Consider the following 144,179-nt stretch of genomic DNA (forward strand, 5'->3'; position numbering starts at 1 on the left):
TCTTTAATGTGCTCTAATACAAATCCCTAGTCTCTGGAGCACATGGCCATAAAGTCTATTTCAAGTTTTCAAAATAATTTTAGAGATGAAATCCACATTATACTTACATTTTCCTTGTTGCCTTCAAACCCAAATATGCCTGGATTGTTTTCTAATTCATGGTATGTTTTTCTTTAGCAACAGTTACAAAGTAACCACAGTTACACAGTAACAGGAGTTACTTTATGAATGTGGCCTGTGTTAGTCTACAGGATTTCCCACTTCTGATGCAATGGGATGGATGCACTGTAAAGTGAGTGTGCAATGGAATGTGCAACAAAGGATCCTGTACTTTGGATGTGGAACAGGATGTGCTCTAGGGTAGTGGAATAATGTATACTAAATACAATCTTTTTAAACAGGGGCCCTGTCTGCTGGGCTGGGAGGGCAGAACTGGATGGATTGTACTGTCTGAGTCATTTGGTCTCTGATCCTCCAGTAGAGAAGCTGCTAATATTGTGAGTCCCAGCTGGGTGGCCCTAGCCAATGAGGGATTCTGGGAAGCCTTAGCAATCAGGAGTTCTAGTGGGAGAACAGGATTAATTTGGCTTATATTGTCATATTGTCATTCACTACTTAAGGATGTCAGGAAAGAACTTAAAGAGGGCAGGATTCTTAATAGATTTTTGTATGTTGAACCATTCTTGTATCTCTGAGATGAAGCTGACTTCATCATGGTAGATGATTTTTTGGTGTGTTTTTGGATTTCCTTTCCTAGTATTTTATTGAGTATTTTTTGAATGTATGTTCATCAGTGAGATGGGTCTATAATTCTCTCTTGGTTGAATCTTTGCATAGTTTTGGTATAGGGGTAACTGTAGCACCATAAAAGGGGTCTGGCAATGTTCCTTCTGTTTCTATTATGTGGAACCCTTTGAGGAGTATTGCTATTGGGTCTTAGTTCTGATGGAATTCTGCACTGACACTCTCTGGCCTTGGACTTTTTTTGGTTGGAATGACTTCTCTTTCCTTGCAGGTTATAGGTTGATCTAAATTATTCACCTGGTCTTGATCTAATTATGGTATGTGATACCTATTCAGAAAATTGTTGATTTCTTTTTTTCTCAAAATCATTGATTTAGTATAATACAAAGAAGGAAATCTTAACATTGAAATACAAAGATTACAATATTGACTAAAGAATTTTTTCTTTACTACACAAAACATGACCCAGCATAAAAAACAAACCATTTTCCTTTTCCCATTAAAAGAAATGATATTGTTAGGAGCCAATTTCCTCCTAAAATCATTACAGGAACCATCACCCTGGGGAGTCTGCAGAGACCCCCACACCCTTAATTGTGTTAGGAATCCTTCTATTGACAGAGCCTACCCCACACCCAAATTGGCTGTTTATGGAGAGCTATCTGTTAGCGGAACCCACCCCACATTCCAAACTATCTAGGGAGCTAGGTGTGTCAACTCGTGACTTCTTGGCCTACAGTGACCTGACCTAAGACAACCTCCTGCCTACGTGACCAACTCGGACCATGTGACCAACATGAACCACGCGGCAAGAGCCCAGGCCCCTGTGCCCATCCCCCAACTCTTTACCCTATAAAAGTTGTACCCCGTCTCTAATAAATGGAGGCTTTGACAAGAACTCTTGCTTAGCCTCCTTCCGCTTTCCTAGCTCATATCTTCCAGGTAGTGCCTCTCCGTGACCCTGGAATAACTGACTGCCGGGTGGGTTACTAACCCTAGATTGAGTAACCCACCCAAAGGCAATCGACATGATATAATTAGTGTATTAAAATAATTTTGAATATAGCCCAACTATATTTACCTATTATCCAGTCAGAAAGTTTTATTATCATTTAGTGTATTGCTTGTATCTCCACTAACAAAATATTTAACCCCTAAAGCAGCAGTCATTTATAGCAACTCTGGTACCAACATCAAAGGGGAAAACTGGTTTAAAAAATTTCACAAAAGCCATTCTTGACTGTAAAACAACATATCACAGAAAGAGTAGGAATACAAGTTTGTAATTGTATATATACATACTCCAAGAAGTTTGTCAGTACTGAAATTCTTTTTATTGCTGTATTAGCAATGGAATTTTTGGAATATATTTTCAATGCCACATAGAAATAGATTCAAGAAACAAATTAAATTGAAGTCCTAGATAAAATGTTTCATTTAAAATATTTTCTACATCAAATTTCATGTTTATGTATGAAAAGTTATATAACATTATATGAAAAAAAATGTCATGAAGTATTTTTCTACACTATACTAAATGTATTTCCCAAGAGGAAAAAGTTAAAAATATCTAAAATATTTTAGATTAAGATTATAAGACCATCATAGATCTTATGAACATGCATCTGTTTACAGAATTAACTGTATACAAAATGTATTTTTCTTTTTTTTTAATTTTCTATGGTTTATTTAACTTTATTTTATGTGCATTGGTGTAAGGGTGATCAGATCGCTGGAACTGGATTTTCAGACAGTTGTGGACTGCCATGTGGGTGCTGGGAATTGAACCTGGGTCCTCGGGAAGAGCAGTCAGTGCTCTTAACTGCTGAGCCATCTCTCCAGCCCCCACAAAATGTATTTTTCATTAGAGATCATAAAGAAATGAGTTGGGGACAACCACCCTTTACACCACATTATCAGCTCACTTTAACCACAAGTGTGTCCTTGGTATTTGAGTATATGAAACATTCACTCTTCATGAAATCATCCAAAGATTTACTTAGAAGATGAAGGTGCAGAAATATGAAATATGTTACTTATTTTTTTTTCTTTCTTTCCAACAATATCCCAAGCATGGCATAGCAGCCTGAAATTATAAAATACTTAACTCTGCTTTAGTTATCTATACAGGCTGCTTGAATGTGAATTAAGTTCAAAAATTAGCACATCAAATAACAAAACCAGCCATAAAGCAGGCTGAAAGCATTAAACATTTCATATATAAGTTTTAAATCATTTAATTTCTATAGAACAATTTTATTCACAATATAATGTGACAGAAATCACCACAGGAATGATATACTCATTGCAATCAGGGTGCATGCAGCAGCAGCTTTGCATTTTTATAACTATTATTTGTTTATAAAAATTAAGCCTCTCCAGTCATGCTTACCACATTTTAAGTTTGCAAGGTATGGGAATACAACATAGTTCAAAGAGAAAATGTCTCATCAATTTGAATGTAGCTTATCTGTATGAAACATGAAATATATTACTAAACCCTGAAATGTGCATGTCTAGATTTGCTTTTGTCCAATTTCAGGCCATTTGCAATCGTGTTCTGTTTATATAATATCAAGAGGACCTATTAGCAATTGTGGGTGAATGAGCTGCGGTTCCAACTGTGGTGGCAATGAAGTGTTATCATTGACTCCACCAAGTCCTGGATTTGTGGGTGAAGGAAGAGCCAAAATGTTCTTAGTTTCTACAATTCCTCCATTGGAAAAGAAAAACTGACACTGTTGAAGGAATGTTTCAATGACAGATTGATGGATTATAGTGGTAGACAGGAACTCCCGATTTTCAAAATCAGGTCTCATAAAAGTTGGTCAAAAACAGATGGATAAGTTGCCTGCTGTCATTGGGTTGATTTTATTTTGCTGACTAACCTTGTTTAAATGTGTTTAACCTTTCCAGTTTTGTGGAGAACAGCTTTTTTATAGTATGTCTTTATTTTCTCCTTGACACAGGGGTAGTTTAATAGAGCACTGTTCAATTTCCATGGGTTTTTAGGCTTTTTGTGGTTAGTGTTGTTGTTAAATTGTAACTTTAAAACAGTGATCTGATAAAACACAGGGGGTTATTCCAATTATTTTGTGTGTTAAGGGTTGCCTTGTTATCATGTTTGTGGTCCATTTTACAGAAGATACCACGAGGTGCTGAGAAGAAGGTCTATTTTGTGTTTGGGTGGAATGCTCTGTAGATATCTCTTGAGTCCATTTAAGTCAAGACATCTGTTAGTTGTCTTATTTCTCTTAAGTTTCTGTCTAAATGAACTGTCCATTGGGAAGAGTATGTTGTTGAAGTCTCCTACTAGTAATATGTGGGATTTGATGTGCATTTTAAGCTTCAGTAAAGTTTCTTTTATATATGTGGGTGTTCTTATGTTTGGGGCATAGATGTTCAGGATTGAGACTTCATCCTAATGGCTAATTCCTGTTATGAGCATAAAGTGTCCTTCATCTATTCTGATTGTCTTTAATTTGAAGTCTATTTTGTCCTCTATTAGGATACCTATAATTGGTTGCTGCTTAGGTCCATATGATTTGAAAAACTTTTCCCAACAGTTTACTCTTATGCAATGTTTTTCTTTGAGATTTAGGTTTGTTCCTTTTATAAAGCAAAAGGATGGATCCTGCTTTTGTATCCATTCTCTAAACTTTTGCCTTTTTATAGGAAAATTGGGCCTATTGATAGTAAGAGATGTAAATTTCCAGTTTTTGCTAGTTCCTGTTATGTTTCAGAAATAGTGTTTGTGTGTTTCCCTTCTTTGGTGTTTGCAGATGTAAGGTTATCTGTTGCCTGTGTTTACAGTTAGCTTCCTTGGGTTGGAGTTCTCCCTCTAGTACTTTCTGTATAACTGGATTTGTATGTGTAAGTATTGTTTAAATCTGGTTTTGTCATGGAATATCTTTTTTTCTCCATTGATGGTCGTTAAAAGCTTTGTGGGTATAGTAGAGTTTGTGGTCTCTTAGTGTCTTCAGCACATCTGTCCAGGACCTTCTTGCTTTCATAGATTCCATGAAGAATTCAGGTCTTATTCTGATAGGTCTGCCTTTATATTATACTTGACCATTATCCTTTGCAGCTCTTAATATTCTTTCTTCATTCTCTATGTTTTGCATTTTAATCATTATATGTTGGGGGATTTTTTTTTGTCCAGTCTATCTGGTGTTTTCTAAGCTTCTTGTATCTTCATAGGTATATCCTTTTTGGGTTGCAAAAGTTTAATTCTATGATTTTTTTGTTGAATATATTTTCTGTTCCTTTGAGTTGGTGTTCTTCTCTTTCTTCTATCCCTATTATTCCTAGGTTTGGATTTTATCATGGTGTCCCAGATTTCCAGGATGTTTTGTGTAAGGAATTTGTTGGAGTTATTGTTTTCTTTGACCAATGATTGATTTCTTATATAGTATCTTCAGCACCTGAGATTCTCTCTTCTATCTCTTGTATTCTTTTGGTTACACTTCCTGCTATAGTTCCCATTTGTTTACCCAGATTTTCCCATGTAGAGAATTTCCTTCATTTGTGTTTTCTTTATTGCCTCTATTTCAGTCTTCAAGTCTCTTTTTTTTTGGGGGGGGGGTGTTTTGAGACAGGGTTTCTCTGTAGCACTGAAGCCTGTTCTTGAACTAGCTCTTGAAGACCAGGCTGGACTCAACCTCACAGAGATCCACCTCCCTCTGCCTCCCAAGTACTGGGATTAAAGGCATGTGCACCACCACTGCCTGACCCCAATCTTCAAGTCTTAAGTTGTTTGCTTCACCTGTTTGTTTTTTTTTTTCTTGGTTTCTTGAATTTCCTTGAGACATTTATTGATGTCTTCAATTTTTTTTTGTATTTTCCTCAATTTCTTTAAGGGAATTTTCATTTCCTTATCATCCTCACAAAGTTACATTGGAAATCATTTTATTTTGCCTCTTCTGAGTTAGGATGATCAAATCTTCCTGTTGTATGACCACTAGGTTCTGGTGTTACCGTGTTGCTTTCTATGTTGTTGGATTAATCTTTCCTTGGTGCCTACCCATCTCATCCTTCAATTGGCCCAATCCTTAAGTAGCTGTTTTTGGTTCTGAGACCTGTTCTTGGCCTACTCTGTGTTTCAGATAGCACCACCACTGAGGTCTGTCTTTGCCCTCTGTCTTGGCCTGCTCTTTGTTCTGCTCTCCTGGGTCACTCTCTTGGTCCAGTCTGTGCAGTTCATTGAATGAACAATCTCCCACAAAAGATCATGTTTCTCTCCTTGGTGGCCTTTTAATTTCCTATGAACCTTTAGTAGGAAAGGCCTTTCTAGATAAAATTCCTCATTGTATATGATGAGTCTCAATAACCTGAATTCTTTCAGTCTGATTTGTTTGTTTCAGTGATTTTTGCTATGGAGACAGGGTCTTAATGTATGCTTCCACCCATCATGGACACGATTTCGTAGACTAGGCTGGCATTCAACTCAGAGACAAATATATACACCTGTGCTTACTGAGCGCTATGCTTAAAGGCATGAGTCAATACACACAGTTTGTCCACTGTATTTTTCTATTTTGTAATTAGTATTTTATCATACAATGTTCTCAGTGTATGATGTCCTGGTGATCTGTTTCCTTGGCTGTCTCTATTAATAGACAGTTCTTTTGTAAGGTGATATCCCATTCAAAGTATACAGAAAGGACAGAGGTGACTCTCCAATTTCCTTCAAAAGTAACTGTCCATGTCATGGAATATTAGTGTCGAATACCAGAAGTTTATGACTATACTGTCAAAGAAGTATACATTTACAATGTTGTCACCATCATGCTTCTATTATACACATGAATGAAATGTTTTAAAAGGCAGTGACATATGATGATGTGCATATTAACTTCACTCGTGAAGAGTGGGATTTGCTGGATCCTTCCCAGAAGAATCTCTACAAAGATGTGATGCTGGAGACCTACAAGAACCTTGCTACTACAGGTAAAAATAAATTTCCTTCAAAATAAGGGGACAACTTTTTCTTGGTTAATGATGTTCTTCTGTAATTTTATTTAAAAGTAATGAGTTGTATAAAGCAGTCATAGTCCTAAGGGTCCCTTAAGATAACACCTTAACTACTGCACAATTTTCAGTAATATAACATACATTTTCTGTTATTATATTTTAGGATGCATTTGGGAAGACCTTAATACTAAAGAACATTGTCCATTTTCTAGAAGGCATGAAAGGTAATTTTCATGTGCAAGCTGATAACAATGTGCCTCTGATGAAAGTTTTGTGTCCTGAAAGTTTTAGTCTAAAGCAAAATAAATAATCACAGTTTTAAGTGCACTAATTGTTATCAAATTCTTACAAATCCATATTTCATATGTGTGAGTTGCATTTGAATGACATTCTTTTTAAAAAAATATTTATTTATTTATTTATTTATTATGTATACAATATTTTTTCTGCATGTATGTTTGAAGGCCAGAAGAGGGCACCAGATCTCATTCTAGATGGTTGTAAGCCACCATGTGGTTTCTGGGAATTGAACGCAGGACCTTTGGAAGAGCAGGCAATGCTCTTAACTGCTGAGCCATCTCTCCAGCCCCTTAAATGACATTCTTTTAAGAAAGAAGCCAAGAAAGCAATGGCTAAACAGATGTCACCTTTTGAGGCATAACACCATGAGAGCTTTGTTATAGATCTTCAAATAAATTTCTTTCTTGCTACTCATAATAAAAAAGGTATACACATTGAAGTGATGATAAATATATCTGCAAAACTTTGTACTAAACCAATAGCCCATGGTAAATCTTGTATTCCTCATACACTTCTTGTGACTGTGCTATGTTTAGTGAGAGAAGCAGTTAGAGTTGAGTCAAGTGGCAGTTGTTCTACAGAAATCTTGATATCTGTACCACAAGTCTGCGAGAATTCAATGTGGAATTTTTTTATTTGTTATTCTTATTTACTATGGATACCATATGTTATTCTTGATACAAGTGTATGAGCATAGGGATATAGAGAGATATATGATACCACTCTCTTTTTTTTAAAAATTATTTGGTTATTTCTGAGACAGATTCTTTTTTTTTAAAGGTTTATTTATTTATTAAGTATACAACATTCTGCTTCCATGTATGCCCACACGCCAGAAGAGGGTGCCAGATCTCATTACAGATGGTTGTCAGCCACCATGTGGTTGCTGGGAATTGAACTCAGGACCTTTGGAAGAGCAGGCAATGCTCTTAACCTCTGAGCCATCTCTCCAGCCCCATGATACCACTCTCTAAGAACAATTAGATAACTGGTAGTAGCCATGTTGAGTATATTTGTTGAATTTGAATCAAGTAAACAAGTAATTGGTTTTAAACCACCATTGTTAGTTAATACATGAACAAACTCACACTGCAAAAAAGCTCTATGAGTTCTAGAACTGTACAAATACTTTTGGGTGTCCTAGTTCATATAGCATATGCAATATGATTCACAGTACAGAAGAATTTATGAATGTTAAAACTCTGGGTTTATCCAGTTCTCTTCACATATGTGTAAAATATCATATAGAAAAAAGTGACTGTAAGAAGTTAAGCCATAAGAGAAAGGAATTTGCCATTGGAGGTATCTTCCAAGTGGCAAAACAGTGCCTAATGAAGGAGCAAAACATGTGTTTAGACACAGTTATGAAAACTTAGTATCTGTTTACTCTTTATAATTGGAACATATTATAAAATTAATTCATACAAAAGTGTAGGCACAACAGTGTTTTGAGAGTGGCAATGCTTTTATTTGTGCCAATTATCCTTGCAAGATTGAAAGAATTCAAACAGGAGAGAAACTTTCAGTATATATTCAACATGGTAAATCCTTGACATATGACAGTCACCTTAAATGGAATGAAAGAACACATACTGCAGAGAAACCGCATGAATGTAATCAGTGTCATAAGGCCTTTGCAGCTCAAAGTACTCTTCAAAACCATAAAAGAACACATACTGGAGAAAAACTGTATGATTGTAATCAGTGTGGTAAGGTCTTTGAACGTCTCAGTCATCTTCAAGTGCATAAAAGAACACATACTGTCAAATGACAAAAGCATTTGTTCAACTATGTTCATAGCAGTATTATTTGTAATAGCCAGAACCTGGAAACAACCTAGATGCCCTTCAATGGAAGAATGGATGAAGAAAGTATGGAATATATACACGCTAGAGTACTACGCTGCGGTAAAAAACAATGACTTCTCGAATTTTGCATGCAAATGGATGGAAATAGAAAACACTATCCTGAGTGAGGTGTCCCAGACCCAAAAAGATGAATATGGCATGTACTCACTCATAATTGGTTTCTAGCCATAAATAAGGACCAAGGAGTCTACAATAGGTGAACCTAAAGAAGCTAAGGAAGAAGGTGAACCGAAGGAAAAACATATAGTTGTCCTCTTGGCTAAGGGAAGTAGACCAAATTTCCGGGGAGAAAATGGGATCTTGGGGGGGGGTGGGATGGGGGTAAGGGGAGATGGGGAGAGAAAAGGTAGAAGGGAAGGAGGGGGGACCTGGGAAACGGGAGAATTGGGATAAAGGAAAGGTGGATAGGGGAGCACGGAACCACAATTCTTAGTTAAGGGAGCCACTTTAGGGTGGGCAAGAGACTTGACCCTAGAGGGGCTCCCTAGTGCCCAGGATGAGGTTCCCAGTTAGTTCCTTGGGCAGCTGAGGATTGGGAACCTGAAATGACCCTATCCTAGAGCAATACTGACGAATATCTTGCATATCATCATAGAATCTTCATCTGGTGATGGATAGAGATCGAGACAGTGACCCACACAGGAGCACTGGACTGAGCTCCCAAGGTCCCAAGGAGGAGCAGAAGGAGGGAGAACATGAGCAAAGAATTCGGGACCACGAGGCATGCATCCACCCACTGAGACAGAGGAGCTGATCTACGGGGAGCTCACCAAGGCCAGCTGGACTGTGACCGAAAAAGCATGGGATAAAACCGGACTCTCTGAACATGGCGAACAATGAGGGCTGATGAGACACCAAGGACAATGGCAGGGGGTTTTGATCCTACTTAATGTGCTGGCTTTGTGGGAGCCTAGCCAGTTTGGATGTTCACCTTCCTAGATATGGACGGAGAGGACCTAGGACTTAACACAGGGCAGGGAACCCGGACTGCTCTGTGGACTGGAGAGGGAGGGGGAGAGGAGTGGGGGGAGGGGGAGAAGGGTGGGAGGAGGGGGAGAAGGGTGGGAGGAGGGGAAGGGAAATAGGAGGCTGGGAGGAGGTGGAAACTTGTTTTTTGTTTATGTTTTTTTTTCTTCTTTTCGCAATAAAAAAAATAAAAAAATAAAAAATAAAGAACACATACTGGAGAGAAACCTTATGAATGTAATCATTGTGGTAAGGCCTATGCATGGCACGGTGATCTTCAAAGGCATAAAAGAACACATACTGGAGAGAAGCCTATGAATGTAATCGGTGTGGTAAGGCCTTTGCAGTTCACAGTACTCTTCAAGTGCATAAAAGAACACACACTGAAGAGAAACTGTATGAATGTAATGACTGTGGTAAGGCATTTGCAGCTTCCTGTGATCTTAAAAGGCATAAAAGGGGGGCTGGAGAGATGGCTCAGTGGTTAAGAGCAGTGGCTGCTCTTCCAGAGGTCCTGAGTTCAATTCCCAGCAACCACATGGTGGCTTACGACCATCTGTAATGAGATCTGGTGCCCTCTTCTGGCCTGCAGGCAGAGTACTGAGAATACTGTATACATAATAAATAAATATTTAAAAAAAAAGGCATAAAAGGTCTCACCCGAGATAGAAACTCTTTGAAGGTTATAAGTGTGGTAAGAGCTATGCGCAGCACAGTGATCTTCAAAGGCCTAAGAGAACATACAAAAGAGAGAAACCCCATGGATGTATTCATTGTGGTAAAGCCTTTGCAGATCACAGTAATCTTCAATGGCTTAAAAGAATAAAAAAGAGTATAAATGAAATCAGTGTGATAAAGCCTTTTCATGTCTTATTCATCCTCAATTGCATAAATGTACACATACAGGAGAAAAACCATGGATAGAATGTATGTGGTAAATCCTTTGTCACAATAATTTCAAAATACATTAAATAAACCATCTAGGAAGGAAATATAAATGTAATAAATTTAGTGTTCAAAAACGTGAGAAAAATCATACTGCAGTGAAACTTTATAAATAAACTTTTTTGTGTAATCAGTCTGAAAAAGCGTTTCCAAATTACAATAGCCTTTGTGTACCAGAAGAACAACCTGAGGGCTTATTCTAAATTATATTTCAAGATCATAAACAAATACACTTACAGTAAGATAACTACCAGCATTCATTCTGTAGAAAAAAAAATTGATAGTGTCAATAATCTGTTCAATATGATACCTTTTTTGCACAAGCAAACTAATAGACAAAACATAATTATTGAATTTATGAAGAACTATGGGCAAGAGAAAGAGCCAGTCAAATGATTACACCCTGGTACTGAAATGAAATCCAAAGGAAAACACTTTGTCCGTGAATCTAGAGCTAGTTATAGAGACAACATCACCCTGAAGATAGAGCAAAAAGTTAAAAACAGCCAGTGAAGGAAACACACTTTGGCTCTCAAACCAGAGCCAACGAAACACACTCTACCCTTGTCCAAATGAGCTCAAAACCAACCAGTATCTGAGCACAAAATCCTGCCCATGTCTCAGCTTGTTCAACTCAGGGATTGAAATCTGACCAATTCCCACCTTTAAAATCTCCATGGAAGAGATCTGGTTTTAAGAAGCCCTATATGTGCCATATGCTCATTCAGTTGGCAGATGTCCCTTTCCACCCTGGCAGAGGTAGTCACTCTCTCCACTTCCAAATAAATCTCTTGATTGAGATTTCTGTGAAGACCTTCTTGCACTGGAATGGATCAGAAACTCCCTAGTGGAGTTGAGTTGAGACATAATTGATACTTCTACTTGGAAAGACATTTAACCCAGAGGAGCACAGCAGCAATGGACACCTCTTTTGAGGCACTTCATTAGGGGAGTGGAGCAGATCAGTAACAGACATTTCTGCTGGGAAACTCTCTTAGAAGAATGGAGCAGATCCCAGCTGTGATGGCTCTCTCTCAGAGAGGAACATCATTGCCTCATCTGGTGTGGTGCCCTTATCTTCACAACTGTAGGTGTTTCTTGACTTCAGGCAGTAAGGGTACCTTTCCCTTCAGAACTGTAACTCTTGGGCTATGAATTTGAATGATAATAAAACCCTATTAGATTTTATACTTCTCTTCAATTGCAAGGGATAAGTAATTCAGGTATAAATATTTAAGAATATGTACAAACTCCTTTTTGTTGTGATATCATCTCTATTTCAAATTATAAATGGATTTAATTTGGCCCTTTGTTCTAGAAGATAAAAGGATCACCATGAAAGTTCCATGACAAAAATTGTCAGACATGGCACCTGAAGTAGGAGCTTAAGAACTCACATCCTTAATCTCCCACATGAAGCAGAGAGTGGGAACTGGAACTGGTGTATGGATGTAAATTCTCCTAGCCTACTCTCAGTGACATATTCCTTTCTGCAGGACAGTATGCCATAAATCTTCCTAAATGATACCACCAACTTAGAAGGACTAATTTCTCTTACTTCAACCTTAAGTTTGTTTTCTCTTTCATGAACCAATTTATGAAGAAAAACTCTGTAAGTGAGCTGTCAGATGCTTTGACTCCTATTTTACAGTAATGAATGCTTGCAGGAGAAAAATGTTCATGAATGAAAATTGCTTGATTAAAAGTTTTTTTAATTGTTTTTTATGTGGGGTGTGTGTGTGTGTGTGTGTGTGTGTGTGTGTGTGTGTGAATATTTGGATTGATATTCTGTATCCTTAGAAAATTAAGACTTTGGATCTTCTATCAGGAATTACAACAAGCTGTTAAAATCTGACCTTAGTCTTGGGAATGAAAATTTCTTAGTCACCTCGCCATGACTCTAGTGCTATAAATGTTTTAAATTCTATTTAAAACACTTTTAAATCTGCAATAGGAACAAACTTCTAAAGAAGAAATTCCTACTCATGAAAAATTTTGTTAATGATGTTAAACATCATAGATTTCTTTAGCTTCAAGAAAAATTACTTTTCATCATAGCATTGAAGGAAGTAAATTACATATCATGTTCAGTCAAGACTGATGGAGGAGATCATTGTATTGTGGTTTCTATTTTAAAATATTTGAGGGAGTCACTAAACTGTGCTGTATGTGTGGAAAATCCATTTAGTGAAGTTTATTTTGTAGACCTTATATTACTTCTATGACTTTTGTTCATCTTCTAGTCTGTCAAAATAATGATGCTCCATTTTAATCTTATTTTATTATTTTTTTCTCGGACTCAATGATAAGTCCTTTAGAAACTCATATTTCAACTGGACGTACAGGTGTGTCGCTATAATTACAGCACACTGGAGTGTGGGTGGTCCTGCTCTTGTGAGGCCAGCTTCTTCCCCATAATAAATTCATGGCATCCATGGCAATGAGGAAGTATCTTGTCTCAAAAATTCTAAAAGAAAAGCCTATCTCAGGTGGCTCTGTGGCGCAATGGATAGCGCATTGGACTTCTAGTGACGAAAAAGAAAAGCCTATCTCAATAATGTAACTTTTGCAAATAAAATCTGGCTGGACTCAGATTGATTTCAACCAACTTTTTAGTATCTTTGCTCACATAAAAAGCTGTGAGAACAATAACATAAGCATTATAGATATTCCATTCACATTCAATCCATTGAATTATTTGACAACCATCTAGAGGGCATTTATGTCCTTCAAGTGCTAAGAGACAGAAGGAACAGTGGGACACCTTTACCTTACACATTATAATGACATATGTGGGACCTGGAGAGTTGTCTCAAAGTACTGCTCCTCTTGGGTACCCAAGATTTGTTTATAGCCCCACATTCCAGGGACCAGTGGTGATCAAAAGATGGAATGTAATCCTCTTTGTCTGGAGGTACTGACCGCTGTGAGTATGTAGTATCAATGTTAGGCCCTGTGGATGAGTATCCAGTGTCCTAAGTGCTGAGTCTTCAGCCTCATGAGGTTGTCATTAATAATAGTGAGATGGAAAAGGCTGATATAATAAGTTTATCCTTTCCTCAGCCTTCATGACCCAGAAGAACTAAAGATTGACAGCACCAGAGTCTAACTTAGACTTTGTTCTTTAGAATTTCTGATTATTATACATGATGAAAAAAGGTAGTTTTGCTCTGTAAATCTCCATCTGCCTAAGTGGGTAGATGTGCCTTCTGTCTTTTGTCATCCTTGTTGTTGTTAGTTTTGTTTGTTTTTTTTTTATTGAGAAAAGGAGAAAAAAAAACAAGTTTCCACCTCTTCCCAGCCTCCCATTTCCCTCCCCCTCTTCCCACACTTCTCCCCCTCCTCCCACCCTTCTCCCCCTCCCCCCACTCCATTCCCCCTCCCTCTCCAGTCCAAAGAGCAGTCGGGTTCCCTGCCCTGTGGTAAGTCCTAGGTCCTCCCCCCTCCGTCCATATCTAGGAAGGTGAACATCCAAACTGGCTAGGCTCCCACAAAGACAGCACATTAAGTAGGATCAAAACCCCGTGCCATTGTCCTTGGCTTCTCATCAGCCCTCATTGTTCACCATGTTCAGAGAGTCCAGTTTTATCCCATGCATTTTCGGTCACAGTCCAGCTGGCCTTGGTGAGCTCCCAGTAGATCAGCTCCACTGTCTCAGTGGGTGGGTGCACCCCTCGTGGTCCCAACTTCTTTGCTCATGTTCTCCCTCCTTCTGCTCCTCATTGGGACTTTGGGAGCTCAGTCCAGTGCTCCAGTGTGGGTCTCTGTCTCTATCTCCATCCATCACCAGATGAAGGTTCTATGATGATATGCAAGATATTCGTCAGTATTGCTCTAGGATAGGGTCATTTCAGGTTCCCTATCCTCAGATGCCCAAGGAACTAACTGGGAACCTCAGCTTGGGCACCTGGGAGCCCCTCTAGGGTCAAGTCTCTTGCCCACCCTAAAGTGGCTCCCTTAACTAAGAATTGTGGTTCCGTGCTCCTGTATCCACCCTTCCTTTATCCCAATCCTCCTGTTTCCCCAAGTACCCCCCTCCTTCCCTTCTACCTTTTCTCTACCCATCTCCCCTTACACCCATCCCACCCCACCCCCAAGATCCCAATTTTCTCCCCAGCAATTTTGTCTACTTCCCTTAGCCAAGAGGATAACTATAGGTTTTTGCTTGGGTTCACCTTCTTGCTTAGCATCTTTAGGTCCACCTATTGTAGACTCCGTGACCCTTATTTATGGCTAGAAACCAATTACGAGTGAGTACATCCCAAGTTCATCTTTTTGGGTCTAGGACACCTCACTCAGGATAGTGTTTTCTTTTTTTTTTTTTTGGTTTTTTTTTTTTTTTTGGTTTTTTTCGAGACAAGGTTTCTCTGTGGTTTTGGAGCCTGTCCTGGAACTAGCTCTGTAGACCAGGCTGGTCTCGAACTCACAGAGATCCGCCTGCCTCTGCCTCCCGAGTGCTGGGATTACAGGCGTGCGCCACCACCGCCCGGCTAGGATAGTGTTTTCTATTTCCATCCATTTGCATGCAAAATTCGAGAAGTCATTGTTTTTTACCACAGCGTAGTACTCTAGTGTGTATATATTCCATACTTTCTTCATCCATTCTTCCATTGAAGGACATCTAGGTTGTTTCCAGGTTCTGGCTATTACAAATAATACTGCTATGAACATAGTTGAACAAATGCTTTTGTCATATGATAGAGCATCTCTTGGGTATATTCCCAGGAGTGGTATTGCTGGGTCCAGGGGTAGGTTGATCCCGAATTTCCTGAGAAACCGAAACACTGAATTCCACAGTGGTTGCACAAGATTGCATTCCAACCAGCAATGGATGGGGGTACCCCTTCCTCCACAGCCTCTCCAGCAAAGGCTATCCTTGGTATTTTTGACTTTAGCCATTCTGACAGGTGTAAGATGATATCTCAAAGTTGTTTTGATTTGCATTTCCCTGATTGCTAAGGAAGTTGAGCACGACCTTAAGTGTCTTTTGGCCATTTGAACTTCTTCTGTTGAGAATTCTCTGTTCAGTTCAGTCCCCCATTTTTTAATTGGGTTAATTAGCATTTTAAAGTCTAGTTTCTTGAGTTCTCTATATATTTTGGAGATCAGACCTTTGTCTGTTGTGGGGTTGGTGAAGATCGTCTCCCAGTCAGTAGGTTGCCTTTGTGTCTTAGTGACAGTGTCCTTTGCTTTACAGAAGCTTCTCAGTTTAAGTAGGTCCCATTTATTCAATGTTGCCCTTAATGTCTGTGATGCTGGGGTTATACATAGGAAGCGATCTCCTGTGCCCATCTGTTGTAGGGTATTTCCCACTTTCTCTTCTATCAGGTTCAGTGTGTTCGGGCTGATATTGAGGTCTTTAATCCATTTGGACTTGAGTTTTGTGCACGGTGATAGATATGGGTCTATTTTCATTCTTCTACAGGTTGACATCCAGTTGTGCCAGCACCATTTGTTGAAGATGCTTTCTTTCTTCCATTGTATACTTTTAGCTCCTTTATCGAAAATGAGGTGTTCATAGGTTTGTGGGTTAAAATCCGGGTCTTCTATATGATTCCATTGGTCGACTTCTATGTTTTTATGCCAGTACCACACTGTTTTCATTACTGTAGCTCTGTAAAAGAGTTTGAAGTCAGGGATGGTAATGCCTCCAGATGATCCTTTATTGCATAGGATTGTTTTGGCTATCCTGGGTTTTTTTTGTTTTTCCATATAAAGTTGATTATTGTCCTCTCCAGATCTGTGAAGAATTTTGATGGGATCTTGATGGGGATTGCACTGAATCTATAAATTGCCTTTGGTAGGATTGCCATTTTTACTATGTTGATCCTCCCAATCCAAGAGCAAGGGAGGTCTATCCATTTTTTGGTATCCTCTTCAATTTCTTTCTTCAATGCCTTAAAGTTCTTGTCAAATAGATCTTTCACTTCCTTGGTTAGAGTTACCCCAAGATATTTTATGCTGTTTGTGGCTATCGTGAATGGTGAAGCTTCTCTGATTTCCCTCTCTGCTTCCATATCCTTTGTGTATAAGAGGGCGACTGATTTTTAGGAGTTGATCTTGTATCCTGCCACATTACTAAAGCTGTTTATCAGCTGTAAAAGTTCTTTGGTGGAGTTTTGGGGGTCGCTTATGTACACTATCATATCATCTGCAAATAACGAAAGTTTAACTTCTACCTTTCCAATTCGAATCCCCTTGATCCCATTATGTTGTCTTATTGCTATTGCTAGAACTTCAAGCACTGTATTGAAGAGGTATGGAGAGAGTGGACAGCCTTATCATGTTCCTGAGTTAAGCGGGATGCTTTGAGTTTCTCTCCATTTAATTTGATGTTAGCTGTCGGCTTGCTGTATATAGCTTTTATTATATTTAGGTATGACCCTTGTATCCCTAATCTCTCCAAGACTTTTAACATAAATGGATGTTGAATTTTGTCAAATGCTTTTTCAGCATCTAATGAAATGATCATATGGTTTTTTTTCTTTCAGATTATTTATATGCTGGATTACATTGATAGATTTTCGTATGTTGAACCAGCCCTGCATCTCAGGAATGAAGCCTACTTGATCATAATGGATAATTTTTTGGATGTGTTCTTGGATTCGGTTTGCCAGTATTTTGTTGAGGATTTTTGCATTGATATTCATGAGTGAGATTGGCCTGTAATTCTCTTTCCTGATTGAGTCTTTGTGTGGTTTTGGTATCAGAGTAACTGTAGCTTCATAAAAAGAATTTGGTAATGACCCTTCTGATTCTATATTGTGGGATACATTAAGGAGTATAGGTATTAGCTCTTTTTGGAAGTTCTGGTAGAATTCCGCATTGAAACCATCTGGTCCTGGGCTTTTTTTGATAGGGAGGTTTTTGATAACAGCTTCTAATTCTTCGCGACTGACAGGTCTGTTTAGATTGTTCACCTGGTCCTGGTTTAATTTTGGTAAATGGTATTTATCTAAAAAAGTGTCCATTTCTTTTACATTTTCCAGTTTTGTGGCATGCAGGCTTTTGTAGTAAGATCTAATGAATCTCTGAATTTCCTCTGTGTCTGTGGTTATGTCCCCCTTTTCATTTCTGATCTTATTAATTTGCAAATTCTCTCTCTGCCGTTTGATTAGTTTGGATAGGGGTTTATCAATCTTGTTGATTTTCTCCAGGAACCAGCTTTTTGTTTCATTGATTCTTTGGATTGTTTTCTGTGTTTCTATTTTGTTGATTTCAGCCCTCAGTTTGATTATTTCCAGTCTTCTACTCCTCCTAGGTGAGTCTGCTTCTTTTTTTTCTAGAGCTTTCAGGTGGGCTGTTAAGTCTCCAATGTGAGCTTTCTCTGTTTTATTTAGGTGGGCACTTAGTGATATGAACTTTCCTCTTAGCACTGCTTTCATAGTGTCCCATAAGTTTAAGTATGTTGTTTCTTTATTTTCATTGAATTCAAGGAAGACTTTAATTTCTTTCTTTATTTCTTCCTTAATCCAGGTATGGTTCAGTAGTTGACTGTTCAGTTTCCATGAGTTTGTAGGCTTTCTGGGGGTAGCATTGTTGTTGAATTCTAACTTTAATCCATGGTGATCTGATAAGACACAGGTGGTTACTAATATTTTTTTTGTAACTGTGTAAGTTAGCTTTGTTACCGAGTATGTGGTCAATTTTCGAGAAGGTTCCATGAGCTGCAGAGAAGAAGGTATATTCTTTCCTCTTTGGGTGGAATAATCTATAGATGTCTGTTAAGTCCGTTTGCTTCATTACCTCCATTAATTCTCTAATTTCTCTGTTAGGTTTCTGTTTGATTGACCTGTCCATTGGTGAGAGAGAAGTGTTGAAGTCTCCTACTATTAGTGTGTGCGGTTTGAAGGCTGCCTTGAGTTTTAGTAATGTTTCTTCTACGTACGTGGGTGCTTTTATATTAGGGGCATAGATATTCAGGATTGAGACTTCATCCTGATGAATTATTCCTGTTATGAGTATAAAATGTCCCTCTCCATCTCTTCTGATTGATTTAAGTTTGAAGTCAACTTTGTTAGAAATTAGTATGGCCACACCTGCTTGTTTCTTAGGTCCATTTGCTTGATAAGCCTTTTCCCAGCCCTTTACTCTGAGTAGGTGCCTGTCTTTGTGGTTGAGGTGTGTTTCTTGTAGACAGCAGAATGTTGGATCCTGTTTTCGTATCCAATCTCTTAGCCTGTGCCTTTTTATAGGTGAGTTGAGCCCATTGATATTAAGTGATATTAATGACCAATGGTTGTTAACTCCAGTCACTTTTTTAGTAGTAGGGTTTGTGTGTTTCCCTTCTTTGATTTGTGCTGGTGAAGGGTCTCTAGATGTCTGAGTTATTGTGGTCATTGTTGGACTCCTTGGTTAGTGATTTTCGTTCTAATATTTTCTGTAAGGCTGGATTTGTGGCTATGTATTGTTTAAATTTATTTTTATCCTGGAAAATTTTGTTTTCTCCATTTATAGTGAACGAAAGCTCGGTAGGATATAGTAGTCTGGGCTTGCATCCATGGTCTCTTAGTTTTTGGAGTACATCAATCCAGGACCTTCTGGCTTTCATGGTTTCCATAGAGAAGTCAGGTGTAAGTCTGATAGGTTTACCTTTATAAGTAACTTGGCCTTTTTCCTTTGCGGCTCTTAATATTCTTTCTTTATTCTGTATATTTTGTGTTTTGATTATTATATGGCGACGGGATGTTTTTTTTTTTTTTGATCCAGCCTATTTGGTGTTCTGTATGCTTCTTGAACCTTCATAGGTACATCTGTCTTTAGGTTGGGAAAGTTTTCTTCTATAATTTTATTAAGTATATTTTCTGGACCATTGAGCTGCACTTCTTCTCCTTCTTCTACTCCAATTATTCTTAGGTTTGGTCTTTTTATTGTGTCCCATATTTCCTGAATGTTTTGTGATGAGAGTTTGTTGGACTTGCTGTTTTCTTTGATCAGAGCGTTTATTTTCTCTATGTTATCCTCAGAATCTGAGATTCTTTCTTCTATCTCTTGTATTCTGCTGGTTATGCTTGTTTCTGTAGTCTCTATTCATTTACCTAGATTTTCCATGTCCAGCCAGCCCTCTGTTTGTGTTTTCTTCTTTGCCTCTATTTCAGGTTTCAAGTCATGAACTGTTTCCATTATCTGCTTGATTGTTTTTCCTTGCTTTCCTAGGGTATCACTCACTGATTTACTCAATTCCTCGAACTTTCTGTTATACTTCTCATCCATTTCTATAAGAGCATTTTTTACATGCTGTTTAAGGGTGTCAATCACTTTCATGAAGTCAGTTTTTTCTACTTCTTGATTAAGGTGTTCATTTCCTCCTGTTGTGAGGTCGCTGGCTTCTGGTGGTTTCGTGTTGTTTTTCAGATTGTTGGGTGAATTCTTGCATTGGCATCTGCCCACCTCTTCCTGCCAATACTCCCCTATGGATCTTCTTGTACAGGATCAGGTCTTCTTGCCCACTGATGTACCTTCCCAGTGATGTACTCCCCAGTGATGTTTCTCCTGGTGTTTAGATCGGATCTCCTTGCTGCTTGGTTAGCTTGCAAACAAAGGGCCCACCCTGCTTGCTGCAGGCAGGCTATGGGGACAAAAGAGCTGCTGCCCTCCCCTTTGTCCTCCCGATTCGGGTTTGCTCCCAGCGCCCGAGCAGGCTGAGCAGGTAGGTGCTATGCCGCCAAAGAAGGGAGGGAGGGAGGGAGGGAGGGAGACAGGGGGTGGGGGGATCTGGATGTAAGCTGGATGGGATAGGAAGAGAGAGGAGGTATCGGGCAGTATAGCCCCTGTAGGATGGCCAGGAAATGTAGGCAGGTGTTGTTAGTTTTTTAAGTCAGGATTTCTCTGTAGCTCTAGATCCTGTCCTGAAACTAGCTCTTGTAGACCAGGCTGGCCTCAACGTCACAGAGATCCACCTGCCTCTGCTTCCCGAATGCTGGCATTAAAGGCATGTGCAACCACTGCCTAGGTTCTCCTGTTCCCTTTTAAATTGTTCACAGTATAACCTTGGCCTGAACCCAAAAGTGACTTTAAAATGCCATTTTATGGGGTATGCAAATTTTTTTCCAGGCTGGCTCTTCTTTTTCAAATTAACCACCCCAGATGCATGCAGTTTTTACAGAGATTTTGTTTCTTAAACTTTTAAGTTTGTGGAATAATTTATCCAGAGGAAGGTATATTGATTCTAGAACAGTATCCAGTTTGTAGAATAATGTTTCTGAATCAAAAGTTCTTATTTTGGATCAAGTTCCCTTGATCCCACTCCATTGTTCCCCAGGGAAATGATCTTGTTTTCATGATTAAACCAACTAAATTTTTAGATTAAACAACTCATTCACCACTCATTCATAAAATTACAAATTTGAGTCATGTAGTCTACTTTCCTTTTCAGTAATACAAAAAGGATTTGTGTGTGGAGCATGGTTTTTGTCTTCATACCATAATAGGTGGAATAGTTTACTGTGTACTCTATATGGGAAACAGTGAAGGTAAACAGTTGTGGAGTCACCATTATGAAATAAGATATGATTGTAGGTCTGGAGAGATAGCCTAGTGCTTAAGAGCACTGCCTGCTATTCCAAAGGTCCTGATTTCAATTCCCAGCAACCACATGGTGGCTCACAACCATCTGTAGTAAGATCTGGTGCCCCCTTCTGGCCTGAAGAACAATGTATATCTAATGAATAAATAAATCTTAAAAAAAAGAAATAAGATATGATTGTAGATGGATATGTGATTTTATATTTTCCAACATGTATTGATCCTTGTCATGTAAATAAAGTCAGACCAGATTTCTGTATACAATGTGGGCAACTTAATTGAACCATTTCATATGGAATTTCTAAAAAGATGCTCGCATGTACAGATATGTTCAATCTTGCTGTCATTGTTACATCCATTAGCTGTAACTGCATTTATCAGCTGACAGGTCTCAGCAGCTAACATTACACATAAGCACAGGCTGAAGTAATATATTATTAATGCCATTCCCTCTGTGAGAGAAATGTTTTAACTTTTGGAAAGTCAATATAGCTATTTTTTCAATTATAATTTTTTAAAAAAACAATTATGCGTTTTAAATTTTAAATTTGAATTTCTTTACATTTATCGTCACTCTAATCTCTTATTTCTTTCTGTTACCCACTGTTTTCAGGTCATTAAGAATTTCTTTCTTGTTTTCTCAAGTTATATTGATTATTTATTTCTGTTGAGAGCAATGTCTCCTTTAGATTAGGCTTACCTTACACTATGCAGTTGAGAATTCTATTGAACTCATAATCCTTCTGCTGCCCAGTGCTGGAAAGAAAGTCCTTCAACTGCTTCAATGATGTGCCTTATCTGGTCAGTTAGAAATATAGACCAGTAAATGAGTGCCCTCCTGTGTAAGAATTGAGTTCAAAGGTCAACTTTAAACCATGTGCAATCCAAGCACAAAAAGTGATAGACAGAAAGCAGCACAAATATTTCCATCTTTTGAAAGTAGTACACTTTAGAAATAAGTAGTTAAGAATTGATGGATTGAAGCATGATCATAATTAGTATTATGAATAAAATCCCAGAGTCAGATATTGGGGAAAAGCTGACAGAACAGAGAAGCAACCCAGCAGTCAAATTCACTTTTTACCTCTTCAAATCATCCGACTGAATTGGGGATGAGATCCTGTCTCCACCCACCTTATATTCCTGCTTCATCTTCCGAATGCAAGATTTAAAAGCAAGAGCCACTTTCTGTCAGATCCTGTCATCCAATAGTGATTACCTCCAGCCTCTAATCTCCAGGCAAGCTTTATTTGTTGGAACAAACACAAAATATTACATTGTAATTGATATATGTTCTGGCTGGTCATTTCTAGATTACACAGACCAGGGACTTGAGAGTTTAGATAAAGACTGGAACTTATTATGGAACCAAATTTCAGAAGGTCCACTAGTGTGAACAAAATAGACCTGGATAAAATGCTGTGAGCCTGCCTAAAAGAACTCTTATTTTACAGGCTTAAGATGAACATCTGAGGGAAAATGTGTGACTAAAACTTGTCCTCTAATATGAGTCTTTCAACTCTAGGGCACATGGCCATAAAGCCTATTTTAACTTTTTAAAATAATTTTTGGGTTTAACAATTGCTTAGTTTCCCTCTACTTTATACTTCTTCTTGGCCCTTCCATAGCTACTTCATTGTTTTCTAATTCATGGCCTCTTTTTGCTTTAACAGAAGTTACTGTTTAAAAGTGACCTTTGTTTGGCATCAGGATTTATGAGTTATTATGCAGAGGATAATCTGCACTGAACATTGAGTGTGTAGTAGAATATGCACACAAGGAACACTGTATCTCGAAAGAAGAACAGGAAGTGCACTGAGAGACTGACAAGAGTTTCTACTAAAATTCAAATTTCCTTGATAAGACTCCTGTCTTCCCCTAGGGTGGAAGGCCATAGTTGGGAAGCCTGTGCAGTGTAATCATTTGATCTCTGCTCATATAGCAGGGAAGCTGCTATTATCCTGAGGCCCAGAAGCATGATACAAAAGGGCACCATTGGGGATTATTCTAGTTTTCTGTTTATGATGCTCTGGGGGAAATATGAGGAAGACCATAAGTCATGCCATGGGAAGTGGAGGTGCATTGCCTTCTGAACAGGAGGAGCAGGTTGGATGAGCTGTCAGAACTTCTGGGAGTTTGATGGACCATAAGACAGAGTGTGGGTCTGTTTATTCATGTGTTGATCATGCACCCTGGACTGTAAACATTCTTGCGTGTGGATCTGGAAAATAATGTAAAGAGACATAGAAAGAAGACTGCAGTATAGAGGATAGTGACATAGAATACATTATTTTTATCTAAAAGATTCTACACTCAGTGTTATGTAAATGAAAAAACAAACAGTGAAAATAATGCATGTTCCAGAATTTAACAAGGAATCTGAATGTGACATGAGATTGTGTAATATCATGGGGAAATAGACTCTGATAGCAGGAGGTTGGGATTTCCCACAGATATCAACTAAAATTAAATGACATCATGTTGCATTGTTAGAGTTGATGAAAATTACACATATTTAATGTGTGTATTCTGGTGCATTTGTTCATATACCCCCATGGGCCAGCACCATTACCATAGGAAACACAGTGACTTGTAATGCCTAGACATTCTCTTTATATTCCTGTGTTTATGTGTCTTCATAATATACAGAGTACTCATAAAATGACATAAATTACTGTAGATCACAGCAATCTTTTCAGCATATTATGCATATTATTGAAATTAGAATGAAGAAGTATAGGATTCTCATGTTTATGGCAGGTATTTCCTTGGTGGCTTAAATGTACAAACGACCTAAATCTTCACATATAGAGGAACAGTGCTGTGCCTCCTGAGGCCACTGCGCTAAAACACAATGAATGATGACAACAATGGTCAACAAGCTCATGCACTCATAAAGTAATGTCACAGTCTGTATTGTGTTCGTCATAAAACAAAATGTAATTACAGCTTAGCCTATGTCAAACTACCTATTTCTTCCATCTGTTTTTAATCAACTAGTGCAGCCTCATAAATCAGATGGAAGTGAGAGCTTCAGCAGTGAAAAATGAGGGGCAGAAAAAATTAATCTAGCTGAGGCAATCACTTTTAAATGTTTTTTTAAATGTTCATTTAGTTGGTATGTGGAGAACAAAAGTATCAAGAATTTTGTAGAAAGGTTTGTTATAAAGATGAGCTACAAATGTGCTATTTTAATGTAAAAATGCAGGAAATTGCTTTATTTTGTTAGTTTGAGAAATTTTTGCCAATGATTTATACTACACAAGAAGTAAAAACAACGTTAAGAAACAGACCGCCTGTTTTGTTTGAATTTAATTAATGACAATAATTATAGTTTGACAAAAATATGGTAATCTTATACAATTGAGTCTTTGTTTTCTTTTGTTGAAATAACCCACTTTAGACAGTAACCCTTTCATTTTTGCTTTTCATGCTGTTTAAACAATTAATATTTTAATATACCAGTCAATATATGATTAAGATATAATTAGCAGAGCAATACATAATACCATTACACATGATTTTATATTATTTAAATAGTTACTCAAATAGTATTTCTTCTTTAAGGGAAGCAAGAGTATTCTTTTGAAATTAAATGAACAGTGACCTCTATAATATTCCACAATTCAAACGAGTAGAAGAGAACACAAGAAAATGGCCTTGGGTTTGGTTCCTACATGATTTAACCTTCCCATTGCTGAATTTGTACAAAGATATTACATTTGGCAGTGGTGCATGTTTAAGAAACAAATAAGTTTCAGCTGATTGCTTTTAAATCATCTGCAGTACTCCAAAGGAAGCTTTCTTAGGCAGTCATTTCAGACTACCAACTGATTTGTAAGCCTTTGGGAGATCTTGCTGTCTTACTTCAATCCCTTGCCTCAATTTAATGAATGTCTTTATCTGTACAAGTACACTTTATGTCACATTGTGAAGACTAGTGAGATCATTTCTTTCATGTGCACATATTCTTGGATATATGCACGTATTTATTCATGTGCCACACTAGGTTGTAGGTGGTTTATAATTGGCCAGTCTGAACAGCCACATTGTTTTCATTTATTGGTGGCACCACCTTGTGGTGTCAGTAAAGAAATCACTTTTGTAGGCTGACACATCAAAAATTTCTTTTATCCTTACTTTTATTTATATACTATATTTAACCATCATACATTTAACTAACTCATCATTTTGAACTATCAATAAATTGGACACAAAATTAGAAGTGCAAGAAATACTATTCTATAGTAGAAGTCAGACTATCTTTGGTCCCAGAACTTTATGGTAAATTTCACATAGGTTATACTGAATGTAACCAAGTAGATCAGTGTACTGACTAAAAAAAGACATTTCTGGAAAAGATTTGAAGGTAATTCCCCATAATGGTGCCCAGAAACTATTCAAGAAACAGCCATATTGAACAAAAGACCAGAGAGGAGCAGCAGCCACTTATAAATTAATGTCCTTCACACTGGAGAGAGTCTGTCTTAGAGAATCAAATCAGACTCCACACATTCTTTCAATTACATAAATACAGGGAGAGTGGCCAGGAGTATCTAAGCCTGGGCCCTCACATGGAGAAAGAAGACACACAATCAGCAAACTTAGGATCTCTTAAAAGAGCTGCATTTTTTGTCACCAATGCTGAGACAGGAAGCCCTCTGTTAAAGGAGACAAGCCTCTGGTCACTGCTATCAAACACAGCCCACCAAAAAAGGCAGTTACAAAGAAGCTGTGTTTGACTATGCTTTTGGGTGTTTAGAATCTTTTCCCAAGTTATTTCAGATTTTATGTGAAAATTTTGCCTATGCCTTGAAGCATCATTTTTTATCTATTTTTATTGAGCTCTACATTTTTCTCTGCTCCCCTCCCCTTCGACTCTCTCCCAAGATCCCCATGTTCCCAATTTACTCAGGAGAACTTGTCTTTTTCTACTTCCCATGTAGATTAGATTTGTGTATATTTCTCTTAGTGTCATTGTTGTTGAGGCTCTCTGAGATTATGATTTGTAGACTGGGTTTCTTTGGTTTATGCTTAAAAACAACTTGTGAGTGAGTGCATGTGATAATTTTATTTCTGGGTCTGGGTTACCTCACTCAAAATGGTGTTTTCTAGTTCCACCCATTTACCTGGAAAATCTAAGATGTTATTTTCTGCTGTGTAGTACTCCATTATATAAATGTACCACATTTTCCCTACCAATTTTTTTGGTCGAGGGACATTTAGGTTGTTTCCAGGTTCAAGCAATCACAAACAATGTTGCTATGAACATAGCCGAGCACATGTCATTTTGGCACTATTGAATATCCTTTTAATAAATACCCAAAAGTGATATTACTGGGTCTTGTTGAAGGTTGTTTTCTAATTTTCTGAGAAATTATTACACTGACATCCAGAGGGGCAGTCCCAATTTGCATTCCAACCAACAATGCAGAATTGTTCCCTTTTCCCCACAACCTCTCCAGCATAAGTTATCATCAGTGTTTTTGATCTTTCTTACAGGTGTAAAAAGGAATCTCAGAGTTGTTTTGATTTGTATTTCTCTGACGATTAAGGATTTTGAGCATTTTCTTCAGTGTCTTTCAGCCATTTTAGTTTCCTCTGTTGAGAGTTCTATATTTTAAGTCTGTACTCCATTTTTATTGGATTACTTGCTTTTGTGATGACTGATTTCTTGAGTTCTTTGTATATATTGCAGATCAGACCTCTGTCTGATGTGCGGTTGGTGAAGATCTTTTCTCATTCTGTAGGCTGTTGTTTTGCCATGTTGACCATGTCCTTTGCTTTACAGAAGCTTTTTAGTTTCAGATCTTATTTAGTAATTGTTTCAGTGTCTATGCTACTGGGGTTATATTTAGGAAGTGTTCTCCTGTGCCAATACATTCAAGTGTACTTCCCACTTTTTCTTCTATAAGGTTCAGTGTGGCTGGCTTTAGGTTGATGGTTTTGATCCATTTGTACTTGAGTTTTGTGCATGACGATAGAAATGGATCAATTTTCATTCTTTTTTCTACATGTTGATAGCCATTTATGCCAGCATCATTTATTAATAATTCTTTCTTTTTTCCATTTGATTTTTTCCTTCTTTGTCAAAAATCAGGAGTTCGTAGATGTGTTGCTTAATATCCAGGTCTTTTATTCAGTTCCATTGGTCCTCCTGTCTGTTCTTATGCCAATACCAGGCTATTTTCAGTACTGTAGCTCTGTAGTAAAGTTTGAAGTCAGGGATTATGATCAAAATCCTTAGTCATCAGAGAAATGCAAATCAAAACAACTCTGAGATTCCATTTTACACCTATAAGAAATGGCCAAGATCAGAAACACTGATGACAATTTATGCTGGAGAGGTGTGGGGTAAAGAAAACCCTCCTGCATTGCTGATGAAAATGCAAGTTTGTATAGCCCCTTTAGATGTCAGTGTGGCAATTTCTCAGAAAATTAGGAAACAACCTTCTTCAAGACCCAGTAATACCACATTGGGGTATATATCCAAAGGATGCTCAATTGTGCCACAAAGACATGTGCTCAACTATGTTCATAGCATCATTGTTTGTAATAGCCAGAACCTGGAAACAACCTAAATTCCCATTGACTGAAGAATGGATAAGGAAAATATGGTACATTTATACAATGGAGTACTACACAGCAGGAAAAATAATGACACACTCATTTTGAGTGAGATAACGGAGAAAAAGAAAGACAATTATCACATATACTCACTCATAAGTGTTTTTTAAATATAAAGCAAAGAAATAATGAAGACAGAGCTGCAGAGAGGGCAGAGTAGTTCAGAGTTCTTGCTGGTCTTAAATGGAGGTGGGCATATTTTCCAGTACTTACATGGGGATCACAACTTTCCATTGTTCAATGATCAGGAGTTCTGAGATCATTTGATCACTTTGATAGCCAGGTACCCATGTGGTGAATATCCATCCAGACATATATAATAGTCATATCAATTTTAAAAAATCAAATCAAGTATTACAAGATGAAAGAAGTTCATGTACCTGCAATTCAATGACTCAGAATGTTCAGGCAGTATTAATGTCATGACTGCAAGGCATCCTGGGAATCAGAGTGATACCCTCTGTCAATTTTAAAATTCAAGATATATGGGAAGCTGAGCACACCAGCATGTGCTTCACATGTAAAAAGCCTACATTCCAGGGTCATCATCCAACAATATAAAAACAAATAAAGTCATGAATGAAGTCTCCCTCCCTTTACTTTCAGGAATTTGGAGCCACACAGCAAGGTTTACTCAGACAAGCAAACAAAAAATTAAAATAGCAGGTTGCCAAACTTATTAGCCCTTAATAACAACTGTTTGTTCTATATCTTATGTGATTTAGAGATCAAGCCTATAATGATGGCAAAGCATTTCAGTATAAGTAGGATGTTGGCTGACTAATGTCAAGCACAACACAGTTATAAATGTCAGGAAATTAGTTGAGGATATTGAGACTCATCACATACAATGACGAATTTCATCTCGACAGGCTTCTCCTACTAAAGATTCACAGGAAATAGAAAGAAAGCCACCATGGAAAGACACTTGTACAAATGCATTATCTTTTCTGGGAGGTTGTTCATTCAATCAAGTAGATTCTGACCCTATTTAATCAAGTAGTTTCTGTCACTATTGGTTCATGGTCAACAATAGAAATTTTGCATTTCATCATTTCAAGGATGGGCATTTAATGATTCTCATCTGCAATGGCCCCTACACTGTCCAAATGTCTAATGTTTCTTCTGGCACTCAAGACAATCTGTTGACAGCAACATCTTGTAAAACCTGAAAACATACAATGGCACGAAATACCATTACTATTCCAAAAGGGCAAAATGGAAACACTGTGAGGGACAATTGGACTAATGCAAGATGGAAGCAGAGCAGGAAAAGCATCAAATCCTGTAGCTCTCTTCTCAGATGTATGGGCTTCAGTTTCAAATGGTTTAAATGGACCTGTTCTTGCAACTTCTCATACATTTCTCTCTTTGGTAACTTCCACTTACTATAAGCAGCTAGATCTCAATGGAAGTAGTGTCATAACTTACTTATCTTAACATCTTTGGGCTCAAAATGCAGCCCAGGCTGTTGTGGAATGATATTTTAAAATGTTTTATTTTGTTTATGCTGTGGAGCATTTGTTTTAATGATGCAAAGAAGTGCTGCACTATTTTTATGCTGCATTGGTTTAGCTCTGTGAAGTTGTGATACTTTGCCTAACTAAAATACCTGGTTGGTCTAAAAAAAAAGTGTGACCAATCACATGGCAAGAAAGGATAGGAAGGGCTGGCAGGCAAAGAGAATAAATGGGATGAAAAATCTGGGAGGATAACAAAGAAGAAATAACAAAAGGAAAGAACAATATGAGCCATTAATCTAGTTAGTTACACAGCAAGCCATGGAATAAGAAATAAAGAGAGGAATACAGAATAAAGATAAAACCAGAGGGAAAAGGTAGAAAGAATAATTGAAAAACAACCTGCCTTGAAACAAGTCAAAGCAAGCTAAGGTCAGGCATTTATAAGAAAAAAATAAGCCTCCATGTGTGAAATTAATTGAGAACTGGGTGTCAGTGTCTAAAAGAACACAAGAATAAAAGAAACAACCAACAACACCAGGCTTCAATCCTTACAGCTTCATTAAATAAACTCCCACTCTGTCCTCCCTGGGCTTCTGACTCTGCCAAACACAAATGCCTGCAACAATGATAAACTGTAACTATAAACTAAAAATCCATGATCTTATTCTTTCTTGTTTCCAAGACCAACACATTATTGGTGATGCTGAGAAGTTGGTTTTTATAAATGCAAAGGACTCTAACATGCTTGGACCACAGGTGCAGAAGGTTCTGAATGAAGTAGTTTCCTAAGACTATGAATCACTTGGCTCATGCCTTCCCTAAATTGAAGGTTTATGTGGATAGAGTCTTACCCTTAGGGCACCTTGATAAGCTTCCACTCCAGAGCAATGGCTTTTTCTGTAATGATGATAAATTCTTTGAAAATTTCTGCCTGTGTTAACACATAAATGCCCTTTGAAACTACCTTCTTATTTTCATTTATTTCTGTCCTACTGGTTGTTTTCCACTGTGAACCTAAAAGAGTCATCAGAGATAACCACTGAACAGCTTCAATATTCCATTTAAGAAATTAGCCCATTACCTTTTAATTTGGAATTGCTACATTTCCAGAGCATAGGCAGAAAAAGAAAAATTAAGAGCTAAAATATCACAAAGAGCTGGGCGGTGGGGAAAAACACCTTTAATCCCAGCACTCGGAGGCAGAGGCAGAGTTTGAGGCCTGCCTGGTCTACAAGGGCTAGTTCCAGGAGAGGTAGGACTGTTACACAGGGAATCCCTGTCTTGGAAAAACAACAACAACAACAAAAAAATCAGACAAAAGAACTCAGGCTTAACTTTTTTATTGAGTATATTTTAAAATCCTATGATCTCAGTACCCACTTTCTGCCATTACATTTTCATTTTCCTGGTCCTACAATAACAGTTCTGCTGACTCTTTCTTTTATAATTCCTCTCTTTCATTTCTTCCTTTGGTGTGTAGGTATGAAAAATTTTCAAATATAGAAAAATAACTTGAGATAAATCTACAATAAGTAGCTGTAGTGGTTAAATTCCAGTGACTATGACAAAGATACCCATGAGAACAACTCAAGGACAGAAAGAAATCAGAGGTTCATTAGGTCCAGTCAAAGATTATGCTAATGCAGAAACACAACTCCACTGTGGAGGGCTATTTTGAACTTTATAGAAACTCTGTTGCAGGGGTGACTTGAGGTGGCACTCTTTTTTTTTATAAATTTATTTATTTATTAAAGATTTCTGTCTCTTCCCCGCCACCCAATTCCCTCCCCCTCTCCCAATCAAGTCCCCCTCCCTCGTCAGCCCAAAGAGCAATCAGGGTTCCCTGTCCTGTGGGAAGTCCAAGGAACCCCCATTGAGGTGGCACTCTTATTGACATACTTGGCAGGCCAAGTAAGGAGGAAGCATACCTCCTGTATTAGTAGATTTCCCTGCCAATAGTCAGTCCTTGAGTACACAGAAGTGCACTGTAGTTCACTCACTATGATTAGGTTGTGGTTTGTCTACTGATGAAGTGTGTTTATATATTATATTACAGCTTAATTTATTTCCATAACAGCAGTCTTCTTGTTTAGATTAACTAGGACACAAAACTCTTGTAATAAATTGTAACAAAGTTGGTAGTTTCTGTAACTATTTCAAGTATTATGAGAACCTAGCCTGGATTGTGATTTGAGTATTATTAGAGAGCACTACCTTTGCAATAAAGTATGCAGTTGTATCTTCTACCCTGCATCCCTTGTGTTCTGATTTCTATGGTACTACCCAGGGTCATCCATAACCGAGGTAGATGGGAAAGAGACTCTAACAATTGGTGCCTAAAACAGGGATCCTGAAAGAATTTCAGGAGTGATGGATAATAATAAAAGTAATTACCGGGTAAGGGGACAAGATAACTTTTATCTGCTTCTGTCTATGACTAAGAATTTGCTGGAAAGTCATGGCATCCATGTATCTATATGAGATTTAGAGATGTGTCTTGAAATTATCAAGGAGCATAATCCTTAGTTTACCTCAGATGATAATTTAATGGATATGGAAAATTGGGATTAGGTTCAGATAAATGTGGTAAGGAGGCTGCTAACTCAAGGACAGGAATGACCTTGTGGTCAGATACTGACTGACCATCTGTGCTGTGCTTTCTTCTACTTTTGTATTTAAGGAAGTTCTGAAAGAAATCCTGGGCTGTTTGACTGCTTCAGCATGACTGGACACAACTCCCGATTCTATCCTTTCTTCTGTTTCTTCTGACTTTTCTTTGGCCTCGAGGATCCCCTATCCAGGAACTGTAGCTGACCTTGTATGAACAGCACCTACAGGTGACGTCCAGCTGTGCAGCTTTCTGGGGAGGGGTGTCTTCATAGGGCCACTGCAAATTCCAATGGTGCTGTGAGGTGCATTAAGGATATCCCGAGAGTATCAGCAGTTGCACAGTGTAAATATAAAAAAGAGGTTAGCAGTACAGCATGAAAAACAAGTAAGGAATAACTCATGTATAATTGTAAAATAAGTCAATGTAGAATAAGAAGTAACTTGTATATAATTTTTAAAAAGGAAAATAGGCCTTTGGGGCATAGCGCCTCCCTGCCCAGCCTGCTAGGGTGCTGGGACCGAATCCGAACCGGGAGGACAAAGGGGTGGCCAGTAGCTCCTTTGTTCCCATAGCCTGCCCGCAGCAAGCGGGGTGGGCCCTTTGTTCGCGAGCTAACCAAGCAGCGCAGAGTTTCGATCCGGGCACCGAGTGAAACATCATTGTGGTGAGTGAGTGCTGCGGCAGCTGGGATCAAACCTCAGCCCGCCCACACTTCCTGGCCATCCTACAGGGGCTATACTGCCCAAACCGCCTCTCTCTTACTATCCCATTCAGCTTACATCCAGATCCCCACACCCCCTGTCTCCCTCCCTCCCTCCCTCTTTGGGGCATAGCGCCTCCCTGCCCAGCCTGCTAGGGTGCTGGGACCGAATCCGAACCGGGAGGACAAAGGGGTGGCCGGTAGCTCCTTTGTTCCCATAGCCTGCCCGCAGCGAGCGGGGTGGGCCCTTTGTTCGCGAGCTAACCAAGCAGCGCGGAGTTTCGATCTGGGCTCCGAGTGAAACCTCATTGTGGAGAAACATCTCGGGGGAGTGACATCACTGGGAAGGTACATCAGTGGGCAAGAAGACCTGATCCTATAAAAGAAGATCCAAAGGGGAGTATTGGGAGGAAGAGATGGGCAGACGCCAATGCAGGAATTCTCCCAACAATCTGAAAAACAACACGAAACCACCAGAAGCCAGTGACCCCACAACAGGAGGACATGAACACCTTAATCAAGAAGAAGTAGAAAAAACTGACTTCATGAAAGTGATTGACACCCTTAAACAGCATATAAAAAACGCCCTTATAGAAATGGATGAGAAGTATAATAGAAAGTTCGAGGAACTGAGTAAATCAGTGAATGATACCCTAGGAAACCAAGGAAAAACAATCAAGCAGATAAAGGAAACAGTTCATGACTTGAAAACTGAAATGGAGGCAAAGAAGAAAACACAAACAGAGGGCCGACTGGACATGGAAAATCTAGGTAAACGAATAGAAACTACAGAATCAAGTATAACCAGCAGAATACAAGAGATAGAAGAAAGAATCTCAGATTCTGAGGATAACATAGAGAAAATAAACACTCTGATCAAAGAAAACAGCAAGTCCAACAAACTCTCACCACAAAACATTCAGGAAATATGGGACACAATAAAAAGACCAAACCTAAGAATAATTGGAGTAGACGAAGGAGAAGAAGTGCAGCTCAACGGTACAGAAAATATACTTAATAAAATTATAGAAGAAAACTTTCCCAACCTGAAGACAGATGTACCTATGAAGGTTCAAGAAGCATACAGAACACCAAATAGGCTGGATCAAAAGAAAACATCCCCTCACCATATAATAATCAAAACACAAAATATACAGAATAAAGAAAGAATATTAAGAGCCGCAAAGGAAAAAGGCCAAGTTACTTATAAAGGTAAACCTATCAGACTTACACCTGACTTCTCTATGGAAACCATGAAAGCCAGAAGGTCCTGGATAGATGTTCTCCAAAAACTAAGAGACCACGGATGCAAGCCCAGACTACTATATCCAGCCAAACTTTCATTCACTATAAATGGAGAAAACAAAATTTTCCAGGATAAAAACAAATTTAAACAATACGTAGCCACAAATCCAGCCTTACAGAAAATAATAGAAGGAAAATCACTAACCAAGGAGTCCAACAATGACCACAATAACTCAGACATCTAGAGACTCTTCACCAGCGCAAATCAAAGAAGGAAAACACACAAACCCTACTACTTAAAAAGTGACCGGAGCTAACAACCACTGGTCATTAATATCACTTAATATCAATGGGCTCAACTCACCTATAAAAAGGCACAGGCTAAGAGATTGGATAAGAAAACAGGATCCAACATTCTGCTGTCTACAAGAAACACACCTCAACCACAAAGACAGGCACCTACTCAGAGTAAAGGGCTGGGAAAAGGCTTATCAAGCAAATGGACCTAAGAAACAAGCAGGTGTGGCCATACTAATTTCTAACAAAGTTGACTTCAAACTTAAATCAATCAGAAGAGATGGAGAGGGGCATTTTATACTCATAACAGGAACAATTCATCAGGAAGAAGTCTCAATCCTGAATATCTATGCCCCTAATATAAAAGCACCCACGTACGTAAAAGAAACATTACTAAAACTCACAGCAGCCATCAAACCGCACACACTAATAGTAGGAGACTTCAACACTCCTCTCTCACCAATGGACAGGTCAATCAGACAGAAACCTAACAGAGAAATTAGAGAATTAATGGAGGTAATGAAGCAAATGGACTTAACAGACATCTATAGATTATTCCACCCAAAGAGGAAAGAATATACCTTCTTCTCTGCAGCTCATGGAACCTTCTCGAAAATTGACCACATACTTGGTAACAAAGCGAACTTACACAGTTACAAAAAAATATTAGTAACCACCTGTGTCTTATCAGATCACCATGGATTAAAGTTAGAATTCAACAACAATGCTACCCCCAGAAAGCCTACAAACTCATGGAAACTGAACAGTCAACTACTGAACCATACCTGGATTAAGGAAGAAATAAAGAAAGAAATTAAAGTCTTCCTTGAATTCAATGAAAATAAAGAAGCAACATACTCGAACTTATGGGACACTATGAAAGCAGTCCTGAGAGGAAAGTTGATAGCACTAAGTGCCCACCTAAAGAAAACAGAGAAAGCACATATTGGAGACTTAACAGCCCACTTGAAAGCTCTAGAAAAAAAAGAAGCAGACTCACCTAGGAGGAGTAGAAGACTGGAAATAATCAAATTGAGGGCTGAAATCAACAAAATAGAAACACAGAAAACAATCCAAAGAATCAATGAAACAAAAAGCTGGTTCCTGGAGAAAAATCAACAAGATTGATAAACCCCTATCCAAACTAATCAAACGAAAGAGAGAGAACACGCAAATTAATAAGATCAGAAATGAAAAGGGGGACATAACCACAGACACAGAGGAAATTCAGAGAGTCATTAGATCTTACTACAAAAGCCTGCATGCCACAAAACTGGAAAATGTAAAAGAAATGGACACTTTTTTAGATAAATACCATTTACCAAAACTAAACCAGGACCAGGTGAACAATCTAAACAGACCTGTAAGTCGCGAAGAATTAGAAGCTGTTATCAAAAACCTCCCTACCAAAAAAAGCCCAGGACCAGATGGTTTCAATGCAGAATTCTACCAGAACTTCCAAGAAGACCTAATACCTATACTCCTTAATGTATTTCACAATATAGAAACAGAAGGGTCATTACCAAATTCCTTTTATGAAGCCACAATTACTCTGATACCAAAACCACTCAAAGACTCAACCAGGAAAGAGAACTACAGGCCAATCTCACTCATGAATATCAACGCAAAAATCCTCAACAAAATACTGGCAAATCGAATCCAAGAACACATCCGAAAAATTATCCATTATGATCAAGTAGGTTTCATTCCTCAGATGCAGGGCTGGTTCAACATACAAAAATCTATCAATGTAATCCAGCATATAAATAAACTGAAAGAAAAAAACCATATGATCATTTCATTAGATGCTGAAAAAGCATTTGACAAAATTCAACATCCATTTATGTTAAAAGTCTTGGAGAGATTAGGGATACAAGGGTCATACCTAAATATAATAAAAGCTATATACAGCAAGCCGACAGCTAACATCAAATTAAACGGAGAGAAACTCAAAGCCATCCCACTTAACTCAGGAACACGGCAAGGCTGTCCACTCTCGCCATACCTCTTCAATAGAGTGCTTGAAGTTCTAGCAATAGCAATAAGACAACATAATGGGATCAAGGGGATTCGAATTGGAAAGGAAGAAGTTAAACTTTCGTTATTTGCAGATGATATGAGAGTGTACATAAGCGACCCCCAAAACTCCACCAAAGAACTTATACAGCTGATAAACAGCTTTAGTAATGTGGCAGGATAAAAGATCAACTCCAAAAAATCAGTCGCCCTCTCATACACAAAGGATATGGAAGCAGAGAGGGAAATCAGAGAAGCTTCACCATTCACGATAGCCACAAACAGCATAAAATATCTTGGGGTAAATCTAACCAAGGAAGTGAAAGATCTATTTGACAAGAACTTTAAGGCATTGAAGAAAGAAATTGAAGAGGATACCAAAAAATGGATGGACCTCCCTTGCTCTTGGATTGGGAGGATCAACATAGTAAAAATGGCAATTCTACCAAAGGCAATTTATAGATTCAATGCAATCCCCATCAAGATCCCATCAAAATTCTTCACAGATCTGGAGAGGACAATAATCAACTTTATATGGAAAAACAAAAAACCCAGGATAGCCAAAACAATCCTATACAATAAAGGATCTTCTGGAGGCATTACCATCCCTGACTTCAAACTCTATTACAGAGCTACAGTAATGAAAACAGTGTGGTACTGGCATAAAAACATAGAAGTCGACCAATGGAATCGTATAGAAGACCCGGATTTTATCCCACAAACCTATGAACACCTCATTTTCGATAAAAGAGCTAAAAGTATACAATGGAAGAAAGCATCTTCAACAAATGGTGCTGGCACAACTGGATGTCATCCTGTAGAAGAATGAAAATAGACCCATATCTATCACCGTGCACAAAACTCAAGTCCAAATGGATTAAAGACCTCAATATCAGTCCGAACACACTGAACCTGATAGAAGAGAAAGTGGGAAATACCCTACAACAGATGGGCACAGGAGATGGCTTCCTATGATAACCCCAGAAGCACAGACATTAAGGGCAACATTGAATAAATGGGACCTACTTAAACTGAGAAGCTTCTGTAAAGCAAAGGACACTGTCACTAAGACACAAAGGCAACCTACTGACTGGGAGACGATCTTCACCAACCCCACAACAGACAAAGGTCTGATCTCCAAAACATATAGAGAACTCAAGAAACTAGACTTTAAAATGCTAATTAACCCAATTAAAAAATGGGGCACTGAACTGAACAGAGAATTCTCAACAGAAGAAGTTCAAATGGCCAAAAGACACTTAAGGTCGTGCTCAACTTCCTTAGCAATCAGGGAAATGCAAATCAAAACAACTTTGAGATATCATCTTACACCTGTCAGAATGGCTAAAGTCAAAAACACCAAGGATAACCTTTGCTGGAGAGGCTGTGGAAGAACGGGTACCCTCATCCATTGCTGGTGGGAATGCAATCTTGTGCAACCACTGTGGAAGTCAGTGTTTCGGTTTCTCAGGAAATTCGGGATCAACTTACCCCTGGACCCAGCAATACCACTCTTGGGAATATACCCAAGAGATGCTCTATCAAATGACAAAAGCATTTGTTCAACTATGTTCATAGCAGTATTATTTGTAATAGCCAGAACCTGGAAACAACCTAGATGCCCTTCAATGGAAGAATGGATGAAGAAAGTATGGAATATATACACGCTAGAGTACTACGCTGAGGTAAAAAACAATGACTTCTCGAATTTTGCATGCAAATGGATGGAAATAGAAAACACTATCCTGAGTGAGGTGTCCCAGACCCAAAAAGATGAATATGGCATGTACTCACTCATAATTGGTTTCTACCCATAAATAAGGACCACGGAGTCTACAATAGGTGAACCTAAAGAAGCTAAGGAAGAAGGGGAACCCAAGGAAAAACATATAGTTGTCCTCTTGGCTAAGGGAAGTAGACCAAATTTCTGGGGAGAAAATGGGATCTTGGGGGGGGTGGGATGGGGGTAAGGGGAGATGGGGAGAGAAAAGGTAGAAGGGAAGGAGGAGGGACCTGGGAAACATGAGAATTGGGATAAAGGAAAGGTGGATAGGGGAGCACGGAACCACAATTCTTAGTTAAGGGAGCCACTTTAGGGTGGGCAAGAGACTTGACCCTAGAGGGGCTCCCTAGTGCCCAAGATGAGGTTCCCAGTTAGTTCCTTGGGCAGCTGAGGATTGGGAACCTGAAATGACCCTATCCTAGAGCAATACTGACGAATATCTTGCATATCATCATAGAACCTTCATCTGGTGATGGATAGAGATAGAGACAGAGACCCACACAGGAGCACTGGACTGAGCTCCCAAGGTCCCAAGGAGGAGCAGAAGGAGGGAGAACATGAGCAAAGAATTCGGGACCACGAGGCGTGCATCCACCCACTGAGACAGTGGAGCTGATCTACGGGGAGCTCACCAAGGCCAGCTGGACTGTCACCGAGGAAGCATGGGATAAAACCGGACTCTCTGAACATGGCGAACAATGAGGGCTGATGAGACACCAAGGACAATGGCAGGGGGTTTTGATCCTACTTAATGTGCTGGCTTTGTGGGAGCCTAGCCAGTTTGGATGTTCACCTTCCTAGATATGGACGGAGGGGGGAGGACCTAGGACTTAACACAGGGCAGGGAACCAGGACTGCTCTGTGGATTGGAGAGGGAGGGGGAGAGGAGTGGGGGGAGGGGGAGAAGGGTGGGAGGAGGGGGAGAATTGTGGGAGGAGGGGAAGGGAAATGGGAGGCTGGGAGGAGGTGGAAACTTGTTTTTTGTTTATGTTTTTTTTTCTTCTTTTCGCAATTAAAAAAAATAAAAAGGAAAATAGCAAACAGGTGTTTCTACATTACTTATAGATGTTTCTAAAGGTCAGGGGTACTAAGGAAGGACAACAACAATTGCTTCAGTTTTTGAAATGTATAAAAATGTGTGCTCCTGGTTTCCTACAGAATGAAGTTTAAATCTAGGGCTTTACAAAAGTGTGTGTGAATGAATGAGTGCATGTTTTCTAGGTCTATGTTTTGACTCTTACTACATTGCTGTTTTGTGTGATTATCTTTCTAGAAATATTAAGTGGTACCTGCTTGTAGGGATAAGTCCCGCCCCTTAGGGGGCGTGTTTGCCTCGGGCTAATGTTTGCCTATAAATTTGGTGAGCATGCTCCCAGCCACTGCTTCTGCTTTCCTGGTCTCTGCGGGAACGGTGGTTCTGTAAGTCTATTTCTCCATTAAAGCTGTATATATATTTTTACAATCTGTCTGCATTCGCTTACTCTGTTACATTTTGGCATCCAACGTGGGCTATTTTGCCCCCGACTCAAGCAGGTAGCCCGCTAGCTAACACAGCACCCTCCCAGGTGCTGTTTTTTAGTTCGTGACTCGGGCCCCAGTGATGAGTCTGAGACACACTTGACCACACAGGCCCATTCTGCCTGCCTTGGCTAACTTTGCAGTGGAATACCACTGCCTGAATTAGCAGAAGCTCAAGTACCTGCGGTTTTGCAACAAAAGCCGCCACAGGGGCAGATTTGGTCTGATACAAAGTGACTTGGCCTGGCGGTGGTGGTGCATGCCTTTAATCCCAGCACTCGGGAGGCAGAGACAGGCGGATCTCTGTGAGTTCAAGGCCAGCCTGGTCTACAAGAGCTAGTTCCAGGACAGGCTCCAAAAACACAGAGACCACCACTGGCAGGAACCGATCATTGCAGGTAAAAAATTTTTCTTTTACAAATAAAATGTCTGAACACGTTAGTATTCAAGAATTTAATAGTTTTTTTTTAATTGTACCATGTGGGAGATTTTACAAGAGGTGTCTATCTCCCCACATCTATGGATCCTTCTCGGATTTTTAGTTTTCATTGGCACTAAATGATTTGATAATAGAAATATGATAAAGTCTTTATGACATGAATCCAGGATTCTTAAGCCAGAGATTGAATGCATACAAACAATTGAGAATGACAACAATCTTCTCAAGAATCAGTTTGAAGTTCTCCAGGCTGATGTTAAGGAGAAATTCATTACTATGGAAGAGGGAACAGCTGATCTGGATCGTAAGCTTCAGTCCCTTTCTGTAGGAACTGAAACATTAGTGGCTGATATTAAGGAGAAATTCATTACTATGGAAGAGGGAACAGGTGATTTAGATTGTAAGCTTCAGTCCCTTTCTGTAAGAAATGAAACATTAACTGAGAGAATCAAAACTGCTGAATGTGACAATCGGATTTTGTCTAAAGCTTATGACAGATTGACGGAGAGATTGTCAATACAAGAAGGCACAGTTTATGCCATAAAAATTATGTCCAAAGATGAGATGTTATCTCTAACGGACAAACTTCATACTTTAGAATCCTCAGTGAAGGCTTTGGAACATAATTCTGGACAAGAGATTCAGACACTGCAGAAGGCAATGGTGAATAGAATTGAAATGATTGAGGAATTTCTAAATTCTGATGAAGAAGAGCAAAGGGTAGAAAGGCAAATTTTAACTACATCTGTGGGTAAATCTCTCCGGGACAATTTCCACAAAGCTCTACCTACAGCTCTACCTGCCTTTCCAGTAATAACAACAGAGAAGGTGATTGGTTCCAGAAACCCTAGGGTCATCAAGGAGGATACATGGGAGCCTGTCTGTATGAATGACCTAAAGGAAATTAAACAGGCTGTCATGACTTTTGGGATGCAAGCCTCTTTTGTTAAAGAGATGCTAAGATCTTGGGCCACAACAAGCAGAGCAACCCCTCAGACTGGCTCCAGCTGAGCTCTGCGGTACTTGAGAGTGGACCGCAATTGAAATGGAAATGCTTATTCAGGCAAGAGGCTAGACTCTTAGAACAGCAGGAAAAAGCTAAGGGAATTGACATTTCCCTAGATAAAATTCTAGGTGAAGGGCTCTTTTCCGACCCTCAGGAACAAGCTAATTTGGATGAAAACACACTCTCCATGTGTACTACAGCAGCCTTAAGGGCTTAGGACAGGGTACAAGACCCAGGACAGAGAATGGAATCATTTGTCAGAGTTAAACAGGGTCAGAGAGAACCCTTTAGTGACTTTTTACAAAGATTAACTAAGGCTGTACAAATAGGGATATCTGACCCAGAAACAAGACGTATAATGATTGAGTCTTTGGCTTATGAAAATGCAAATGTGGAATGCAAAAGGATTTTGGGGCCTTTAAAGCTCAGATCAGGGCCCTTGGAAGAATGGGTCTTGCATACACTCAATGTTGATACATTTGATTATGGCACTGAAGCATGGGTAGAAGAAGCAATTTCCAATAGTAAAAGGAGACATTAGAATACCAAATGTTTTAATTGTGGCAAAATGGGTCATATGAAAAGAAATTTTAGACAACGGATTTTCAGAAATAATAATAATAACAATGCATCTTTCAGAAATAATAATAATAATGCATCTTCTAGAAATAACAGAAATAGGAGGACTCAGCATTCAGGTTTATGTAGAAGATGTGGAAAAGGCAGGCATTGGACAAATGAATTAAGGTCTACAAGGGATAGACAAGGCAACCTGATACAGTCGGGAAATGTGAGAGGGGGGCCTCACAGGCCACCATGGCAAACATGGTTCAGTCATTTCCAGTTTCTGCAGCGAATGTGCCTCGTCAGGACAATTAGGAAGCACCATGCCTACTGTTACAAGCAATAATGATCAGAAAGATAAGTTACGTGTATTTTGGCAAACTTCTATAAATGATCAAAGACCTAAACTGAGAGTGTGTGTAAATGGCATTTTTATTACTGGCCTGCTGGACACAGGTGCTGAGGTAAGTATCATTACCCCAGAATCTTGGCATCCGTATTGGCCTCTTCAGAATGTAAATGTTCAGCTCCTGGGAATTGGAACCCTATCTCGAGTAAGGCAGAGCACGAGATGGGTTGAATGTATAGGGCCAGAGGGACAAATAGGAAAATTAAAGCCATATGTAGCCAATATCGCAATGAATTTATGGGGTCGTGACCTATTACAACAATGGAATACCCAAATTAACATTCCTGCTACTTCTAGAGCCTATATTTCTGAGAATAATATTAAAAGATATTACAAACGGAGAAAAACGGCCATTCAGGCTGTGCAAGAACAAGTAATTGATGTCCTTTCAGAGATACCAACAGCCTTGCCTCTAAAATGGTTGACTGAGAAACCAATATGGACAAAGCAATGGCCTTTAGCTGAGGAAAAGTTACAGGTTTTAGAACAGCTGGTACAAGAACAACTAGATGCTGGACATATAGAAGAATCTACCAGCCCTTGGAATTCTCCTGTATTTGTGGTTAAGAAAAAATCAGGTAAATGGAGAATGGTGACAGATCTCAGGGCCATCAACAAGGTTATTCAACCTATGGGCCCTCTGCAATCTGGAATTCCTTTGCTCTCTTTATTACCAAAAGGATGGCCTCTCATAGTTATTGATTTAAAGGATTGTTTTTTCACTATACCTTTGCAAAAGGAAGATAGAGAAAAATTTGCCTTCACAGTGCCTACTTATAACAATTCTCAACATTCGAGGAGGTACCACTGGACCGTCCTCCCCCAGGGTATGTTAAATAGCCCCTCCCTGTGCCAATATTTTGTGAACCAACCATTGCAAATAATACGCAAGAAATTTCCCAAATCTGTAGTATACCATTACATGGATGACATTTTGTTATCCGATTCAAACATGAATACCTTGAAAAGACTGTTTGAAGAAATAAAGATACTTTTACCTAAATGGGGATTGCAAATTGCTCCTGAAAAGATTCAGAAGGGAGATTCTGTTAATTATTTAGGTTAAAAAAAATAGGTTTGCAAAAAATTAAGACACAAAAAGCACAAATTAGGAGAGATCGCCTACGGACTCTTAATGACTTTCAAAGACTGTTAGGAGACATTTCCAGTCTACGACCAGCTATTGGAATAACACCTGATCTAATAATTCATTTGAACAAAACCTTGGATGGTGATAAAGATTTAAACAGTCCCAGAGAATTAACAGCTGAAGCAGAAAAGGAACTGACAATGATTGAGGAAAAATTACAACAGGCACATGTGGACAGGGTGAATCCAGAGCTCAATTGTATTCTCGTCATACTACCATCAAAAATTTCTCCTACAGGAATTTTAGTGAAGAGAGATGATATTATTTTGGAATGGATCTTTTTACCACATAAACCAAGTAAGAAACTGAAAACTTATGTGGAAAAAGTCTCTGAGTTAATTATAAAAGGCAAGCTGAGACTTTGTCAACTAGCAGGCACAGGCTTTGCCCTATGTACATAACACACATCCGATCCCATATGGGTCTGCCAGGTCCTCTAGCACAAGGTAATGCCGAAACTGATCAATTATTGATTGGTAGTGTGCTACAAGCCTCTGAATTTCATAAAAAACATCATGTTAATAGCAAAGATTTGAAGAAAGAGTTTTCTATTACATGGCAACAAGCTAAGGAGATTGTAAAGAAATGCAATCTGCTCTTTCTATAACCAAACGCCACTGCCTGCAGGGGCTAATCCGAAGGGCACCCATAGGAATGAAATCTGGCAGATGGATGTGTTCCACTTTGCAGAATTTGGCAAATTGAAGTATGTTCATCACACCATTGACACTTATTCAGGCTTTCAGTGGGCAACTGCTTTAAGTTCAGAAAAAGCTGATTCAGTAATCACTCATTTATTAGAAGTCATGGCTATCATGGGTATACCTACACAAATAAAGACGGATAATGGTCCTGCTTATGTCTCTAGGAAAATGAAATGGTTTTTTGATTATTACAATATCGAGCATGTTACAGGTATACCATACAATCCTACAGGTCAAGCAGTCATAGAAAGATCAAATCGAACTATAAAGGATATGTTGAACAAACAGAAAGGGGTGGAAAACACCCCCAGAAATAGGTTACATAATGCTTTGTTAACCTTGAATTTTCTCAACGCTAATGAGAAGGGAACAATGGCTGCAGAAAGACATTGGATAATGGAAAAGTCTACTGAACTAAATCAACCAGTTTATTTCAAGGATGTACTGACCTCACAATGGAATCCAGGAGATGTGCTGTGTTGGGGAAGGGGTTTTGCTCTTATCTCCACAGGTGAGGAAAAATTGTGGATACCGTCAAAATTTATAAAGGTTCAGTTTGAAGAAGAGAAGCCACTTGGAAAAGATAAATAACAATTCTTTCATAAGGATGGTGAGCATACTGATGGTAAGAAATACAGATAGGTTGGAGGAAGGGTTCTTTTCTTATCTCCACAGGAAAATACTCATCTTCAAAGAAATTAAGGGACCCTGAATAATTAATTATTGATGGTTGGACACATTTTGTAAGTATTAATTTATATATATATATATATATGTCTTATTAAACATTTCTTTATAAATATGTAGAGCTGGTTTTGAAGTTGGACTCTGGCTCAGTCCCTCTCCAATTCCAAGCCTCTTGGTAAGAGAAAAACCCAGAGTTTCTGGAGTTTCTGTCTCATGTCAAGAGCCATGATATGGGACAGAAAGAAATATGAGTTTAGAAAACATCTTTGCTTTTCTTCATATCCATCATACTTTTCATTGAACATATATATCATACCTTTCATTGAATATATATATATATATATATATATATGATTAATGTTTAAGTTTTTCACAATGAACAATGAGGTTTTCCTGAAGTGACATTTGAAGTCTCCAGGAAGAACATGGGGCCCCAGAACAACAACTCTACCTGGTTGATATGACATCATGATACTGATAGTGCTACTACAAGACCTGTTTTGGATACCAGCTGCACAAGACGATCCCAACTTGGTTAGCTGAAATGGTGCACATCTTGTACAACATTCTGGCCAGACCTCCACAAAATACTATTTGCAATTTTAAAAGACATTGATCTTGAAATTTAACCATCATTTTACTTTCACAGGATCCCTCAGAAAGAACGTCGCCCCCATGACAGCTGGAAGTAATTCTAGAGGACAACGTCCCCTCTCCCAGTAAAGTTTGCCCCTAGGTTTAGGGACATCATTTAGGGGTTGGGAGGTTGGGGGAGGAAATTTATAAGTTCAGGGATCATTTTGAAAAAAAAAGGGGGGGAATGATGGGATAATAGATTTTATCATTGTGAGTTATTGCTTTTAGACAAATATATTGGTATTGATTCTTGTATATTGATACAAAGTTAAATTATACTGACCATTATGTGCATGCATGTTTCTATCTCTAAAACATTTTTTACGTATTGACATATATTGTATTGATAAATATATATTGAATATATTTACCATATTGCAATGTACATTTCTACCTCGGATTAAGATACTTATATAATGTTTGTGTATTGATATATATTTACCATATTGCAATGTATATTTGTACAGTGTTTATATTTGGAGGTCATTATCCTCATTTGTTACACAGTTGTTTATTGTCTTAGTCTTTAATTTAGATAGATATTGAGAATTATATAGATAAATAGTCATCAAAGTTTGTCATTTATAATTAGACTAATCAGGTTCTCTAGATATATAGAGATTATACTCAGTATAGATAGATAATTCTCAACCTCTTCAAAGAGCTGTAGAAAATGGCATTTAATCTAACTCAGAGTTTCGTGATAGTGAGACACAATTGCTCCTGGCAACACCGCTCTAGTCCCGAGAGAATGTTGAGCACCAAAGACACTCCACCTGGAGCCTTCCTATTTGGCAGAACTGGCCTTTGGGCAAAGAAATGCCCATACCTCATCCACTGACAGAGATACAGAGCATGCATCACTGGACAAAACAGGACTGTCATATCCTGCCAAGACAGGGTAAGATAGTTTTGAAAAGTTCCTTGCCTTTAATAATGGTATGTCAGTTATGTTAGACCTTAGCCAAAGTTGGTTGACTCAACATTGCAAACGAGACTTTGGGTGATTGCCCAGGTAGTCAGTTGTCTCTGTCAATTGTTGCACATTTTGGATATATCTCGTTTGTTATGTAATAGTTATTCCCTTTTCAGATCTTTGACGGAGTTTAAGATTATATAATTTTAGGTACTTTCTACATTATTTAGACTACTTGAGATAGAATGTTAGCAAAACTTTTGTTCTCAATATTGTTTGTTATATTTATTATTTGTTATTATTGTATATAGTTATATTTGGTTTAGTTCTGTCTTATTTAGACAAAAAGGGGAGATGGAGGGATAAGTCCTGCCCCTTAGGGGGCGTGTTCGCCTCGGGCTAATGTTTGCCTATAAATTTGGTGAGCATGCTCCCAGCCACTGTTTCTGCTTTCCTGGTCTCCGTGGGAACGGTGGTTCTGTAAGTCTATTTCTCCATTAAAGCTGTATATATATTTTTACAATCTGTCTGCATTCGCTTACGCCATTACACCTGCTTGTCTGTCATAACTGTACATTTTTGTCTATTCACCCTTTATATCCTGAAAGAGTTGAGACAGGCAGCCTCTGACTTTAGCCTCCTGTGAATTTTTATTGGATCAGTGCAAGAACTTTGGGTCCCAAAAGGAAAGCTTCCCAAAGAGAAGCAAGACACTGATCACCTTCCTTTGTTGTTCTCTGGCCCAGAGCCTGCCAGCAGCTCCTGCAGAGGGCAGGGGTGCACGTGCATGCTCACATGGGTAGAGATCCTACAGAGAGACATGCTCATGCAAATGGGGCAGCAGCAAATAATTGTCTTCTTGCAGTTAAAGAGCTGCAGGGATGTGAAACAAAAAATCTTTGATTGTGTCCAAAAAAGTTAAAAGTGATCCATCACATCTGAGATGAGCTTAATTCTCATAAGGGTTTCCAAACAGAAGTAACAATTGTATGTCAGCACAACTCGAGAAGTTTTTGAAGCATTCCAGTGAAAGAATGTCTTCACACAAATGCCCACGTGAGCATGCGCATGCTCTACTGCCCTCTTATTTGAAAGGGAAGAAATCAGGAGTATAAATACCCCCACCAGTGTTGAATAGGACAGGTGCATATTGAATTGGCATATGGCTCATCTATGGCTTCTTAGGATCAGGGGGCATCAAAGGAGATTTTGAATGAGGGAATTTGTTAAACTTTAATCTTTGATCATGAGCAATATCAGAGATGGGCAGGATTTCATACTGAAGGATTCATTACTTTAGTGCTCACTTGGAGAAGGGTGGAATGTGGGGCTTTATTATTTGGTTGTATTTTGAGAGTGTATTTCTTTCACTGGCACTTTTTAATATTTGGGCTGTTTTCAGGGAGATGTTCTTTCTTTAACTAGTTCTAGATTCAGAGAAAAAGTGCTTTCCTTTGGCTCTGCTTTCAGGTCCAAGGTGTGTTTCTTTGACTTGCCCTTTCTCCTACTCCTAAGGCTACAAAAAAGGTTATGCCCATTAGTTTGCTGGTTCAAACAAAATAAAAAGAGATATCATAGTGCTTGAACAGATTTTTACACTATCCATTTTTTCTACACAATAACCGATGTTGGTTGACTGTGTGTGTTGGCTTAAGATCTTTAAAAAATAAGTTAGAATAAGCCCTCAGTTTCTTCCATAGGTACAAATGATTAGGGTAATATGCATAAGCTTTATCAGATTGATTACACACAAAAGTATGAGGTACAAAACATTAAAATACTAAATTCACATATAGAGTATTACTATAGTATGATTTTTCTCATGGTTTAAAGAATACCAAATTAGGGGCTGGAGAGATGGCTCAGAGGTTAAGAGCATTCCAAAGGTCCTGAGTTCAATTCCCAGCAACCACATGGTGGCTCACAACCATCTATAATGGGGTCTGGTGCCCTCTGCTGGCCTGCAGGCATGCACACAGACAGAATATTGTATACATAATAAATAAATAAATAAATATTTTTAACAAAAAAAAAGAATACCAAATTAAATTTATAGAGCTTTTCTAAAGGATGGTTTATTTTATGTATTTGCAGATGATTGTGACAAAGGATTTACCACAGATTCAATTGACAATTATCTCTCCAGACTGTGTTCTTTTATGCATTTGAAAATGAATAAGATGTGAAAAGTCTTCCTTACATTGATATACATTCAAAAAGTTTCCCTACACTGTGTGATCTCTTATCCTTGAATAGTACAGTGGTCTTCAAAGACCAAACCACACGGATTACATTCATAGGGGTTCTCTCTACTCTGTGATTCTTTGTACGATTGAAGATGACTGTGTTTTGCAAAGGCCTTACCACACTGATTACATTCATAAGGTTTTTCTCCAGTATGTGTTCTTTTATGCACTTGAAGATGACTGTGACGTGCAAATGCCTTAACACAATGATTACATTCATAGGGTTTCTCTCCAGTATGTGTTCATTTATGCTCTTGAAGATTACTATGACGTGCAAAGGCCTTACCACACTGATTACATTCATAGGGTTTCTCTCCAGTATGTGTTATTTATGCAATTGAAGACTATTTTGATACGCAAAGGCCTTACCACACTGATTACATTCATAAGGTTTCTCATCAGTATGTGTTTTTTTATGCTTTTGAAGAGTACTGTGAGCTGCAAAGGTCTTACCACACTGGTTACATTCATAGGGTTTCTCTCCGGTATGTATTCTTTTATGCATTTGAAGAGTACAGTTTTCAGCAAAGGCCTTACCACACTGATTACATTCATAAGGTTTCTCTCCAGTATGTGTTTTTTTATGCTTTTGAAGAGTACTGTTTTCAGCAAAGGCCTTACCACACTGATTACATTTATAAGGTTTCTCTCCAGTATGTATTCTTTTATGCACTTGAAGATGACTGTGCCATGCAAAGGCCTTACCACACTGATTACATTCATGAGGTTTTTCTCCAGTATGTGTTCTTTTATGCCTTTGAAGATCACTGTGACGTGCAAAGGCCTTACCACACTGATTACATTCATAGGGTTTCTCTCCAGTATGTGTTCTTTTATGACTTTGTAGATGACTGTTTTGTGCAAAGGCCTTACCACACTGATTACATTCATAGGGTTTCTCTCCAGTATGTATTCTTTTATGCTTTTGAAGTTCAGTTTGACATGCATAGGCCTTACCACACTGATTGCATTCATAAGGTTTCTCTCCAGTATGTGTTCTTTTATGACTTTGATGAGTTTCAAAAAGAACAAAGTCTTTATCACCTTGACTATATTCATAGGGTTTATTTCCAGTGTGTTTTCTTTTAAGCACTTGAATATAACTGTGATAAGGAGAGGCTTTCCCACACTGCTTAATTTTAGACCATTTTTCTCCAGTATGTGTTTTTTCATTCTTTAGAAAGTGGGTGTCATCAGAAAAGGCTTTAACACATTGAGTATATACTGAAAGTTTCTTCTCACCATTTTGGCTTCTTTCAATCATGCAAGGATAATTGACACATTTAAAAGCTTTACCACATTCAATACACTGTTGAACCTTATATCTGTATGAATTTATTTTGTAACTTGTTCCGATTCTAAATAGGAATTAGTTATTAAGGTTTCATAACTCTGTTTAAAATCATGTTTGCTTTTTAAGTTGGGGTCAGTTTGCATCTAGGAAAATAAGTATGATGATAAATTCCTTTGTTTCATGGTTTACCTTTTCACATTTACAAAAATATTTTTATATGATATTATTCACACTTTTGAAGACAACTGAATACACTGAGAGCTTTACCAACTTTACTGCATTCATAAATTTTACTATACTGTGTGTCTTATATCCTTTGCTAAGTGAACTAGGACATTCAGAAGTATTGGCACATACTTAGATTTCATTGGGCATTTTTGTAACGTTTTTATATTAATAATGAGTGTAGAAAACCATCAGTATTGTATACTTGAATCAAATTTTACAAGTATACTCTATGTGGAAACTACTGCCTATCTTCTTTTTGTTCTTAAGGAGAGGTATGTTTAATCTTTCCATGTCTCTATGCTCATAAGCTTATATCAAGTGTAGTGTCTGATACACATAGGAAAGGAAGAATAATTCATATACATGAAATTGAGGTATATGGATTTGTGAGTATTTAATAACCATCTACGCACTTAAAGCTGTGCTTATTTGCATTGCTGCTTTTATTTAAAAGTTCTAGGAGAAAGTGCAGTCTCATCAGAGGCACATTGTTATCAATTTTCACTTGAAAATTACCTTGCATGTCTTCTAGAACATTGCCAATGTTCTTCAGTGTTATGGTCTTCCCAAATGCATCCTAAAATACAGGACCAGAATATATGTTGTATCATTTAACAATGTGCAATATTTAGCTTATTATCTTAAGTGCACCTAAGAAATATGACTGCTGTATTCTCCTCATTCTTCTTTTTAAATCAAATTGCAGAACAATATCCTCAACCATGGAAAAGTTGTTTCCACATTTTGAAACATGAAGGAAATTCATTTTTACCTATAGAAATGAGGTTCTTGTACATTTCCAGCATTACATCCTTATAGAGATTCTTCTGGGAAGGATTCAGCAAATCCCACTCTTCCCGGGTGAAGTTGATGTGCACATCATCATAGGTCACTGCCTTCTAAAATACACCACACATGTGTAAAATGGAAAGCACCACAGTGACAAAGATGGAAATGCATACTTTTTTCAGGGTATAGATAGATGATTCTGGTGTTCCTTACTCGTATGCCATGTCATAGACAGTCACTATAGAGGGAAATTGAAGAGCAGAGTCAACTCTGTCATAAGAGCAAGGTCTATTGAGAGGAAGAGACAACAAAAAAGATCAACACCATATAGTATGCATGAGAAAATTGTATGAAGAGTTACAGACCACACAAAAAAAGTAATATGTACACCCTGGGTGTATTGTTGTATTGTGCCTTTAAACACAACACCCAGAAAACAGAGGTGGGTATATTTGTCTCTAAGTTGAATGCCAGTCAAGTCTATGCAATCAATCAGGTCCAGGACAGGTGGAAGTACTCATTAAGACACTGTCTCCAGTGTAAAAATCAGTGAAACAAACAAATGGGATAGAAAGAACTGAAAGGCTTTTATTGAAGTTCTTCTAAATAATTTTCCATTCACTCCAGTTCTATATTCATTTTCCAGATATCTGAAGTGTATAATTTAAACTGTAAGTCTAATAACATTTTGTAGAAAGGAACTTCATGTGTAAAGCAGTTAAAATGCACAGATGAAAACACTAGAAATATACATGTTTGTCATGAATAATCAACAAAGAGATGGAGAGAAGGTAGAGTAATTCAGAGTTCTTGCTGGTCTTGAATGGAGCTGGACACATTTTCCAGTACTTACATGGGGATCACAACTTTCCATTGTTTTATGATGAGGAATACTGAGATCTTTAGATCACCTTGATGATCAGGTACCCAGGTAATGAATATCCATGAAGACATATAAAATAGTCATATTGATTTAAAAAAATCAAATCAAGCATAACAAATCAGAATAAGTTCATGCACCTGCAATTAACTGACTCAGAATGCCCAGGCAGTATTAATGTCATAAATACATGCTTTCCTGGGAATCAGAGTGATACCCTCTTTCAAATTTTAAAATTCAAGATATAAGTGAAGCTCAGCACAGCAGCATATACTTGACATATAAAAAAATCTATATTACAGGGCTATCACCCAATAATATAAAAATGAATAGAGCCAGAAATGATGGCCTCCTAAACTTTCAGGAATTTGGAACCACACAGTAAGGGCTACTTAGGCAAGCAAACAAAGCAATTAAAAAAGCATTTTGCCAAACTCCTTAAATAGCTACTGTTTCTGCTATATCTCATTTTTACCTATAGCATATAGGCAAGATATAGAATGCAGATATCAAACCTATAATGATGGCAAAAAAAATTCAGTATAAGTAGGAAGTTGGCTGGTTAATGTCAAGCACAAAACAGTAGATACAAGTGTTAGGAAATTAGTTCATGGTATTGAGACTCATTATGTATAATGAGGAATATTATCTAGACATGCTTCTCCTACTAAATATTTACAGGAAGTTGAAAGAAAGCCATCAAGGAGAGAAACTTGTTCAAATATGTGATCTTTTCTGGGAGGTTGTTCATTCAATCAAGTTCATTCTGACCCCAGCCACTATTGGTTCATGGTCAACAATGGAAAAATTGCATTTTGTCATTTCAAGGATAGACATTTAATGATCCTCATCTGCAATGGTCCCTACACTGTCCAAATGTGTAATGCCATCTGGCACTCAAGATAATCTGTTCACAGCAACATCTTATAAAACCCAAAAACACGTTACCTCCTTCTAACATCAATGGTACAAAATCCCATTAACATTCCAAAAGAGAAAAATAAAGACACAGTGAGGGAAGATTCAACCAAGGCAAGACTGAAGCTGAGCAGGATAAACATCAAATCCTGTAGCTCCCTTGTCAGATGTATGGCTTCAGTTTCAAATGACTTAAACGGCCTTGTCCTTGCAAGTTCTCCTGCACTTCTCTCTTTGGTAACTTCCCATCACTATATGTGGCTAGTTCTCCATGGAAGTTGTGTCATACCTTAGGTATTTTAACATCTTTGGGCTCAAAATGGAAACCACTGTGTTGTGAAATCACATTTTTAAATGTGTTATATTTATTTTTGCTGTGGAACGTTTGTTTTAATGATGCAAAGAATTGCTGCATTGGTTTAGCTCTGTGAAGCTGTGACAGTTTGCCTATCTAAAATAACTGGTTATTCTAAAACAATTGAATGACCTGTCACATGACAAGAAAGGACAGGCAGGGCTGCCAGGAAAAGAGAATCAATGGGAGGGAAAATCTGGGAGGAAAACAGAAAGAAGAGGCAACAAAAGGAGAGAATAACAGGAGCCTTTAATACAGCTACACAGCAAGCCATGGAGTAAGAAACAAAGAGAGGAATACAGAATAAAGATAAAGGCCAGGGGGAAATTGTAGAGAGAACAATTAAGTTAAAAACAACCTGCCTTGAAACAAACCAAAGTCAAGCATTTATAAGAAAAAAAATAAGCCTCCATGTGTGAAATTTAATTGACAACTGGTGGCAGGCCCTAAAGGAACAAGAGAGGAAAAGAAACCACACCATACCCAGCTTCAATCCTCACAGCTTCATGCAATGAACTCTCACTGTCTCCTCACTGGGCTTCTGTCTCTGCCAAACACAGATGCCTGCAATAATGGTAAACTGTAACCATGGGCTAAAAAGCCATGATCTTAAATTTTGATTCTTTCATGTTCCCAAGACCAACACATTACTGGTGATGCTGAGAAGCAGGGTTTTCTTTAATGCAATGAACACTAATGAGCTTGACCACAGGTGCAGAAGGTTTTGAATGAAGTAGCTTCCTGTGTCTATGAATCAATTTGCTCAACCATCCCTAAATTGAAGGTTTCTGTATTTGGAGTCTTACCCTTAGGGCACCTTGATAAGCTTCCACTGCACAGTAATGGCTTTTCTGTAATGATAATAAACTCTTTGAAAATTCCTGCCTGTATTAACACATAAAGCCCTTTGAAGCTACATTTTTATTTTCATTTATTTCTGCCCTACCTGGGTACTTTTACTCTACACCTAAAAGAGTCATCAGTGATAACCATTGAACATCTTCAATATTCCATTAAAGACATTAGCCCATTACATTTTAATTTGGCATTACTAAATTTCTAGAGCATAGGCAGAATAAAAAAAATTTGGAGCTAAAATATCCACAAAAGTCTGGATGGTGGCGACACACAACTTTAACCCCAGCACTGGGGAGGCAGAGGCAGGTGAATCCCTCTGAGTTTGAGGCCAGCCTGGTCTACAAGAGCTAGTTCCAGTTGTTCCAGGACAGGTAGGACTGTTACACTGGGAATCCCTGTCTTGGAAAACAAAAAACAAAACAAAACAAACAAACAAAAAAAAAACAGACAAAAGACTTCAGATTTGGTATTTTTTGTTTGTTTGTTCTTTTTGTTCTTTGGGACAGGGTTTCTCTGTAGCTTTAGAGCCTGTCCTGGAACTAGCTCTTGTAGAACAGGCTGGTCTCGAACTCACAGAGATCTACCTCCCTCTGCCTCCCAAGTGCTGGGATTGAAGGCGTGTGTTACCACTGCCCGGTGTGCTTGGGTTTTTTTAATCAAGTTTATTTTCAACTGAAATTCTATGATCTCAATACCCACTTTCTGCCATTACCTTTTCATTTTCTTGGTCTTACAAGAACAGTTAATTATGTTCAAGTTTCTATTTTTTGTCACATAAAAATCTTGATATCTGCCTCAGTTGGTAGACGAACCCCTCATGGTCCTGACTTCTTTGCTCATCTTCTCCCTCCTTCTGCCTTTCAACAGGACCTTGGGAGCTCAGTCCATTCCTCTGATGTGGGTCTCTGTCTCTATCTCCATCCATTGTTGGATGAAGATTCCATGGTGATATTCAAGATAATCATCAGCATTACTGTGGGGCAAGGACTGTTCAGCCACCCTCTCCCCTGCTGTTCAGGCCCTAGCTGGGGACATCCCAATGGACACCAGGGATCCCCTCTAGAGCCAAGTCACTTGCCAACTTTAAAATGGATGCTTTAATGTAGCTATCTTCTTCCCTGCTCCTACATCAGCCCTTCCTCCATCTCCACCCTCCACCTCCCATAAGCTATTGGCAGTCCTTCCCTTCTCCCTTCCCTCTCCCCGTCTCCCCTTTCCCCCAACCTCACTCCCATGCCTGTCCCCTCCCCCATGGTCACAACTTTTGCCCTGCAATCTTGTTTGCTTCCAATTTCCAGTAGGATCTATAAATATTTTTCTTTGGGTTCACCTTGTTATTTGGCTTCTCTAGGCTTGTGACCTATAGCCTTAATGACCATGGTTTATGGCTAGAGTCCACAAATGAGTGAGTACCATATTCATCTTTTTGGGTCTGGGTTATCTCACTCAGGATAGTGTTTTCTATTTCCATCCATTTGCAAGCAAAATTCAAGATGTCCTTGTTTTTGTTTTTGTTTTTGTTTTTTACCGCTGAGTCGTACTCTAATGCATATGTATTCTACACTTTCTGTTCTACTGTGAGCACACCAAGTCTAGTTGGACCGGGTCCGAATGAGCATGTAATCAAACCAGACTCTTTGATTGTGGCTGACAATGGGGGCTGACTGAGAAGCCATTGAAAAAAGCAATGGAACTTATTTTTACCACATGCTCTGGCTTTTTGGGACCCTAGTCTATATGGATGCACAGGTCCCTAGGCCTGGATGTAGGGGGGACGACCTTGGACTTCCCAAAGGGCAGGGTTGCCTGCCCTCTCTCAAGCAGGTAGGAAGAGGGAGGAGAGGGTGTGGAGGAGTTGGAGGGGATAGGGAAGAGGGAAGGAGGTGTAAATAATTAAATGGAAAAATTTAAAAAAAAACTTGATATCTTCCACATTGTGGCAAAAGTCATCATTCCTATATTATACTGACAAACAAAATCAACTTTTGTGTTGTAATTGTTTGTGCTAACCTGCTTTTATGCTATTGTGATTAAATCCTCAAACTGAAAGCATCTCAGGCAGTAAAAGGGATTATTTCATTGATTGTGTCAAATCACACTCAATCATTTTGGAAGTGTAGGAGAAACTGCAAGCTAACAATTGAAGGCAAAACACACTTGCTAAGAGTTCGAGACCAGCCTGGTCTACAAGAGCTAGTTCCAGGAGAGGCTCCAAAACCACAGAGAAACCCTGTCTCGAAAAAACCAAAAAAAAAAAAAAAAAACACACTTGCTAAGACTGTTTACAGCCTTTCTCTTTTGCCTAGTCTCTACTTCATGCTCAGAATGCTCCATATCCAAGCACAGGTCCACCTTCTTAGGGGCTTCCTACATCATTCAGTAATCAATGCAATCTATCACAGACACAGCAGTTTCTGGCTATTATGAACAGAGTCAAGCAAGTATCCATGTGGTAGGAGGGAAGAGCATGTTTTGGGAATATGCACAGAGTGGGACACCTGGGTCTTAGGGTAGATTGATTCCCAATATTCAAGGATTGTATATTGATTTCCACAGTGGCTGGACAAGTTTGCACTACAAGAGCAATGTATCCCCTTGCTCCACATCCTTAGAGCCTTAGCTGTCACTTGTGTTGTTGAACTTATCCTTTCTGTCAGGTTTATGATGAAATCTCCTGATGGCTAATGATACTGAACATATTTTTAAATGTGTCTCATCTATTTTAGATTCCTCTACTGAGAATTCCATTTAGAGGTGTACTGCACCATATTTGAATTATTTGGTTGCTGTCTTGTTGCATGACTATTTTTTATCTTGAGTGAGGCAACCCAGAAGTATATAAGCCAACATGGTTCACTCAGTTAAAAGTGGATATTAGCAGGTAAGTAAAGTACAACCATAGTAATCACAGTCAATCACAGAACAATCCATACATACAGAAAGGCTAAGTAACAAGAAAGGCTCTGGGGGCCATGCATGGATTTCTCTGCGAAGACAGAATAGATTTTGTGGATTCACTCGAGGCAGGTGCGGATGGGAACAGGAAAGATCAAGTAAGCAAAGGACAGAGATGAAGAATAGGAGGGAGAGATGACAGGAATAACGGAGCTGTTTGCAGGAGATGTGGAAACAGTAGACTGCAAACTTCCAGAACTACAAGAAAGACACTATTGAAGATTGCTACTAGTGAGCAATGCAGAGGCTGAACCAGCCTTGTTCTGTAAATACATACGGCTCCCATTGGTGGGATTGGGTGAGAACTACACTTGTTCTGCTAGCAAGATACACTGGGGGAAAGGTGCCTCAGAGTTTATGAAGGGAACAACCAATGATGGTCTAACTTTTAGTCCAAGCTGTGAGAGGAAGCCAATGTCTGATACTACAGGATGGCCAGGAACCAGAACTTGATGGCTTCCAGAATTGGGGTAGAACCAAATACAACTAAACAAGAAAAAAGTAATGAACTGAGTCATATCTAAAATCATAGATTGATTCCCAGCACAAATGTCACCAGAGAGAATTCTTCCAGAAGCTGATGATTACACATGCAGAAATCCCTACCCAAACATTACCTTGAGTTTTTGAAATGCTGTGGAAGGAAGGGGTAAAAAATGTCGCATCTGGAGGGGTTGAGGAACCCAGGAAAACCAAAGCTACAGAGTCAACAAGACTCATAGTGTCTCAGACAAAATAAAGTGACAATCATGGAACATGAACAGCTCTGTATCTGCCCTGTGTATGCATGCTTTGGTTGTTAGCTTGGGGTGTTTGTGTGATTACTAACTGTAGAACTCTTGGTGTCTCTTACTCTTGCCAATTTTTGTGACCTTTTCCTTCCTATTAATTTTCTTTGTCCAGTTTTGATAAGGAATTTTACCTAGTTTTCTTGAACCTTTTTATGAAGGGTTTCTTTGATATCCCATGGAGGCTTTCTATTATATGAGAGATGAAAAAGGAGAAATGGACCTGGGGAAATGAGGACTGGGGGAAACTGGAAGGAGTGGAGGAAGTGGAAGCTGCAGTCAACATGTATTGTATGAGAGAAGAATAAATAAAACAGAAGAGATAAAAATGCATTTAGTCTGAGTTCTTTGATCTTCATAATCTGTAATAACCCATATAGCACAAATATCTCAAAAATCGTTTGGATGAAATTCGAGCCAACCTCATGTCTGACACATCTTGAGATTTCAAGTAAAAAATGAAGGATTTCCAACATGCAATGTCATAGGATAAATTCCCATTCAGGAAAAGGAATATAGTTGTGTTTCATCATCAAATTCAAGCAGAAAATCCTTGCTCATGTGCATATCATCCCAGCCAGAAGAACAGGCAGGCAGTCCACCAGTCTATTAAACTAACACACTCACTGCATTCCCAGACACAATCCCCAACCAACTCTACAGTTACCACAACCTACACATTGGGTGGAAAGTCTCTGCTCAAGTACAGCACACACCACACGAAGAACAAGTAGATAAACTGAAGGAAAAGACCACATGCTGGACCAGAGGCCATGGCAACCATCAACAATTCATATAGACTTCCTCCATTCTTTCAAAAACCCTCAACACTAAACCAAAAACCCACTCTCCTCATCATGTCTGTTATGTAGCTTCCAACTTCGGTGGAGATCCCTGGCTGAAAGGACAAACCACCTGCCAGAATTCCATGTAGGCCACCAGCCCACAGACCTCCCCAAATCTTCCCTACACCCTCAACACTTTCCCCAAGTTCCCCTTCTTTTCCATTTGCAGTCCTAACCTCCTTAGGCTCATCCTCCATGCTATAATAAGGCTACAAATACCGTAAGAATTTCAGTCCCAAAATTGGTGTAGTGCATGTACTGGCTTTTTGGGAACCTAGTCTGTTTGGATGATACCCTGCTCAGGCTAGATACAGTAGGGAGCGTTGTGGAATTCCCCCATGCAGTGTGCCTGTACCTTACCCTCTCTGAAATTTGAATAGTGGGATGGGAGGGTATGTGGGGCAATTAGTGGAGGAGAGGGAACAGCAACTTTGATTGGTATGTATAAAGGAAGTAGATAGATTGTTTTCTTATTTTAAAAAAATGAAGTACCAAAAGACCTTAAAAAAGAACCCCAGTTCAACCCTATGTCACACAGACTAGATTACCAGAGAACAAACGTAAATCAAGGAAGCAAACACCCATCCAACAAAGACAAACTGAGAGATTGGCACTTAAACCACAATCTCAAGCCCAAATTCTTGGACCAAAGGAAAGAACACAATCAACAACAGACAGAGCAATGTGTCACTCCCAGATTCCAGCAATTCTACTGCACCATACCCTGCAAATCAAAATGACTCTGAAATACCATCTCACACTTGTCAGTATGGCTTAGATCAAAAATGTCAATGATTGCTTAGGCTGGAGAGGATGTTGAGAAAGGGGAACACTCATCCATTGCTAGTGGGAATGCAAACTTGTACAACCACTCTGGAAATTATTGCAGTTTCTCAGAAAATTGGGAATCAACCTACCTCAGAGCAACGAAAACAATTCTTGGGCACATACATAAAAGATGCACAACCAAATAATTCTACATGAATATTTGTTCAACTAGGTTCATAACAGCATTGTTAGTAAAAGCCCAAACTTGTATACAACCTAGATGCTCCTCAACCAAAGAACAGATAAAGAACATGTTATATGTAGTAAAGTTCAAAGGTTAAAAGACCAAAATATGTGCAGTATGTGCAGAATATGTTATGTATATGCAGAATTCAAAAACATAATTTTAACTTGATAGAAACTTAAGCACAAAATAAGATAGGAAGTAAGAAGGCTTATTTTAGAATTAGTATTTATAGAACAAATTCTATTTGGTCTTATTCATAAAACCTGGAGTCAGATACTAGGGTGAAAGCTAAAAGATCAGAGAAGCAGAGCAGCCCGCCACTAGTTCTTAGCTCTATGAAATCCTGAGACCAATGTGGGAGTCCACGTATAACTCAGTTTCTATTTAGAGTCCTTTCTGTCTTAAAGAAGTCATATGTGTTCAAGCTTGCCTGCTCTGCTTTTTCCAGTAACCTTGAGAGCGCTGAGTAATGTCTGTGTTAGCCCATAGAAAGAACATTTTGCCCAGTTCAAAGAGCACACTTTTTAAGTTAAGATTTGGGCTGGTGTAGACCAGCAATAGCGAGTAATCCTTAGACATTAGAAGCTGCTTAGCTGAATAAGATAATGCACCTCTTTGAACTGTATTCCAAGGGTAGTGCAAAAAAAATGGTTACCTGACTTAACTGTTCTTTGTTCTGCCTATTGACTGTATCCAGTATATATACTGGCTGAGAAATAAACTCAGGGCTGGGGCTGTTTGGTATTGGTCTCCAGTCCTCTCAGTCTATCCTATGTTTCTGTATTCATTTCTCTTAATCTAAATTTTTTTCAGTCTCAGAATCCACTCACAGGGAAGCGCCAGGAAAATTCCAATGAGTGGGCTTCAAGAGTTGGCATCAAATGCTGGGATGTGCAAGGGGGTGGGAGGAACAACAGAAGGACACCGCAGGATGAAGAATTGTACTCAGTAGTCAGTTAAAGGGAGATCTGCAGTGAGTTTTCTCGGGGAGCCATTGCTGTAAACACAAAGGAAAGTAAACAGAGGAGTGTATATAGAAGACAAAAGAGGTTAGCTATGCAGCATGAAAACTGCTGTACAAGTGTAAAATTATTAACTGCTGTGTAAGTGTAAAATAAGGAATGAAGTAACTTGAATAAGAAGTAACATTTATATAAATGTAAAAAGTAATTATGGGATGAAAAACAGCAAACAGCTGCTTGTACATTGATTTAGGTATATTGTAAAACCCATAGGTGCTAAGGTAGGGCATCAGCAACTTTATATATTTTTGAAATTTAATGAAAGAATTTGTCCTTGGATTTCTGAGCAGGGAATTTTCAATGCAAATATGAGGGGGTATATTGGAGTTAAAATACAGCAATATTATAATGTACATGGTCCAGAGAACAATTCAGTAGGTATTTTCAGCCTCTCAACACTTATTCATGACAGCTTAGATCTTTGTCCTTAAAGTCAGAAATTGCATCCAAAGTGAATTAAAAGTAAAACTAAGTTTCTGTTTCAGTGAAGGAACTGTTTAATGCAAACGCTTTGAAAAGTCAACTGATGATGTCACATCAGATACTGATGATGAGGTAAAATTTAAAAGAGAGGTTCCTGATAATGAGGTGAAATCAAAAAAAGGACTTCTAAGTGTCCTGATTCAGATTTCCTTTATTATCTATGAATGTTGAAGAACAGTCATGTAAATGATCTAAGACAGTTGAAAAACAGTCAGAGACTAAGGGGCTGAGGAATCTGATGGACTCTTTAAATAAAAAACTGGAAGCAGTCTAAATTTCTTCCTGGCAAAAAAAAAAAACTCAAGAAGGATTTCAAAAAGGAGTTCATGGAGTGCTCAAGAAAGAGCACTCCCTCGCCTTCCACCAGAGAAGGGACAGATTTAGATTCTCCTGTGGATTATCTATAAAAGAAAGAAAATTTCTTATAATCTCTATGGTCCAAAGCCTGCAAATTTTTAAGAGACTTTGAGTATTAGCCCATTAGGTGGAAGTATTAAGAGAGGATCCAAGAAAAAGTCATTCAAGGATATAATTTATTTCTGTTATAGAACATCAGGATGTTCAAGGAAGTGTTCTGAGAGTTCACACAACTTTACCTTTTATACAACTTAAAGAATTAAAAAATGCTGGTTCTCAATATAGGCCAAAAACTCTATTTATTCAAACAATTTTGTAGACAATTAGCAGTTGAAGCTTTGCCTCCTGTGGATTGGAAAAAAAATGGCTAGAGCTTGTTTGTCTGGAGAAGATTATGTATTGTGGAATCATAATTCCATGAGTATGTCAACTTAGAACTAATATTAACAAAACACAAAACATGCCTGTCTGGGGATGGAGAGGGCTCAGTGGTTGGGAGCTCTTCCAGAGGACCCAAGTTCAATTTCCAGCACCCAAGGGGCAGCTCAAAACTGTATGAAGATCCAATTGCAGGGGATCAGATACCTTCACACCAATGCACATAAAATAAAGTTAATAAACCAAAAAAATTAACAATGCCTGTTAAGTTTGACATGCAAGCAGGAGAAGATGATTATAAAGATTTAGACAATCAGTTGAAATTTGATGTGGCAGTATATGCTCAACTTAATATTCCATCAAAAAAAGGCCTTGTATAAATTACCTGGCACTGGAAAGAAAACACAAGAATTGTCTAAGATAAAGCAGAAACCTGATGAATTGTTTCAAGATTTTGTTTCTCAATTGATGACAACTGTAGGGAGATACTTAAGAGATTCAGAGACTGAATATTACTTGAAAACAGTATATATGCTGTCCAAGAAATAAACTTGGAGCTGTCTGGTACTGGTCTTCAGTCCTATGGACTTCAGTGGTCTAACCTATGATTGTGTCTTCATTTCTCTTGATCTAAATTTTCCTCAGTCTCAGTGTCCTTTCCCAGGGAACCCTAATTTAATTCTGCTGGACAGACCATATGGGGTATTCTACCAAGCTTGAACAAAATTGATGACAGGTTCTGTATGATGTTGCCCTGAGATAAGGAATTTTGTTGCATATGCCTTCCATAAATTAAGAGATTAGCTGGATACATTCTACACTGTAAGGTACATTGCTTGGCTTTCAATGCAGAGCAAGGGTCTTCCCTTTAATGGTGTAAAATCCATGTAAATCCCTTTATCACCACGGCACTGTCATCTGAAATTACCTAATGCTTTTGTTTTTTTTTTCATTCCTTTCTATGTGTTTCTTTTTCACTGTAGACCTAAAGCAGTCAGCAGCAATAACTATTCAACAGAAATAATATTTTTTTCTAAGAAATCAGACTATTACTTTTTAATTCTGCCTTAACAACCTTCTTGGCACATGGAAATATTAAGAAAGATTTGTGGCCAAAGGATCACAAAAATGATCTGTAGGAAATGTTTTATAAATTCTTCAAGCACCTATAGTTACTTACCAGATGAATATCACCTAATAGAGCCACAAGGAATGAGGCCAGGCTTGGGCAGGAGGGACCAGAGCTAGATGAGGCTATGAAAGCTTATTGAGAGCAATCAGAATTTTTATATATTTATCAGAATCAGAAGTTATTTGCAATTTCTAGGCTCAATACAGTTGTCATTCCCTGGATGCCATGAAGATTGTAAGCTATACAGGGAATACAAGTTCATTGTCTCAGACCAGTTGCTCTGTAAAGCTTCCAAGCTTCCTTGACTACTAAGGGATTATAGAGAGAAACACAAATTAGCCTGAATGCCTCTGTGTGTGAGTCCATCAATCTGCCAGGAACTGGAAGTCACACTGTGCCGCAGTAGCCATTGACTTAACCTGAAATCCCTGAGACACAGACCTCTCAGGACCGACAGGACAAATCACCTCCTTTTTGCCCACTAAAATCCTATGACCTTGACCTCCACTGCCTGCCAGTATAGTTAACATTCCAGGCTTTGAGGTCCTACAAGAGCAGTCAGTTATGCACTGTGTAGAGCTTTCCGTGACTTTTGGATTTTTTCTATCTAAAGTTTTGATATCTTCAAAATTCTTCCAAAGTCCATATTTCCAAGTCCACTGCAGCAACAAAATCCCTTTTGAGGTACTATTTTTTGGTTGCTACATTCATCTCTGTTGCTGTGATTAAATTACCTAACCAAAAGGAACTCTGGAAATGAACGGGTTTATTTGGTTGTTATGCCTAAGTCAGAGTCCACCACTGTGGGTGTTTAGTATCAAAACTCAAGTTAATCACTGAAGGCAAAACATGCAGAACCATTGTTGCCTAATTTTCTCTTTTGCCTTGTCACTATCTTCTGCTCAGCTAGCTCTCTTCATCAGCCCAGGCGCACTTGCTTAGAGACACTGCCAACTCAGGGGAAGATCTTCCAACATCAATCGTCAATCAACACAATGTCTTTCAGACAGAAACCAGACATTCTGATCTGAGCACACGGTTAATTGTTGTGCCCTCAGATGAACCTTGGCTTTGTCATGCTGACAGCTGAGGCTAATAAGCACACAGACACAATAATATATGAGAAGGTTTTAGAGAATCAAAGACAATGTATTAGTCTAGTCAATGAGCTAAACAGCAAAGACTCAAACATAAAGATAGCAACAACTAGAAAGCACAGACATGCCAGGAAATGGAAAGGGGCAAGCATCTAAGATCAACAAGAGAAAACTAAAACTATTTATCCAAGAAACTGTTATAAATTAACAATTAAGGATCAAATAGCATAACCAATATTCGGAATACAAATTGGTGAAGGTCTATAATTTTCAAGAAAATGAATGATCTAATAAGCTTACAGTTCAAAAAAATCAAAAATATAGATGGCACCATTATAGAAAAAGACACAAACACAGATCTACAAATATAAATTATGGTCCATTAAACAAGAACTACAAGATACTCATCAAAGTCAAACTCCTAGAAATCACTGGCATCCTGTAGACTCCAGTTGTCTCCTTTACTAATAATAGAAAATGGCTTGGGTGAGAAGGGCTGTTCTAAAAATATCACAGGATTCACTTGAAGACTTCTGATGTTTTTACTTTGTAGAAAATAGTTTTGATTACTAAAACATCTCATTCTATTATAATAAAAAATAATGTGTCTTAGGATAACTTAGATAACATTTTGTTACCTACTATTGGTGATTGAATCTAAGTCTGCATCACAGTGAGGAAATGAAAACTTTTTTTTAAAAGAAATTTCAAAAGAACAGATTTTTGAAGAATCAGGGTACATGTAAAGCAACTTCCTTTGCTCCAAATTTATAAGTCCCAAGCCCTTTTGAAAACAAGGTTACTGCTATTTCTTTTGTATGTTTGTGTATGAGAGACAATGTCTTACATATGTATACAGGTGACATACAGAAAAGCAGGTTGTCAGATCTGCTGGATTGGGAATAGCAGAGATTTATTAACCTTCCAGCTTGAATTAACTATCTGCACTCAGGTCATCCACAGAAAGAATATGTGCTGAGCCACTTGCCAAGACACAAGTCTATCTAAGATTAATAAAAACAAGAAAAACAAATCATAAAGAAATAAAGAAATGATCCATAAGAAAATGATGTATCAAAATTAAGATTTTGTGTCTGGTAAATTTCCACAATTAAATGAATGGAATCCAGTAACTTTGTCCAACAATTTACAACAGGAAATCTGAATACAAAGCTACATCCACAGTGGAAACACAAAGAACGTTCAAGGGGATTATGTATTGATCATACCAACATTTTAGTAGCAAAGACTCAAATATAAAGATAGCAACAACTGGAACACACAGAAATGCCAGTAAGTGGAAAGAGGCAGGCATCTAAGATAAAAAAAAAAAAATTGAGTCTCTCCACAGTAACTATACCAAAAAACAAAACTTAAGAAACTAATCACATAAGAGACTTTCTGAATAAAACTGGTGAAGGTATACCATTTTAAAGAAAATGAATAATGTAGTTAAATTACAGTCATACATTACAGAAAAAAAACAGATTTATATAATGTGACTCCTTTATTTTCCACAAATGCTCATCAATCAAGAACTTGTACAAAATTTGTGATAGAATAATAGGGTTGGAGAGCAACAAAAACAAAAGCAGTGAAATATTGTCAAGTTTAAATCAAAAGACCAAGGAAAACTTAGGTATGGAAAAATGTGAACTTGACCAATGTTACCCAGTTACCTTTGATAATAAGTGAACAGAAATTAAATAATCACAAACTTCACAACTTTCACAAAGTTTTTTCAAAGTGATCCTTAAACTGTTATTTCTGACACCACAAGCTACTGATGTCTTCAAAAAAAGAAGCCTCATGATACAGATGCTGTCTTTCAAATGGAGGAGATTTCTTTCAATGGCTCTCCTGCCCATCATGCTTTCATCTGGTTTCTGGGAAAGGCAGCCCCACTGATGACCAATCCCAAAACAAACATAAAATGATTTAAAATGGATTCCTGCTACATGGAATATGGCAGGAGATGTGGATTGTGCCCTACCTACCTGTCTAGCATGATGCAAACCTGAGAAGTCTCTGCACATCAGAAATTCCTTTTGTCTTCTGGAACCAAGCTTCACTGTATTATATCATTATGGCAAGCAGCAACATCATGTTAAAAGCCTTCAAAACATGTATTGCTGTAAGAAGTTTAATATCATCATTTTCCTACCAGGTACCAAAATATTAAAAACCTTTATAACACAAACCTGAAATTAGGATTAGATATTCAAAACTTCTGGTATCTAGACATTCAGTTTTCTAATCTCCCTTCCCACCACACAACAAAACAGTGCCCATGTGGATACTCTGGAGAGTGATACAACCTGCATCATATTCTTCATTTCCAGGGCTCCAGAGTCTCCCTTTACCCTGTAAATCTCTACAAAAGGAGGCTCAGAGAACAAGGGCCCCTGCCAGCATGAACCACATGAACCAACATAACCACAGTCTGTCTCATGATCCATCCAAGTCACAGCAGAAATGACAGTTCAACAGACCTGCTCTGAACACCTTCCATTCCACATGGTATAGCTTGTTGTCTTCCTACAACAGAGGCAGAAGAGAAACGTGGAAAAAACCCACTAACCTGCCACTACTACTCCTGAATGCTAACCCTTCCCAGAATCCCTAATTGACTATGGTCACCTAGCTGGACCTCAGGATATTAGCAGTTCCTCTACAAGATGACTAGAGAGTAAATGACTCAGAAAGCACAGTTTTTTCAGTTCTACCCTACCAGCCCAGCAGACAGTCCCTAGTTCTCTTTGTATTTAGCACACATTATTCCACTCTCCTAGAGCACATCCTCTTCCTCATCCAAAGTACAGGGTCCTTTGTGTGCACATTCCATTAGACACTCCCATTCCAGTGCAGCCATCCCATTGCCTCAGAGATGGGAAATCCTGCAGACAAACACAGGTCACATTCATAACGTAAATACTGTTGCTATGTAACTGTTTTTACTTTGTAACTGTTGTTAAAGAAAAACAGAGCAGGAATTAGAAAACAATTGGGTTCATGTTAGGGCTTGGAGGGAACAAAGAGAATGTGAAAATGATACAGGTTTCATCTCAAAAATCATTTTGAAAAGTTGAAACAGACTTTTTGGCCATGTGCTCAAAAGACTAGGGATTTGTATTAGAGCCCATTAAAGATGTCCTATATATTTTCTCTAAAGATGAACATCTTAATCCAGAAAAGTAACAGTTCTGTTCAGCAGGACCAAAACATTTTACCCAGATCTTCTATTTTGGATGAGCTACTATAAATATTGCAATTAGGTTTAATGATAAGTCTGTAACTTACCCAGATTCTTGATTGCCCTGGTTTGTGCATGGCAAGCAATGGTCAATCAGGATAATCATACCACATCTACAATGGACTGTTGTTGAAGGCCATGTGGGTCCAACATAGATTCCCTAACAAGACTGGAATGGAGTCGCGAGTCTGCAGAGTTCATGACCACCTCAGACCAGGCTTATGGCTCTTGTGCCATACAGAAATATGGGCCTACAGACTGCCTGATTCCACATAGGTAATCTCAACTACTGTTGAAGGAGGAAAGCTCTCGCCCTCCATCCATCCTCTCCCTTCTGCACTGTGTCTCCACAGCTTCACAGTTGGTCAATGAGCTCAAACCTTGCACAGGCCCCTCTTCTTCTTAGTCCCCAATAAAATCCAGAAAGATCAGCAGACACTCAATAACTGTTCTATTTTTCTCTCTCATTGTTAGCCAAGGCCAAACCTGGAAGAAGTTGCAGGTTTGTTTTCCCAGCACTGGGCATCAGAGGCAGGATTGGGTGTTCAAAATGAATCTCAGTTGCGTAGCATGAGGCAAGCCTAAACTATAGGAGACATTGCTCTACACAGAAATCAACTGTCAACATCATGAGAGAAATGAAATGAAACTATTAATGACTTAGAAACATTGGAGAACAGAAACAAATAGAGATAACAGCAGCAATACACTGAAATTAAATATTTGAAAATGATTTCAATAAGTAATTTTGAAAGTGATAAAAAAATTACACTTTTAAGATTAAATAAAAACTTTGCCATATTGACTGTGAAAAAGAGTAGGCCCTTCCCTAAGAGAGAGGACATCATTAATAAGAGATAGATTGATGTTGCTCCTATGCATATGATGGCTGCTGAGATATATAATCTGACAGGTAGAGTTACAATAAGTGGCCTGTTTCCCAAAACTCTGAACTGACATAACTGTGCCAAGTAAGATTATTCATATCTTCATAGGATTGTTTCCTAATTGCAAATTCAATGTTCATTGGCTCATGATAACCTTCCCAAAGTGTTCACCACTAACCATCTGCTCTCTATACATCAACATGGCATTAATTAAAATAAACCATACTTGAAATTACAAAATCACTCCCCCTACCACAATCCAGTCCTTTTTCATAATGGTGGCACCAACACCTGATTGCCTATGCTGTGTCCCCTGCAGTGTACACAATAATCTATGTCTCCTATTGTGGTCTGAAGACAGAAGGAATGGAATGCAAATCCTTTTCCTGTGACTGTATGGCATAGTCAACTACATGACTCAAATGCATAATTTTAAAACTGGGAGGTGGAACAGTCTTTTTATTTAAGAATTTTGAAAGTGTAATATAGAGAACAGCAAGTTCATTGCCCTGGACAGCAACAGACCAAGGCCACCTAAGTCAATATAACAGAAGTTGTCTCAGAAACAATTTTTCTAACAAGATGGGAATGCAGCTGTTCTAGAACTGATATGTCTTTCCATTGAGAAACCACTTCACTCACTTAGGGAATTAATAAAGGAAAATCTGTTTAATGATGGCATGCATCCATCTCTGGCTAATGCTCAAAGAGGAACAAACTAAGAGAAATTTTGAATTCCATATATGCTATTATTCTTGAGTGTCCTTTAGGTTCAGGCTTCAGGTTAAACTTGAACAATTGAAATAAAAACAGACAACTTGCCAGGCTAGACATTTAGGCAGACAGGAGAGTTACACATCAAAGTTATTCTCAGAATAATTTCTTAAGTACACGGGTGACCTGAGACAGCAGGGCATTCTTCACTGACAGGGTTCTGACGTGAAGGTCACAGGGGATGAGAAAGACAGGACAAGTAAAATGTAAAAAGGATAGAAGCTATGGTGAGGAGGTCTTGGAGAAGATATGTCCTATGCTTTGTAAGCTTCTTAAGAAGGGTAGCATCTTGCCAGACAATGGTGGCACAGGCCTTTAATCCCAAGACTCAGGAGGCAGAGCCAAGTAATCTCTTTAAAGCAAGCCTGGTCTACAGAGATTGTTCTAGACTAGTCAAGACAGTCTAGGATAGTCAGGTCAGTCCTACAGAGAAACTCTGTCCCAAAACACAAAAACAAAACAAAAAAGAGAGAAGAAAAGCTTCCTGTATCTCGTATACTTCCAGGGAGTAAATGGAAAGAAATGGAAGAATTTTATGAAGTCAGTAGAAACTATTACACAATGGGAAAAATTTAGGAGGAGGCTAGTCAAACAATTCTACACAAGGGGAACACAGGGTATCTCAAGAACTTTCCTACATGCACAGTTGGCTTTGGGACTGAAAATCATAGCTCCATATGCTAGGAAGAGTTGGTTTCTAAGGACCCGAAGAAACTTCTCCACAAAAGGCTTATCGACAGACCATTACCAGAGCTTCCAAACATATTCCTGGTTTTAAATAAGGAGCTCTGTTTTATTATCAGTACATTGGGCCCTTAGGGAAGGCTCCCAAGAATGTTCTTTCTCCCTGCCTGAGGTCCTAAATGAAAGCCTTCATTGACCAGGTCAGTCCTTACCAAAACAGTATTTTGCTTTTCAAATATTTGTCACCTGATGTCATTTTGCCCATCTGACAGCACTATGCTTTTCTCAAAAAGTAAGGGGAACTTTAAGGTACACCAGGCCTTAAGGTTAGTTGTGACCCTCTAATGCCTCCTTGAATGTAGGGATAAGTCCCGCCCCTTAAGTGGCGTGTTCGCCTCGGGCTAATGTCTGCCTATAAATTTGGCGAGCAAGCTCCGAGCTTGTCGCTTCTGGCTTCTGCTTTCCTGGTCTCCGCGGGAACGGTGGTTCTGTAAGTCTATTTCTATATTAAAGCTATATATATATTTTTACACTCTGTCTGCATTCATTTACGCCGTTACATTTTGGCGTCCAACGTCAGGCTATTTTGCCCTCGACTCAAGCGGGTAGCCCGCTAGCTAACACAGCACCCTCCCCGGTGCTGTTTTTCAGTTCGTGACTCCGGCCCCAGTGCCGAGTCCGAGACACACTCGGCGACACAGGCCCATTCTGCCTGCCTTGGCTAAGTTTTGCAGCGGAACCCCACTGCCTGAATTAGCAGAAGCTCAAGTAATTGCGGTTTTGCAACAAAAGCTGCCACAGCGTCAGATTTGGTCTGTTACAAAGTGACTTGGCCGGTTGTGGTGGCCCACACCGGTAGGATTTGCTGAAGGAGGCAGAGGCAGGAGGATCACAAGTTTGAGGCCGGCCAGGCAGTGGTAGAGCACGCCTTTAATCCCAGCACTTGGGAAGCAGAGGCAGGCAGATCTCTGTGAGTTTGAGGCCTGCCAGGCCTTGGTAGTGCACGCCTTCAATCCCAGCACTTGGGAGGCAGAGACAGGCGGATCTCTGTGAGTTCAAGGCCAGCCTGGTCTACAAGAGCTAGTTCTAGGACAGGCTCCAAAAACACAGAGACCACCACTGGCAGGAACCGATCTTTGCAGGTAAAAAAATTTTCTTTTATAAATAAAATGTCTGAACACATTACTGTTCAAGAATTTAATGATTTTTTTAATTGTACCATGTGGGAGATTTTACAAGAGGTGTCTATCACCCCACATATATGGATCCTTCTGGGATTCGTAGTTTTCATTGGCACCAAATGGTTTGATAATAGAAATATGATAAAGTCTTTACGAGACGAATCCAGGATTCTTAAGGTAGAGATTGAACGCTTAAAAACAATTGAGAATGACAACAATCTTCTCAAGAATCAGTTTGAAGTTCTCCAGGCTGATAACAATCTTCTCAAGAATCAGGTTGAAGTTCTCCAGACTGATAACAATCTTTTCGAGAATCGGTTTGAAGTTCTCCAGGCTGATAACAATCTTCTCAAGAATCAGGTTGAAGTTCTTCAGGCTGATGTTAAGGAGAAATTCATTACTATGGAAGAGGGAACAGCTGATCTGGACCATAAGATTCAGTCCCTTTCTGTAGGAAATGAAACATTAACTGAGAGAATCAAAACTGCTGAATGTGACAATCGGATTTTGTCTAAAGCTTATGACAGATTGACGGAAAGATTGTCAATACAAGAAGGCACGGTTTATGCCATAAAAATTATGTCCAAAGATGAGATGTTATCTCTAACGGACAAACTTCATATTTTAGAATCCTCAATGAAGGCTTTGGAACATAATTCTGGACAGGAGATTCAGACATTGCAGAAAGCAATGGTGAACAGAATTGAAAAGATTGAGGAATTTCTAAATTCTGATGAGGAAGAGCAAAGGGTAGAAAGGAAAATTTTAACTACATCTGTGGGTAAGTCTCTCCGGGACAATTTCCACAAAGCTCTACCTACAGCTCTACCTGCCTTTCCAGTAATAACAACAGAGAAGGTGATTGGTTCCAAAAACCCTAGGGTCATCAAGGAGGATACATGGGAACCTGTGCGTATGAATGATCTCAAGGAAATAAAACAGGCTGTCATGACTTTTGGGATGCAAGCCTCTTTTGTTAAAGAGATGCTAAGATCTTGGGCCACGACAAGCAGAGCAACCCCCTCAGACTGGCTCCAGCTGAGCTCTGCAGTACTCGAGAGTGGACCGCAATTGAAATGGAAATGCTTATTCAGGCAAGAGGCTAGACTCTTAGAACAGCAGGAAAAAGCGAAGGGAATTGACATTTCCCTAGATCAAATTCTAGGTGAAGGGCCCTTTTCCGATCCTCAGGAACAAGCTAATTTGGATGAAAACACACTCTCCATGTGTACTACAGCAGCCTTAAGGGCTTGGGACAGGGTACAAGACCCAGGACAGAGAATGGAATCATTTGTCAGAGTTAAACAGGGTCAGAGAGAACCCTTTAGTGACTTTTTACAAAGATTAACTAAGGCTGTACAAATAGGAATATCTGACCCAGAAGCAAGACGTATAATGATTGAGTCTTTGGCTTATGAAAATGCAAATGTGGAATGCAAAAGGATTTTGGGTCCTTTAAAGCTCAGATCAGCGCCGTTGGAAGAATGGGTCTTGCATACACTCAATGTTGATACATTTGATTATGGAACTGAAGCATGGGTAGAAGAAGCAATTTCCAATGGTAAAAGGAGACACCAGAATACCAAATGTTTTAATTGTGGCAAAATGGGTCATATGAAAAGGAATTGTAGACAACGGGTTTTCAGAAATAATAATAATTATAATAATAATTATAATAATAATGCATCTTTCAGAAATAATAATAATAATAATAATGCATCTTCTAGAAATAACAGAAATAGGAGGACTCAGCCTTCAGGTTTATGTAGAAGATGTGGAAAGGGCAGACATTGGACGAATGAATGCAGGTCTACAAGAGATAGACAAGGCAACCTGATACAGTCGGGAAACGTGAGAGGGGGGGCCTCAAAGGCCCCCATGGCAAACATGGTTCAGTCATATCCAGTTTCTGCAGAGAACGTGCCTCATCAGGACAATTAGGAAGCCCCATGCCTACTGTTACAAGCAATAATGATCAGAAAGATAAGTTACGTGTGTTTTGGCAAACTTCGATAAATGATCAAAGACCTAAACTGAGAGTGTGTGTAAATGGCATTTTTATTACTGGCCTGCTGGACACAGGTGCTGATGTAAGTATCATTACCCCAGAATCTTGGCATCCGTATTGGCCTCTTCAAAATGTAAATGTTCAGCTCCTGGGAATTGGAACCCTATCTCGAGTAGGGCAGAGCACGAGATGGGTTGAATGTATAGGGCCAGAGGGACAAATAGGAAAATTAAAGCCATATGTAGCCAATATCGCAATGAATTTATGGGGTCGTGACCTATTACAACAATGGAATACCGAAATTAACATTCCTGCTAAATCTAGAGCCTATATTTCTGAGAATAATATTAAAAGATATTACAAACGGAGAAAACCGGCCATTCGGGCTGTACAAGAACAAACAATTGATGTCCCTTCAGAGATACCAACAGCCTTGCCTCTAAAATGGTTGACTGAGAAACCAATATGGACAAAGCAATGGCCTTTAGCTGAGGAAAAGTTACAGGCTTTAGAACAGCTGGTACAAGAACAATTAGATGCTGGGCATATAGAAGAATCTACCAGCCCTTGGAATTCTCCTGTATTTGTGGTTAAGAAAAAATCAGGTAAATGGAGAATGGTGACAGATCTCAGGGCCATCAACAAGGTTATTCAACCTATGGGCCCTCTGCAATCTGGAATTCCTTTGCCCTCTTTATTACCAAAAGGATGGCCTCTTATAGTTATTGATTTAAAGGATTGTTTTTTCACTATACCTTTGCAAAAAGAAGATAGAGAAAAATTTGCCTTCACAGTGCCTACTTATAACAATTCTCAACCTTCGAGGAGGTACCACTGGACCGTTCTCCCCCAGGGTATGTTAAATAGCCCCTCCCTGTGCCAATATTTTGTGAACCAACCATTGCAAATAATACGCAAGAAATTTCCCAAATCTATAGTATACCATTACATGGACGACATCTTGTTATCCGATTCAAACATGGATACCTTGAACAGACTGTTTGAAGAAATAAAGATACTTTTACCTAAATGGGGATTGCAAATAGCTCCTGAAAAGATTCAGAAGGGAGATTCTGTTAATTATTTAGGTTATAAAATAGGTTTGCAAAAAATTAAGACACAAAAAGCACAAATTAGGAGAGATCGCCTACGGACTCTTAATGACTTTCAAAGACTGTTAGGAGACATTTCCAGTCTACGACCAGCTATTGGAATAACACCTGATTTAATAATTCATTTGAACAAAACCTTGGATGGTGATAAAGATTTAAACAGTCCCAGAGAATTAACAGCTGAAGCAGAAAAGGAACTGACAATGATTGAGGAAAAATTACAACAGGCACATGTGGACAGGGTGAATCCAGAGCTTGATTGTATTCTCGTCATATTACCATCAAAAATTTCTCCTACAGGAATTTTAATGCAGAGAGATGATATTATTTTGGAATGGATCTTTTTACCACATAAACCAAGTAAGAAACTGAAAACTTATGTGGAAAAAGTCTCTGAGTTAATTATAAAAGGCAAGCTGAGACTTCGTCAACTAGCAGGCATAGACCCAGCAGAAATTATAGTGCCTTTCACTGCTGATGAACTAAAGAAATTATGGGAAGATAACGAACCATGGCAAAGAGCTTGTGCTAATTTTTTGGGAGACATTAATAACAACTATCCAAAAAGCAAGCGGCTTAACTTCATAAAGAGAACTTCTTGGATTCTTCCTCGAATCGTCCGTGATGCTCCAATAACTGGAGCCCGTACATTCTATACTGATGCCAATAAATCAGGGAAGGCAGGTTACAAATCAGAAGACTTGGACAAGGTGGAACAAAGTCCGTATAATTCTGTCCAGAAGGCGGAATTATATGCCATTCTTATGGTGCTAAGGGATTTTAAAGAACCTATTAATATAGTTACAGATTCACAATACGCAGAAAGAGTTATTTTACATATTGAAACTGCTGAATTTATACCTGATGATACTGAACTAACCTCATTGTTCCTCCAGGTTCAAGATTTGATCAGGAACAGGCTTTGCCCTATGTACATAACACACATCCGATCCCATACGGGTCTGCCAGGTCCTCTAGCACAAGGTAATGCAGAAATTGATCAATTATTGATTGGTAGTGTGCTACAAGCCTCAGAATTTCATAAAAAACATCATGTTAATAGCAAAGGTTTGAAGAAAGAGTTTTCAATTACATGGCAACAAGCTAAGGAGATTGTAAAGAAATGCCCTACTTGCTCTTTCTATAACCAAACGCCACTGCCTGCAGGGGCTAATCCAAAGGGCACCCAAAGGAATGAAATCTGGCAGATGGATGTGTTCCACTTTGCAGAATTTGGCAAATTAAAATATGTACACCACACCATAGACACATATTCAGGTTTTCAATGGGCTACTGCCCTGAGCTCAGAAAAGGCTGATTCAGTAATCACACATTTATTGGAAGTTATGGCCATCATGGGTATACCTGTGCAAATAAAGACAGATAATGGTCCAGCATATGTATCTAAGAAAATGAAACGCTTTTTTGATTATTATAATATAAAACACATTACAGGTATACCAAATAATCCTACAGGTCAGGCAGTTATAGAAAGATCAAATCGTACTATAAAGGATATGCTGAACAAACAGAAAGGGACCGAAAATACCCCCAGAAATAGATTACATAATGCTTTATTAACCTTGAATTTTCTTAACGCTAATGAGAAAGGAACGACAGCAGCAGAAAGACATTGGATAATGGAAAAGTCTGCTGAACTAAATCAACCGATTTATTTCAAAGATGTGCTGACCTCTCAGTGGAAGCCAGGAGATGTGCTACGTTGGGGAAGGGGTTTTGCTCTTGTTTCCACAGGAGAAGAAAAATTGTGGATACCATCAAAATTAATAAAGTTTCGATTTGAAGAGGAGAAACCTCTTGGAAAGGAGAAATGACAACTCATCCACAACGATGATATTCATACAGGTGGTAAGAAAAACATATAGAATGGGGGCAGGGTTCTGTTCTTATCTCCACAGGAAAACACTCATCTTTGAGAAATTCAAGGGACCCTGGATGTTTGGATACTGACAGATGGAAAAATACCTGCCCAATAGGAAATATCAAGACAACTGAATGGGTTGTGTAAGTAATATTAAACCATATTTCTAAATTTATAAAGCTGGTTTTGAAGTTGGACTCTGGCTCAGTCCCTCTCCAATTCCAAGCCTGTTAGTAAGAGAAAAACCCAGAGTTTCTGGAGTTTCTGTCTCATGTCAAGAGCCATGATATGGGACAGAAAGAAATATGAGTTTAAAAAACATCTTTGCTTTTCTTCATATCTATCATACTTTTCATTGAATATATCTATCATGTCTTTCATTGAATATATATATATATATATATATGTCTATATGATTAATGTTTAAGTTTTTCATAATGAACAATGAGTTTTTCCTGAAGTGACATTTGAAGTTTCCAGGAAGAAGATGGGGCCCCATAACAACAACTCCACCTGGTTGATATGACGTCATGATACTGATAGCGCTACTACAAGACCTGCTTTTGGTACCAGCTGCACAAGACAGTTCCAACTTGGTTAGCTGAAATGGTGCACATCTTATACAACATTTTGGCCAGACCTGCACGAAAATACTCAGAGACTATTTGCAATTTTAAAAGACATTATCTTGAAATTTAACCATCATTTTACTTTCACAGGATCCCCCAGAAAGAACGTCGCCCCTATGACAGCTGGAAGTAATTCTAGAGAACGACGTCCCCTCTCCCAGTAAAGTTTGCCCTTGGGTTTAGGGACATCATTTAGGGGTTGATTATAATTAGTATATGATTGAGGGTTGGGGGAGGAATTTTATAAGCTCAGGGATCATTTTGAAAAAAAAAAAAAAAGAGGGATGATGGGATAATAGACAAATATATTGGTATATATTGACTATTGTACGCATGCATGTTTCTACCTCTGTTTAAAACATTTTTATGTATTGACATATATTGTATTGATATATATATTGTATATATTTACCATATTGCAGTGTACATTTCTACCTCTGATTAAGATGCTTATATAATATTTGTGTATTGATATACATTTACCTACTGCAATGTATATTTGTACATTGTTTATATTTGGAGGTCATTGTCCTCATTTGTTTCACAGTCGTTTATTGTCTTAGTCTTTAAGTTAGATAGATATTGAGAATTATATAGACTAATTGTCATCTAAGTTTGTCATTTATAATTAGACTAATCAGGTTCTTTAGATATATAGAGATTATACTCAGTATAGATAGATAATCTTCAACCTCTTCAAAGAGCTGTAGAAAATGGCCTTTAATCTAACTCAGAGTTTCGTGATAGTGAGACACAATTGCTCCTGGCAACACCGCTCTATTCCCGAGAGAATGTTGAGCACCAAAAACACTCCACCTGGAGCCTTTCTATTTGGCAGAACTGGCCTTTGGGCAAAGAAATGCCCATACCTCAACCACTGACACAGATACAGAGTGTGCATCAATGGATAAAACAGGACTGTCATATCCTGCCAAGACAGGGTAAGATAGTTTTGAAAAGTTCCTTGCCTTTAATAATGGTATGTCAGTTATGTTAGGCCTTAGCCAAAATTGGTTGACTCAACGTTGCAAACAAGACTTTGGGTGATTGCCCAGGTAGTCAGTTGTCTCTGTCAATTGTTGCACATTTTGGATATATCTCGTTTGTTGAGTAGTGTTTATTCCCTTTTCAGATCTTTGACTGAGTTGAAGATTATATAATTGTAGTTACTCTTTACATTATTTGGACTTCTTGAGATAGAATGTTTAGCAAAGCTTTTGTTCTCAATATTGTTTGTTGTATTTATTATTTGTTGTTATTGTATGTAGTTGTATTTGGTTTAGTTCTGTCTTATTTAGACAAAAAGGGGAGATGTAGGGATAAGTCCCGCCCCTTAAGTGGCGTGTTCGCCTCGGGCTAATGTCTGCCTATAAATTTGGCGAGCAAGCTCCGAGCTTGTCGCTTCTGGCTTCTGCTTTCCTGGTCTCCGCGGGAACGGTGGTTCTGTAAGTCTATTTCTATATTAAAGCTATATATATATTTTTACACTCTGTCTGCATTCATTTACGCCGTTACACTTGAACAGCTTGTTAGAGGCCTGTTTTTTGACATGGGGAAGGGCCAAGAAGTTTAAATGGCTTCTTTGAAATGGTTTGAAGTCAAATATCTGAACATTCTGGTTGAAAAATGTGTACACGAGCATTCCATCTCTAACAGCTCTGGGTAACACATCCTTAGGTTTTGAATGTTTTACATGCAGTCCTCCCTTAGCTGCGTTTGTTAGCCTATGTATTAAGCATCGGTAGTGGAGTGCTACAAACCCATGAGAAGCTGTTGATGACCTCCAAAAATTATAATTAATAATGACTATATGCGAAGGTTAAATGAAAACAACTGAATGTCAGGAAGATACTGGAGAAACTAGGCTTCTCCAAGTTGGCCAACTGGTTTCCACGAATGTATCATGCCTGCAGAAATTGACTAGAAAAACATTTGTACACACAGCTCCCTGCTCCCAACTCCCTAAGCAAATTAAGCCCACAGAGCAGAGTTATTCAGAAGCCTGCGCACAGGTCCATGAATTAGCAAGGACTGCATGGAACTTCACAACACAGGAAAACTGGCAGCAGGTTCCCACCCATATCCAGGGAGAATGCACCTTAGTGTCTCCCACACCTCACCCTCTGCTCCTCCACATCTGGAGACAGCATTCCCTCGCTCACCATGTTGTGGGTCCTCAGCTGGCCATAGCTCTCAGTTCATCATCTCCCTGCAGCAGCAAAGGCACAACAGCACAGAAAATGGCTGGTGCCAGCTCCTCTGGAAAGTCTAACATGGAGGCGGGTTGCAGGAAGAGCACTGGCACCACTTCTGACTGGCAGGTCAATTGGAGGGCCTGATTGGCTAGTGATGATTGAGTGGGATGAACCTTCCCAAAGGGCTAGAGTTTTCTTAAATAGACAGCACAGTGGTTCCTGGCCATTCCTTTCTGCTCCCATCAAAAGTCTTTTCTAGATCTGCCAAGATAGGCATTTCAATAACACTTGCCCGAGCCTCCAATAGCAGACACTGCCACAATCCTGCACGCCATAGGAATCTTGCCTTTTTCCTGCAGGACACAACGTGGCTAGCTAGCATGTACAGTGAACTGTGCTAGGTGGGTGTAGTGATTTCCTGTCCTACAGGTAGAAGGCAGCCCAGAATATTAACAACTAAAGAGAATTTTTACATTACAAAAGGAAATGTTTGTTGTGTGATTTCATGCTGAGGTCAGATGAACTGAAGATACAGTTTACCTGGTTGTCACAGGGAATTCAGACAATCATGAGAAAAAAGCAGGAACCAGATCTTAACCGAGATCTTTCCCCCAACAGAAGTCTGGGCGATGGCTCCATGGCTTTACAAGTTTATTCCTGAAATTCAGAGCAAATTCCAGGCAAATGAAAAATATTAGAGAGAGTAGGGTTCATGGAAATTTGAATACATAGAAAATAATGGATTCAGGAAGAATGTCTTTATGAGTACTGCTGTTAGCCAGCACATCTTCCTCCATGGGCTGGTGAATAAAATATACAGCTGCATTACTAAATGAACAAGACAGGTAGAATGAACTCACCATTTTAGTAGAAATTGGGCTTATGACAAAGTCTCACAAGCTGTGGTACAGGTCATCTTAAAAATAGCTGTCTACCAATGAAAAATAACACGAACTAGCAATCACTCGTTATTTACATCTCTTAATATCAATAGACTCAATTAACCTATAAAAAGGCACAGACTAAGAAAATGGATACAAAAGCAGGATCCATCCTTTTGCTTTATAAAAGAAACACACCTAAACCTCAAAGACAAACATTGCCAAAGAGTAAAGTGTTGGAAAAAGATTTTCCAATCAAATGGACCTAAGCAGCACACATGTATAGGTATCCTAATAGTGAACAAAACAGACTTCAAAGTAAAGACAATCAGAATAGATGAAGAAGGACACTTGATAACCATAACAGGAACAATCCATCAAGATGAAGACTCAATCCTGAACATCTATGCCCCAAATAGAAGAACACCCACACATGTAAAAGAAGCATCACTATAGCTTAAATTGCTTTACAAGAATAGTAGGAGACTTCAACACTCCACTCTCCCCAGTGGGCAGGTCATCCAAACAGAAACTTAACAGAGAAATGAGACAGCTAACAGATGTCTTGACATAAATGGACTCAACAGACATCTACAGAACATTCCACCCAAACACAAAAGAATATATTTCTTCTCAGTACCTCACATAATGTTTCTAACATGGACCACAAACATGTTAACAAAGCAAACCTCGACACACAAAAAAATGGAATAACCCTGTGTCTTATCAGATCACCATGTTTTAAAGTTAGGATTTAACAACACTAATCACAGAAAGCCTAAATACTCATGGAAATTGAACAGTGTTCTATTAAACCACCCCTAGGTCAAGGAAGAAATAAAGAAAGAAATTAAATACTTTGTAGAATTCAACAAAAATGATGGGACAGAATACCCAAATCTATGGGACACTATGAAAGCAGTGCTAAGATGAAAGTTCAGAGCACTAAGTGCCTACATAAAGAAAGTGGAGAAAACTCACACCAGTGACTTACCAGCACACCTGAAAGTTCTAGAACAAAAAGAAGCAGACTCAGCCAGGAGGAGTAGAAAATAGAAAATAATCAAATTGAGGGCTGAAGTCAATAAAATTCCAAAATTAAATCAAGACCAGATGAACAATTCAAATCAGCTTATAACCTGCAAGGAAAGAGAAGAAGTCATCAAAAGCCTTCCAACCAAAAAAAGCCCATGGAAAGACAGTTTCAGTTCAAAATTCTGTCAGAACCAAGAAGTAATAACTATACTCCTCAAAGGGTTCCACATAATAGAAACAGAAGTAAGATTGCCAAACTCTTTTTATGAAGCTACAGTTACCCTAATACCAAACCACACAAAGATTCAAACAAGGAGAATTCCAGACCCATCTCACTGATGAACATACATGCAAAAATACTCAATAAAATACTAGCAAATCAAATCCAAGGACACATGAAAAAAATCGTCTACCATGATGAAGTCATCCTTCATCTCACAGATGCAAGGATGGTTCAACATACAAAAATCTATTCAGGGTCCTGCCCACTTTAAGTTCCTACCATGACATCCTTTAATAGTGAACAACAATATGGCAGTATAAGCCAAATTATCTCTTTTCTCCCAATCTTGCATTTTGGTCATCATGTTTCATCACAACAGAAACCCTAATTAAGACACCACATTCAGTTGATATGTATGAGAGACCTGCTCTTCTCTAAAGTTAAACAAAGAAGAGAGATTTGGGGGAAGGTTGGGACAGAGAGCAATGGTGGGAGGAAACACTGCAGTCAAGATGAAAGAAGAATAAATAAAAGACAAATGAAAGAGAGGAATGAGGGAAACTGAGGTAAGATTGGGTCAAGGAAAGATGAAAACTTAGCAGGGCAAATGACAAATCTTGTGGCTCTATCTCAGGTATATGGGCTTTATTTCCAAAGGGCTTAGAAAGTTCTATCCATGCTGAAGCATTAATCTAATTGACATTTAACAATAAGAAATCAGGAGTCAGAGAGCAGGGTAAGAAACTGAAAGATCAGAGAAGCAGTTAACCAGCAAATTGTGACTACCACCTCTTCAGTTTCTCCATGTTAGTAAAGTGCTAATATTCTCTTAGGCCTGCTTAGGAATCCTAACTCCTATCTGTCCAGAGTCCTCCAAACCTCTATGGTAAATTTTGGTCAGGTAGTGATTAGCTCTGCTGTAATGCTAAGCAAGCTTTATTATCAGAATATAATCAAAATATCACACATTTCCCTATTTGTCTAATTAAAAAGTGAAGGTTTAACTATCACAGTAAAGCTATATACACTAAATACAATAACTATATATAATATATACAGGGAAGAATTATACTAACAATGTCCAATCCATTTGCATTTGGTAAATTTAGAGAAAATGTTTGATCATCTATCCTATCTTAGTAAGCCCAAGGTGTTGTACATAAATTACTTTTTATCCTAACTGGTATTACCAACCTTAAATAATCTTTCTATGTCTTTTAGCCTTGTATACTTTATACATTTTTTAGTTCATTTTTTTTAATTTGTTAACATGCATAATTACAATTATAGAGTCTGTAGCTCCACCAGAGAACTCAGAAGGATATAATATTACCTGAGTAAACAGGAAGTATAAAGCAAATAACATTTAAAATAAAAAAAAACACCATCTGTCTATTTAAAATGAATTTTTGCCAGGCTGTACTGGTCAATGCCATTAATTCCAGCACTTTCATAGCAGAAGTAGATATATCTCACTAAGTTAGAGACCAGCCTATCCTGCAAAATGAGTTCCAGAAAAGCCAGAGCAACACAGAGGAATCTGTCTTAAAAAAAAAAAAAGGAAAAAAATGTCTTTTTGTTTCACCTTGAAAACACAACTAACATGATTATAAAAAGTGAGTGTTAGGCCAATTTATTCCTTTGGACAGGGATATTTTATTTGGATGATGTGTTATTTTTTATATATCCCAGCTGTCTAGTGGTTTTTAGATTCCTTAGTTTTATGTTTTCATACTTTTGTAAAGACAAAACAAAACTCTGCCTTCACCCTAACTTTATGAAGATTTATTGTTGGAAATTATATTTAATCAAAAGGAAAACATCTGTTAATCTTACATATTAGTTAAGATTGAATGGTAATGCCTCTGATGAACTATTGTCTCTTTTACTCAAGAGATATTTTGTTTGAAGCTAATCTTTAAGGATTGAAGTGGTCTCTATAACTTTATTCCCCAATTTAATACACATCTTGGTGTTTATTCTGAATGCAATGTATCTTTAAAGCATACAGGTTGATTTAATTTAGCAGGGCTTTTTTATTATCTAATGTTTCCCCACAGCTGTTATTTCCTTTTTCCTAGCATTTAAAATTTTTTTTTGTTTTTTAAACTTTTAATGATGTAAACAAAAATATACCTAAAAGCGAAACTTCAGGAAAAACCATTTGTTCTTCCCTGTCTTGTATCGTTCCTCAAATTTGACCTTGGCTTCCCGCCTTGCCTTGCGTTTTAGGGCTGGGTCCCTAAAGACATCCTTGTTGACAACAGTTTTGTCCAGGGGGATGTCCACAGAGTACGTTGTGGGCATCAGGTGGTTGTAGTTATAAACCTTCACAAAGGACTTGATCTTGGATCTCTTAGCGACTTTCTTCTTGCCCATGGCAGCCGTCACTTTTCGGGGATAGCGGTCAATTCCAGCCACCAGGGCATGGCTGTAAGGGCGGTCTGAGGTGCCATCATCAATGTTCTTCACGATGAGGGCTTTGCGTCCCGAGTAGCGTCCAGCCAGGACGAGCACCACTTTCCCGGGTTTCATGAACTTGCCCATTTCGACAGCAATCAGCCGGTTCCCAGCAGACGCATTTAAACATTTTAAAGTTAATAATCTATTCTGTAACTATTTCTGTGGTCTTAATTCCTCCTTTCTGTTAACTGAGCATATATTTTAAGATGCCTGATGAAGTGTTAATCGAATTAATCTTTTTCAATCCCAAAACAACCTAAAATGATTTAAAATCTGCTTGCTGCTTCATGGCATAGAGCAGAATATGTGGATTGTGCCCTATCTACCTGTCTACCACATTGCACACCTGAGAAATCTCTGCACATCAGAAACTCCTTTTGTCCCCTGGAACTAAGCTTCACTGGATCACACCATTGCAGCTAGTGGTAACACCATGTTAAAAGCACTCTACTCTACTATTGCTCTACCGGGTCCTAAACAATTTGTAATCTTTATAACACAAACCTGAAATTGGAAAGCAATATTCAGAACTTCTAGAAACTAAACCTTCAGTTTTCTAATCTCTCTTCCCACTGTACAACAAAAGCAGTGCCCATGTGTGTACTCTGGACAGAGATACAACCAGCACCATTTCCTTCCATTCCAGGGCTGCAATATTTCTATATACAAGGAGGCTCAGAGAACAAGGGCCACTGCCTACATGAACCACATGGACCAACATAACTGCAGTCTAGCTCATGGTACTTCCAAGTCTCAGCAGAAATGACATTTCAACACACCTGCTCTGAACCCCCCCCCCCCCGCCCCATTACGGGATCACTTATGGTTTTCCTTACCACTCCCTACAGCAGAGACAGAAGGGAAACATGGAAAAAAACCTCACAAACTGTCTGCCACTAGTACTCTTGATTTCTAACCCTTCCCAGAATCCCTCACTAGCTAGGGCCACCCAGCTGGGCTTCTCAATATTAGCAGCTCCTCTACAGGAGGATCAGAAAGCAAATGACTCAGACAGCACAATCCTTCCAGTGCTGCCTTCCCAGCCCAGCAGACAGGGCCCCAGTTTAGACAATTTGTATTTAGTACACATTTTCCCACTCTACTAGAGCACATCCTATTCCTCATCCAAAGCACAGGGTCCTCTGTGTGCACATTCCAGTACATACACACTTTCCAGTGCAGTCATCCCATTGCCTCAGAGATGGGAAATCCTGCAGACAAACGGGTCACATTCATAAAGTAACTACTGTTACTGTGTAACTGTGGTTACTTTGTAACTGTTGTCAAAGAAGAACAGACCAGGAATTAGAAAACAATCCAGGGATCTTAGGGCTTGGAGGCAGCAAGGAGAATGTAAATATGATGTAGTTGTCATCTCAAAAACTATTTTGAAAACGTGAGACAGACTTTATGGTCATGTACTCTAGAGACTAGGGATTTGTATTAGAGCACATTAAAAATTTCTCATGTATTTTCTAATGATCAATGTCTTTGTAGAGAAAGGTTTAAAGATAAGGTCACTCCCTTTCCCAGTTTCCTTTTTGTGCTTGTCTGTGGACTGCAAACAATGGTCAATCAGGACATTCATAGAGCATCTACAATTGCCTGCCTGAATCCACATAGCTAATCTCAACCACTTATGAAGGGGAAAAGTTCTCACCCTCAGTCCAGCCTCTCCTTTTCTGCACTGTGTCTCCACCAGCTTCAATAAACTCTTCCTCCTATTGTAGTCTGAGGACAGAAGGAATGCTCCACATGCAAATCCTTTCCCTGCAACTGCAATGCATAGTCAACTACATGACTCACATGCATAATTTTAAAACGGTGAGATTGTACAGCCATTTTTTGTAGGAATTTTTAAAGTGTAATATACAGGACAGCAAGGTCATTGCCCTGGACAGAACAGACCAAGGCCACCTGAGTGAACATAAGAGCACTTGTCTCAGAAGCTATTTTTCTAACAGGATGGAAATGAAAGAATTAATATAACTTTCATTGAGAAATCACTGCACACAATTACGGTACCAAACTGTAATGCCTCCTTGAAAGGCTTGATAGAGATACGGGGATGTGCTTGGTGTCTGGTTTTAAATCAGCAGTGGATTCTTTGTAATGGTTTGGAGCCAAATATCTGGACAAGCCAGTTGAACAATGTGTACCCTAGCATCCTAAACTCTAACAGCCCTAATTAAAATACATTTAACTTTTGGGTGATTTAGAGGCAGTCCTCCCTCAGCTAAACTCTACTTTGGGAGACTGAACTATTTCCAAGGCATTGGCGAATCCTTTGTATCAGCAATTCTCCTCTTCTACGTTGCATTTTAGAAGTGCTGCACTACCCAACAGGTGAGATGCCTTGATACCGTCCACATAGTTAAACTTAAATGGAGATTTTATATAAAGGTTAAATGCAAAGTGCTCAATATGTAGAAGATGCTGAAGAAACGAGGCTTCCCTGACTTTGGCATATTGAAGTTGACAAGATGTTTGTACACACAGCACCCTGCTCCCAATTCTCTAAGCGGATTAAACCCAAAGCGCAAAGTTATTCAGAGGTCTGTCCCTAAGTCTAGGAATTAACAGGACAGCATGGGACTTCACAATGCAGAGAATCAGGCGGCAGGTTCCCACGCGGATCTCGGGAGGACGCACCATGCTGTCTCCCGCACCTCACCCTCTGCTCCTCCCCATCTGGAGACAGCATTTCCCCACTCACCATGTTGTGGTTTTTCGGTTCGCCAAACGTCTCAGTTTATCAACTCCCTGCAGCAGCAACTTCACCAAAACACAGAAAACAAACAGCGCCAGCTCCTCTGCAAAATCGAGACTGAATGCAGAAGCCCGGAAGAGCCCTGCACAACGTCTGACTGGCAGGTCTCCTGGAGGGCCTGATTGGCTAGCGAGGCCTGAGTGACAAGAACACCTCCCACAGGACTGAAGTGCGCTTAAAGAGACAGCACAGAGATTTCGGGCCGCTCCAACCACAGATCTTTTCTTGATCGGCCGATATATGCATTTCAATAGCACTTGCACCTGGCTATAAAAGCAGACACCCTCATAACCTTGCACTCCACAGGAACTTTCCCTTTTACCTCCAGAATGCGACCTGGCCAGTTAGCTTGTACAGTGCACTGTGCTGTGCTAGGTGAGTGCAGGGATTTCCTGTCCCACAGGGGGAAGAATGCCCAGAATATTAACAGCTAAAGAGTTTTAAGGTCACAAAAGGAGATGTTTGTTTTGTGGCTTCATGCTGAGGTCAGATGAACAGAAGGTACTTTTTACATGGTTTTCACAGGGATTCACACAACAGAAAAGAGAAAAGCAGGAGCCAGATCTCAAACAAGATGACAGGTCTTTCCCCATCAGAAGGCTGGATGATGGCTCCATTGCTTTATGGGTTTTATTACTGAAATTTGAAGCAAACTCCAGGAAAATGAATAATAATAAAAAAGAGTAGTGTTCGTGGAAATGTGAATATGTAGAGAATAATGGAGCTAGAAGGAACTGCAGTATTCAAGATTCTCTACATGAACAGGATTGGTAGAATGAATCTCAACATGTATGTAAAAAGTGGGCATATTAAAAAGTTTCACAAGCTGTGTTTCAGGTTGTCTAAAAATAGCTACTTATAAATGACAATTAAAGAATCCTGTAGATTGCTTCTCAGCCTTTTCCCAAAGATCAAGTGAAGAATCCAGTAGTTGTTCAGCCCATGAGGCTTGATGTCTCAACTGGTTTTAAGTATTCACCAAAATTTCAAAGAAGTAGTCTCTAGTACTAGTAAAGGAATGAGCTTGGTAGCCAGAGCAAGTTGACAAAAAAGAGCCTTTTCTACTTCAATATTCTTTCTATGTAACTGCTCCTACCAGAAGGTGAGAAGGTTAAAGCTAGATCATAGTCTTGTTTGATTCAGATTTTCTTGTTTTGGTGATTTCAAGACAGGATTTTTCTGTTTAGGTTTGGAACTCATTCGGTAGGCCAGACTGGTCTCAAACTCAGAAAAATACCAGTGACTCTTGTTGTGCCCAGACTATGACCACCAGAGAGAGACCACCAGATAGGTCCAGACTGTAATTAGCAAGGTTTGATCAGCATAATACAAACATGTTTGGTACTCATCTCCACCCCTCTTACAGAAAGGTAGAGAGGAGTTGTATCTCCTCTGCGGGGTAAGCTTTTAAAGGCTTAACTACAAAGAGAATCTTTGATGTTGCCTTGGCATGGGAACAAGGACATTTGCTCCCTCCCATTCTGTTAAGACAGCTTTCTTCTTGTTCTTAGAGCAAGGCCACTGTCCTTGAGTTAGGCCATCTTTAACAGCCTGTAGCAGGTGGCTGGCTGGGCTGACCTAGGTGACCTTCTGCTTGGAATCTTGCAGGTGGGAGAGGTGAAGGCCACTATCTTCCTGAGAAAACATTCTGCTAGGAAATTTCTTCTCTCCCCTTTGATAATAAGGGGTGAGGGTACCACACCTCTTGCTCCTGAATCACAGTGTTAAAGGTGTGCATGGCAACCAAGCAGCTAAAGGTGGGTCCTATTATCTCAAACTATCCAGATTAGTGGAGGATTTTCACATTCCAAAACCTTTAAGTAAAATCTCTCTCAGGTATAATTAATTCTTTGTGTATTAATTAATTCCAGAGGTAGTCAGTTTGACTACCAAAAATAGCCATTTCTACAGTCAAGACAAAAGAAATGAGAAAAAATTATTCTTGCAGGAGGCACAAAGTGCACGGGAGTTATTTTTTTCCTCAACAAAGAAAGAATGGGGATTTTGCTTAGGATGTTTGAACATGCTTATGTAATGTTCTCCCTTTTCTTAAGCATGCTAAATTAACAAATCCACTAGTGAACATGATTACAATGTAAAAACAGATATTTAGGGACATTCTTACCACGAAGTCTTGTAGGAACATATCTAAATTAGACAAATGATGGAAAGAAATGTCTCTGGCATGTTCATATTTTACCATAAGGTCTTACTTGAAAATCAAGTAGATGACACTGTGAAAAGTTGATTGTCAATCTTGATGATCAATCTAAAAGATAACTGTACCAACATCATATATCTCACAGACACAAAAGATAGAGAACACAAAACCAGAAAACTTCAAGGAAAAGTCACCTAAAACCCCTCTTTATGGTGCTCCTGGATGAACGGTTATGATGATCTCTGTTACTCGCAGAGCAAAGCTGGTTTTGCTCTGAGCAGGGTGGCAAGACAGAAGGCCACAGCTGCTTCCATGCAAGGTAAGAAGGAGTCCATTTTAACTAGACCTGACTTGCTGTCTGTCTCAGGGTCAGGACATCACTGTAGAGAATTTCATTCTTTCTTTTTTCTAATCTTAAAAAACATTTAGTTATATAGTGTTTTGCTTGCATGTGCCTATGCACAGTACCTACAGAGGGCAGAAGAAGGGATGAGATACCTGGGACTTGAATCAGAACAAATGGTGAGCTAGCATGCAGGGTCCAGGAATGGAATCAGGGTCCTCGTGAAAACAGCCAGTGATGAGCCATATATCTAGCCCCTCTTTTTAATTTATAATTAATCTTTAAAAATTTTTAATCAAAAGACAAAACATCACTTTTTTATCTCTTTATTCCATCCCTGGCACAATTCCCTTCCAACTTCATCCTTGTTAAGTGTGGATAAATATGTATGCTGAAATACATAAATATGTTATACCCAAATCTGCAAAGTCTATGAACACCTGATCTTCGATAAAGGAGCTAAAAGTATACAATGGAAAAAAGAGAGCATCTTCAACAAATGGTGCTGGCAAAACTGGATGTCAATCTGTAGAAGAATAAAAATAGATCCATATCTATCACCATGCACAAAACTCAAGTCCAAATGGATTAAAGACCTCAATATCAGTCCGAACACACTGAACCTGATAGAAGAGAAAGTGGGAAGTACTCTACAGCACATGGGCACAGGAGACCACTTCCTATGTATAACCTCAGCAGCACAGACACTAAGGGCATCATTGAATAAATGGGACTTCCTGAGGCTGAGAAGCTTCTGTAAAGCAAAGGACACTGTCACTAAGACAAAAAGACAACCCACTGACTGGGAGAAGATCTTCACCAACCCTGCAACTGACAAAGGTTTGATCTCCAAAATATATAAAGAACTCAAGAAACTAGACCGTAAAAGGCTAATCAACCCAATTATAAAATGGGGCACTGATCTGAACAGAGAATTCTCAACAGAAGAACTTCAAATGGCCAAAAGACACTTAAGGTCATGCTCAACTTCCTTAGCGATCAGGGAAATGCAAATCAAGACAACTTTAAGATACCACCTTACACCTGTCAGAATGGCTAAAATCAAAAACACCAATGATAGCCTTTGCTGGGGAGGTTGTGGAGAAAGGGGTACACTCACCCATTGCTGGTGGGAATGCAAACTTGTGCAACCACTCTGGAAAGCAGTGTTTCGGTTTCTCAGGAAATTCGGGATCAACCTACCCCTGGATCCAGCAATACCACTCTTGGGAATATACCCAAGAGAGGCCCTATCATACAACAAAAGTATATGCTCAACTATGTTCATGGCAGCATTGTTTGTAATAGCCAGAACCTGGAAACAACCTAGATGCCCTTCAACGGAAGAATGGATGAAGAAAGTATGGAATATATACATATTAGAGTATTACTCAGCAGTAAAAAACAAGGACTTCTTGAATTTTGCATACAAATGGATGGAAATAGAAAACACTATCCTGAGTGAGGTAAGCCAGACCCAAAAAGAGGAACATGGGATGTACTCACTCATATTTGGTTTCTAGCCATAAATAAAGGATATTGAGCCTATAATTCATGTTCCTAGAGAAGCTAAATAAGGTGAATCCAAAGACAAACACATAGGCATCCTCATGAATATTAACCTTCATCAGGCGATGAAAGGAGACAGAGACAGAGACCCACACGGGAGCACCGGACAGAAATCTCAAGGTCCAAATCAGGAGCAGAAGGAGACGGAGCACGAGCAAGGAACTCAGGACCACGAGGGGTGCACCCACACACTGAGACAATGGGGATGTTCTATTGGGATCTCACCAAGGCCAGCTGGCCTAGGTCTGAAAAAGCATGGGATAAATCCGGACTAGCTGAACATAGCGGACAATGAGGAATACTGAGAATTCAAGAACAATTGCAGTGGGTTTTTGATCCTACTGCACGTACTGGCTTTGTGGGAGCCTAGGCAGTTTGAATGCTCACCCTACGAGACCTGGATAGAGGTGGGCAGTCCTTGGGCTTCCCACAGGTCAGGGAACCCTGATTGCTCTTCGAGCAGATGAGGGAGGGGGACTTGATCGGGGGACGGGGAGGCAAATGGGAAGCGGTTGTGGGGACGAGGCAGAAATCCTTAATAAATAAATAAATTTAAAAAAAAACAAAATATAAGAAATACAAAAAAAAAGTCAACAAGGAGATCAAGTACTATATATAAAAGCAAAGAGCCTTTATTTTATGCAAGTTTGCAAACTCGGTCTCTCTGCATGTCCTGTGTATTGGAATAACTGGAGAGCCCTGAGCTGAGTTAGAGTTTGGTTTTTATAGTAGTAAAGGTGGGGGTGAGTGGTTTCTAAGGTTCAGGACCCCTGACTGGCTGACATTTGCCTAGGGGTGTCCTGGTGAGTGTGTGCTGGCAGATGATCCTATCTAAAATGGTTGGAATATTAGGCATTTCCTTTTGATGGTCTATTTTTGGTGGTGCTTGGGTAATCTCAGTTTATATTGATATGGATTTTTGTATATTAATAGAAATTTACAGTTGTTTTGTTAGAAAATTATATATATGTACATATATTTGTTTCTAATCTCAATCAAAGTATTGTACCTATATACCTTATTTGACAATTCAATGCAAATTCGTAGGCCTTGAAAGTTATTATATCAATTAATTAGAATATCATGAAATATAAATTAGTAGTCATTAATTATAATCCATCTCGTAGTTATATTAGGTATATTTTCAAAGTCAAGCTGAGATATATTTTAGATAACCTATGACAATTGGGCATGACTTACCATGGGTATATTTTTCTCTGTAAATGTGACCAAAAAAAGGGAGTAGAAGTTTATGTTCTGTCTTTATTAGTCAGAGCTGGTGCAATCCTGGCTGTTGGTCATCATAGCTCTTGGGAGAATTACATGACAGGAGCATCTAGAACAGTGGCATCTACCTAGTTCTCTATTTCTGAGTTTATTTTTCCTTTGAACCCTGAATAAATTGTTAAATACACTTTTGTGGGTTCTCACTTCAATAGGAAGCATGGTTGTGTGCACGCAGACTTGGTACTAAAGAAAGAGCTGAGAGCGCTACATCCAAATCACTAGGCAGCAGGTAGTGAAAAATGCTTATTTGTCCCTTGACCCAAGAATGAACAAGGAAAGTGGGCTACATTTACACAACTGAGTAATACACAGTAAAATAATGACATCTTGAAATTTGCAGGCAAATGGATGGATCTAGAAAACACTATATTGATTGAGGTAACCCAGACCCAGAAAGAAATATTGTATGTACTCACTCGTAAGTAACATTTAGACACAAAGTGAAGAAAGACCAGCCTAAAATTCACAATTCCAGAGAACCTAGACAACATGAGGACCCTAAAAGAGGCATACATGAATCTAATATACATGGAAAGTAGAAAAAGATAAAGTCATGACATCTGTTCTCAAACACAGTGGTGTTTGTTTATACAGCTTGTTGCCATGTAATAGAAAAGAACTTTTTCAATCCTGCTATTGACATGATATTTTCATGAATTATGATGTCATCATCACATTTCCAAACAATAATTATTCAGTTTCTACATTTCCTTATGCTAGAGGACCTGACAGACCCATATGGGATCTAATGTGTGCTATATATATAAGACAAAGCCTATTCCTGATTATATCTTGAACATGAAGAAACAATGGAGTCAATTCTGAATCATCTGGTATAAATTCTGTGGTTTCAATATGCAAAATTGCTCTTTCTGCATATTGCAAATCAATAACTATGTTGAGAAGTCCTTTAAAATCCCTTAGTACAGAAAATAGAACACTAAGAAAAATAACTATTAAAGAGACTAAAGATAATCTAAGATAAACTATAATTTTGCTCTAAACCTACATCATCCAAACCTCTCCAGAATCACAAAAGTACTAATCAATTGATTGTTCTTACAGAAGACCCAGTATAGGTGTGGCGTTCTTCTGGGAACAACTGTTCACAGTTGTTTAGTCCTGTGCCATTAGGCAGAAATTCACAATGACTGGAAAGGTTACTGAGAAGTTTCTTTATGACATGGGGACTAGAAAGCAGAGAGAAGGAATACACGAAAGGCCAGGGAAATATATAACTTGCACAGCACATCTCCAGTGACCTACTTCCTCCAACTATACTATAAAGATCACACTAACCCCAAATGGTGCCACCATCTGGGAAACAAGTCAATAAGCATACAAACTATGGGCTCATTTCATTTTCAAACTCTAATCATGGCAATGAACTCCTAAACACTAAAGCTAGACTTACAATTGATAGCCATTCTGTGTCATCTGTTTATCTAACATCTATCCATCTGTTCACACTGTTTTCATAACCTGCTTTCTAGGAGATGGCAGTGGGGCATGGGGGGATGTTAAAGTCCTTAGTGCAAGAATTAGATACCTGATTTTGGGTTCCCAGCACCCACATAAAATGTCAGGTTCTGGATGCCTATGCCTGTAATACCAGGTCAGGGGAAGAAGCAGACAAGAGGATTCCTGGGATTTATTGATTAGCTAGAGTAGGAGAATTTGAGTGCTCCACTTTGAGATACTGTCTCAAAAAAATTAGAAAGACAGATTGATAGGTACACAGATAGGTAGGTAGATAAAGCACTTGGGGTTGAATCTCAAGCCTACATGGAACTATCTGACAAACTAAACCAAAACTAAACAATGCTGACAGAATATCTGTAGTTGAGAGGGCCTGAGAAGACAGGTGAAATTTTCTTGTAAGAAGAAGGAACTCAGTTTGAGCCCAAGAATCCATGCTGAAGAGAAAACGAAAAAAGGTATGGTCACAAGGATTTTTAACACTAGTAATGGGAAAGGGACATGGAGACAAATGAGTACCTGGGGCTTGTTGGTCAGCTAGCCTAGTCTACTTGGAAAGTTGCAAAGCAATCAAAGGCCTGAAACAAGAGATTCACTTCTGTCTTCCAAATATATACACACACATATATACAATCACATACTTATATTTCCACAAGTACATACACACAGAATGCCCAAACATACACACACAGATGTACAATAGCACATACAAATTCATACAATAGTACATACAATTCATTGCTAGCTCTGATTGTGTCTTTCTATGGTTATTTATGATGGTTTATATTTGCAACACACACATTCTCAGCTATTGAGTAGGTCTGATGTAAAAAAGATATCAGCTTCATGACAGGTTTTGAATATTTTGCAAAGGAAATCCCATGTACAAGGAACATCTGTGGTGGAGTGATTATTCTGTTGTATACTCTGAAGATTTGTCACTCGATTTGCTTTAATAAAACAATGACTGGCCAGCAGATAGTCCTGAGAAAGAGGGAGCATGTCTAGATTATGTAATGCTAATAAATGTTCTACTATGTGGAGAATATGTGTTAACTTAAAAATGTCACAGGTAGTTAGTAATAAACCCTGATATATTGGTCAAGTATTTTCAATTATTAAAAGCCTCAATGTAGTTACTTTGTTTTTTTTTTAACTTTTTTTATTGAGAAAAGAAAAAAAAACAAATTTCCTGCTCCTCCCAGCCTCCCATTTCCCTCCCCCTCCTCCCACCCTTCTCCCCCTCCCCCCACTCCTCACCCCCTCCCTCTCCAGCCCAAAGAGCAGTCAGGGTTCCCTGCCCTGTGGTAAGTCCTAGGTCCTCCCCCCTCCGTCCATTTCTAGGAAAGTGAACATCCAAACTGGCTAGGCTCCCACAAAGCCAGCACATTACGTAGGTTCAAAACCCCGTGCCATTGTCCTTGGGTTCTCATCAGCCCTCATTGTTCGCCATGCTCAGAGAGTCCAGTTTTATCCCATGCTTTTTCAGTCACAGTTCAGCTGGCCTTGGTGAACTCCCGGGAGCTTGGGGAAGGGGGAGGATTGGGATGAAGGAAGGTTGGATGGGGGAGCACGGAAGCACGGTTCTTAGTTAAGGGAGCCACCTTAGGGTTGGCAAGAGACTTGAACCTAGAGTGGCTCCCACATGCCCAAGCCGAGGTCCCCAGTTAGTTCCTTGGGCAGCTGAGGATGGGGAACCTGAAATGACCCTATCCTAGAGCAATACTGACGAATATCTTGCATATCATCATAGAACCTTCATCTGGTGATGGATGGAGACAGAGACAGAGACCCACACTGTAGCACTGGACTGAGCTCCAAGGTCCCGATGAGGAGCAGAAGGAGGGAGAACATGAGCAAAGAAGTCGGGACCACGAGGGGAGCACCCACCCACTCAGACAATGTAGTTACTTTGAACTGGTATGTAGGAAAGAAATGACAGTTTAAAAATTGCACTCCGGAAGAACAGAGGCGTTCTGTAGGGCTGGGTTGAAAGCCTCTGTCTAATAGCATCGGCCTGACCCCCAGTTCGGGGGTCACCTAGCCAGGGGCTGTCCTCCCTTACTCTAGCCTTGTATGTATTTGGTACTAACCGAGACGCGGAGAGTGGGTCTTGCTCGGGGTCAGAGAAGGAGGAGAGTGACCGGTCCTGGGCCCTTCCTGCATACCCAGAGGCCACCAGAACTCCAGCCCTAGGGAGTGGGCAGGGCGTCTAGCCTAGGCTTGCTCCCTGCTTTTCCTCTCCTTCAGCATTGTCTACTAGCTACTTTTCCTCCTCTCTTTCCCAGGAGACAAACGTTTGAGCCTGAGATGGCAGCCACCCTGCTGATGGCTGGGTCCCAGATCAGACTTAATGCCAATGCCTTCTCGACATTTCTAACCATGTCTCTAATTTCAAGAAGAAAGGCTGGGACTAAACTCCTAGATGCTAAATAGTGAGGAAGCATTGTGTGATTTTAGGCCCCTGTGACATTTGAAGATATGGCCATGTACCTCACTCGGGAAGAATGGAGACCTCTGGATCCTACACAAAGAGACCTTTACAAGGACGTGATGCAGGAGAATTACAGAAATGTTGTCTCACTGGACTTTGAGATTAGGAGCAAGAACGAAACGAACCCGAAGATACAGTGTGAATGGAGGAGGGTACAAGTTTGAGGACCAAGGGCCCTTGGATGGTGGTGACCTTAGCAAGAGATACCCATTGATGCTGTCATTAATCAGGTTTATGAATTGTCTTCAGAAATCACTTTAGAGATGGCAGTGTGGAAACTGCCTTTAGGAAAGGACAGGACCGCAGGTGATGATGGAAGGAGTAGGAAGTGGGTTGACTCCTTCAGGGAAGGGAGCACCGAGCCCTTCCCAGGGAGCGACAGTCCTTTCTGTGTCCTTTGCCATCTAACTTTAACAGTTAGGTCACTCGCCCTTGTACTGCTAACTCTAGGGTTTGATAGGGCCACGCCCCAGTCTTTATCATAGCTTGCATAAAGGCATGTGTATGTATAGTGAAGTGTGTATTCTAATAGCAGAGACCGAATTCCTAAGAATCAGCATGTTCTTACGTGATGTAGACCATAAGATAGAACTGTAGGCATACTCCATGTGAGAGAATTCCTTTATTTTTCTTGTGTTATGGGAAAGAATTTGAACACTGGTGCGCAGGCGTGCACTCTCCTGTAAGGCTTGGTTTTGTACAGAACTAAACTCTTGCTCGTATGTGTCCATCAGTTGTGAGACAATGACTGGACAGTTAGGTCCTTTGCCCTTTCTCAGACTGAGTTATCTTCTCCTGTGATGAAACCTCTTTGGCCTCATCAGAAGAAATGAATAAACCTAAAGAGGAGTGTGTTTCCCGCCTCCAGGTACAAAGAGTTACAGTGAGAGTTGCCCAGTGTCGCCCAGTATCTCAGTTCTCTTTATCTCAGCCCAGGCAGGAATTATGAGTAGCCCAGATATTGGTGCTTACTCTGTCCCATGGGGATGGAAGGGGATGGGGCCCAGTGCATTTTATGGTGCTTAATGCAGACTTGCAAATGTTAACATGTTTTTTTTCAAGAAACCTTTTTTTTTTTTGCAGGGGTGGGGATTGGGGGTGACACATGCCTTTAATCCCAGCACTTGGAAGGCAGAGGCTGGCAGATCTCTGTGAGTTCAAGGCCAGCCTGGTTTACAGGATCGAGTTCCAGGACAGCCAGGGCTACACAGAGAGTCCCTGTCTTGAAAAAAACAAAAAACAAAAAACTTTTTTGTTGAAGTTCTTTGGGATTTTGCATTTAGTGCTTTCACTACAGAGTCACTGTGAGCGCAGCTGGGTGACACCTACCATGTCATTCACTAGTGACAGCCTCAAAAGCAACCGAATGAAAGGCACTCCGAGTGGCCCCTCCCATTTGAATATGAACTTGGGGCAGGCACGTGGTTTCTATTCTGTACGACATCTAGCCTGCCATGGGTATTCACATTTTAACCGTTAGGTGACTTATGTATTCTTGGTAACTAAACTCAGATATGTTATGTAGCCAATGACTTGGTTGAGTCATTGTAAGTGTCTGCTTGGGAGTAGCTTGTAGAAGACAGCACCTCTGATCCAACTTCATTTTACCCCTTTCCCTTCCCCGTCCCCATCCCCCCAGCCCTGCAACGCCACCTCCAGCCTAAAGGTTTTGCTAGTATGCCATTTGCTGCTTTTGCCTTGTAGATGAAAGGCTCAGGGAGGGTCTCTGATTGTCTTCCCATCTCCCCATATCTGTCTGCGCCAGCTGAGTGCTCTCCCTCCTGCAGTCATCCGCGGCCCACTCCCAGTGCTGAGCTCTGTGGAAGTCATGCCTCTGTCACACTTCACCAATGCTGTTTGCATGCCTGCTGTTTGCAGGCCCCTGGCTGCTCCTGCACATACCCAGACACTCTGTGCCTGTGTTCTGTGGTTGTGGAGAGCGGATCCCGTTGGTATTGGTCAGTTATCCTAGTGTCTTGTCTATGGTTGTATTATCCTAACTATATTCTATAATTAAAGGTATATTTTTAAAGTAAAAAAATAAAAATGGCATTCAAATGTGTGGCCAAAATTTTCAGATAAAATCTGAAATACCTTGGAAAAGGAATCTAAACACAAAACTACATAGACAAATGCAGCTTCTCGGTAACTGCCTTTTCTTTGGTGGGCTATGCTAGAGATCAGTGATCAGAGGCTTGCCTCCTGTTACAGATGGCTTTCTGAATCAGCATTTGCAGAAAATAGGCAGTTCTTTAAAGAGACATCAAGTTTACTCATATGGTGTCTTCTTTCTCTTGTTCACCTGAGAGCCTAGGTTATGAACCTGCTGGCCACACCCCTGTATTTCTGCAAATAAAAAAAAATCAAAGAATGTGTGGAGCCCTGACTTGATTCTCCAGGACAGAAATGCTCAGGTGTTAAGGTCATGTGTTTGTGGCTGAAGCCCACCTTTGGTCTTTTATTCGACATGACTGCATCTTGAATAGTTTCTAGATAGCATTATTGGGTATTACCTTCAACACCTTCACAGAAATGTCCTTTCTTAGTCAGTACACTGATCTCCTTTGCTACTGTGCACTATATCATGTAGAAATTTACCATAAAGTTCTGTGTTCAAAGATATGATTGCTGACTTCTACTGCGGAATGGTATTTTACCAATTTTTAATTCTGTGCCCAATTTCTTGATAGTTCAGAATTTTGAGTTATTTAAATGCATGATGATTGATTATGGTCAATAAACAAAAGTCAGGATAAGAGAAAATTTTAAACTTTGAATATAAAAGTGATGTGTTTACTGTCATTAGTAGGTGTCACAAATAAATGATAACAACATGATTGCTCTTTCTGGCCAGCCAAGAATGATCCACAACCTTGTAGAATGAACTCAAGCAAGAGTACACCTGATAAGTCAGTCTTTATGTTCCAATTATGGCTAATTGCTTTGGTTAAAGAACCAACTATCTTATTTATTTATTTATTTATTTATTTATTTATTTATTTATTGGTTTTTCGAGACAGGGTTTCTCTGTGGCTTTGGAGCCTGTCCTGGAACTAGCTCTGTAGACCAAGCTGGCCTCAAACTCACAGAGATCTGCCTGCCTCTGCCTCCCTAGTGCTGGGATTAAAGGCGTGCATCACCATCGCCCGGCCGCCAACTATCTTTTAAAGAGTTACATTTTCAGCTTGTTTCCTGATTATTTGTATTGTACTTTTCTCTCAGTTGAGGAACATTTGGGCTCAGGAATTCTTTAAGAACAAAGACAAAAAAAAAAGAACAAAGACTAAGATAGTTTCCAATACTATCAGTCCTTTATTTCTTCTGGGCCAAGGATGAGTTAAGATGAACTTAGATCATCCTTTTATACCTTACTGTTATAAATGACATGTTCATGAGGCTGAAAACAAGGCTCAGCACTTAGAACATTGGTGACTCATCCAGAGAATCTTTGATACTCAGCACCCACAAGACAACTCACATCTGTCTGTACCTCCAGTCAGAGGAGAGTAGACACTGTCTCCTGGTCATCACTAGTACCTGAGATTCACTTGCTACACTCACTGGTCAAACTTCTACATCTAAATTGAATTTCATTCCTTTTTAAGGTAACAGACACATGAAGAAAACCTATTTAAAATATAGAATCAAATACAGATCTATCTTTTCAGTATTTGCCCATTTTGTACCCTAAGAGGCCAGAATAATGCACCCGATCTTCAGGACCTCCAATTACGGGGAGTTCTATCCAATCAGATATGGTGCTATGAGTGAAACTTGGGTACCCAAGAGGAGCAGTACTCCTGAGACAACTCTCCAGGTCCCACATGTGTCATAATTCTTAAGGGAGAGGAGTCACACTGTTCCTTCTGTCTCTCATCACTTGAAGGACAAAGTCCACTCTAGATGGTTGTCAAAGATTCAATGGATAGAATGTGAATGGAATTTGTATATTGCTTCTTATTTTCATTGTTAAGACAGTCCTCTTTATGTGAGGGAATATTTAAAATGTTGGTTGAAATCAGCCTGACTCCAGGCAGATTTTATTAGGAAAACTTCCACAATTTGGGAGTCTTTGTCTTTTGTGATCTTTTTGAGATAGGATATGTCCATGTGTCCATTGATGCCAGGTATGCATTATGTGGAACAAGCTGGCTTCAAACTCACTGAGATCGGACCCACCCACACTCCGTGTTCTGTGATTAGAGCCATGCATCTCTATGTTGAGCTGAAATGTTTGTAAAGGACTTATTGAGTAAAAAAACATAATGAAAGTCTTAAAAGGGAACATCATTGTTTTGATAAATAACAATATTTCTTCAAATTGTATTATTTAAATGGACAAATAATTTCATATGTTCAAAATAATGAGTTATTTTTATTGCATTGTCAATTCCATCCATTTAAAAATGTTTGAAGAGTGTTTTTGTGAATACACCTGTGCCATGCTGTGTTTGTAGCACAGACAGGAAAACTAACAGGGGTCTATGATCTACTTCCACTTTGTGAGTTTTAATCCTTAAACCTAGGGAGTCATTTGACTGCAAATACACTCAAAGACACTTCCTTTGGTTTAAAAATTATTTGTGAATGAGATGATGTAGGAGTGTGTATAAATAACTGATGAAGTCAACAAATATGAAAAATTTGTAAGAGTATTAGGGTAAACAAGAGATGGAAGCCAGGTTATCAGACTTAGAGGCAATGAACTTTAATAAATGATGCAATTTTCTGGCATGTAATTTTGGTTCTGAGAAAGTGTAAATACATGTCTTGTTCTCAGAATGAAGAAATTAAAAAATCTGTGCTGGTAAGAATATTTTCACATACATAGCCGATTGACTATTCAAATTGTCCCATGGTCCTCTATTCTTGTATGAAATTGCATTTACAATTTGAAAAGAAAATAAGACTCTACTGTTGTAATATTTCTTCTAATTGAATTTTGGCACCAATGAGATGACTCAGTGGGAAAGGACTCTTATGGGCAAGACTAGAATCCCAACCTCGATTACATCTTGAATTTTTCAGGAAAATGGATGGAGCTAGAAAACATCATTTTGAGTGAGGTAACCCAGACACAGAAGACAATTATCACATGTACTCAGTCATTAAGTGGGTTTTAATCAGAAAGCAAAGAAACCCAGCCTACAAATAACAGCACCAGAGAACTTAGACAACACGAGGATACTAAAGAGACATACAAAGTTCTAATATACATGGGAATTAGAAAAAGACAAGATCTCCTGAATAAATTGGGAGGATGGGACCTTGTGAGAGTATTGAAGGAAAGGGAAGAGGCAGTAGGGGAGCAGCAAAAAATGTAGAGCTCAATAAAGATAAAAAAAAATTTAAAAGAAAAGAACATTAAGTTATGGTGTCAGATAAACAGTTGATTGCTGATTATACTACGTTATTACATCTATAAAAGATAAATGAAAATACTTCTTTGAATACACATAAGGTATTTAATGTTTCTTATCATTTATTTTATCAGTCATTTTAATGTGAATATTGTCAAATTCTGTTGAAAAACCACACACATTTGGAGTTCATCTTCAAACCTTGGACTAGTATACAGGGGGCAGACATATGACAACAATGAGTTCAAAATTAACCCTAAATTTTTACTGACATCCAAGCTAGGATTAATAACAAACAAAAGCTGAAGGGAATTTCTGAAAAGATAAAAATCAAAACCAGAAACAACCCAAAACATTTACTTGAAAAGTATGTTCCCACATGGCCTGACACTTCAATAACCAATGGGACACAAGTATGATGGGTTTACCATTCTACACATTATAGCAGAAAAATACCCATCACTTGGTAAAGGCACAATAAATGATGAACAAAATCCATAGAAGTAATATAAAGACTACAAAATAGAATTCACTAAATGGATTTGCCACACATATAGGTCACTTTAGTACATACCTCAAATATTTCGATGTAGAAACCACAATGCAATGATCTCCACCAGTCTTGATTAATCATAGTATGTAATTTACTTCCTTCAAGGCTATGATAAAAAAATTTTACTTAAAGCTAAAGAAAACTGAGATGTCTAAAGAAATTAACCAATTGTTGTCATGACTTGAACTTTCTTTTTTCTAAGTGTGTGTTCCTATTTCCAGACTTCAAAAAGATATAAATAGACTTAAAATATTTAAGGCACTAGAGACCTGCCTAGGTGAGAACTAATGTCAGATGTTTGACAGCTTCCTGTAATTTCTTCTGCAATAATATCCAAGGTATTATCTTTTTTTTTTTTTGAGACAGGGTTTCTCTGTGGCTTTGGAGCCTGTCCTGGAACTCCCTTTGTAGACCAGGGTGGTCTCGAACTCACAGAGATCCACCTGCCTCTGCCTCCCGAGTGCTGGGATTAAAGGCGTGTGCCACCACCGCCCGGCCCAAGGTATTATCTTTATGTGGATACAGAATGCACATTCAAATACACACAAGAGACACACACATACATCACATAACTACAATGAAAACAACTTTTAAGACAGTTTTTCACTCATGAACACTTTTCTCCTGTAAACATTCATTCATTTCTGTAAAAGACGAGCTGAGAGTCATCGTACAGCTACTTACACAATGAATTGGTTCATGTAAAGAAAAAGCAAACTTAGACTTGAAGTAAAAGAAATTAATTCTAAGAAAGTTTTCCAGACCGGGCAGTGGTGGTGCATGCCTTTAATCCCAGCACTTGGGAGGCAGAGGCAAAGGCAGGTGGATCTATCTCTGTGAGTTAGAGACCAGCCTGGTCTACAAGAGCTAGTTCCAGGACAGGCCCCAAAGCTACAGAGAAACCCAGTCTCAGAAAACAGAAGAAAAAAAAAACAAAAAAAGAAAGTTTCCCAGTAGAAATATCTGGTGCTGATCTCCTCCACTCCCAAGGGAATATTTCATAATATATGTCCAATTTTTCTGTCATCTTCTGAACTAAGTAATTTCCCAAACAGAAGCATCAATTGTGTCTTGGTTCAACTCCAGGAGTTTCTGAAACATTCCAATAAAAGAAGTATTCACATAAAACTTGAATCAGATTTATTTGAGAAGGAAGAAAACATGAGTATGAATACGTCTGCAAAGTGTGGAAAGGGACAGCTGCATACTGAATGAGCATATGGCTCAAATAGGACTTCCTAATAACAAAGAGAAAAGGAGATTTTGATGGTGGGAATTTGCTGGATTTCAATCCCTGATGCTGATAAAGCTCAGAGATGGGCTTGATTTTATGCCGAGGGATTCGTTGCTTTTGTGCTCAGTTGTAGAAGGATAGAGTTTGTTTTTATGGATCTGGTTTGAGAGCCAAATTGTGTTTCTTTACTGGCCCCTTTTAATGTTTTAGCTGTTTTCAGAGAGATGTTTCTTTAACTACTTCTACATTCAGAGACAAGGTGCTTTCTATTGGCTCTGGTTTCAGGACCAATGTATGTTTCTTTGAATACCCTTTCTGCAACCAATAATACTTCATAAAATGTTTGTCCATTAGTTTGCTACTTCAAACTAAAATAAAAATAGGTATCATGATGATTGAACAAATTGTTGACACTATGAAATTCTTTTCTATACAATAACTGCTTTTGGTTAAAGAATAATTTACAATAAGCCCTCAGTTTTTTCCTCAGGTCCAAAGATTATAGTAGTATGCACAAACTTAATCAGATTGATTACACACAAAAAGTCTTACTCCTATATGAAGCACAAAACATTCTGACACTGATTTTCACAGAGTATCACTACAGTATGATTTTTCTCATGTTTTTAAAGAACACACACATTAAACTCAGAGTTTCTCCATAGGATGTCTTATTTTACATATTTGGAGATGATTGGACAGATTCCATTTACATGTATCTCTCCAGTATGTGTTCTTTTATGCAATTGAAGATGATTGTGACATGCAAAGTCCTTATCACATTGATGACATTCATAGTGTTTCTCTCCACTCCAGTATGTGTTCTTTTATGCAATTGAAGGGCACAGTTGTGAGCAAAGACCTTACCTCATTGATTACATTCATAGGGTTTCTCTTTAGTATGTGTTCGTTTATGTGTTTGAAGACTACTGTGTTGAGAAAATGCGTTACCACACTGATTACATTCATAGGGTTTCTCTCCAGTATGTGTTCTTTTATGGGTTTGAAGATTACCGCGTTGAGCAAAGGCCTTACCACACTGATTACATTCATAGGGTTTCTCTCTAGTATATGTTCTTTTATTCTTTTGAAGATGACTGTGATTAGCAAAGACCTTACCAAGCTGATTAAATTCATATGATTTTTCTTCATTATGTATTCTTTTATGACTTTGATGAGTTTCATAAAGAACAAAGTTTTTAACATCAAGACTATATTCATAGGGTTTCTCTCCAGTGTATGTTCTTTCATGCATTTGAAGATGACTATGATAAGCAAAGGCATTACCACATTGCTTAATTTCACAGCATTTTTCTCCAGTATGTGTTTTTTCATTTCTTAGAAGGTGAATATCATAAGACAAGGCTTTATCACAGTAAGAATATACTAAAAACTTCTCTCCCGTTTGATTTCTTTCAATCCTGCAAGGATAATTGACACATGTAAAAGCTTTACCACATTCAATACACTGTTGAACCCTCATATCTGTATGAATTAGTTTCATAGTTTGTTCCAATTGTAAAAATGAATCAAATATTAAGGTCTTATAACTTTGTTTAAAATCATGTTTTCTTCTTTTATTAGGGGTCATTTTGCATCTGGAAAAATATTTGTGATGATAAATTCCTTTGTGTCATGGTTTACCATTTCATTTATACTTATCCCTTTATTTTTTCTATGATATTTTTCATATTTTTGAAAAGAACTGCATACACTGAGTTCCTTAACAACTTTACTGCATTCATAAATTTTACTATACTATGAATCATTATACATTGGCTAAGTGAACTAAGACACCAAGAAGTATTTGTAGACCTAGAACTCATAAGGCTTTTTTGTAATGTGAGGTTGTTTATGAATTAACAATGATGGTAGAAAACCAACTACTTGTATACTTGGATTTAATTGAACAAGTATACTCTCCATGGGAACTACAGTTTATCTTCTAATTGTTCTTAATGAGACGTATGCTACATCTTTCTATATCCATAATCTCATATGCTTGTGTCAAGAGTAACATATGATATACATAGTAAAGGAAGAATAGTGAATAAAAGATTTCCACATTGTATCCTCAAGGTTTGACTTGCTGTTCCTCATAGACTTGTGGTATAGATATTAAGGTTTCTCCACAACAACTGCACCTTGACCCTTGACTCTAACTGCCACTTTCACTAAACTTAGCAAGTCACATAAAGTATATGAGTAATCCAAGTCTTATCATGGGCTATTGATTTAGGAGAAAGTTTGCAGCTACACTCATCACTTAAATGTGTATGCATTTTTGTCATGAGTATCAAGAAACAAATGGACTGGCAGATCTACTACATAGCTCTCATGTTGCCATGACTCAAATGGTGATATCTGTTTAGTCATTGCTTCCTCGACTTTTTCTTAAATGAATGCCTTGCAAATGCAATTCACATATGAGAAATTGAGGAATATGGATTTGTGAGAATTTAATAACCATTTAAAGCTGTGTTTATTTACACTGCTGCTTTTATTTTATTTTACTTTTGGTTTTTCGAGACAGGGTTTCTCTGTGGTTTTGGAGCCTGTCCTGGAACTAGCTCTTGTAGACCAGGCTGGTCTCGAACTCAAAGAGATCCACCTGCCTCTGCCTCCCTAGTGCTGGGATTAAAGGCGTGCGCCACCACCGCCCAGCCTACACTGCTGCTTTTCATTAATTGTTCCAGGACATATTACAAACTCATCAGAGGCACATTGTTATAGACTTGCACAAGAAAATTACCTTGCAGGTCTTCTAGAACATTGACTATGTTCTTCAGTGTTACAGTCCTCCAAAATGTACCCTGAAATACAGTAGCAGAATACGTATGTTATATTGTTTAATATTGTACAACCATTAGCTCAATATCTTAAGTGCACCTAAGAACTATGATTGTGCTATTCATCTCATTTTCTTCTTTCTAAATCAAATTACAGAACAACATTATAAGCCAAGGAAAAGTTGTCTCCATATTTTGAAACATGAAGGAAATTCATTTTTACCTATAGTAGTGAGGTTCCTGAAGGTCTCCAGCATCACATCTTTTCTAAAAAATATTTATTTATTTATTTATTTATTTATTTATTTATTTATTTATTATGTATACAATATTCTGTCTGTGTATATGCCTGCAGTCCAGAAGAGGGCATCAGACCTCATTACAGATGGTTGTGAGCCACCATGTGGTTGCTGGGAATTGAACTCAGGACCTTTGAAAGAGCAGGCAATGCTCTTAACCACTGAGCCATCTCTCCAGCCCCAGCATCACATTTTTGTAGAGATTTTTCTGGGAAGGATTCAGCAAATCCCACTCTTCCTGAGTGAAGTTGATATGCACATCATCATAGGTCACTGCCTTCAAAAATATACCACACATGTGTACAACATAAGCATGACAGTGACATCATTGGAAATGCATACTTCTTTGAAAGTACAGTTGTATGATTCTGGTGTTATCCACTCTTATTCCAGGATATAGTCAGTTACGTTAGAAGTAAATTGAAAAGGACAGTCAATTCTGTCATTTCTATACACTTTGAATAGGATTTCACCTTATGAGAACAATATCTATTAACAGGGTGAGACAAAAAATATCAAAAGTAAATTGTATGCATGAGAAATCTGTATAAAAATTACTCATTACAGAAAGGAAAAAAGATAGACAAATGGGTGTATTGGTGTATTGTGCCTTTGACCACAACACTCAGAAAACAGAGGTGGGTATATTTGTCTCTGAGTTGAATGCCAGTCAAGGCAATGCAATCAGGTCCAGGAGAGGTGGCAGTACACATTAAGACTCTGTCTCCACTGCAAACCTCAATAAAACAACCAATGGGATAGAAAAACTACCAGGCTTTTATTGAAGTTTCTACAAAGAGTTGTTTTCACTCCCGTTCTGTAGTCTTCTTCCAGACCCTGAAGTACCCTAATATAAACTGCAATACCAATAACATTTTGTAGAAAAAGAACTTCCTGTATAAAACAGTTACAAGTGGACAGATGAAAACAGTAGAAATATAGATGTTGGACATAAATAATCACTACAGACCTGAAGAGCGAACAGATTAATTCAGCCCTCTTGCTGATCTTGAATGGAGATGGACAAATTTGCCTGTCCTTACATGGGGATTACAACTATCCATTTTTCCAGGGTCAGGATTTCTGATATCCTTTGATCACTCTCATGACCAGGTATCCATATGGTATATAAACATGCAGGCATATAAAACAGTCATATTGATTTTAAAAAAACCAAAGCAAGCATAACAAGCAAGAAGATGTTCATACAACTGCAATTTAATGACTCAAAATACTCAGGCAGTATTAATGCTATCAATCCATGGGATGGCATCCTGGGAATCAGAGTGATACCCTCTGTCAAATTTTAAAATTCAAGATAAGCATGAAGCTCAGCACAGCAGCATATACTTGACATAAAAAAAAAATACCTGCATTCCAGGGCCATCATCCAATAACACAGAAACAAATAGAGCCAGGAATGATGCCTCCCTTTAGTTTCAGGAATTTAGAGCCACACAATTACTCAGATAAGCAAACGAAACAATTAAAACAGCAGGTTACCAAACTCCTGAGCACTGAATAACAACTGTTTTGCTCTATCTTATGTGATTTAGAGATCGAGCATATAATGATGGTAAACGCATTTCAGTATAAATAGGAAGTTGGCTGATTAATGTCAAGCACAACACAGTATATAAATGTCAGGAAATTACTTTAGGGTATTGAAACTCATAGCATACAATGAGGAATTTCATCTAGAAAGGCTTCTCCTACTAAAGATCCACAGAAAATTGAAATAAAACCAATAAGGAGAGAAAGTTCTTCAAACACATGATGTTTTCTGGAAGTTGTTCATTCAGTCAAGGGCATTCTGAACCCAGTCACTATTGGTCCATGGCCAACAACTGAAAAAAATCATTTCATCACTTCAAAGATTCACATTTAATGATCATTAAAGAAGGACTCTTAGAAGAAATGCAATACAAGCTCAGAATTGAGAACTAGATGTTTATTTATTAGGGATAGACTCACAAATCAGAATCCTATGCTTAAACTGAGTTCAGAAACCGAATCATGCAGCCGGAAAAGAGGCTGGACTCATGCTCTATACTGGCATATATAGTATAAGAGTCCATGCCTTAGTGGTCGGGAAACCACTGGCTGTTAGACTTCCTACAGCACCTTCTCCTTTTGTTTAAATAAGAGAGTTCTAAGCCCAATACACAATTCTATACAATAAATAAGAACACTATATTCATTAATTATCCTATCCTAACTAATTTATGTCTTGTATAATAACTTGGACAAGTCATGAGAGGAAAGTAACTTCAACTATCTAGTCTTCAACCCCATCGAATATCTAAGAAGGGAAATAATATTACTTGAGTAAGCAGGAAGTGCAATCAAGTAGGTTTCAAAATGTGCAACAAATTACAGAGACAACTGGCTCCCTGGGTAATCATCCAAAGTCTCATTTGCAGTGTTGAAGCAACCAACTTTGGCAAAGACATAGAATAACTGACTGACCATTTAAGGAGGTAGGAACATTTTTTTAAAAAACCATCTTATCCTGTCTTCGCAAGACTAACAGTCCTGCTTATCCATTTTCTGATACCATGTATCTTGTCAGTGTTTGAGACATGAACATGTCTTTGCCCAAAGGCCAGTTTTGCAAAGAAGAAAACAAGCGCCAAGTAAAGTGCCCAGTGTTCAACATTCTCTTGGGAATAGAATGATGCTACCAGCAGCAATTGTGTCTTACTTGAACATAACTCAAAGTTATTTAAATGCCATAGTCTACAGCCCTTTGAGGTGGTTGAAGATTACCTATCTATGCAGAATATAATCTCTACGTATCTAAAGAACCTGATTATTCCAACTATAAAAACCATAAATGACTATTGATCTATAATTCTTAATACCTATAAACTTAAAAACTAAGGCTCATATTAGAATATTATACAAGGGGGCTGGAGAGATGGCTCGGTGGTTAAGAGCATTGCCTGTTCTTCCAAAGGTCCTGAATTCAATTCCCGGCAACCACATGGTGGCTCATAACCATCTGTAAAGAGGTCTGGTGCCCTCTTCTGGCCTGCAGACATACACACAGACAGAATATTGTATACATAATAAATAAATAAATAAATATTAGAATATTATACAATAAACAACTGAAACAAATGAGGACAATGACTTCAAAATGTAAACAATGTATAAGTATCTTGATCAGAGGTAGAAATGTATGTTGCAATATAATAAATATATATCAATCCATAAAAATGTTTTTAAGCAGAGGTAGAAGCATGAATGCATACAATATTCAATATAATTTCACATTATATCAATATACTATAATCTATACCAACGCAATTGCCTATAAATAATAACTCACAATATTCACTCTATTACTCACTATTATTATTAGTGTGAGTAAGCTCACAATAATCTATTATCCCATCCAATTTTCCCATTTTTTTCAAAGTGATCCCTCAGCCTCTAAAATTTTCTCTCCATCTTGCAACCCTATACCAATTATAATCAACCCCTAAATGATATCCCTAATTCTGAGAACAAACTTTGTTGGGAGAAGAGACATTGTCTTTTAGAATTACTTCCAGCTATCATGGGGGGGGGGAATTTTCTTTCTATGGGATCCTGTGAAAGTAAAATGATGGTTAAGTTCGAAGATTACTATCTGGTATAATTGCAAATAGTCTCTGCATATTTTCTGAGCTTCCTATTAGGAGGTCTGTCCAGAACATTGTAAAAAGTGGACCATTTCAGCTAACCAAGTTGGAACCATCTTGAGTAACTGGTACTCAAAATAGATCTTGTAGTAGCATTATCATCATCATGACATAATATCAACCAGGTTGAGTTGATGTTCTGGGGCCCCATCTTCTTCCTGGAAATTTCAAAATTTACTGCAGGAAAATTTATTGTTCATTGTGCAAACCTTCAACATTAATTATATAGACATATACAGACAAATATATTCAGTGACATGTACAATAGAGACAAAAATAGATATAAAGAAAAGTAAATTTTTTTCTAAATTCTTTTTTCTTTCTGTCCCATGCTCCTGACATGAGACAGAAACTCTGAATTTTTCTTTTAACATGTTTGGATTTATAGAGGGACAGAGCCAGTGTCCAACTCCAAAGCCAACTCTATATATTCATAAACATTTATCCACCTACAAAAGGCACCCAAGGTAATGATAAGATAAAAGTGTAGATTAGTGAATCTACTCTTTAAAAAAAATCAAGAGGCATATTATGTGTGATGAGATAAAAGGGTAGATCATTAAAATTAATTTAAAAAGTAACAACTTATTTAAATATTTTACATTTATATAAATATGTATGCTTCCTTTTGATAGTAATTTGACATTATTTTTGTTAAAACATACTGTCTATGATGTTATATTCTTACTCAAGATATTTTACCAAAAACAACTCGCTTAAACATGTAATGAAAATGGTTGCCGGGCAGTGGTGGCGCATGCCTTTAATCCCAGCATTTGGGAGGCAGAGGCAGGCAGATCTCTGTGAGTTCGAGACCAGCCTGGTCTACAAGAGCTAGTTCCAGGACAGGCTCCAAAACCACAGAGAAACCCTGTCTCAAAAAAAAAAAGAAAAAAGAAAAAAAAAGAAAATATCTAGTCCTTGAAAGTTATTATTATCAAGTAATTAAGATACAAAGTACTGCATATTAGTAGTTTGTTACTTATTACAGTTGAAAGCATAATCATGTTAGGTATGGTTTAACATTATACAGAATTTTATTATGCCTGCTGTTCTTCTTCCAGGAACCTTGATGGTGATGAGTAACATCTGTGTTAGACAACAGAAAAAGCAGTTATCTCAAAGTGACCCTTAAACTGTTGTTTCTGACCTCTAATTACTGATCTGTCTTCCAAAGACAGAAGTCTCATGATATAGATGTTCTCTTAGCAAACAGAAGAGATTGCTTGTGATGGCTCTCCAGGCCCTTGTGCTTTCTTCTGGTTTCAGATAAATGCTGCTCCACTGATACCCAATCCCAAACAATCTAGAAAAATGATTTGAAGAACAGTGGGGGAAGCAGGTGATTCGGGATCCCTGCCTGAGAAGTGGGCCTGGGGCCTTTGGGGAGGCTGGGAATGAGGATCCCCCAGCTACAGGTTCTGGGAACAGCTGGGGATTCCCCAGAAGCCAGAAGGAGCACTTCAAGGGCAGCATCATTGAGGACCCAGAGCTAGAAGTAATCAAAGCTTCAGGGAGTCAGGGAGATAGAGGAAGAGGATGAGAAATTAAAGGAGCTACAAAATGAGGTAGAGAAGCAGATGAATAAGAATACAACCCCAAAATAAGAGTACAACCCCAGGCAATGCTGGCTCAGTGGTCATCTCTTGAGGAGAAGATGGAGGCTGATGCCAGTTTCATTTATGTTGGCAATATGGGCTATGGTGCAACAGCAGAAGAGCTGGAAGCTCACCTTCATGGCTGTGGTTCAGTCAACCATGTTACTACAGTCTGTGACAAATTCAGTGGCCTTGGCAAAGGGTTTGCATACATAGAATTCTTAGACAAAGAGTCAGTGAGGACTTCCCTGGCTTTAGGTGAGTCCCTGTTTAGAGTGAGACAAATCAAGATGATTCTCATCACTACAACAGACAGGGGTTTCCCACAAATCCAATACCATGCCCAGACTACTAATTACAACATCTCCCTGTCTCGATTCTACAGTGGTATTAACAGCAGGCCCTGGGATCAAGTCTACAGGGGCCAGGCTAGAGTGACATCATGGTATTCCCCTTACTAAAAAAAGTATTAGAAGGAGAGAGGGGGGAAAAAGAGGAAAGAAGGGAAAAAAGAATTTAAAAAGATAGAAAACAAAAGATGACCTCTATGGGAAAAATATTTTTTAAAAAAGATATACTGGGGGGCTGAGAGGTGGCTCAGAGGGTAAGAGCAATGACTGTTCTTCCAGCGGTCCTGAGTTCAATTCCCAGCAACCACATGGTGGCTCACAACCAATTATAATGAGATCTGGTGTCCTCTTCTGGCTTTCAAGGATAAATAAATAAATAAATCTTTAAAAAAAGATATACTGTGGAAGGGGAAGAATCCCAAAACAAAATTAACTGTAGGTACCTGCTCTGGGCAGGAGGGGAGGCCCAGGGAATGGGATAGGTGTGATATATTTCCTCTGGAGATTCAACATGGACACTTCTCAAATGTGCAACCTGTTTACTGTTTCCCTGCTCCACTTCACTCTTTGGGACTGCTCAAGGGTATGTGGGTACGGGTGGTAGAAGGGCCTTTTTTTACACAGAGTTCTGGAAGGACACCAATCTGTTCAGCTTGTTTCCTTCCCTCATCTTCTCTCTGCCTTTTACAGTCCCTCCCTGCTTCTGATTTCCCAGGTCTAGGTACACCCTACCCTTCCTTCCACAGGGCTCCAGGATCTCCATTTTGTCTGGTGAACTATTTTGTTTGCTTTTTTGTTTATTTTTCTGTCTTGAGTGTCTTTCTATGCAGGTTTTTGTACCAGAAAGAACTCACTCCCAGTGGATTCAGTGTAAATTCTACTTACCTTAGAGAAATACAGTACTTTGTTTTGGGAAGTTTTGCAGTGTTTTTTTATTATTATTTTTCAGGTGTTCTTGTTTTGTTGTATTTTTTCTTTACATTTTTCCCTTTTATTTGGAAGGAATGGGAAGAAGTGGGAATAAGGAGGTGGGAGCTGGATTTTGTTTATTTTTTAAACTTATTTAAAAGGGATGGAGTTTTTTAAAATAATGAGTCATGGAGAATTGTGTTTATGGAAAACAAAGAAAAATGGTTTACATTTATTTTCTGCTACATGGATTATGGTCCAAGATGTGGATTATGCTCTCTCTACCTTTCCAACACAAGGCACACCTGAGAAATGTCTGCAGATCAGAAACTCCTTTGTCCCCTGGAACAAGCTTCACTGGATCACACCATTGCAACAAGTGGCAGGATCACATTAAAAGCATTCTAATCATGTAATGTTAGAAGATCAATATCATCATTTCCTACCAGTTCCTAAACTATTTGTAATCTTTATAACACAAATCTGAAATTGGAATGCAATATTGAGAACTTCTGGAATCTAGACCTTCAGTTTTCTAATCTCTCTTCCCACTGCACACCAAGGGCAGTGTCCATGTGTGTATTCTAGACAATCATGATCATATCCTGAATTTCCAGAGACTCCCCTGCCCCAATAAATTCATATACAGGGAAGCTCAGAGAACAAGGGACACTGCCAACATGAACCACATGGACCAACATAACTACATGCTGGCTCATGATCAGTCCAAGTCACAGCAGAAATGACACTTCAACAGACCTCAACACCCAACATTCACCACGGTATAGCTTGTGATCTTCCTTACTATTTCTTACAGCAGAGGCAGAAGAGAATCATGGAAAGAACCAATAAACTGTCTGCTACTAGTACTCCCCATTGCTAGCCCTTCCCAGAATTCCTTACTGGCTAGGGCCACCTCGCTGGGCCTCACAATATTAGCAGCTCCTCTATAAAAGGATCAGAGATCAAAAGACTTGGACAGCACAGTCTTTCAAGTTCTGCCCTCCCAGCCCAGAAGACAGGGGCCTAGATTAGAAAGTTTGTATTTAGTACACATTATTCCACTCCCCTATAGCACATCCTGTTCCTCATCCAAAGCACAGGGTCCTTTGTGTGAACATTCCATTGCACACTCACTTTCCAGTGCAGCCATCCCATTGCCTCAGAGAAGGAAAATCCTGAAGACAAGCACAGGTCACATTCATAAAGGAATCACTGTTCCTGTGTAACTGTGGTTACTTTGTAACTGTTGTTAAACAAAAACAAACCATGAATTAGAAAACAAGCAGGATCATGTTAGGGCTTGGAGAGAGCAAAGACAATGTGAATATGATGCAGTTTTAATCTCAAAAATTATTTTGAAAACTTGAAACACACTTTATGGTCATGTGCTCCAGAGACTAAGGATTTGTATCAGAGCACAATAAATATTTCTCATGTATTTTCCCTAAAGATGAAGATCTTATTCCTGAAAAGTAACAGTCCTGTTAAGCAGGGCCACAACATTTTACCCAGATCATCAATTTTTGATGAACTATTGTAAATATCACAATTGGGTTTCAAGATAAGGTCAGTCCCATACCTAAATTGCCATTCTCTGTGGACTGCAAACAATGGTCAATCAGGACAATCATACAGCATCACAATTGACTACCTGATTCCACATAAGTAATCTCAGTTGAAGGAGGAAAGCTCTCATCCTCAGGACAACCTCTCACTTCCTGTACTGTGTCTCCACCAGCTTCAAAGTTGGTCATTGAGTTCAATTCTTATACCAATCCCTCTTCATTTCTAAGTCCCCAATAAAAGCCAGAATGACTAGCAGACACTCATTAACTGCTCTATTTTTCTTTCTCACTGACTAGTGAAGGACAAACCTGGAAGGAGTTGCAGGACTGTCTTCCCAGAACTGGGCAGCAGAGGCGGGATTAGGTAGGTGTTCAAAACAATTCTCAATTACATAGCATGAGGCAAGCCTAATTTATTGGAGCCATCGCTCTACATAGAAATCAACATAACTTGAAAGAAATGAAATGAAACTATCAATGACTTAAAAAGATTGGAGAACAGAAACAAATAGAGATAAGAGCAGCAATATACTTAATGAAAGTATTTGAAACTGATACCAAAAAGTGATCTTTAAAGTGATGATAATAATGCACTTTTAGCTGGGCAGTGGTGGTACACGCCTTTAATCCCAGCACTCAGGAGGCAGAAGAAGGGAGATCTTTGTGAGTTTGAGGCCAGCCTTGTCTACAAGAGCTAGTTCCAGGACAGGCTCCAAAGCTACAGAAAACCCCTGTCTCAATACACCAAAAAATGCACTTTTAAGATTAAATAAAATTTTCTATATTGACTTTAAAAAAGACTAGGCCCTTTCTTAGGAGAGGGGATGTCATTAACAAGAGACAGATTGATGGTGCCCTTACATATGTTGACTGCTGAGATCTGTAACCTGACACATAGAGTTAGTCAATGGCCTGTTTTTCAAATCTTCGAGCCGACATAATTCTGTCAAGCAAGATCCATCATATTTCTTACCAAAAGCAATCTACAGATTGAATACAATGCCCATCAAAATCCCAGCAAAATTCTTCAAAGACTTTGATGTAGTAATAGGAGCGGCGGGGCTGCGTCCCCAACCCCCCAGCCGCCTGCTCGGCTACCTTATGCCCCAAAATGATTACACGGACACTGTATTCTTTTAATCACTGCTTGGCCCTTTAGCTCTAGCCCTTACTGGCTAATTCTGATATCCCAATCAACCCATCTCTAATAATCTGTGAGCACCAGTCTTACCGGGAAGATTCTAGCATAAGTCCATCCTGGGTCAGAGCTGGGGCATGGCGTCTCTCTGAGGTGTCTGCTCCAGAGAGGAGAGCTGTGGAGTCTGAGCTCACTTCCTCTTCCTCCCAGCAATTTGTTCTGTTTACTCCACCTACCTATGTTCTAACCAATAAAATGGGCCAAGGCAGTTCCTTTATTAGCCAATGACCTTCCTCCATCACTTTGAGACAGCACCCAAATTCATATGAAAAACAAAAAACCCAGGATAGCCAAAATAATTCTATACAATAAAAGAACTTCTGGAAGCATCACACTCCCTGACTTCAATCAGTACTGAAAACAGCCTGGTATTGTCATAAGAACAGACAGGAAGACCAATGGAGCTGAATAGAAGACACGGATATCAATCCACATATCTCTGAACACCTGATATTTGACCAAAAAGCAAGAAATATCAAGTGTAGAGAGCTGTGTGGAGTCACACCTGATGGAGATGTATAATCATCTCCTGAGATGGCTAAGGCCTGACTTATGCTATTATCACACAATGTTCATCAGCTGCTTGCGTATGCATGGACCTGTGGGCAGTGCCCACCTGGCAATCCAGGGTTGGTAGCCCGTGCCTTTTTAAGGGCTGGGAGAGGTTTGCCCGGGAGGAGAGAGGGAGAGAGTGTGAGAGAGAGTGAGTCTGAGAGAGAGAAAGAGAGAGAGAGAGAGAGAGAGAGAGAGAGAGAATTGTAAAAGGACCTGAATAAAACTGCAGTGAAAAGAGCTCTGGGGTGTCATGTCATCCTTGCTCGTCGAGATGGCCGTCACAATCAAATGGAAAAAAGAAAGCATATTTAACTAGTGGTGTTGGCATAACCGGATATCAACATGTAGAAAAATGAAAATAGACCCACATCTATCACCATGCACAAAACTCAAGAACAAATGGATCAAAGACTTCAACATAAAGCTAGCCACACTGAAAATTACAGAAAAAAAATTGGGAAGTATACTTGAAGGCATTGGCACAGGGAACCACTTCCTAAATATAACCACAGTAGCACAGACACTGAGAGAAACAATTAAATGGGACCTCCTGAAACTAAAAAGCTTCTTCTGTAAAGCAAAGGACATGATCAACAAGGCAAAATGACAGCCTACAGAATGGGAAGATCATCACTAATCCCACATCAGACAGAGGTCTGATATCCAAAATATACAAAGAACTCAGGAAATTGGACACCAGACATAACATTACCCAGCCCAGACTGTCTGGGCACTGGGTCCGAATCCTCGGGGAACCCAAGCGGGCAGGAGTCCCTTTGTTTCTATGGCCTGCCTGCACCAAGCAGGGTAGGCGCTTTGTTTGCGACCTGCCCACCAGCACAGAGGCCTGATCTCTCAGTGCCAGGAGAGACAGCATTGGGGTGAGTTTCTGGCCCTGCGGCGCCAACCTGGGAAGGGGAGCTCAGAGGTTCCTTGGCCCCCTATCCTTCTTGGGCTCTCTGCAGGGCCTCCACTCCCTGCATACCGCCTCTTTCTTCCTAGCCCACCCAGCTCCCATCCAGAACCCTCCCCACTTCGGCCCCATTGTCCTCGTTCAGCACATAACATCACCCAGCCCAGCCTGTCTGGGCACTGGGTCCAATTCCTCGGGGCACCCAAGCAGGTGGGAGTCCCTTTATTTCTATCGCCTGCCTGCACCAAGCAGGGTAGGTGCTTTGTTTGCGAGCTGCCGAACCAGCACGGAGACCTGATCTCTCAGCGCCAGGAGAGCCAATGTTGGGGAGAGCAAGCGTTGGGTAGGCAAGGAGACCTGATCCGGTAAAAGAAAATCCATAAGGGAGCATTTGGAAGAAGAGATGGGCAGACGCCAAGGCAAGAATTCGCCCAACAAGCTGAAAAGCAACATAAAGCAACCAGAAACCAGAGACCTCACAACGGGAGAATGTGAACACCTTAATCAAGAAGAAGTAGAAAAGATTGACTTCATGAAAGTGATTGATGCCCTTAAACAGCATGTAAAAAACGCCCTTATAGAAATGGATGAGAAATATAACAGAAAGTTTGAAGAATTGAATAAATCAGTGAATGATACCCTAGAAAACCAAGGAAAAACAATCAAACAGATCATGGAAACAGTTCAAGACTTGAAAACTGAAATGGAGGCAAAGAAGAAAACACAAACAGAGGGCCGGCTGGACATGGAAAACATAACTAAACAAACAGAGTCTACAGAAACAAGCATAACCAACAGAATACAAGAGTTAGAAGAAAGAATCTCAGATTCTGAAGATACCATAGAGAAAATAAACACACTGATAAAAGAAAACAGCAAGTCCAACAAACTCTCATCACAAAATATTCAGGAAATATGGGACACAATAAAAAGACCAAACCTAAGAATAATAGGAGTAGAAGAAGGAGAAGTGCAGCTCAATGGTCCAGAAAATATATTTAATAAAATTATAGAAGAAAACTTTCCCAACCTAAAGAAAGATATACCTATGAAGGTTCAAGAAGCATACAGAACACCAAATAGGCTGGATCAAAAAAAAAAACATCCCCTCACCATATAATAATCAAAACACAAAATATACATAATAAAGAAAGAATATTAAGAGCCGCAAAGGAAAAAGGCCAAATTACTTATAAAGATAAACCTATGAGACTTACACCTGACTTCTCCATGGAAACCATGAAAGCCAGAAGGTCCTGGATAGATGTACTGCAGAAACTGAGAGACCATGGATGCAAGCCCAGATTACTATACCCAGCCAAGCTTTCATTCACTATAAATGGAGAAAATAAAATTTTCCAGGATAAAAACAAATTTAAACAATACGCAGCTACAAATCCAGCCTTACAGAAAGTAATAGAAGGAAAATCACTAACCAAGGAGTCCAACAATGACCACAATAACTCAGACATCTAGAGACCCTTCACCAACACAAATCAAAGAAGGAAACACACAAACTCTACGACTAAAAAAATGACCGGAGTTAACAACCACTTAATATCACTTAATGTCAATGGACTCAACTCACCTATTAAAAGGCACAGGCTAAGAGATTGGATACGAAAACAGGATCCAACATTCTGCTGTTTACAAGAAACACACCTCAACCACAAAGACAGGCACCTACTCAGAGTAAAGGGCTGGGAAAAGGCTTATCAAGCAAATGGACCTAAGAAACAAGCAGGTGTGGCCATACTAATCTCTAACAAAGTAGACTTCAAACGTAAATCAATCAGAAGACATGGAGAGGGGCATTTTATACTCATAACAGGAACAGTTCATCAGGATGAAGTCTCAATTCTGAACATCTATGCCCCTAATATAAAAGCACCCATGTACATAAAAGAAACATTGCTAAAACTCAAGGCAGCCATCAAACCGCACACACTAATAGTAGGAGACTTCAACACTCCTCTCTCACCAATGGACAGGTCAATCAGACAGAAACCTAACAGAGAAATAAGAGAATTAATGGAGGTAATGAATCACATGGACTTAACAGACATCTATAGAACACTCCACCCAAATAGGAAAGAATATACCTTCTTCTCTGCAGCTCATGGAACCTTCTCAAAAATCGACCACATAGTCGGTAACAAAGCAAACATCCACAGGTACAAAAAAATATTAGTAACCACCTGTGTCTTATCAGATCACCATGGATTAAAGTTAGAATTCAACAACAATCCTACCCCAAGAAAGCCTACAAACTCATGGAAACTGAACAGTCAACTACTGAACCATACCTGGATTAAGGAAGAAATTAAGAAAGATATTAAAGTCTTTCTGGAATTCAATGAACATAAAGAAACAACATACTTGAACTTATGGGACACTATGAAAGCAGTCCTAAGAGGAAAGTTCATAGCACTAAGTGCCCACTTAAAGAAAACAGAGAAAGCTCACATTAAAGACTTAACAGCCCACCTGAAAGCTCTAGAAAAAAAAAGAAGCAGACTCACCTAGGAGGAGTAGAAGACTGGAAATAATCAAACTGAGGGCTGAAATCAACAAAATAGAAACACAGAAAACAATCCAAAGAATCAATGAAACAAAAAGCTGGTTCCTGGAGAAAATCAAGATTGACAAACCCCTATCCCAACTAATCAAACGGCAGAAAGAGAATTTGCAAATTAATAAGATCAGAAATGAAAAGGGGGACATAACCACAGACACAGAGGAAATTCAGAGAATCATTAGATCTTACTACAAAAGCCTGTATACCACAAAACTGGAAAATGTAAAGGAAATGGACACTTTTTTAGATAAATACCATATACCAATGTTAAACCAGGACCAGGTGAACAATCTAAACAGACCTGTTAGTTGCGAAGAATTAGAAGAGGTTATCAAAAACCTCCCTACCAAAAAAAGCCCAGGACCAGATGGTTTCAATGCGGAATTCTACCAGAACTTGCAAGAAGACCTAATACCTATACTCTTTAATGTATTCCACAATATAGAAACAGAAGGGTCATTACCAAATTCCTTTTATGAAGCCACAATTACTCTGATACCAAAACCACTCAAAGACTCAACCAGGAAAGAGAACTACAGGCCAATCTCACTCATGAATATCAACGCAAAAATCCTCAACAAAATACTGGCAAATCGAATCCAAGAACACATCCAAAAAATTATCCATTATGATCAAGTAGGCTTCCTTCCTGAGATGCAGGGCTGGTTCAACATACGAAAATCTATCAAAGTAATCCAGCATATAAATAATCTGAAAAAAAAACCATATGATCATTTCATTAGATGCTGAAAAAGCATTTGACAAAATTCAACATCCCTTTATGATAAAAGTATTGGAGAGATTAGGGATACAAGGGTCATACCTAAATATAATAAAAGCTATATACAGCAAGCGAACATCAAATTAAATGGAGAGAAACTTAAAGCCATCCCACTAAATTCAGGAACACGACAAGGCTGTCCACTCTCACCATACGTATTCAATATAGTGCTTGAAGTTCTAGTAACAGCAATAAGACAACATAAGGGGATCAAGGGGATTCGAATTGGAAAGGAAGAAGTTAAACTTTCGTTATTTGGAGATGATATGATAGTGTACATAAACGACCCCCAAAACTCCACCAAAGAACTTTTACAGCTGATAAACACCCTTAGTAATGTGGCAGGATACAAGATCAACTCCAAAAAATCAGTCGCCCTCTTATACACAAAGGATATGGAAGCAGAGAGGGAAATCAGAGAAGCTTCACCTTTTAAGATAGCCACAAACAGCATAAAATATCTTGGGGTAACTCTAACCAAGGAAGTGAAAGATCTATTTGACAAGAACTTTAGGGCATTGAAGAAAGAAACTGAGGAGTATACCAGAAAATGGAAGGACCTCTCTTGCTCTTGGATTGGGAGGATCTACATAGTAAAAATGGCAATTCTACCAAAGGCAATTTATACATTAAATGCAATCCCCATCAAGGTCCCATCAAAATTCTTCACAGACCTGGAGAGGACAATAATCAACTTTATATGGAAAAAAAACCCAGGATAGCCAAAACAATCCTATACAATAAAGGATTGTCTGGAGGATTACCATCCCTGACTTCAAACTCTATTACAGAGCTACAGTGATGAAAACAGCTTGGTATTGGCATAGAAACAGAGAAGTCGACCAATGGAATCGTATAGATGACCCGAATTTTAACCCACAAACCTATGAACACCTCATTTTTGATAAAGGAGCCAAAAGTATACAATGGAATAAAGAAAGCATCTTTAACAAATGGTGCTGGCATAACTGGATGTCAACCTGTAGAAGAATGAAAATAGACCCATATCTATCACCATGCACAAAACTCAAGTCCAAATGGATTAAAGACCTCAATATCAGTCAGAACACATTGAACCTGATAGAAGAGAAAGTGGGAAGTACCCTGCAGGAGATGGGCACAGGAGATCGCTTCCTATGTGTAACCCCAGAAGCACAGACATTAAGGGCAACATTGAATAAATGGGACCTACTAAAACTGAGAAGCTTCTGTAAAGCAAAGGACACTGTCACCAAGACAAAAAGGCAACCTACTGACTGGGAGAAGATCTTCACCAACCCAGCAACAGACAAAGGTCTGATCTCCAAAATATATAGAGAACTCAGGAAACTAGACTTTAAAATGCTAATTAACCCAATTAAAAAATGGGGCACTGAACCGAATAGAGAATTCTCAGCAGAGAAAGTTCAAATGGCCAAAAGACACTTAAGGTCAATGCTCAACCTCCTTAGCGATCAGGGAAATGCAAATCAAAACAACTTTGAGATATCATCTTACACCTGTCAGAATGGCTAAAATAAAAAACTCCAATGATAGCCTTTGCTGGAGAGGCTGTGGAGGAAGGGGTACCCTCATCCATTGCTGGTGGGAATGCAATCTTGTGTAACCACTTTGGAAATCGGTGTTTCGGTTTCTCAGGAAATTCAGGATCAACCTACCCCTGGACCCAGCAATACCACTCCTGGGAATATACCCAAGAGATGCTCTATCATATGACAAAAGCATTTGTTCAACTATGTTCATAGCAGTATTATTTGTAATAGCCAGAACCTGGAAACAACCTAGATGCCCTTCAATGGAAGAATGGATGAAGAAAGTGTGGAATATATACACATTAGAGTACTACGCTGCGGTAAAAAACAATGACTTCTCGAATTTTGCATGCAAATGGATGGAAATAGAAAACACTATCCTGAGTGAGGTAACCCAGACCCAAAAAGATGAATATGGGATGTACTCACTCATAATTGGTTTCTAGCCATAAACAAGGGTCACAGAGTCTACAATTGGTGATCCCAAAGAAGCTAAATAAGAAGGTGAACCAAAGGAAAAACATATAGTTGTCCTCTTGGCTATGGGAAGTAGACAAAATTACCGGGAGAAAATTGAGATCTTGGGGGTGGGGTGGGATGGGGGTAAGGGGAGATGGGGAGAGAAAAGGGAGAAGGGGAGAATGGGGGGAACTTGGGGAAAAAGGAAAATTAGGATAAAGGAAGGTTGGATAGGGGAGCACAGAAGCACAATTCTTAGTTAAAGGAGCCACCTTAGAGTTGGCAAGAGACTTGAACCTAGAGTGGCTCCCAGATGCCCAAGCCGAGGTCCCCAGTTAGTTCCTTGGGCAGCTGAGGATAGGGAACCTGAAATGACCCTATCCTAGAGCAATACTGACGAATATCTTGCATATCATCATAGAACCTTCATCTGGTGATGGATGGAGATAGAGACAAAGACCCACACTGGAGCACTGGACTGAGCTCCCAAGGTCCCAATGAGGAGCAGAAGGAGGGAGAACATGAGCAAAGAAGTCGGGACCACGAGGGGTGCACCCACCCACTGAGACAGTGGAGCTGATCTATTGGGAGCTCACCAAGGCCAGCTGGACTGTGACTGAAAAAGCATGGGATGAAACTGGACTCTCTGAGCATGGCGAACAATGAGGGCTGATGAGAACCCAAGGACAATGGCACGGGGTTTTGAACCTACGTAATGTGCTGGCTTTGTGGGAGCCTAGCCAGTTTGGATGTTCACCTTCCTAGGAATGGACGGAGAGGGGAGGACCTAGGACTTACCACAGGGCAGGGAACCCTGACTGCTCTTTGGACTGGAGAGGGAGGGGGAGAAGAGTGGGGGGAGGGGGAGAAGGGTGGGAGGAGGGGAAAGGAAATGGGAGGCTGGGAGGAGGTTGAAACTTGGTTTTTTTTTCCTCTCCTTTTCTCAATAAAAAATAATGGAAAAAAAAAGAAATTGGACACCAAAAGATCACGTAATCCAATTAAAGAAAATGGAGTACAGACCTAAACAAAGAACTCTCAACAGAGGAATATAAAATGGCTGAAAGACACTTAAGGAAATGTTCAATATCGTTAATCAGAGAAGTGCAAATCAAAACAACTCTGAGAGTCCATCTAAAACCTGAAAGAATGGCCAGGATTAAAAACACCAATGACAACTTATGCTGGAGAGGTTGTGGGGAAATGGAAACACTTCTGCATTGCTGGTGGGAATGCAAGCTGGTAAGGTCCCTTTGGATGTCTGTGTAGCAATTTCTCAGAAAATTAGGAAACAACCTTTCTCAAGACCCAATAATACCACTTTTGGGTATGTAATCAAAAGATGCTTAACCGTGCCACAAGAACATGTGCTCAACTATTTTCATAGTAGCTTTGTTTGTCATAGTCAGAACCTGGAAACAACCTAAATGCCCATCCATAGAAGAATGGATAAGAAAAATGTGGTACATTGACACAATGGAGTACTACATAGCAGAAAAAAATAACATCATGAATTTTACCGGAAAATGGATGGATCTAGAAAGCATTATTTTGAGTGAGGTAACCCAGACACAGAAAGATAATTATCACATGTACTCACTCATAGGTGTATTTTAAGCAAAAAGCAAAGAAAGCCAGCCTAAAAACCACAATCCCATATCTGAGACACAAATGAGGATGCTAAGAGAGACTTACAGAGCTCTAATCTACATGGAAAGTATAAAGTATAAAAAGACAAGATCTCCTGAGTAAATTGGGTACATGGGGAGCATGGGAGAGGGTTAAAGTGGGGAGTGGAGAGGCAGGGAGTGAAACAAAGAAAATTGTAGAGCTCACTAAATATCAATAAACAAAGATCGATCATATCTGCAGAGGATAGTTGCCTAATTGCAAATTCAATGTTCCTTGATTCAAGATAACCTTCCTAATCTGGACATCCACACAATCTGGTCTGTGTTCATCCACATGACATTAATTTACACATGCTGGGCAATTACAAACCTCTCCTGCTACCACAGTCAGGCCCTTTTTCATAGTGGTGGCTGCAACAGCTGATTGCCTATGCTGTGCCCCCGGCAGTGCACACAATATTCTATTCTTCCTGTTGTGGTCTGAGGACAGAAGAAATGCTCCATTTGCAAATCCTTTTCCTGTGATTGCATTGCACAGTCAACTACATGGTTCAAATGCATTATTTTATTTTATTTTATTGATTTTGTTTGAGACAGGGTATCTTTGTAACTTTGGTGCCTGTCCGGGTACAAGCTCTTGTAGACTACACTAGCTTCAATCTCACAGAGATCTGCCTGCCTCTGCCTCCCGAGTGCTTGGATTAAAGGCATCCACCACCACTGCCCGGAAAATACATAATTTTAAAACTGTGAATTGCTACAGTCATTTAAAAAATTTGATGGTGAGCCAGGCAGTGGTGGTGCATGCCTTTAATCCCAGCACCTGGGAGGCAAAGGCAGGTGGATCTCTGTGTGTTCAACACTAGCCTGTTCTACCACAGTGAGTTACAGGACAGGCTCCAAAGCCACATAGAAACCCTATCTCGAAAAACCAAAAAAAAATTATAAAAAAAGCAACTTTGGTGGTGTAATATAGAGGACACTCAAGGTCACTGTCCAGGAAAGCAACAGACAGGGACCAAGGCCAACTGAGTCAACATAACAGAAGTTTTCTCAGCAATGATATTTCTATCAGGATGGAAATGCAGCTCTTCTAGAATTAAAATGCCTTTCCACTGAGAAATCACATCACACACTTAGAAGATCAATAAAGAAAAGTCTCTTTAATGATGTTATGCATTGATCTCTGTCCAATGCTCAAGGGGAGCTAGGTTAGACAGATTTTGCATTCAATATATGCTGTTATTCCTAAGTATCCCTTAAGATAATGATCCAGATTATACTCTGAACAATTGAAATAGAAACAGGCAACTTGCCAGTCTAGATATTTAGGCAAAAATATTCTCAGACTATTTTCTCAAGTATGCCCATGACCTGTTACAGTAGCTCATTCTTCACTGACAGGGTTCTAAGGTGAAGATCACAAGGGAGGAGAAAGACTGGACTGGACAAGTAAAAGATGAAAAAGATAGGGTGGGGAGGTGTTGCAGAAGATACATGCCATGCCTAATAAGCTTCTGAAGAAAAATAGCATCTTTGCTGGGCGGTGGTGGTGCACGACTTTAATCCCAGCACTCGGGGATTTTTCGGGATAGGGTTTCTCAGTACCTTAGGAGCTGTCCTGGAACTCTTGTAGATCAGGCTGGTCTTTTTTTTTTGCTATGTAAATGTTTTATTTTAATGTCCAGAGTCTGGAATGAAGGGCTGGCTCCCTCCTAGCCTGTTTCACAGGTTCTCAATGGGCTGATGAGGCCAGTACGGGTACTTCTTCTTGTCCAGCTTGGTTTCTGGGAAGATCTCATTCAAGTCATCAATGGTCATCTGATCAAAGGGGATGATGTTCTTCATCTTCTCCAGCTGTTTCTCATACTCCTGGATCCTGACCTGGGACTCAGACACGAATGCAGCCCAGTTCTTCACTTCCTCCTTCTCCTCACTGTCCACCAGGGCTGTGTACTTATCCTCGGGCACCGGGATCTTTAAGGCATTATACTTCTTTTCAAAATCATCCACCAAGCCAGCCTTGGCCACGTTGGCCTTGTAATAAGCCCAGTCAATCGCTGGTGGTTTCTCAGACAGACTCGCCAACCTTGTGTGGAGGGTCTCGTTCCAGGACTTCAGGGAGTTTGCAATTGCCTTTTGGTTTCGGGGTATGATCTCCACAAAAGACACCCAGTCAATGGTTTTTAGAGCAAGTTTACGCCCGGCCATCTTGGGATCCTTCACCGACCCCGGCGGTGCGCGGTCTCCAGCAGCCCAGGCTGGTCTTGAACTCAAAGAAATCCATCTGCCTCTGCCTCAAGAGTACTGGAATTAAAGGTGTGCACCACCACCACCTTTAAATCAGTGATGGCTTCTTTGAAATGGTTTGGAGTCAAATATCTGGACAATCCTGGTGAACAATGTATACCTGGGCATTCTAATCTCTTCCAGCCCTAATTAGCATATGCTTAAAGTCTGGGTGTTTTAGATGCAGTTCTTCCTCTGCTAATTCTACTTTGTGAGACTTAATTGTTTTTTAAGCATTGGTCAATCTATTGTATCACCAATTCTACTCTTCAACATTATGGTACAGTAGTGGAAAGCTACACGACACGTGAGATGCCTTTGATAATCTCCACAAATTTAAATCTCAACTCAGATTATATTTAAAGCTTAAGTGCAAAGTGCTCCATATCGAGAAGATACTGGAGAAATGAGGCTTCTCTGAGTTTGGCAACTTGTTTCCATGAATGCAGGAACCCTGTTGAAGTTGACTAGGAAGGAGTTTTGGAGCTTCCTGCTCCCAATACTCTAAGGAGATGAAGCCACAGAGCAAAGTTATTCAGAGGCCTGCCTCTAGGCACATGAGTTAGCAGGGACCACGAGGGACTTCACAATACAGGGAATATGGCGGCGGGTTCCCACCCAGACCCATGGAGGTAACACCATAGTGTCTTCCGCACCTCGCCCTCTGCTGCTCCCCATCAGGAGACAGTGTTCCCTCACTCACCATGTTGTACTTCTCCATTTCGCCAAAGTTTTCAGCTCATCATCTCTCTGCAACAGCAACTGCACCCAAGGACAGGAATCCACTGTAGCAAGCTCCTCTTCAAAGCCAAGACTGAAGGCAGCTGCCAGGAAGAGACCGGCACTGCTTCTGACTGGCAGGTCACCTGGAGTGCATGATTGGCTAGTGAGTCTTGAGTGGCAAGAACATCTCTTGTAGGGCTATAGTGTGCTTAAAGAGACAGAATACTGATTCCTGTCTATTGCTTTATGGGTTTTATTCCTTAAATTTGAAGCAAACTCCAGGCAAATGAATAATAATAAAAAGAGTAGTGTTTATGGAAATTTGAATATGTAGAGAATAGTGGATCTAGAAAGAATGTCTTCATGAGCACTATTGTTGGCCTGCACATAACTTTCCATGGTCAGGTAAATAAAATATACAACTGCAGTATTCAAGATTCTCTACATGAACAGGACAGGTAGAATGAATCTCACCATTATGTAAAAAGCGAGCTTATTAGAATGTCTGAAAAGCTGTTGTCCAGGTAACTTAAGAACAGCTGCTTACCCATGGCAATTGAAGAATCCAATAACTTGCTTCTCAGCCTTTTGTCTAAGATCACGTGAAGAATCCAGTAGCTGTTCTGTGCACAAGTCTCTGTGACTCAGTTGGTTTTAAGTATTCACCACAATTACAATGAAGTAGGCAGAGCCAGAGCACAGAGGCAAAAAAAAGAGACTTTTCTTCTTCAAAAGACTTTATATGTGACTGCTGCTACCAGAATGTAAGGTGCTGATTAAGGTTGCCTCATAGTCTTTGTTTGATTCAGTTTTTTTTTCTGGTGATTTCAAGACAGGATTTTTCTGTGTAGTCATAGAACTCATTCTGTAGGCCAGACTGGTCTCAAATACAAAAAATCCCACTACCTCTGCTCATGAGTGATGGTGTTAAAACAGTGCACATATGGGCTGGAGATGGCTCACGGGTTAAGTGTGCACAGACACCAAGCAGCTTAAGGTGGGTCCTATCATCTCAAATTATACACATTAATGGAGGATTTTCCCATTTCAAAACCTTTAAGTAAAATCTCTCTCAGGTATAATCAATTCTTTGTGTATCAGATGATCCCAAAAGTAGTCAGTTTTGTCTACCAAATATAACCATTTCAACAGCCAAGACAGAAGAAATGAGAAAAAAATTCTTGCCTGTACAAGGCACAAAGAGCTTGGGAGTTGTTTTCAAAAGAGTGTTTTTCCTCAACAAAGGAAGCATGGAGATTTTACGTAGGGGGTCTGAACATGCTCGTGTAATGTTCTCCCTTTGTTAAGCATGCTCAGTTAACAAATCCACTTCTAACCATAATCACAATGTAAAAGCAGAGACATTTAGGGACATTCTTACATCAAAATCACGTAGGAACAAATGTAAATTGAAAAAAAATGATTGAAAGAAATACCTCTGGTGTGTTTATATTGTATCATAAGTTCTTGGTTGAAAATCAAGTAGATAACACTGTGAAAAGTTGATTATCAATCTTGAGGCTTACTTTAAAAGATAACTTTACCAACACCATAATTTTCACGAACATAAAAGATAGAAAACACAAACCCAGAAAACTTCAAGGAAGAGTCAAATAACAGCCCTCTATACAGTGCTTCTGGAGGAACAGTTATGATGATCTCTATTAATCTCAGAGAAAGCTGCTTTTGCTCTGAGCAGGCTGACTAGGCAGAAGGCCACAGCTGCTACATAGTCTACAAAAAAACACATCCAGGAAAACAAGAAACCTGAATAACATCCATAAAAGAGCACTGGAGAATTGGAACAATGTTACCTCTTAAATTTATTACAAATATCTGCCATTGCTGCCCATAAAAGCATTTGCAAAAATAAATATACTCAAATATGCAAGCACATACTATTAATTCAATTCACTGGGAAAAACCAACATTTGACAGTGGATCACGGAAATTACTTGGCACAGATGAGAAGTGTTAAGTCTGGAACATAGCCTACAGGCTCTGGCATTCATCCCAGTACCCCCTGGCCTACGAGTTGGATTAGCCTGGACTCCAAATCCCAGCATGGCAGGTACAGAACTCATGGTGGGTGAGGACCACTCCCACAGCACATTTAGGTGGTATCCTAAGGTTAAACACTTGGTTCCCAGTTTGCATGGGCTCCCCCCTGTCCTTCTCCCAACATGGGATCAGCCATTAGAGGGTGCTGTACTTAATAAAATGATGGGCATTTTGATTTGGTTTCATTTCACCTAATTGGACTTCTATGTGCTAGCAGAGCTGTGCAATCTTAGGATTTTTTCTTAACCAGAAGGAAACACAGAACACATAACAAACACTCTTAGGAGTTTATTAGAGGGGACGTGCATAGGCCTGTGAAGTCAGTGTGCAGAAAGAGGGAGGAGGATGGATCATCTGGCTTTTAAGAGCTGCCTGGTACATGCACACAGGGGTTGACATGGCTACATCATATGCAGATGATGGGCCTCATGCAAGTGAGCAAGGGCTTAGCTGAATCATATGTGGATCATGCAGGAGGGCATCTTTAACATCCCCGGGGGTCTGAGGGCTTGTCTGCCCCTGCGTGTACCCTAGAACCTAGAACTATCAACCATATGTGGATGAAATCATTACAGTCACCACCTTACCAAGTGATGTGAAATGCCCATCATGAGCTGGGTATTTCTAGATCTATCAAGTTATGAAGTAGGACATTTACATCTGCTACCTATCAAATGGAAGTGGTATATTAGAGATCAGGACAAAGTAGGTCCTGAAGACACAAGGAAGATACATGAAGAAATGGCCAACTTCCAATAGAAACAGCCAACTTCCAATGGTTTCTACTCCTGTTACAATGCCTTCTGCTGTCAAGCATACACCTATACTCTATTCCCTATGATTGGTTGAATGACAAAGCAATGACTAGGCCCTGGCTGATGATTCAATACATCATGCACGAACCACCCAGAATTAGGCAGCTGCAGGATTACAATCCCTGTCTGGGACAATCCTGAAAGATGCTTGTGAAAGGAAATGTTCACAATGGGATGAAATTCAAACAGTACACATTTTAATGTAGTTTATTTGGAAGGAGAGATGTTCTAAACTACAACTAGCAATGCACTGATTGATAAACTTTATCCAGTGGTTTGACTGGATGCTGAGTATTAGTAAAGGGCATGATTAGAAAATTGTTGAGAGAAGACATCTGAGGAAGGAGAATGTGAATAATCTCTGTGAAAGGGAAAGGGGGATAAAAAATCCTTGTATTCCATGCAAATGCTGATCAAAAGGTGAATTCAGCTGAGAAAGAGTTCAATACTTAAGTAGACAGGTTGACTTTTCTTAATAGAAATACTACAGGAAGACTTGATCAGCCTAACACAGAAGAGGGAGAAAAAATAATTTTAAACATAACCTTGGTTGGCGGTGGTGGCGCACACCTTTAATCCCAGCACTCAGGAGGCAGAGGCAGACGTATATCTGTGAGTTTGAAGCCAGCCTGGTCTACAAGAGCTAGTTCCAGGACAGGAACCAAAAAGCTATGGAGAAACGCTGTCATCTCTGTGAGTTCGAGACCAGCCTGGTCTACAAGAGCTAGTTCCAGGACAGGCTCCAAAAAACCACAGAGAAACCCTGTCTCGAAAAACAAAAAAACAAAACAAAACAAAAAAACATAACCTTAGAGGATGATGGACAGATTTAAAGAGGAAATAAAAAATTCACTTAAAGAAATGGAGGAAAAGGCAAACAAAAAACAATTGGAAGAAATCAACAAATCTCTTAAAAAAAAAACAAGAAAAAAATAATCAAACAAGGGAAGCAAAGAGTTGAAACACTTCAAGACTTGAAAACTGAAATAAAGGCAATAAAGAAAACACCAAAAAGGGCAATTCTAGAAATGGAAAATCCATTTAAACAAATGGGAACAACAGATGCACACATAATTAACCAAATAGAAGGAATGGAAGGAAGAATATCAGCAGTTGAAAGTGCAGAAAAATAAATATATTCATTGGTAAAAGAAAATTTTAAATTTAGCAAATTTTTAACACAAAACATCTAGAATATCTGGGACATCATGAAAAATTCAAACCTATTTCTGGGCGTTGGTGGAGCATGCCTTTGATCCCTGCACTTGGGAGGCAAAGACAGGTGGATCTTTGTGAGTTTGAGGCTAGCCTGGTCTACAGAGCTAGTTCCGGGACTGGCTCCAAAGCTACAGATAGACCCTGTCTCAAAAACGAAAAAAAAAATTTCAAACCTAAGAATAACAGAGATAGAAGAAGGAAAAGATCTCCTGCTCAAAGGCACAGAATACATATTCAGCAAAATCTTTGAAGAAAACTTTCCCAAACTAGTTTTTTCGAGACAGGGTTTCTCTGTGGTTTTGGAGCCTGTCCTGGAACTAGCTCTTGTAGACCAGTCTAGTCTCAAATTTACAGAGAATCTCCTGCCTCTGCTTCCTCTGCTTCATGAGTGCTGGGATTAAAGGAATGCGCCACGGCCGGGCTAAACCTTAATTCTTTTTTTTTTTTTTTTTTTTTTTTTAGTTTTTTGAGACAGGGTTTCTCTGTGGCTTTGGAGCCTGTCCTGGAACTAGCTCTGTAGACCAGGCTGGTCTCGAAGTCACAGAGATCCTCCTGCCTCTGCCTACCGAGTGCTGGGATTAAAGGCGTGCACCACCATCGCCCAGTTTAAACCTTAATTCTTAATTGAAATCATGAAATACATAAGGTCCTGGACAAATGTGCTGTAGACAGTAAGAGACCATGGAAAAAACACAGACAATTAGCCCCAGCAAATGTTTAAATGGCCATCAATTGAGAAAACATAATATTCCATGACAAACCCAGATTTAAAAAATGATTATCCACAAATTCTAGCTTAAAAAAAATAGAAAAAAACTCCAACTCAAAAAAGCTAATTGTACCCACAAAAACACAAGCAACAGATAACCCCTTATCAGCAAACCCCAGAAAAAGGAAACACAAGCACTACCACCAAAATAAAAGGAATTATCAATCACTGGTTATTAATATCTCCAAATATTTTTGGACCCAATTCACTTATCAAAAGGCACACACAGGCTAAGAGAATGGATATGAAAGCAGAATATATCCTTCTGCTGTATATAAGAAACACACCTCAAGCTCAAGGACAGACATTGCTTCAGATTAAAGGGTTGTGAAAAGATTTTCAATAAAATGAACCTAAGAAACAAGCAGGTATAGTTATCCTAATATCTAACAAAATAACTTCAAACTATAATCAATCAGAAGAGATGGGGAAATACACTTCATAGTCATCACAGGAAAAAATCCATCAAGAATAAATCTCAATCCTGAACATCTATGCCTGAAATACAAGTGAACACACATAGAACAGAACACACATATGTAAAAGAAACAGTGCTAAAGCTTACATCGCAGTCAAACCCTACACACTAATAGTAGGAGACTTCAACACCCCACTCTCCCCAGTAAAAAGATCAACAACACAAAAACTTAACAGAGAAATAAAACAACTAACAGATGTCATGACACAAATGGACTTAACAGACATCTACAGAACATTCCTCACAAACACAAAAGAATATAAGTTCTTCTCAGCACCTCATGGACCTTCTCTAAAATTGACCCCATACATGGTGATAAAGCAAACCTCAGCAGACACAAAAAATTGTTATAACCACCTGTGTCTTATCAGATCACCCTGTTTTAAAGTTAGAATTCAACAACAACACTAATCGCAAAAAGTCTACAAACCCTTGGAAAGTGAATAGTGCTCAGCTGAATCATCAATGGGTCAAAGAGGAAAGAAGGAAAGAAATTAAAGACTTTCTAGAATACAATGAAAATGAAGGCACCACATACCCAAATCTATGGGACACTATCAAAGCAGTGCTGTGAAGAAAGGTCATAGCACTTAGTGCCTGCATAATGAAAGTGGGGAAATCTCACACTAGTGAGTTAACAGCACACCTGAAAGCTCCAGAACAAAAGAAGCAGATGCACCCTAGATGAGTAGATGTCAGGAAATAATCAAATTTAGGAGTAAAGTCAGTAAAATAGAAAGGAAAACACTACAAAGAACCAATGTAACAAAGAGCTATTCTTTCAAAAAAAAATCAAGAAGATAGACAAACCTTTTTCCAACTTAAGCAAAAGGCAGAGAGAGAACATTCAAACTAACAAAATCATAAATGAAAAGGTGGGCATAGCAACAGACACTGAGAAAATCCCGAGAATCATTTCATCATACCTCAAATCCTGTATTCCACAAAATTGGAAAATGTAAGGTAAATGGACAATTTTCTTAAAAGGTACCACAAACCAAAATTAAATCAAGACCTGGTGAACAATTCAAAAACACCTATTACCTTCAAGTAAATAGAAGCAGACATCAAAAGCCTCCCTTCACCAAAAAAAAAAAAAAAAAAATCAAGGACTGGATGGTTTCAGTGAAGAATTCTACCAGAACTTCAAAGAAGAGGTAACAATTATACTCCTCAAATGGTTACAAAAATAAAAACAATAGGAACAGTTCAATGCAAACATTTCCATTTTATGATGTTACAGTTACCCTGATACTAATTCCACACAAAGAATCAAAAAGGAGAATTATATACCAGTCACCCTCATGATCATTAATGAAAAAATACTCAATAAAATACTGACAAACTGAATCAAAGGACACACCAAAAAAATTATTCACCATGATGAAATTAGCTTCATCCCAGTGATGCAGAATGGTTTAACATATGACAAATATGGTCTGTCAATGTAATCCATCATATAAATAAATTGAGAGAAAAAATATAATCTTCTTATTAGATGCTGAAAAAGCATTTGACAAAATCCAACACCCCTTCACAATGAAGGTCTTGGAGACATCAGGGATACAAGGAAGATATCTTAACATAATAAAAGAAATATACAGAAAGCATAGAGCAAATTAAATGGAGAGAAACTCAAAATGATCCCACTAAAATTAGGAACAATTCATGGCTGTCCTCTCTCACCATACCTAGTAAACATAGTTCTTGAAATTCTAGCTAGAGAAAACAGAAAACAAAGAAGATCATGGGGATCTAAACTGGAAAGGAAGAAGTTAAGCTTTTGCTACTCACAGATGATATGGTAGTATAAATAAGTTGACCCCACAAACTCTGTCAGGGAACTCCTACAGCCCATAAGTACCTTCAGTAATTTGTCAGGATACAAGATCAGCTCAAAAAAATCAGTACCCCTCCTATATACAAATAAAAAAGAAGCTAAGAAAGAAATCAGAGGAGCATCACCATTTACAATAGCCACAAATAATTTAAAATATCTTCAGGTAACAGTAATCAAAGAAGTGAAAGACCTGTTATTTCAAAACTTAAGTCTTTAAAGAAAGAAATTGAAAAAAATACAAGAAAATGGAAAGATGCTCTTGGATAGGTAGAATCAACATAACAAAAATGGCAACCCTACCAAAAGCAATTAATATATTTAATGCAATCTCCATCACCATCCCAAAACTCTTCTTCCCAGACTTTGAAAGCACACTACTCAAATGCATAGCAGAAAACAAAACACACACAATAGCCAGTCTCGTGGACTGAACAATTACTGAATTCTTCACTTGATCTTAGACAAAACATTGAGAAGTGATGTCCTGGATTTTTCCAATTACCATTGGTAGACAACTATTTTTAAGTTACCTGAACAACAGCTTGTGAGATATTCTTATAAGCCCACATCTTGCAATCATGGTGAGATTCATTCTACCTGTTCTGCTCACGTAGAGAATCTTGAATACTGCAATTGTAAATTTTATTTACCTGACCAAGGAAAGAGATGTGCTGGCTAACAATAGTGCTCATAGAGACATACTTCCCAGCTCATTATTTACTATGTATTCAAAATTCCATGAACATTACACTTTTTATTTTTATTTTTTTAAAGATTTATTTATTATACATACAACATTCTGCCTCAATAATGCCCAGACACCAAAGGAGGGTGCCAGATCTCAGTACAGATGGTTGTGAGCCACCATGTGGTTGCTGTGAATTGAACTCAGGACTTCTGGAAGAGCAGCCAGTGCTCTTAACCTCTGAGCCATCTCTCCAGCCCCAACACTACACCTTTTTATTATTATTCATTTGCCTGGAATTTGCTTTGAATTTCAGGAATAGAATCCATAAAGCAATGGAGCCATCATCCAGCCATAATTTGGGTTAAGACCAATCATCTTGTTTAAGATCTGGTTCATCCTTTTCTCTTTTCTGTTGAGTGAAATCCCTGTGAAAACCATGTTAAAAGTAACTTCCGTTCATGTGACCTCAGCATGAAGCCACAGAATAATCATCTTTTGTGACCTTAAAGTTATCTTTAGCTGTTAATATTCTGTGCAACCTTCCCCCTGTAGGACAGGAAATCACTGCATCCACCTAGCACAGCCCAGTAGATAGTACAAGTTAGCAAGCCACATTGTATCCTGAAGGAAAAGGGGAAAGTTCCTATGGAGTGCAAGATTGTGAAAGTGTCTCCTTTTGGAGCAAGGGGCAAGTGCTATTGAAATGCAAAGCTTGGACAATCTAGAAAAGATCTTTGACTCAGGTGGATGGAATGGCCAGGAACCAGTGTGCTGTGTCTTTAAGCACACTGTAGCCCTGTGGACAGTGTTCTTGCTACTCAGACCGCACCAGCCAATCAGGTCCTCCAGGTGACTTGTCAGTCGGAAACAGTGCAGGGCTCTTCCGGTCACGCGCCTTCAGACTGGGCTTTGTGGAGGAGCTTGTACCAGTTGTTTCCTGTGCTGTGGTGAAGTTGCTGCTGCAGGGAGATGATGAACTGAGAGCTTTGGCAATTTGGGGAACCACAACATGGTGAGCAAGGGAATGCTTTCTCCAGATGGGGAGAAGCAGAGGGTGAGGTGCGGCAAACAGCATGGTGCGTCCTCCCGGGATCTGTGCGGGAACTGCCGCCATATTCCCTGCCTCGTGAAGTCCCATGTGGTCTTGTTAATTAGTAGACCTAGTGCTGTGGGCTTAATCTGCTTAGAGAATTGGGAGCAGGGTGCTGTGTGTACAAAAATCTTTCTTCTCAACTTCAATATGCCATACTTAGAGAGGCCTAGTTTCTCCAGTATCTTCTCAAAATTGAGCACTTTGCATTTACCTTTACATACAATCTCCATTTATATTTAACTATGTGGATGGTATCAAGGCAGCTCACCTGTTGGGTAGCGCTGAACTTCTAAGCTGCCATGTAGAAGAGTTGAATTGCTGATATAAAGGATTTTCCAATGCCTTGGAAATAGTTCACTCTCACAAAGTAGAATTTAGCTGAGGGAGGACTGCCTCTAAATCACCCAGAAGATAAATGTGTTTTAATCAGGGCTGTTCGAGATTAGGATGCTAGGGCACACTTTGTTCAACTGGATTGTCCAGATATTTAGCTCCAAACTGCTACAGAGAAGCCACCACTGATTTAAAGCCAGACACCAGGCACATGCTCATATAAGAAAAAAACATCTAGCAAGCTTTTCAAGGAGGCATTACAGGTTCCCAACAAACCATAAGGTCTAATGTGCCTTAAACTTCCAGTTTTCTTCTTAAGAAAAGCACAGTTCTTCCAGATGGGCAATAGGACACCAGATGAGAAATATTTTAAATGCAAAACATTGTTGTGAGAAGGACTTACCTGATCAATCAAGGCTTTTATTTGTTTCCTCAGGCAGGGAGCTGGGACATTCCTAGGAGATTTGGTAACAGCCTGGGGGCTAAGCCTTGTCAGTTTCCCTTAAGACCTGATGTATTGATAATAAAACAGATCTTCTCTAAAACCAGGAATATGCTTTGGAGAGCTAGTAATGGTCTGGTGCCAAGGCCTTTGTGGAGGGGTTCCTAGGTCCTAAGAACCCAACCCTTTCACCATGTAGAGCTATGGTTATCAGTCCCCAGGCAACTGTGCTCTTAGTAAAGTTCTTGAGATAACCTGTGTTCCAATTGAGTAGAATTGTCTGACTAACCTCCTCCCAAATTCATATGATATGGTTTACTGACTTCTTTTTTTAAAAAAAAACTACTTATTTATTTATTTTGTATACAGTATACAATATTCTGTCTGTGTGTATGTCTGCAGAGCAGAAGAGGGCAGCAGACCTCATTACAGATGATTGTGAGCCACCATGTGGTGGCCGGGAATTGAACTCATGACTTTCGGAAGAGCAGGCAATGCTCTTTTTTTTCCGTTTTTTTTTTATTGAGAAAAGGAGAAAAGAAAAAAAAACAAGTTTGCACCTCCTCCCAGCCTCCCATTTCCCTCCCCCTCCCCTCACCTTCTCCCCCTCCCCCTACTCCTCTCCCCCTCCCTCACCAGTCCAAAGAGCAGTCAGGGTTCCCTGCCCTGTGGTAAGTCCTAGGTCCTCCCCTCTCCGTCCATTCCTAGGAAGGTGAACATCCAAACTGGCTAGGCTCCCACAAAGCCAGCACATTACGTAGGTTCAAAACCCCGTGCCATTGTCCTTGGGTTCTCATCAGCCCTCATTGTTCGCCATGCTCAGAGAGTCCAGTTTTATCCCATGCTTTTTCAGTCACAGTCCAGCTGGCCTTGGTGAGCTCCCAATAGATCAGCTCCACTGTCTCAGTGGGTGGGTGCACCCCTCGTGGTCCCGACTTCTTTGCTCATGTTCTCCCTCCTTCTGCTCCTCATTGGGACCTTGGGAGCTCAGTCCAGTGCTCCTGTGTGGGTCTCTGTCTCTATTTCCATCCAACACCAGATGAAGGTTCGATGATGATATGCAAGATATTCGTCAGTATTGCTATAGGATAGGGTCATTTCAGGTTCCCTATCCTCAGCTGCCCAAGGAACTAACTGGGGACCTCGGCTTGGGCATCTGGGAGCCACTCTAGGTTCAAGTCTCTTGCCAACTCTAAGGTGGCTCCTTTAACTAAGAATTGTGCTTCTGTGCTCCCCTATCCAACCTTCCTTTATCCCAATCCTCCTTTTTCCCCCAAGTTCCCCCCATTCTCCCCTTCTCCCTTTTCTCTCCCCATCTCCCCTTACCCCCATCCCACCCCACCCCCAAGATCTCAATTTTCTCCCGGTAATTTTGTCTACTTCCCATAGCCAAGAGGACAACTGTATGTTTTTCCTTTGGTTCACCTTCTTATTTAGCTTCTTTGGGATCACCAATTGGAGACTCTGTGACCCTTGTTTATGGCTAGAAACCAATTATGAGTGAGTACATCCCATATTCATCTTTTTGGGTCTGGGTTACCTCACTCAGGATAGTGTTTTCTATTTCCATCCATTTGCATGCAAAATTTGAGAAGTCATTGTTTTTTACCGCAGCGTAGTACTCTAATGTGTATTTATTCCACACTTTCTTCATCCATTCTTCCATTGAAGGGCATCTAGGTTGTTTCCAGGTTCTGGCTATTACAAATAATACTGCTATGAACATAGTTGAACAAATGCTTTTGTCATATGATAGAGCATCTCTTGGGTATATTCCCAGGAGTGGTATTGCTGGGTCCAGGGGTAGGTTGATCCTGAATTTCCTGAGAAACCGAAACACCCATTTCCAAAGTGGTTGCACAAGATTGCATTCCCACCAGCAATGGATGAGGGTACCCCTTCCTCCACAGCCTCTCCAGCAAAGGCTATCATTGGAGTTTTTTTATTTTAGCCATTCTGACAGGTGTAAGATGATATCTCAAAGTTGTTTTGATTTGCATTTCCCTGATCGCTAAGGAGGTTGAGCATTGACCTTAAGTGTCTTTTGGCCATTTGAACTTCCTCTGCTGAGAATTCTCTATTCGGTTCAGTGCCCCATTTTTTAATTGGGTTAATTAGCATTTTAAAGTCTAGTTTCCTGAGTTCTCTATATATTTTGGAGATCAGACCTTTGTCTGTTGCTGGGTTGGTGAAGATCTTCTCCCAGTCAGTAGCTTGCCTTTTTGTGTTGGTGACAGTGTCCTTTGCTTTACAGAAGCTTCTCAGTTTTAGTAGGTCCATTTTGTTCAATGTTGCCCTTAATGTCTGTGCTGTTGGGGTTATGTGCCCATCTCCTGTAGGGTACTTCCCACTTTCTCTTCTATCAGGTTCAATGTGTTCTGACTGATATTGAGGTCTTTAATCCATTTGGACTTGAGTTTTGTGCATGGTGATAGATATGGGTCTATTTTCATTCTTCTACAGGTTGACATCCAGTTATGCCAGCACCATTTGTTAAAGATGCTTTCTTTATTCCATTGTATACTTTTGGCTCCTTTATCAAAAATGAGGTGTTCATAGGTTTGTGGGTTAAAATTCGGGTCTTCTATACGATTCCATTGGTCGACTTCTCTGTTTTTATGCCAGTACCACACTGTTTTCATTACTGTAGCTCTGTAATGGAGTTTGAAGTCAGGGATGGTAATGCCTCCAGAAGATCCTTTATTGTATAGGATTGTTTTGGCTATCCTGGGTTTTTTGTTTTTCCATATAAAGTTGATTATTGTCCTCTCCAGATCTGTGAAGAATTTTGATGGGACCTTGATGGGGATTGCATTGAATCTATAAATTGCCTTTGGTAGAATTGCCATTTTTACTATGTTGATCCTCCCAATCCAAGAGCAAGGGAGGTCTTTCCTTTTTCTGGTATACTCCTCAGTTTCTTTCTTCAATGCCTTAAAGTTCTTGTCAAATAGATCGTTCACTTCCTTGGTTAGAGTTACCCCAAGATATTTTATGTTGTTTGTGGCTATCTTGAAAGGTGAAGCTTCTCTGATTTCCCTCTCTGCTTCCATATCCTTTGTGTATAAGAGGGTGTCTGATTTTTTGGAGTTGATCTTGTATCCTGCCACATTACTAAAGGTGTTTATCAGCTGTAAAAGTTCTTTGGTGGAGTTTTGGGGGTCGCTTATGTACACTATCATATCATCTGCAAATAACGAAAGTTTAACTTCTTCCTTTCCAATTCGAATCCCCTTGATCCCATTATGTTGTCTTATTGCTATTGCTAGAACTTCAAGCACTATATTGAAGAGGTATGGCGAGAGTGGACAGCCTTGTCGTGTTCCTGAGTTTAGTGGGATTGCTTTAAGTTTCTCTCCATTTAATTTGATGTTAGCTGTCGGCTTGCTGTATATAGCTTTTATTATATTTAGGTATGACCCTTGTATCCCTAGTCTCTCCAATACTTTTATCATAAAGGGATGTTGAATTTTGTCAAATGCTTTTTCAGCATCTAATGAAATGATCATATGGTTTTTTTCTTTCAGTTTATTTATATGCTGAATTACATTGATAGATTTTCTTATGTTGAACCAGCCCTGCCTCCCTGGGATGAAGCCTACTTGATCATAATGGATAATTTTTCTAATGTGTTCTTGGATACGGTTTGCCAGTATTTTGTTGAGGATTTTTGCATCGATGTTCATGAGTGAGATTGGTCTATAATTTTCTTTCTTGGTTGAGTCTTTGTGCGGTTTTGGTATCAGGGTAACTGTAGCTTCATAAAAGGAATTTGGCAATGCCTCTTCGGTTTCTATATTGTGAAATACATTAAGGAGTATAGGTATTAGTTCTTCTTGGAAGTTCTGGAAGAATTCTGCATTGAAGCCATCTAGTCCTGGGCTTTTTTTTTGGTAGGGAGGTTTTTGATAACCTCTTCTAATTCTTCGCAACTAACAGGTCTGTTTAGATTGTTCACCTGGTCCTGCTTTAACTTTGGTATATGGTATTTATCTAAAAAAGTGTCCATTTCCTCTACATTTTCCAGTTTTGGTGGCATATAGGCTTTTGTAGTAAGATCTATTGAATCTCTGAATTTCCTCTGTGTCTGTGTTTATGTCCCCCTTTTCATTTCTGATCTTATTAATTTGCAAATTCTCTTTCTGCCGTTTGATTAGTTTGGATAGGGGCTTATCAATCTTGTTGATTTTCTCCAAAAACTAGCTTTTTGTTTCATTGATTCTTTGGATTGTTTTCTGTGTTTCTATTTTGTTGATTTCAGCCCTCAGTTTGATTATTTCCAGTCTTCTACTCCTCCTAAGTTAGTCTGCTTCTTTTTTTTCTAGAGCTTTCAGGTGGGCTGTTAAGTCTCCAATGTGAGCTTTCTCTATTTTCTTTAAGTGGGCACTTAGTGCTATGAACTTTCCTCTTAGGACTGCTTTCATAGTGTCCCATAAGTTTGAGTATGTTGTTTCTTTATTTTCATTGAATTCCAGGAAGGCTTTAATTTCTTTTTTTTTATTGCAAAAAGAAGAAAAAAAAACATAAACAAAAAACAAGTTTCCACCTCCTCCCAGCCTCCAATTTCCCTTCCCCTCCTCCCACCCTTCTCCCCCTCCTCCCACCCTTCTCCCCCTCCTCCCACCCTTCTCCCCCTCCTCCCACCCTTCTCCCTCTCCCCCCACTCCTCTCCCCCCCCTCTCCAGTCCACAGAGCAGTCCGGGCTCCCCGCCGTGTGTTAAGTCCTAGGTCCTCCCCCCTCCGTCCACATCCAGGAAGGCGAACATCCAAACTGGCTAGGCTCCCACAAAGCCAGCACATTACGTAGGATCAAAACCCCCTGCCATTGTCCTTGGTGTCTCATCAGCCCTCATTTTTCGCCATGTTCAGAGAGTCCGGTTTAATCCCATGCTTTTTCAGTCACAGTCCAGCTGGCCTTGGTGAGCTCCCCGTAGATCAGCTCCACTGTCTCAGTGGGTGGATGCACGCCTCGTGGTCCCGAATTCTTTTTTTTTTAAATATTTATTTATTTATTTATTTATTTATTTATTTATTATGTATACAATATTCTGTCGGTATGCCTGAAGGCCAGAAGAGGGCGCCAGACCTCTTTACAGATGGTTGTGAGCCACTATGTGGTTGCTGGGAATTGAACTCAGGACCTTTGGAAGAGCAGGCAATGCTCTTAACCACTGAGCCATCTCTCCAGCCCCGGTCCCGAATTCTTTGCTCATGTTCTCCCTCCTTCTGCTCCTCCTTGGAACCTTGGGAGCTCAGTCCGGTGTTCCTGTGTGGGTCTCTGTCTCTATCTCTATCCATCACCAGATGAAGATTCTATGATGATATGCAGGTTATTCATCAGTATTGCTCTATGATAGGGTCATTTCAGGTTCCCTATCCTCAGCTGCCCAACGAACTCACTGGGAACCTCATCTTGGGCACTTGGGAGCCCCTCTAGGGTCAAATCTCTTGCCCACCCTAAAGTGGCTCCCTTAACTAAGAATTGTGGTTCCGTGCTCCCCTATCCACCTTTCCTTTATCCCAATTCTCATGTTTCCCCAGGTCCCCCCTCCTTCCCTTCTACCTTTTCTCTCCCCATCTCCCCTTACCCCCATCCCACCCCACCCCCAAGATCCCATTTTCTCCCCGGAAATTTGGTCTACTTCCCTTAGCCAAGAGGATAACTATAGGTTTTTCCTTGGGTTAACCTTCTTACTTAGCTTCTTTAGGTTCACCTATTGTAGACTCCGTGGTCCTTATTTATGGCTAGAAACCAGTTATGAGTGAGTACATACCATATTCATCTTTTTGGGTCTGGGACACCTCACTCAGGATAGTGTATTCTATTTCCATCCATTTGCATGCAAAATTCGAGAAGTCATTGTTTTTTACCGCAGCGTAGTACTCTAGCGTGTATATATTCCATACTTTCTGCATCCATTCTTCCATTGAAGGGCATCTAGGTTGTTTCCAGGTTCTGGCTATTACAAATAATACTGCTATGAACATAGTTGAGCAAATGCTTTTGTCATTTGATAGAGCATCTCTTGGGTATATTCCCAAGAGTGGTATTGCTGGGTCCAGGGGTAAGTTGATCCCGAATTTCCTGAGAAACCGAAACACTGACTTCCACAGTGGTTGCACAAGATTGCATTCCCATCAGCAATGGATGAGGGTACCCGTTCCTCCACAGCCTCTCCAGCAAAGGTTATCCTTGGTGTTTTTGACTTTAGCCATTCTGACAGGTGTACGATGATATCTCAAAGCTGTTTTGATTTGCATTTCCCTGATCGCTAAGGAAGTTGAGCATGACCTTAAGTGTCTTTTGGCATTTGAACTTCTGTTGAGAATTCTCTGTTCAGTTCAGTGCCCCATTTTTTAATTGGGTTAATTAGGATTTTAAAATCTAGTTTCTTGAGTTCTCTATATATTTTGGAGATTAGACCTTTGTCTGTTGCGGGGTTGGTGAAGATCTTCTCCCAGTCAGTAGGTTGCCTTTGTGTCTTAGTGACCATGTCCTTTGCTTTACAGAAGCTTCTCAGTTTAAGTAGGTCCCATTTATTCAATGTTGCCCTTAATGTCTGTGCTTCTGGGGTTACACATAGGAAGCGATCTCCTGTGCCCATCTGTTGTAGGGTACTTCCCACTTTCTCTTCTATCAGGTTCAGTGTGTTCGGGCTGATATTGAGGTCTTTAATCCATTTGGACTTGAGTTTTGTGCACGGCGATAGATATGGGTCTATTTTCATTCTTCTACAGGTTGACATCCAGTTGTGCCAGCACCATTTGTTGAAGATGATTTCTTTCTTCCATTGTATACTTTTAGCTCCTTTATCGAAAATGAGGTGTTCATAGGTTTGTGGGATAAAATCCGGGTCATCTATACGATTCCATTGGTCGACTTCTCTGTTTTTATGCCAGTACCACACTGTTTTCATTACTGTAGCTCTGTAATGGAGTTTGAAGTCAGGGATGGTAATGCCTCCAGAAGATCCTTTATTGTATAGGATTGTTTTGGCTATCCTGGGTTTTTTGTTTTTCCATATAAAGTTGATTATTGTCCTCTCAAGATCTGTGAAGAATTTTGATGGGATCTTGATGGGGATTGCATTGAATCTATAAATTGCCTTTGGTAGAATTGCCATTTTTACTATGTTGATCCTCCCAATCCAAGAGCAAGGGAGGACCATCCATTTTTTGGTATCCTCTTCAATTTCTTTCTTCAATGCCTTAAAGTTCTTGTCAAATAGATCTTTCACTTCCTTGGTTAGAGTTACCCCAAGATATTTTATGCTGTTTGTGGCTATCGTGAATGGTGAAGCTTCTCTGATTTCCCTCTCTGCTTCCATATCCTTTGTGTATAAGAGGGTGTCTGATTTTTTGGAGTTGATCTTGTATCCTGCCACATTACTAAAGGTGTTTATCAGCTGTAAAAGTTCTTTGGTGGAGTTTTGGGGGTCGCTTATGTACACTATCATATCATCTGAAAATAACGAAAGTTTAACTTCTTCCTTTCCAATTCGAATCCCCTTGATCCCATTATGTTGTCTTATTGCTATTGCTAGAACTTCAAGCACTATATTGAAGAGGTATGGCGAGAGTGGACAGCCTTGTCGTGTTCCTGAGTTTAGTGGGATGGCTTTGAGTTTCTCTCCATTTAATTTGATGTTAGCTGTCGGCTTGCTGTATATAGCTTTTATTATATTTAGGTGTGACCCTTATATCCCTAATCTCTCCAAGACTTTTAACATAAATGGATGTTGAATTTTGTCAAATGCTTTTTCAGCATCTAATGAAATGATCATATGGTTTTTTTTTCTTTCAGTTTATTTATATGCTGGATTACATTGATAGATTTTCGTATGTTGAACCAGCCCTGCATCTCAGGAAGGAAGCCTACTTGATCATAATGGATAATTTTTCGGATGTGTTCTTGGATTCGATTTGCCAGTATTTTGTTGAGGATTTTTGCGTCGATATTCATGAGTGAGATTGGCCTGTAGTTCTCTTTCCTGGTTGAGTCTTTGAGTGGTGTTGGTATCAGAGTAATTGTGGCTTCATAAAAGGAATTTGGTAATGACCCTTCTGTTTCTATATTGTGGAATACATTAAGGAGTATAGGTATTAGGTCTTCTTGGATGTTCTGGTAGAATTCTGCATTGAAACCATCTGGTCCTGGGCTTTTTTTGGTAGGGAGGTTTTTGATAACAGCTTCTAATTCTTCGCGACTGACAGGTCTGTTTAGATTGTTCACCTGGTCCTGGTTTAGTTTTGGTAAATGGTATTTATCTAAAAAAGTGTCCATTTCTTTTACATTTTCCAGTTTTGTGGTATACAGGCTTTTGTAGTAAGATCTAATGACTCTCTGAATTTCCTCTGTGTCTGTGGTTATGTCCCCCTTTTCATTTCTAATC

At 39.2% G+C, this 144,179-nt stretch overlaps 3 protein-coding genes and 1 pseudogene across 4 annotated transcripts; 1 reads left to right on the top strand and 3 right to left on the bottom strand.

Annotated features, from left to right (window-relative positions):
- Positions 1–48,514: 48,514 nt before the first annotated feature.
- Positions 48,515–85,683, bottom strand: LOC121458970 (zinc finger protein 120-like). Of its 2 annotated transcripts, none has more exons than XM_041668417.1 (4): positions 85,655–85,681; positions 50,632–50,758; positions 50,376–50,436; positions 48,515–49,419 (listed from the first exon to the last, which is right to left on the bottom strand). In XM_041668417.1, the coding sequence occupies exons 1-4, from the start codon at positions 85,655–85,657 to the stop codon at positions 48,663–48,665; spliced, it is 948 nt and encodes a 315-aa protein (XP_041524351.1). In that variant the 5' UTR covers positions 85,658–85,681; the 3' UTR covers positions 48,515–48,662. The 2 variants fall into 2 exon arrangements, 1 of the variants encoding a protein (XP_041524351.1); XR_005975892.1 differs by lacking the exon at positions 48,515–49,419 and adding an exon at positions 53,285–53,365 and having other exon boundaries at positions 50,316–50,436; positions 85,655–85,683.
- Positions 82,573–83,025, bottom strand: LOC121458971 (60S ribosomal protein L27-like). The gene has a single exon (XM_041668418.1). The coding sequence runs from the start codon at positions 83,020–83,022 to the stop codon at positions 82,612–82,614; it is 411 nt and encodes a 136-aa protein (XP_041524352.1). The 5' UTR covers positions 83,023–83,025; the 3' UTR covers positions 82,573–82,611.
- Positions 85,684–95,028: 9,345 nt separating the features above from the next.
- On the top strand, positions 95,029–111,024 carry LOC121458770 (annotated as a pseudogene).
- Positions 111,025–124,685: 13,661 nt separating this feature from the next.
- LOC121459040 (ATP synthase subunit d, mitochondrial-like) lies at positions 124,686–125,289 on the bottom strand. The gene has a single exon (XM_041668537.1). The coding sequence runs from the start codon at positions 125,246–125,248 to the stop codon at positions 124,763–124,765; it is 486 nt and encodes a 161-aa protein (XP_041524471.1). The 5' UTR covers positions 125,249–125,289; the 3' UTR covers positions 124,686–124,762.
- Between the last annotated feature and the right edge of the window lie 18,890 nt (positions 125,290–144,179).

Source organism: Microtus oregoni, unplaced genomic scaffold, assembly GCF_018167655.1.
Source record: "Microtus oregoni isolate MIOR12 unplaced genomic scaffold, Mior012 000018F_ref0000195, whole genome shotgun sequence".
In the NCBI taxonomy this organism is placed as follows: domain Eukaryota; kingdom Metazoa; phylum Chordata; class Mammalia; order Rodentia; family Cricetidae; genus Microtus; species Microtus oregoni.

Coding starts and splice junctions, on each gene's coding strand:
- LOC121458971 (XM_041668418.1), bottom strand. CDS start 83,022: ATGGGCAAGTTCATGAAACCCGGGAAAGTGGTGCTCGTCCTGGCTGGA.
- LOC121458970 (XM_041668417.1), bottom strand. Junction 50,437..50,631: donor CAAGAACCTCATTTCTATAG/GTAAAAATGAAT, acceptor CCTGTATTTTAG/GATGCATTTGGGAAGACCAT. Junction 49,420..50,375: donor TGTTCTAGAAGACATGCAAG/GTAATTTTCAAG, acceptor AGTGCTTAAAAG/AAAACACACTGGAAATAAAC.
- LOC121459040 (XM_041668537.1), bottom strand. CDS start 125,248: ATGGCCGGGCGTAAACTTGCTCTAAAAACCATTGACTGGGTGTCTTTT.